The sequence below is a fragment of the Tamandua tetradactyla genome, chromosome 19, assembly GCF_023851605.1.
Source record: "Tamandua tetradactyla isolate mTamTet1 chromosome 19, mTamTet1.pri, whole genome shotgun sequence".
In the NCBI taxonomy this organism is placed as follows: domain Eukaryota; kingdom Metazoa; phylum Chordata; class Mammalia; order Pilosa; family Myrmecophagidae; genus Tamandua; species Tamandua tetradactyla.
Window position 1 is genome coordinate 33,406,467 of NC_135345.1, and position 144,179 is coordinate 33,550,645.

The window sequence follows — 144,179 nt, forward strand, 5'->3', positions numbered from 1 at the left end:
CACTGTTCTAGTTTGCTAGCTGCCAGAATGCAACATACTAGAAATGGAATGGCTTTTAAAAAGGAGAATTTAATAAGTTGCTAGTTTACAGTTCTAAGACTGAGAAAATGTCCATAGAAGTCTATAGAAATGTCCAATCAAAAGCATCCAGGGAACGATACCTTGGTCCAAGAAGGTCAATGAAGTTCAGGGTTTCCCTCTCAAGTGGAAGGGCACATGGCAAACAGTCTGAGTTTCTCTCTCATCTGGAAAGGCACATGGTGAACACGGTCAGGGTTCTTCTCTCATCTGGAAGGGCACATGGTAAACACAGTGTCATCTGCTAGCTTCTTCTCCTGGCTTCCTGTTTCATGAAACTCCCTGGGAGGCGTTTTCCTTCTTCATCTCCAAAGGTCGCTGGCTGGTGGACTCTGCTTCTTGTGGCTATGTCATTCTGCTCTGCTCTCTCTGAATCTCATATTTTCCAAAATGTTTCCTCTTTTACATGACTTCAGAAACTAATCAAGATCCACCTGAATGGGTGGAGACATGTCATCACCTAATCCAGTTTAACAACCACTCTTGATTAAGTCACATCTCCAGGGAGATGACCTAATTACAATTTCAAACATACAAGCTGAATAGGGATTAGAATAAATTATTAAAAAGATATCTTTTAGTGCATATTCTTTTCGGTTTTCCTTATCTTATGGATATTGGCCCAATAATGTTTCACTTATTTTATAAACATTGTGATGATTTTAACATTTAAAATATTTAGTCTAGCTCTTCAGTTGTCTTTTTGCAGGAGGTTTGATTCTAATTATTTATATCAAAACTACTAGAAGCAGCAACAAATATACACCAAATTATTTTCAGTACTTTTCTCACACCTTTATGTCTTTTTACTACTAATGGATGAGGAATCTTTCTCCTTAATTAGTTGAGCAAACTCTGCTTATCCTCAAAACTTTACTTTTCCTCAAAATTACATCACTTAAAGCATATTCATGGATTTGTTTTTCTGTCTTCTCTTCCCAAAACTCCCCACAATCTGAGTTAACTGCATGTTATTTATGATCTTTTGGTCCTTACGTATACCATCAGCATCACAATCATTCAATTTTCTGTTTCTTTTCTTTATTAGGGAAGTTTTGGGATTATAGAACAGCAACACATAAAATACAGGATTCTTATATACCGTCCCACCAACAACACCTTGCATGGGAGTGTAATATTTTTGTACAATTGATGATAGCATGCTTTTTATAATTTTACTATGAAATAAAATCCATGGTTTAACTTAGGGCTCAATATTTATGTAGCGTAGTTTCATGGATTTTTAAAATCACATTCAGGTATATATTTCAGTGCTGTCATTTGCATTCACAAAACTGTGCAATAATCACCACCATCCATTACCAAACTTACCATCATTCCAAATAGTAACTCTATATTTTAAGCCTTAATTTCCCATTCCCTAACTTCAAATATGTCCCCTGATACCCTATATTCAAGATTATGACTCTATGATTTTGCTTACTCTAATTGTTACAAATCAGTGAGAGCATACAATATTATTCTTTTGTGTCTGGCTTATTTTTCTTGACAAATATTTTAAAGCTTTTTTTTTTTTACATGGGCAGGCACCGGGAATCGAACCCGGGTCCTCTGGCATGGCAGGCAAGCATTCTTGCCTGCTGAGCCACCGTGGCCCACCCCATTTTAAAGTTTTAACTCCAGAATTTATTCCCTGATATATCTGTTTCTTTACTTTGTAACCAGCTGATGATAAGACAGAGATTTTCTTGTGCTTCAGCCCTCTTATCAGGAAAGTCTGCCCAAGGCAAATGCTGTGTGCAGGGATTTTACTGTCTTTCCCTGCTTATGTCTTGTCCTGGTCTTTTGCTTGTTAGTGGTTTCAGAGTTCCCCTTATTACCAGAGTTTGCTGTCCCTCTGTTTCCCAGGGGACTGTCCTCCCTCTCCTGTGTGTTTGAAGCCAGCTGGTCTTTGCTGGTCTTTGCTCACTGGTAAATGGACCTACCATGAGGAATTTCCTAAATCATTCTTTTCCAGCTAAAACAGGGGCAGGGCCCCATGAGGAGGTTACAGCCTGGCTTCAAGATGCCCTGAAAAAAGGAACAGTAAGGGCAAACAGTACTTCTCTGATACCTTCCCAAAACTGACTTTTCCTGGCCTTACCAGCAAATGCAGTCCTTCAACTAATTGTCCAGTTACTTGTTGCTCCCCCTCCACACTGTCTGGGGAGATTTGAAGAAATGTCTGCTGTCACCTTCACCGGGGGTGGGTTGAAACAATGACCTCAGAGCTAGACACTCAGTGGCTTGATTTCATGAATCACAAGCCATGATCAGTGACCGACCATAAGCTCATCCTTAGTCTTGGGGAATAATATTTTTTGTCCCTGTCTGACAGCAGAGAGGTAGCCAGGGGCTGGCCTCCATGGTGAACTGTCACAGTAGTGAGGGCTGTGCACTGGTAGCCACTGCATGGAAAGAAACATTTACTGTTCTTTAATGTAATTTATCAGCTTTTTTATCTTGCTCTTCCTTTGATGCTCTAGAGGATCTTCTGGACTCTTGAGTTCTAAAATGGTTGTTTCTAAACAGTTTCGGCCTGTTTACTAGTTGTGTTAGTAGAAGGACTAAGTCTTACAGTTTCCTAATCCACCATCTTCCCACAATCTTGTGTATTGTATTTTTGGTGCATGTTTCCTTCATGTATGTTTATTTATATCTCTGTCTTGTGGAATATGAGTTTCTTGAGATATAAATCTATGTAAATTAAGTCTTCTTATTCTTTAAAGATAAAACTAACTGTGACTTCTTCAGGGAGTCCTCCTCTTTTCTGTCCAGTATCCATTAGTCATTTCTCTTGTTCTTCATTTGAGCTTTTTCCTTATAATTGTAATTTCAGTCTGTATTACAGCTGCAGAGCCTTTAGAATTCTTTATGCTTGGAATAGTCTCATCTCCCCAAGATTTTACACGGCTTTATCTTTGATTATCATTCAGAAATCTTCCCAAAGCTGACTTTCTTGGACTGAGATTTTTTTTTTTTTGACAGCTTCTTTAAAAGCACCCTCCTAATTGCTAGATGCTTAATCTGCTTCATTTATTTCAAAACACACATCACTAGTTAAAAAATTACAGCAGGGGTTGTTTTTATTTGACTTTGTTTTGTTGTTTTTAGTTTGTTTCTTGGTTGTTCATCTCTCCCACTAAAATGATTATCAAAAAGGGCTGAGATTTAGTTTGTATGCTCTGTCATTTGTTTTCCAGTATATAGACTACTCCTTGTCTCATAGTAGATACTCAATAAATGGTTCCTAAATGAGTGAATTTTCTAACTCACAGACTAGATATGAAACTACATGAGGACAAGGATCTTGTCTATTTAATTGCTTTATATCTTTAATGACTATTATATTGCAGTCACTCGTGTTACTGCTGAGAAAAATACTAGAAATAAAGGGTAAAAATTACAGGAAAATATATATGGCTTTAATATTATAAATATTTTCCAAAATGGTTCTTTCTTGGAAATGGCTCTTTATTTGACTGTACTTTGGCTATTTTTTAAAAATGATATCAAAATTTAATTTCAGTTGAAATACCTGGACAGTAAGGTGATAAGAAATCCTCCAAGCGAGAATTATAATAAGAATTTCCGTTAGAAGCAGAATTAAGGTCAAACATCTAAAGGCTTAGAAGTAGAAGTGAGAGTGTGAGCTGTGTTTCAATAACCTTCCTTTTGTATATGGCAAACAGCTTCATCCACACCTTTTCAATTCCTCACCCGTTTTGCCAACATATTCAGAGGAACTACTGCTGATTACAGCTACAACAGTCTAACAGGAAAAAAATTAAAAAGAAAGATGTATATATTTTTTTCAATTTGGTAATAACAGCATAAGAACTAAACTGCATTGAAAGGAAGAGTGCACACATATGATATGTAATACATACTCATTTTATGAATAGTTTTACCCTATTCAGATAAATGTTTGCTGAAACATCACAAAACAAACAAAAAACAGGGGCAGATGGGGAAATATATAAACAAAAATAATCTATAATCATGGGATGCACATCTGCAAAATACAAATAGAAGCTTCAAGTCAGAACAATGGTAAATAACTGATTCAAGCTCCACAAGTCAAATCACAAACAGAACCTTATTGTAAATCCTTGTCTTTTGAGATTAAGCAAATCATTGGGTACTTTCAATGTGCCATGACTGTCTTTTCTTTTTCCTCCTGGGTGGGTCATTTATTCTGTTACTTCCACTACACAGACAATTGATTCAAGCATTGATTTCCAGTAGTAGCTACTGTCTTTTATACTTCCTAACACCACACATATCCGTTACTCTAATCACTCTTCTATTACTCTTGACCTGTCACTGTGTTAAAATGTAGAGACAGCCAGCTCATTTGTGTTCAGGAACTTATTAAAAATAAGAAAATAAAGTCCATGACCTTACAAATTATTTTATTTCTAAGAATACATGCATCATAATGTATTCATAATTTAAGGAGTGATGGTGACATATTCTGACTTTAAGGGAAGTGGTAGAATGTAGGTACAAAGGAATCCATTGATAATAAGCTCCAAAGCAGATTTATCTTTCCTCTACTGTTTTGGGAATTTTTCCCTCACTTTCACCTCCATTGTAACAAGGGACAACCTGTGTGGTAGGTCCAGAAGATAAATCAAGATGTATATATCCTATTGCACTCAAATTATATTTACCTCTGGCTTTCTAATTTCTCTCTTTGCTAATTTACCTTGTGTTGTCTCTCAAATCAGGGTACCTATAAGGCCAATAAATTACCATTTTTGCTGTCTTAGTACATGGGAGCACCGATTAGTAAGATTGCTTTTCTTCCCATAAGGCTTCTTGAATTCTTATAGCCATAAACCTAAAACTGATATTGCATCCCAGCTCAACCCACTCCAGTTTAAAATGGTATAGAATTCTTATTAATGCCATGCCCAGTAATCTGCTTTATAATTCAACATATAGGAGCTAGAATCCAAAAATAAAATTAATTATAGTATATCACTCTACATTTATTATCATCATACATGACTTCAAGAAAAATAATTCAAAACTATCCAAGTATTTAGAACTTGAAGGGATAAAGCCTGCACAAATGGATTTCTCGATGATCTTGGTGGTCAAATTGTAATGAAAAAACAAGTCAAATATATTACAAAGCCATATTCATGACATCCAGGGAACCTAGGTAATAACTTTGGAGTGGAGAGGGGAAAACCAATGACATAAGTCATGTTTAGGTGAAAGAAATCAGTCATTACAAAGAGAATAGTTTAAAGCAATATAGTCTGCAGTGAACATTGTTTTATAAAATGGTGGTAGTAGTAATGTATTGCAAAATAGGTAGAATACTAGTTTTTAACTCAGAGGATTATTGTGGGAATTAAAGAAGATGAATGCAAAGGACTAAGTAGAATGAATAGATTAAGACCTATTTTGCTGGTTGTGAATAATGAAGCCTAAAAAAAGATGAAATCGCTTGTGCTAAATAACAACATATAAAAAGAGTTTGAGCTTAGATGTTGATACTGGGGACTGAACACTTAAACTCCAAAATGTCTCCACAGAGCTTTAAATATCTTGTAGAACTGTTTCAATATCCTTTTGACCAAAGGAAAAGAGAAACTGATATTTTTATTGCTTTACTTTCCAGATAGAACAATTTTAGCTCATATTCTCTAAGCTATGTGGTAGAACCACTTTCCGCTAACAAACCTACAATATACACTGTTTTTAAAGAGCTTTCTCTGAACAGGTTAAAAATCCAACATGAGTTAACATATAAGTAAATGTGCCTTAGATTGGACATTTCTATAGCCTTGCTTTAATTGGGACATTTTCATATTCTTGGAACTGTAAACTTGTACCTTACAAATTCCCCCTTTTAAAAGCCATTTCATTATGGGTATATCATATCGTGGCAGCTAACAAACTAGAACAGTGATATTCTACCTTCTTTTTAATTTTCTGTAAATTCTGCCATTCTGAAAATTAGAACAGTCACTATTTTAAAATTATTTGAATTTTTGACAATTTATTTTCAAACTCTGAGAAGAAATATCAATTTATCTCTCAATTATCTGCCTTTATGGCATTAATACATACTCAAAACTTTGCCAGATATTGCAAGTAGAACTTTAGGAAAATAATTATGATAATAAAAATCTCGGTTTTCACATGTGCAAAATATTGATTGTAGTCTTCCAATATACTTTTTTTTTTTTTTTTTTTGCTGAAAATGAAATTAGTTGGCACAATCAATGTACTTAGAAGAATGTGTGACTAATGGGATACAACTCTTTTAATTATATAGTATTATTATTAGAAAGTAAGTCTGTAACAATTATGCAATAGCTCTATTTTCTCAGTATCCACACATTCAAATGTATTTTTCTTACTGTAGCTAGCAAATAAGTGTTTTTATCAGAGAGCTATGCCCAGGAACTATTTGCAATGCAGATATGAGAAAAGAAGCCTTGAAGGTATTAATAAAGTTGCTTTAGCTAGTTAGGCTTCTTAGACTTCAACAAGAGGAAACAACTCTAGTTAATTAATCTGGAAAACATTCTCAGGATCAACATCAGTCGTATATCAGTTTGTTCATAGACTAAAGTGCTAGAGTGAACGGCTGGACTAAGAAAATTTTTACCAGGAAAAAGTATCCAATACTTGGGCAAAAGAAACTCCTGGGTGTCCTTTCAATGGTTCTGTTCATTGCATATAAGATTGCTAGGGGATTATCTCATTCTATAGGGGGATTCACTCTTAACTCACCTGTTATTGACAATGCTACTTACAGCCCTGTAGGGATAGAAGTTATAATATAGAAAACTGCTAGTAATGCAAATTATTACTTTTAACAGCAATTTAAGTGAATTATTTTCCACTAAAGATTGTATATATAATTATTTTTACAATAATAAAAATTTGCATGAAAATTTGCATGAAAGCCTTGTATTTAACTAAAAAAGATCATGCCTTAGGCTGGAGCAAGCATGGTAGCGGGGAAGTCCAAATTCTATAAGGCCAACAGCAAGCTGGAAGCAGCAATGAAGGTGATGCTAGAGTTGAGTCTAAATCCCCCTCTTCAAATGCACCCTTGTTTAAGTCGTGATTGTTTCTGAGGAGTAGAAATGCAGTTAGATTTGCTTATTGCAAAAGAAAGAATTTGAGGAATCGTCGAAAGGATGCAAGGTCAAAATTGTAGCCAGAGTTCAGAAAGATCAGGAAAAAAATTAGAAATTCAATATCAATAAATGCAATATCTTTCTTAATTTCCCCCTCTGATTTCATATTTTCTTTCCTCTGTTTTTCATTCTACTTCTGGAGACTTTTGTCTCCCTTGGTGACTTAGTATGCTTACTAAATGGCCCTATTGGTAATAGAATCTACCTCCCATTAAATGCTTCTCAATGCAGAAAGGTAATCTGATATTTCTGAGTTCAGTCCTAAATGACTGGTAGCAAGAAGACTATTGGTTCATCCCTCATATAGTTTCTCTGATTACACTTCTAATCTGTGGTCCAGTCTTGTGGAACTACAGGCCATGCCACATATTAAATGTGTAACTAGGGGAATGATGAACAGCATCACTATGAAATAGCTTTGAGTAGGGAGGGAATGATCGCCTGAGGAAAAGATTGTCATGTTTCTTACACACTATTTCTGAAAAAAAAAACTTTCCCAAACTTTTACTCTTCATATATTTTCTATTATGCTTTTAAATTTTTAATTCCAATACCACTTAAATGCAATCACTTAAAACTCAATGCAGATTTCTCCTTTTAGAAAGCAGTGTCCTTTCTCAAATATACCTAGTATATTGCCTTAATATACTATATTAAGGCAACATAGTATGTTGCCTTAATGATATGTGTCTTAAACTAGTCTTTATTGTAAGGGAGCAAGAAAGACTAGAATCTACATTATGACAATGAGATCAGTGAATTGGCTACATTGTTTATAATATATATTACAAGTAATATATATTATATATTTATTTGCTCATTTCTTTATATTCCTTGTGGCCTCAAGGACATAAGCTCCATGAAATTAATGACTTGGTCTCTCTTATTCACCACAATATTCAGTGTGCCTCTAATATTATCTAATATTCAAAAAGTAAATTCTGAATGAATGAGTGAATATGTGGAAAATATTAATTTTAGCTAGATTTATTAGAAGGTGTGCTATTCAATATATTGTATTAGAATTTAGTTTGAAGGAAAGGAAGATTCTAAAAGGAAAATGTTACAAAGAAAATTGCCAAAACTTAGAAGAAATCAAGATACACTTTAATGGGTGAATAGAATGACTATGGTATATTCATACAATGGAATATTATTTTGTGATAAACAGAAATGAGTTGTCAATCATTGAAAGACATAAAGGAACAATAAAAAAACACATTGTTTAGTGAAAGAAGCCAGTCTAAACAGACTCCTTACTCTAGAATTTCAACTATATGACATTCTGGAAAAGGTAAATCTATAAAAAGATTATTGGATATAAAGATATGGGGTGGGTGGGTAAGAGGGATCAATAGGAGAACATAGACCATTTTTAGCACAGTAAATTTTTTCTGTATGAGGCCATAATGGTGTATACATGACATTATGCATTTGTCAAAATCCATAGAAGTGTACAACACAAGAGTAAATTTTAATGTAACTATGGACTTTAGTTGATACTAATATATCAGTACTGGTTGATCAGGTTTGAAAAATGTACTACACCATGTAAGATGTCAAAAACAGTGGAATCCCTCACAAGGATTGAGTGGGAGATGGCAGAAAGGTGTTGTAAAGGAATTATCTTCATTTTCTGCACATTTTTTTTCTGTAAACATAAACTACTCTAAAATAGTCTATTATTTAAAATGTCAATAACTTCCTAGTTCAATTCTCATTTTCCCAAAATGCACCATTCCTCATATCCGCTATTGTTTTTTATCCTATGTTGCGTCCTTGTGGATTTGTACCTTGTGTTTCTCCCTCTTCTGCTGTCATTATTTTAATCAGATGAGTAGCTTTTTAGAAGCAGTTTAAAACCCTACATAATTATCGGAGGACTTAAGGTTGCCCATTCTTTAGCAAATCCTAAAGATATGGAAGCATACACTCATTTTAAAATGTTCCTAATCAGCTTTATTTCCACTTCCTATATTTTATTAAATGACCATATGATCTTTCTTTACTCTAAAAGGCTGGCAAAGAATTCTTTGTTTGGTACTTTTCTCTTACATTTAAATATTAAATCAATGTACTTCATATGTTTGTTATAAAATATTTGTGTAATGATGTATCTTCATTATTATTCATACTCACAAAATTTAAAAGTTTCATATCTTGAGGTCCTGGGAAATTTCAAATGCATTTATTAACCTAAAATGATACCACCATAAACATCAATGATGTTTTGTCTCCTTGATGTCTCTGATTTAGATACAGCCTTGGTGGACAGTTCTATAGGACTTTACAAGTACATAATACTAATAGCTCCTCTTCTCTCATGCATCTTAGAACCCCTTCAATAAAACCCACATAAGTTTGATAAAGCTGAACTTGAACACAGCCAAGAGGTACATGAGAGTTTATGACATCTGAGGATAACCCTTAACCAATGGGGAAAAGGTGCTCAAGAAAAATATTCCAGCTTCCAGACCCTCATGCAGACAACTTTGGGAGACTTTTCAGTAGATTCTACTGGAAGCAATGAATTAAATAATAAGGCATACCCTGGAGATATTCTAGATTTGGCTCTAGACAATCACAATGAAGTAAATATTGCAATAAAGCAGGTCACGTGAATTTCTTGTCTTCCTAATGCATATAGAAGTCATGTCTAAGCTATATTGTAGTCTATTCAGTGTGCAATAGCATTGTGTCTAAAAGAGAAATATAGATACACTAATTAAGAAGACTTTATAGCTAAAAAATGCTAACCATCATCTGAGCCTCCAAGGAGTCATATTTTTTGCTGGTTACAAGTCTGGCATTGATGTTGATGGCTGCTGACTCATCACAATGGTAGTTGCTAAAGATTGGGATGGCTGTGGAAATTTCTTAAAATAAGACAACAGTGAAGTTGGCTGTGTTGATTGATTCTTCCTTACATGAAAGATTTCTCTATAGCATGCAATCATGTTTGATAGCATTTTACCTACAGTAGATCTTTCATAGTTGGAGTCAATCCTTTCAACTACATTTTTGTAATATTCTAAATCCTTTGTTATTTCAGTAATGTTCACTAGGAGTATTTTCCATCTCAAGAAAACATTTTCCAGAGTAATGTCATCAACAGGGTGACATAAGACATCCCTTGGAAAAGTTTCCCCTGAAAATAAAAAGTAAAAGGACATATCACATTTGATTAAAAATCTGGATGAGTTAGAGAATGGAAAAAGAATGCACTATCTCTGAATCAAGGAAAAATAAAAATAATCGCGAAGATCAGGTAGGAAATAACCATACCAGACCTGCCAGCCTGGACTGCTTCCCCTCATTCAGTCCCATACAGTTTGGTAGTTGAACAGAGGCATGTGGCCTAAGACCCTGTGTTAATTCACTAGCTGCCAGAATGTGATAAACCAGAACTGGAATGGCTTTTACCGAAGGGAAATTTAATAAGTTATAAGTTTAAAGTTCCAAGAAAGGCTGCAGGCATATGGAACACGTCTGTCAGCTGGGAAAGCACGCTAGTCTCTTGCTAGTCCCTTATTTCTGGGCTCCTTGCTTTCAGCTTTTGTTCTGGTGGAGATTCCTCTCTCTGCTGCACCAAGGATGGCTTTCATCTCTTGGCTCCCCTTGAATCTCTCCAGGTTCTGGTTTGCTTAATATCTCATGATGATATCTGCTGTGCTCCAAGCATCTGCAAATATCTGTGTCTCTTTTCTCCAAATGTTGGCATCTATGTCAGCTCTGCGCTGAAGTTTCTGTCAGCCCTCACTCTGCTAACTTTGAGGTGTTTGTTGTTTCTTCCTCGCTCTCCAAAATGTTTCCACTTTAAAAGGATTCCAGTAAACTAATCAAGAACCCCTTGGAATGGGTGGAGTCAAATCTCCATCTAATCAAACACCACACCCACAAATGGCTGTGTCACATCTACGTGTATTCCAACCTACAGCATTGAATCAAGATTAAAAGAAAACGCTGCCCCCACAAGATTGGATCAAAATTAAAACATGACATTTCAAGAGTACATAACACTTTCGAATGGGACCATCTTGCTGTGCATACAGATTTTAAAGCCACTCTCAGTAGTTATAGCTCCATGCATATTGAGGCACAGGGACCCAAGTTCCCAGAAACCCAGTCCAGAACACAAACCACTAAGGCAAATTACATACATAAAGTTCCCCAAAGAAAAATTAAAAAAAAAAAGAGAGAGAGAGAGAGTGAGAGAGCAGTGAAGAACTGTTGGCAAGAACTGCACACATTCAATCCAGTTTTTGGTGGCTGGACCAACTACACGTAAAATTAGCTTTTCTACATTGACCCACTTTTCTTGATGCCGCCATCTGGCTGCACAAGGTAGGACACCCTAATGGGGAAAAAATCAGAAGCAGAAAGTACTCACAGAAATAAAACGGGTGACTGAACTGCTATAAGATAGAATCGGTCCTAGAACTGAGAGGTGTGAGGCAAAGAGGCACTGTGTGAAGGAGAGAATTTAAACAAATACTAGGAACTAGGAAAAAAACTCTGGATGTAATCAAAAAGGGCAGGTCAAAATCCCTGGAGATTAACAGAGGTAATAAAGCTTTCTCCTTGAGGTGAAACAATTTCACAGTAAGATAAATCTTAAAAATTGTACCCTGTACATAGGACTAGCATCAAATGTTGAATAGCCAAGAAAATCAGAGCAGTTAAACACAGGCTACTCTAAAGGTTCAGAATCAGTTAGACCAAATGTTAAAGAGGAATCTTAACCCAAATTCACTGAACAATAAAACCCTAGATGAGAGGGAGAAGCTGACCTTCAGAGTTAACTCATCAAGGTAATCAATGTCTGGACTGATTATATATGTAGAACAGAATGATTATAAGTTAAGAATGTTTGTGCTTATTTGTTGTTATATTTTTAATTAAAAATTAATAAAAATCAAACAAGCAAAGAACTGTTTTCATTCGAAAACAAATCAGCCTATCAGTATAGAAAACCAGAAGAATTTGCAAATTATTGAAATTAGAGATTTCAACCAGATAAATCAACACACAAAGACCAAACAAAATGGTTGTGAAATATACTTTTAAGAATTCATCATTTACCTTACCATTAAGAAAACATGAGATTCCTGGGAATAAATCTAAACAAAATATGCGTAAAAACTTTAAAGAAGATGTTATAAAACATTTTTGAATCATTAAGAAAAAGACCCACTTGAAGTGGGAGATATGTCATGTTCATGGATAGGAAACCTCAAGAAAATAAAAAATAAAAAAAAAAAGATAATCAATGCCTGGACATCAGCAAAAAATGTAAGCCATACCAAGAAACAGAAAGATATGGCTCAGTCACAAAACAAATTAAAACTTTAGAGGAATTACAGAATGTGGAATAACTAATCAAAAAAGTTTAAACATTTGTCCTAAATCAATTAAAGAGATGAAAGAAAATGTGGATATAGAGCTAAAGGATATTAAGATATGTGATCATAAAGAACAATTTGAAAGTAGAAAAGTATATATAACATAAATAATGGGGATGATAGACACAATAATGGAGACACATAAATAAGAATGTCAAATGTCAAAAATAAAGAGAGAATTCTGAAAGTAGTGAAAGAAAAGTGATTCATCAAACACAAGTGGATCCTCAGTAGTACTAAGTTCCAATTAGTCATCAGAAACCAGGGAGGCAAGAAGGCAATGGTATGATATCTTTAAGGTACTAAAAGTGAAATATTGCTTTCCAAAATATGTTTATTCATAAAAACAGGAATTTTTATTCCTTTAAAAATTAGGAAGAGTTTAAAATATTCATAGATAAACATTAACTGAGAGAGTTTGTCAACAAAAGATCTGCCCTATGAGAATTAACAAAGAGAGTTCACTAGATTGAAAGGAAAAGATAGGAGAGTGGGCTTAGAGCACTATGAAGAAATAAAGCTCTTCAATGAGAGTCATTAAAATGGTAAATACAAATCTCAATTTTACTGAATCCTCAATATACTATTCTACTCTTTAATACCTATAAGATTTAGAATACAACTAAGCAAGAAAAAGGCAAAATATGAAGAAATAATGTTGAGCAAAAAGCATTAAAGGGATAAGTCTTATGCATCACAAAATCTGAACTAAGCAAAAAAGAAGGTTACAATAAAGGAAAGGAGAGATGAAAAAAATATATGACATATAAAAACCAAAGAGCAAAATGGCTGAAATAAGTATTGCATTTATAGCAGTATCACTGAATCTTAATGGATTAAACTCCCCAATCAAAAGACACAGAGTGTCAGAATAGATCAAAAGTATGATTCAACTATTTGTTTCCTAACAGGAGACTTCCCTTAAACCCAAGACAAATAGTTTGAAAGTAGAAAGAAGAAAGAAAGTATTCCATGGAAATGGTACCCAAACAAGAGCTGGAGTAGCTATACTAACTTCAAACAAAGTAGAATTTAATTCAAAAACTGTTATAACAGACAAAGAAGCATACTATATATTAATAACAGTATCAATCCACTAAGAAAAAGTATCAATCGTAAATATTTATGCACCTAATTGCAGTGCCTCAAATACATGAAGCAAACATTGTCAACACTAAAGGGAGAAATAAACTTCTCTACAATAATAGTTGGAGGCTTCAATACACAATTCTCAGCATAAGATAGAGCATCTAGTCAAACAGTCAACATGGAAACAGAGAGACTTGAATAATATAATAAATAAACTAGATTAACAGACATATGCAGAGCATTTCACACAAAAGAGGAGGAAAATCCACAAAAATATGGAAAACAAATAGCACATTTATAAGTAATCAATGTGTCAAAGAAGAAATTATAAGGGAAATCAGTAAATTGAGACAAATAAAAAGAAGGCACAACATATCAATATTTATGGGAGGCAGCAAAGGCAGTGCTGAGAGGGAATTTATAGTCTAAATGTTTGCATTAAAAAATAAAGGAAAAGAAAAGAAAAAAGTGATTAAAAAAAGAAGAAACAACTGATTGAACATCTGGGGGAACTAGAAAAATAAAGGCAAACTGAATACAAAGCAAGCAGAAATAAATTAATAACAAAGATTATAGCAGAAATAAATGATATTGAGAATAAAAAAAACAATAGAGAGCATTAAAAACACCAATAGTTGGTACATCAAAAAAGATAAATTAAATTAGCAAATCCTTAGCTAGATTGAAAGAGAAAAAAAAAAGTGAGAGAGAAGAGAGAGATGACACAAATAAAATCAGGTATGAGAGTGGGATAATATTACTGACCCCACAGAAATAAAAAGGGCCAGAGAACTCTTAGTTCTTCATGGCATTTTTGGTTTGCATGTCAAACATTTACTAAGCGAACTAAAAAGATTCTCCCTATAGGATTGTCTGGATATTTTAGGAATTATTCAGATTATTTGGACCTGCCTAGAGCATACTCTTATATGTTTGTGTTCTATTGTATATTTTCAGAGAGGTCTCTGTACCCAGAATGAACCAGATGTTCCAAGGAGTTGAGGGGAAAGTTGTTAATCACTTTTTAATACTAAGGAAATTGGAAATAATGAATATTCAGATAGTTTCTAAGATTCTTTTCAGCCCCATAACTCTCCCAAACCTAACACTTTCCCAATTCCTCCAATTACTGAGTGTTCATTCTTAGATTTGTAAGATCCCCAGCAACCCAAAGAAAGCCTGAGCTTTTATTATTTTGGTTTGCGTCCCATATTTTATATGAATACTGCCCGTGATTTTGTTTCCAATGCCCTACTCCACTTTTAACAGAAATAAATCTGAAGAGGTGGTTTCTATTTGAACATTTTTATAGATAGCCAAAGGACAATGGTACATAACCTATAACATCCTTAGAGCCCTCCTACTGTTTTCATTTTGACAAGAGACTTTGTAAGGCAGAGGATTGGGAATTTATTGCTAAATTTGTACAAATATTCTGCATGGGGTAATGGAAAATTTTTATAATGGATGGTGGTGATAGCAGCACATTATTATGAATATAATTTACACCTCCAAATTGTACACTTGAAAGTGGCTGAATGGGAACTTTATGTAGTGCATATGACACCAAATAAATTTTTTTTAAAAAAGATACCACTTTCCTAGCTTATCCATAAGAAGCAAGTCCTCATCTGTTAAAATTTTATTATGAGATTGAAGCAGTTTAGTCACATCTTCAGGCTCCACCTCTAATTCTGTCTCTCCTTATTATGTCTATTGCATTTGTAGTTATTTCCTCCACTGAAGTCTTCAACCTTTCGAAATCATCCATGAAATTGACATCAACTCCCTCCAAATTCCTATTAATGTTGATATTTTGAACTTCCCCCATGAATCACAGATGTTCTTCATGGCATCAACAATGGTGAACCCTTTCCAGAAGGTTTCAATTTACTTTTCCCATATACATAAGAGAAACCACTAACTTCAGCAACTACAACCTTATGAAATATATTTCTTAAATAATAAGACAAAAGTTGAGATGACTCTTTGATCCGTGAGCTAGATAATGAATGCTGTGTTAGCAGGGAAGTAATGAAGATTCATCTCATTGTACATCTCCATCAGAGTTCTCCACTGATTGTCATTAAGCAGTAATACTTTGAAAAGTATCTTTCTTTCTGAACAGTAAGTCTCAGCAGTGAGCTTAAAATATTAAGTAAACCAAGTTGTAAACAGATGTACTGTCATCCTGACTTTGTTGTTCTATTGCTAGAGCACAGGCAGAGTAGATTGAGCATATATGAGCATAATTCTTAAAGGCCCTAGGATTTTGAAATGGTAAGTGAGCATTTGCTTGAACTTAGTGTTACCAGCTGCATTAGCCCCTAACAGGAGCGATACCCTGTCATTTGAAATTTTGAAGCCATGAACTGTTTTTTCCTCTCTAGCTATCAAAGTCTTAGATGTCATCTTCTTCCAATCTGTGGCTATTTCATCTACATTGAAAATCTTTTGTTTGGTGAAGCCACCTTCATCATTGATCTTAGCTAGATCTTCAGGATAACCTGCTGACATTTCTACATCAGCACTTGCTGCTTCACCTTGCACTTTTACGTAATAGAGATTATTTCTGTACTTAAACTGCATAAACTAACCTCTGCTTTCTTCCAAATTTTCTTCTAAAGCTTTTTTGCCATGCCTTCATAGATTCGAAGAGAGTTAGGGCATTACTCTGGATGAAGCTTTGGCTTATAAAAAGGTTGTGACTGGTTGGAAATTCTATCCAGAATTCTAAAATGTCTCCATACCAGCAGTAAGGCTGAGCAAGCATGTGTTCACTGGAGTAGCACTGTTAATTTCCTGCAAGAACTTTTCCTTTGCCTTCACAACTTGGCCTACTCTGTGGCACAAGAGGCCTAGCTTTTGGCCTAACTTGGCATTGGCCATGCCTTCCTCACTTGATTTAATCATCTTTAGCTTTTGATTAAAGTGAGACACATATGACTCTTCCTTTCACTTGAACATTTAGAGGCCACTGTAAGATTATTAATTGACTTAATTTCAATTTTGTTGTATCTCAGGGAATAAGGAGGCTTGAGGAGAGAGAGAGAGATGGGGTAACTGCCCCTTGATGGCTTAGTCAGAACACGCACACATTTATAAATTAAGTCTGCCATCTTACATGGAACATAAGTTTGTGGTGTCCAAAAACAATTATAATAGTAACATCAAATTTCACTGATCACAGATCACCATAACAGTTATTATGAGAAATTTGGAAATATTGTAAGAATTACCAATATCTGGTAAAGAAACATGAAATGAGAACATGCTCGTGGAAAAAATGGCATCAACAGACTTGTTTGAAGCATGGTTGTCATAAAACAACAATTTGTATGGAACGCAGTATCTGAAAAGCACAGTAAAGCAAAGAGCAATAAAACTATGTATGCCTGTATACAGTTATGTTGGATTGCTACTTCTTTGTCTTATTTCCTCATTCTCTCTCGGAAAACCTCCAAAACAAATTAACAGCTCACAAATCCTTGTCTCAACCTTTGCTATCAGAGGAATCAAGCTAAGACATAAAAGAACACATTTACACCTTGATATCAATTTATCAAGGTGTAAATTTATGTAAATTTTATATACATTTATATAAATTGATCAAGGTGCAAATTTATGTAAATTTTATATACATTTACATAAATTGATCAAGGTGTAAATTTATGTAAATTTTATATACATTTATATAGATTGATCAAGGTGTAAACATGATCTTAGAGCCATTGATGGCCAGATTTTCAAAAACAAAGGGAGCATTTTCATTGACTTTAAGGCTATGAATAGGCTCCAAATTGAGGGGAAAAGCAAAAAGGAAGAAATTTTCTATTTGATTATTTTACTCAATGTTAAAAATTTTCAATGATCATATTAAAAAAAATATTAAACTCATTTAAACATGGGTGTCTATAAGATAGCGTAAAAATATATAAGTTGTAAAGTTCTATTGGGAATGCAAAACCAAGGTATCCAGGCGCTATCCGTCAATGTTTACTCCAAACTTTGATGCATATTACCCCAATGAATAGGATTTTGGATTTTAGACAGATTAGTCGAAAAATTATCCAAATCTCTATGTGTTCATATCTGTGATTTGCTTTGAAAATCAAAGAGTAACTTCTGGCTTAATGTGGTAGAAGTGATAATGCTCATGAACTGTAGTAGTATTAATCTTAAATTGTGCTGGAAAGAATTCAGGAAACAAAGTTGGTTGATCCTCACATCCTCAAAAGGCTAAAGGATCAGTTAGTGGCATGTACTGAATCAAAAGCACCATAATACAGCATTTTATGTGTGTGTATAAAATTTCCATGGCTATTTGCTAGCCAGTCAACCAGTACAGAACCATATTAGTTAGAGCAATTACTCACAATTGTTTTTAATAAAAAGAGAGAGAATTGTAAAATGACACTAATAAAATTAATCCTATAGCAGACTAAATAATTCAGCAATAATTACAAGCATTAATCTCACTTTCTCCCCTGATTATGAAACTTCTATCTTGAACTTTTTATCATAATGGGGTGGTAGATTGTCTGCAATGAATTGTGAAAACAGCAGTGACTTTGGCACTGGAGACCTCCCATCAATACTGATAGGTTAAAATGATTCCATTATCTCCTCATCCTGCATAAATGTGTAAGTTATTTCTTTCTACGAAGGAGCAATAATAACTTCTTTTATTCCACTGTGTCAATAAAATCAGATTGTCACAAAGAGATATTTGACACTGGATGTGTAGTCAATCCTCTTCAACTACTAGACTTGCAAATAAAATTCCAATATATCACATATGTTGCTTAAAAGGATCAAATGATATTGCCTACATGAAAAATCCCTACTTTTCAGAAGATATTTTGAACATGTATATTTTTATATATTTCTATGTTTTCTGAGTAGCTAACTCCCTGAGTTCAATGTGGACTATAAAACCATTGGGGAGGTAATATTTCTCTGTGGATTTATAATTTAAAACATCTGATACATGGAGAATAATGAAAAATATGTCTTCTTACAACATATTTAAGAATTACCAAGATGTTTATTTACTCTAATTTCTGCCTCCTATTAAACGGAAAGAAATTTTGAAAGCACTTATTGTTCAACAGAGGTCTAATTTGCAATTTTTCAAATTATCAGTGACTCTCTCTAGTGTGAAATATGTGTTTTGACACTTTGATACAGTTCATTATGTCAGGTTAGCTATATGTTTTATTACTGCATTAATAGCACAACAATCTTGAAGTCAAGACATTTTGAATTGAGCTATGTAGCACATTCTTTCAAAACCACAGGAATACATGAGGCTATAAAATCAGATAAGGATGGTGTCTGTGTTGCGCTGTAGACTCAACAAATGGAAGTCTCCAAAGCTTCTGGTGAGGTCTGTAAAAATTACACAGGCCAAGGCCAATATGTGGTTTCTCATATCAATAACCTTTTTTAAAATGAAAAAATATATAATTGATGAGCACAATGTCAATCCAAAATGACTAGACAAATTTTAGCTGGCCTTTTCTATGGAGAAAATGGAACAATATGTATTTTGAACAGATATTGATGGATCTAAGCATATTATTTTAGAGAGAAAACCTTGATATAAATTTCTTGAAGAACTATGCTCATTGACACAAGTTTGGTGTCATGGACTATTGATTGGTGTCATGGACTATTATTTACCACAAATAATGCATTGACTATTTCATGGTACATGTGCTAACAGCATGCAATTAAAACCAAATCTAATATATGTACAAGTCCTAAAATTTTAGATATAGCTAAAATTTAGGTATAGCTACAATGAAAATTTTGAAAACAAATAGTGCTATAAAAAACAAAGGGTAAACCCTAATGTAAACCATGAACTATAGTTAATAGCACAACTGTAGTATTTTTTCATCGTCTGTGACAAACATACTACACTAATGCAAGATCTTAATAGAGGGAATATATGGAAACTCTGCATTTCTTCACGATTTTTCTGTGGCTCTGAAATTTTTCTAATAATAAAAATTATATATATATATATATACACACACACACACACACACACACAAGCACACACATACATATATACATAACAATGCTTAGGGAATTATTTTCTGCTTTAATAATGTAATATACTTTCAACTAGCAAAGGCAATTCAGTTTAAAGATGCTGATGTGTTTAAATGTAAATGGCTGCTCTCAAGATTTTGGTATTTTTTAGAGTACACAAATCAAATAAAGATTTTATAATCTTTATAAAGTACATTTATTAATACAAAGTACTTACAACCTGTTTAACCAAATCAAATCATGAAATGCTTAATCCAATTACAGTCTCTTCTCACCTTATTTCATATTTTAATATTTAATATATTGCAACTTCTATGAACAAAACCATAAAGTTAAATGCTAGTTGCTAATGGTAATATTTTTTGGATAATATAGACCTTCATTTTTCATCAATTACATAAAAAAGAATGATTGTGATGTTTCATGAAAGTCATGTTTATAAAATTTCTTATGTAAAATTTATGTTGCATTAAACATTTAACTGCTTTTAATAATCCAATTTACAAGATTCCTGAGTTTATTTTTCACTGTATTTTATTGTATTTCCTGCATATAAATTAACAACTTCATCTACTTTGAAAATGAAGTCCCTCTGTTTTACAGAAAGTAAATCAGATTTGACCAATTGGTATGAAGATAAACATGGATTTTGCCAATTAGATAGTATGGTGGGGATATCCATTCTTAAAAAATATATGTAAAGTCTAAGAAGATGAAAATATTTGGTCCAAAAATATTATACTGGCCTAGGAAAATAGAAGTTAAATATTTAAAAATATTTCTCACAATTGATTAAATCGGCAAACAAGCTGTCATGGCATGAAACAAATAATAAAACATATAATTACTAGCTTTTCTAGAGCTTTTATTGTCATTAAATGAACACTGATCATAGTTATACAGAATGAATACAAGTCCTTTTGTATGTCAGTTGATTTATAATTATCTTTAACTTAGTGGAAGGAAAAACTAATGAATTTTTAATTTCTTTGATCACTAAAAGTTACTTCTCAGTGATATATCAGCATTTGGTACTTGATTTATATTCTGGGATGAGTTTAAAGAATGCAGTGGCTCTTCATTAACAATCTTCCTTCTCTAATAAAAATAAGAATCCTAGTAAAAGATTGATGATGAGCCCTCTCTAATTTTAACAATAAATACTTTTCGTCATGGATTTAGAAAATAACTTCACCAATCTCTTTTAAAGATTTATTTATTGCTTAATAATTATCAGTATTTAGTATAGTTTCCATTTCATTAAACTATTTTAATTATTGATAATATAATCCATATGATTTTTGTTTTTACTATTTAGAGCTATATTGCCATAACAATGTTTTTAAAATATCAGTTAACATGTCTACATTGCAAACTACGATTGGTCATTCATAATAGTCTTTTTATCGCAAAATATATCAAATTAGGAAAAATACTGTAGGGAAAGTGAAATAGAAATATATGCTTACAAATATAAATACATATTTAAAGGAAACTACTGTTAAATTAGAATCTGTTTTCATATATATTTTACATGGATAATGGTGCTTGTCAAATAACTATATTAAAAGAATGATTTAGCACTTTTATTTTTAGATGTCTATATTAATACTCTGCAAACTGCATTCTTTAAAACAAAAATTCAGAATCTGCCTTATGCCAGGCTCTGGACTGTGAGCCAATTCACAGCAAAAATCAAAACAGAATGTATACTCTCATTAAGCAGATACTTTATCAGGATATAGAGTAAAAATTTACCAGACTATGGATTAATTATTATATAGGTCTTTGTAAAAGTCTTATAGCAGCAGGGAGGTGTGAAGAAATAAAACTGCTAAAAATCATTATAGCAATATTGTTGCTGTAGTGAATTATTTATTTTACATACATTGTGATCATATATGGTCTTTTATTTGTACTTTACATCATATAATGATGAATATGAATGAGGGTATTGTACAACTTTATGATAACAGGGTATTCGTTAACTTGTAACAAATCATAATATACATAACAACTATTGTCTTGGAGTTTGGCAATTTTTTTATGTATCATTCTAAGTGTTGTTGATACATTTTCTTATTAAACAAATATTCATCAAAGAAATATAGTACTGAACTATTTAGCCTAACTAATAAAATGTGTAGAAATATTATGTTAGTATATGTAGTTAATTCATTACCTGTATGCTTTGCCTCCTTGATGTGAATCAATTCCAAGAAGAATTTCTCAAAATAACATTAGAAGTGCCTCCAGTCAGAAAATGAAGAAATATGAGTTTCACTCTTCTGAATGAAATGTGGAACGTCTTAACCAGTAATCAGTAGTTTGCCTTTCAAGCATATATGTGCATATGGGTGTGTGTATGTAAGTTTGGGGTACATGGGTACATATAAATATATGCATATGTGTTACTTAAATACACCCTTTTTCTTTGTGGTAACTAAGGATTTCAGTAATATCTCCTGTTCCTCTCCTTTATTTTGACTCTCAACTTTATATCAGCCTTGTACCTCAAAGAATCACAAATTGCTTCTATTTCTGAAAGTATTGGGGGGAACATGTAGGAAAGGTGGATGGCATATTTTCAGGAATGAAGTTACAAAGCATTTCTTTGAGAGAGATGACTTTTATCATGATTATTTTACTGAGAAATTCTACATCATCAAAATTCCATCATTTTGATGATATACGATAGGAATAAAACATGATGATGACCATGATGATGTATCTGTGAGTCATAATAAATCATCTCAATGATATCTCTGAAATGATTTATCAGGAAAGTACATCACTATGGTGGCATTGCACTAATGTTGAAGTGCCAGGAAGAACACATCCCTCAGACTTAAAATCCTTATTTTAATAATACATGTTTTATGTTTCATAAGCTTATTTTTATGAGAAATGAACTGCATTGTATGTTAGGCTGGGTGAACAAAGAACACAGCAAATTGAAATGTTAAATGTCTGTTTTTTATAATCATGGAAAATATTATTTATATAAAGAAAGATGCGAGTGCAAAAATCACAGAAGATATTCAGTCATTTCCGGGAATACTTTGTCACTGTTCCCATAAGCCAACTGAATGTAAATAGTTAACATTGTGTCCCAGACTTCCAGTTACTTTTTGTTATCTCCCACATTTGGTAGATTGAGCTTATCTGATTTCACAATTATGATATGTAAAAGTTGAACCTGGACATCCAAACATAGATGCCCAAAATGAAATTGTGATTCCTAAGTGATAGGTTAACTTAAGTGTTCTCTTGGTTCTCTCAGGGCTTGAAAATAAATAAATAAAAGCAAGCACCAAACGACATTCATGTTTTTACTTAATTTAAAGCAGAATATATGACTCACCTGGATGGGAGCCTTAAATTGCCAAATTGCTGAAACCAATGCCGCTCTGTGGTTTATCTTAATACACCCTAGTTGTAGCTGAAATTTTGCTAATTCATGAAAAGCTATCAGAGAGATTGTCAAGACTTTCATTGTGTTGGATAGGGAAGGAGATGTACTAGTTGGTGAAATATTTTCCACTTTTGGAAAGTATCTTGGAACTATAAAAATTGTGGAATTATATGACTTTTGCTAAGTGCCATTGATGAACCACTAAGTGAAAATGGCAGACTCATATCTGTTATCCAGAAAATGTAAAGGAATATGTGGAAGAGTCTCTTTGGTAGAATTTGCAGAGACATTCATCTCCTGAATCCACAAGAGAGACAGCTGAAGACCAGGTAAAGGACTTAGATCTCAAGCACAGTAGCCTGTTAATCTGAGCTAAGGAATGCAAAACACAATGAATCATAAATTTAGGTGATGACAGCAGCGATCTATTTTTAAATGGATGTGGCCAACTAATATTGAGCTTAAGCACACAGCGCCTCAGAGAGGTAAGCCAGAATAACAGTAGTGAAGGTATCCTTTTAGTCAGAATTTTAGGAACAGCTCCGGGTCATGACTCAAGATAGTGGTAGCTTGGGATTGTGGGCAGTGATAAATGGCTTTGCTTTTACTACAGGAAAATCAGGGAGAAAAAGAGCTTGGGAAGAGATATGTTAATGGACATACTAGATAGAACACAATGTGTTGGTGTATTTGTACTTCACAATAATGCCCTTTTCTACAGGATACAACTATAGAAGAGCATGAATTCCATGATGACAAATGATTGAGCTAGAAGTTGTGAGCCATGCTCTGATATCATTACTTGCATATAGAGCTTAATAAAAGAGTGGATGAAATCTCAGAAATTGAGGTTAAACCTCAACCCAACAGCAAGGGTTCCCTCTACTCAATTTCATCCAACTATTGTTACTGATGACTATCCAACCTTCCATCAACAGATCAATATTGAACCTCAGTGTGCTGACATACCTTAAGGAAACCAGTGATCCACTATATGTCAGGCTGATTACATCAGAAATATATTTTCTTGGACGAGGAACTTATTGTCGCTGGAACTGACAGCCATTTCAGGTAAGAGATTTTCTTTCCGAAATACACTGCTTCAACCAACACTTTATCTTAGCCCTTATAGAGTCTCTAATCTTCTAGTTTGGAATCTTGCATAACAGTTTCCCAGGCAAAAGCTGTGGGTATATGGCTATGGCATCCATAGGTTATAGTATATATTGTATGATCCAGATGCCTCCTTCCTGATAGAGACCTGCACAGACTTTGAAATAGCTTTATGAAGGCACAGTTGAAATATAAGCTTGGAAATGAGATCATGAGAAGATGGCATGTCACCTCTTAGAATATGGAAGACACCAACAAACAATATATGAAGTTGTGGCACTGTAGGTAGATACATGGGTACAGAAACAAAGAATAGTGGGATAAGTGGCACTGACTACCACTTCCAGCTTATAGTGACACATTTGGACAATAAATGCTTTTTTTTCCCTCCTACACTTTATACTTTATGGTATTTGAGGTACCAGGTTTTAAGAATAGGGGCACTTCCACCCAGACATATAGTGAAGGATATTACTTAAACATAACGCTTCAGCTGCTGTTTGGGCATTAGGTCTCCTTCTGCCTGTCAACCAGCAAGCAAAGAAAAGATTACCATATTGATAGTAATAATGCCCCCTTGGTCATAAAGATGAGGTGAGGCTACTGAGACATAATGGAACAGAATGAAATTTTGGCACCCAAATGACCTATTGGGTCATAACTTGATACTTCCATGACCAGTTTTATCCTCTCCTCTTCCTTTAATTATTGCTATTTTTTTTTGTCCTTCCTTCCATGCCTCATAAGAGTATGGTAACCAGCAGCTCATATCCAACAGGAATTAGAATTTATATCATGTAAAAACAAGCCATTTAGACTAGTTGATGTATGAGCAAAATTGGGGCTCCAAGAGTGGAGAAAGAGAAAAATAATGAGCATCTGGGTCTCCGAAACAATTTCTGCAGTGGGGTACATAAGTAATCCTACTGACTGTTTTCTCATAAGCTTTTCACCAAATTGTGGCATTTAGAATTTTAGATAAATTTGCTCTGGATGGAGTGAACTCAATGTGAGAAGTGTCTCTGTGGGGTAGCCTGCAAGTGTATGCTGTTGGTGTTCCACTCATGAGTCTAGCACTTACACCCTCCACTAGCTAACCCTCTTCTGAAGACTATCCCTATAGCAAACAGAAGTCATCTTGACAGGAGACCAGCAGACATAGGGAACAGGGGCTACCTTCCTTGCCTCAATGCTGGGCCAGTTCTATGGTGCTAATCATGGTCCAGAGTATAAACAACAGGAATGTATTGTCTCATATTTGGGGAGATTCTTGATTTGTTAAAGCTGCCAGAATGCAATATACCAGAAGTGTGCTGGCTTTCATAAAGGGAATTTATTAAGTTACAAATTTATAGTTCTAAGGCCATAAAAATGTCCAAATTAAGACATCCAGAGAAAGATATCTTGATTCAAGAAAGGGCTGATGATGTTCTGGGTCTCACTGTCAGCTGGGAAGACACATGACAATGTCTGCTAGCTTTCTTTTTTGGCTTCTTATTTCAAAAGGCTACCCAGGAGGTGTTTTTCTTCTGCATCTCCAAAGATCTCTTGTCTTTGTCAGCTCTGAAGTTTTTCCCAAAATGGTTCCCCGTTAAAGGACTCCAGTAAGTGACCCCACTTTGAATGGGAGGAGACATATCTCCATGGAAACCAACTGATCAAAAGGCCCCACCCCCAATTAGGTTGGTCACATCTCCATGGAAACAACTTGATCAAAAAGGTCCCAACCAACAATATTGTATCAAGATTAAAGACTGGTTTTTCTGGGCTACACAACAGTTTCAAATCAGCACACAAGGCTAAGATTCCAAAGTCAAGGCTTCAGCCAGGTCGTGTTTTCTCCCACAAATGCGTAGTGTTCCACTGATTACTTGCCATAATTCTTGGGGTTCTTTGGCTTGCATGTCTGCCTCCTGTCACATGGCAATCTTTCTTTCTTTGTATCTGTTTTTCTGGTTTCCTATGACTTCTGGTTTCTGGTTCCTCTGGCTGCATCTCTAAGTGCCTCTCTAAATAAGGCCTCTACTCATATGGTTTAAACCCCATCCCTATTCAATTTGACGATACCTAATGGGATCTTAGAAGATCCTATTCACAAATGAGTCCACCTTTTTACATGATAACGAATCTTTGGAGTCTTTTTACAAAAGAATTCATACCCACAGAAACAGGGATTAAGATTATGAATATGCCTTTTGTTGGTGTATATAATTCAAACTAAACAGTGTACAATAGCACAAATAAATAATATTGGTTGTCATAAGGATGACATAGTAAATGAAATGACGAGTTATATTATGATATGAACATTAATTCAATAGGAGTATAGAAAGTTTTAGATTTTGGCAGATATCTGAATGAAATGAAGGTGGGTCCAGGGAGTTTTCTGGGAATGAGTGACCAAAGTGACAAATTTAATAATAATAAATTGTTGTGATATTTGCCTTCTTTTCATATGTGAGAAAACAGCAAATTGACATGAATGGCAGGTGTGGAATAAATGAAGGAGGATTAGATGGTATAGTAAAAATGTTGTGTGTGGTAAGTGACTAATAGATAGGCTTAATTACTCTATTATATACAATAGATAGAGTAATATTATCCATTATTAAATATGAGGACTTTTTAAACACTGTTAGAATTTATTTTTAAAATGTACCAGTATATATAAATGTTATCTACCACATCAAAATGTGAAATAGTTCTAACTAAAACAGCTAAAGGCAGAGGGTCTGGAATGGGAAATGTCTAAAAGTATTCACTTTAGCAGTGTGCCACATGCATCCATCTGGGAGATTAATTATGCCTCTTCATAGGTACTTGTCAGAGAATTCCAGATGTAGAAGGCAAAGAGCCTCAGGTTGAATATATTTTGTATGAGTTCATCATATTAAATAGTTACCTAGTATTAACTCATTCAAGAAGCCGTCACTGAACATTTCCTAAATTGATTCAAACTGGAATCTTGTCTTCAGGGAAATTTTAGGCTGCAATATTACACAAAGAAACAAACGTGCACTAATAAGATAGTTCAGGAGAATACACTGGGACTGTTCTTGCTGTATTAAAATGAAATTTAAGAAAATTTTAAAAATTATATACCAGGAAATTGAATAATTTGAAGTAAACAAAGTATAAAATTTTGTGATTCACCTCAAAATGATGTGAATTTATCAATGAACTTTTTTTTAGCTTTTTCCTAAAATTTCAAGGGGTGGGAACTGATTTAGTTTGATTACAAATGCATAGTTAGCACCTAATTTTTCACACCACTGCACATATTATCTTGCCTTCCTTTCTGAAGACCTTGTTCAGTTGTGGAAGAAAACACTTTAAAAAATGATGATTAAACACTGAAATATTGACTTTTTGATAACACATAGAACTCCTATTTTTCTTTTTAGAATTTATTCTTTGAAGATATTCAATCTTAAATAATTTACAGACCTGTGGTACTTTATTGCTAGAAAATAATTGAAAAATAAGTTGCCTGAATTGCTATTAAAGTAGTTTCCATTATTGCTGTCTTGTCAACAATCTTGGAAGTATGCTATTTAATTTTTAAGGAATTAATAATTTTAATGTCATATTTTATTAGGTCATATTAAAGGTGTGTTATATTAAAAATATACTCTGAATGTGGTACAGGATTCATATAAAGAGAACAGATGAGAACCTCAAGGTCAAAAATCAGGTCTTAATAAGAACAGAGTTTTTCAAAGCTTTCTTAACTCTTCAGTTGAATTCCCAGATGTTCTAGTTTTGCAAAGGCAGTAAAAAGGGCAAAAAGAGGTTATTGCTTTCAGAGTTTATATATATATTGAGGATGATTTTATTGATGCTACTATTTTTAGTTATGTTCTATATAAGTTAAAGATAATGGTGACTTCTATTCACCTTTATTTTGATTATATATATATTTCTATAACTGCATAACTAAATATGTAACTCTATATATAGTTACACACAAATAGTTATAGTTTTGTGAGTACAGTTTTGAATTGTATGAATTATGCATTTTAAACTAAATAATGAAGAATTAAATATTATGTACAAGAATAGGAAGTCATTTCCAGAAATGGCTGATGGGAATGTATAAAAATAGTATATCAGGCTGAGCATAGCATCACATTTGAATGTCAAATAAATAAATTGACAAGCTATACAAATTACAGTGAATATAAATTGCTTTACCAAGTACAGATGACACCATCACCTGAGAAACAAATTTGTAAGTTATACATAAAAAATTCACATTAGATTTTGGCATCATTATTTCTCAATATTCCCAGTTGCACAAAGGAAAATAATCAAATTAATAATTTTACTTAAACACACAATTGGTGTTGTTGCTTATGTATGTGTCTGCATGTGTCTGTATCAAAGTTCTCTTACAATTTCTGCATTTCTAATTCAAGAAAAAACATTTAGAGCCATTGCAAATGATTAAAAAATATTCAGCCTGTTGAGTTTGCTTCTTAACATAGACAGTGGCTTCCACCAGTCACTAACCGAACCCTAGAAACCTATGCTTTTGTGATTAAAGTCCTATATTCCTTTCCTTTCAGAAGGTAGAAAACATATAAAGTGAGGGTAATGATAATTAAATATGTATATTTTTTGGAAACAACAGTTTCTGTTGTTGTCATAACTTTTGCTTTAATAATAAAGAATTAAAAAATGGCAGTAATTTATTATGTTCCTAAATCCATGTTATAAAAGCTTGAAGAAACAAAGTTTTAATTTTGTCCTGAAAATCATGAACAGAGAAGGAGTGCCAACCCCCTGCTAACAAAATGCAATTGAAAAAGAAAGAAAGTCGAGAAGACAGAGTAAAGAGAGAGAGAGAGAATCAAGCAGCAAAATTGAAGTAGGGTAATGACACTACCTTTGGAATAAGCTTTCAATTACACATTAATTATTCTGCTTTGGGTACCAAGGTGAAATTTGTTCAACAGGATTTCATATGCTATAGAAAGACAAAACTACACTGTCTCCGTATAATAGTATATTAAGTGGGCAAGATTTCATTTTACTTTATACTAAAATAAATGATAATTTGGGTACATTTAAAATGTAAATGATATATTTATTTAGCACCTGAAATCTCTAAATAGGTGAGGTCCCCCATAGAGTAAAGGTGTGAAATTGCTCGGTATGAAGTAATGTTTCCTTTCTAAATACAGATCCACTCTGTACTCTCAAAATATTCTATCAGAAAACAGAATATTAATAGTCAGGAGAGAATATTTTGAGAAATGTCAAAACGTTATTTTTTCAAAATTGGATTTACTATTTGTTAATAATTAAAGATACTCTGTAACTTGCATGTAGAAAATGAATGTTAAAGTGATAAGTCATAAATTGAGCAATCCATACTGAATAAAACAATGATGCTTTTTAAAGTTTTCTATTAAACATGCAATGCAGTAATGACACACCATGTTTGTAATACTGGCAGAATCAAATTAAAGCAAAGAATTGCATTTAAATTCATTGATTTGTTCAGAAAGTATACTTGTTTAAAAGAATATTCTTTAAAAGCAGGAGTTTTCAAAATTCAATTGAAATAATAGCAAAGTAGCCTAAAATTTCCTTCTAAACAAACTCCACTATTTTCAGAAGAGCTATATGTACTACCATTAAAAGATATTTAAATCATAGTTTCATTAGAAATTAATTATCATAACAGTTTTTAGAAAACAGATTTCACCATTTTGGGCACAGTGCTTCTGCTTTAATCCTTGGCTTTAATTTTTTTGTCCTTGATTTCTGTGGCGCAAAGTTGAAAGGATGTAGACAGTGATTAATATAATCTGGATTCTAATTCCTCCTGGATAGAACTGCTTCTGACTCATTGTATTAAATCTTCTCAGAAACATGCAGGTGATTATTTCCTTCCAAAAATGAAGTCAAGGTCAATGAAAGCCTGATAATATGCATGGATTTCATTTATGAAATATCATACAGTTTCATAGCATAAAGCTATGTTACACAGAGAATAGATAGAAGCGAATTATCCATAACCAGCCATGGAAATTTTCATTTTCATATAAAGAATATATAAGCACTACATAGTGGCCCCAATGTCTTTGCTTTAGAAAGACTTTTCTTAGAGTAAAGTATGTCATCAAACAATCACCAGCTTTATTCTTCTATATTAAATGCTTAGTTTTTGATATTATGTTTTAGCTCAGTTATGAAAGCAACATATGTTACCTCTGAAGTACAAGTACAGGTGGGCAGTGAGGACATTAATTATAAAAACTATAGTTTTTAATACTATAATTTAATTTATCATGCATGTTTTCCAACCATTATGTCAAGTAAATATAACGTAGTTCAATTTGTAAGATAAATTTACTTTGAGTTATGTTAAAAATCAAAGCTAGTTTGCATATTAAGACTCTTAAAGAAAATGAATTCATTAAAAGTTTATTTTATTTTTCAATACAAGGGGCCTACAGTTAATGGGAAGTTATCAAACATAGTTCATATAATTATGATTCCTGTCATCAGAAATAAAAAAATATCTAGCATTTACTGAGTGCCAGGCACAGTTCTAAGTGTTTATAACAATGTTCCCAACTAGTCATCAGGTAATAACTTATTTTCCCCATTTGCGTATGAAGACACCGAAACTCAGAAATATTCACGTAGCTACCACATGGTGGAGCGGGTTTAAATATCTCTACCTGTATGCTTCACTACCTCTCCATGTGACCTTTGGATTAAGTTTCCATTTTTTGATATAGTCTAATAAATCCTTAAGACTATGGTATATACATAGACAGTAAATTTTATTTCCTTTTTTCAACTTAAGAAGTATTTGGTATAGCCTTTATCTTCCTCTGTTTTTAAGGATGACTCATTTTTCTCTGGTAATGTACATGTTACTTGGTAAAAGTCCTGGTAGGCAGAGCTGTTACTAACCTTAACACACTGATTAGCTATTGTTGATAGAGATGACCCTGATTTCTCAGTGTCCAAGGGCTACTAGGTGACAGACTTTTTTGTTTGTTTGTTTGTTTATGTCTTTTAGGTGACAGATATTTTGAATATCATTCTTCATATTGGCCATAATATTTCAAATCTTTATCTTGCCTTTTGGAGTCTTGAGGCTAGATAAATAGAGAGAATATTGTTACAATGAAAACCTAAAATTAAATTCTATATAGCCTTTTAAATATCAACTACAAAGAAAAGTATAATTGTGCTAAATATGTTTGTTATTATGTATATTAATGGTATAAAATGTATGAAATATTTAACTTAAAAATATTAATTAATATATAATTAATTTCCATAATGATAGTAACTACATTTCTTTCATAAAACTTGCCTGTTACATGACTTATTTTTCATTAATTATTTAATGATTCAAGGTTGATATTTAAGGACTATTGTTAGTATTATTAGTATTTTAAATAAACAAACATATTGCATACTGCAATATGAATGATTAGAGATTCATTCATTTACTTGATGACACTTTTGAAAGACAAGCTTTATTTTTCTCAGCATTGAAAAGCAGTTTGCACTTGTGGGTTTTTGCACCCCATCTTAAACCCAAGGCCTTACTCAGAGAATTCTTGTAGTCCCAACAAAGTTTCTGCATACAAGTTGAAGTTGTTTTCTTAACCCTCAGATTAAATTTATCCTAGGATTTATGCATCACATTGGCCAGAATTTTATTTGAATGAACACAAATTTAAAATAATATTTTGTTTTACCACTTAACCAAAATATCAGTGTAGGACACACCATGGTATTCATTGAATTATTTATTTAAATATGATTAAAAAGAAAGCTTTTATTTTCCATACATGTTACTAGAATAATTTTTAAAAAAAAAACATCAACTGTACAACACGGTGAACCTTAATGTAAGCCATGGGCTATATACTCAATAGTACAGCTATTAAAATATTCTCTCATAAGTTGTGACAAATGTATCAAACTACATCAAGGTATTAATAATGGAGTGGTATATGGGAGCTCCATATTTTATGCATGCATTTTATGTAAACCTGCAACTTCTCTAAAAGAAAAAAGGAAATTTAAAAACAACCTACAGTATGAAAGAAAATATTTGGAAACCACCTGTCTAGTAAGGTCTTAATATCCAGAGTATTTAAAAATCCCTACCAACTCAACAATGAAAAGACAATTGGCCCAATCAAAAAAACGGGGGTAGTGCAATGGTGGTTCAGTGGTAGAATTCCTGCTTCCCATGCCAGGATTTCTGGTGTCTGCCCATGCAAAAAAAAAAAAAAAAATAGGCAAAGGGTTTGGGTTTGAATAGACATTTCCCCATGGAATATATACAAAGGTCTCATAAGCATATTAATATGTTCAACATCCTTAGCCATCAGGGAAGTACAAATCAAAACCACGATGAGATACCATTCACACACACTATAATGGCTACTATTAAAAAAACAAAAGCAACGACAAAAATAGCAAGTGTTGGAGAGAGAGAGTGGAGAATCAGATATTTTGCTTGTTAATGGGAGTGTAGAATGACACTGCATCTGTGGAAAGCATTTTAATGGTTCCTCAGAGAGTTATATATATATAATTACTACATGACCTGTGGATCATACTTCTTGGTTTATAGCCCAAAGGACTGAAAACAGGGATTCAGATATTTGCACACTGATTTTCATAGCAGCATTTACAATTTCCAAAAATATGCACGCACCCTAAGAGTCTTTCAAGAGATGATTTGATGAAAGAAAAACACAAATATTGTATCATATCATTGATACAATATAATTGCACTACAGAATTCATGGAGTCATAAATTAGAGTACAGATTAACAAGGGTTTGGGTCAGAGTAGAGGATGGAAAATTTAATGCAATAAGGATAGAGTTCTGTTTTGGCTGATGGAAAAGTTTTGGTAATGGATGGTGATTGTGTTGGTTTGAATCTGTGGTGGACCCCAGAAAAGCCATGTCCTTTTATACTTATTCAATATTGCTGGATGGGAGCTTTTTGACTGATCCCAAGGAGATGTAAACCACCCAATTGTGGGTGATAACTGTTGATTAGGTAGCATCCATGGAGTTATGACTCGACCCATGGGTCTTAAATAGTTTCCTACAATCCTTTAAAAGAGGAAACATTTTGGAGAGAGTCACAAAGCAGAGATACCATGCAGTCAGAGACTTTTGGAGATGAAGAAGTAATATGCCCTCTGGGGGAGCTTCATCAAGCAAGAGGCCTGGAGAGAATGCTAGCAGACATCACCATGTTTGCCTTGTGCCTTTCCAGTTGATAGAGAAACCCTGAACTTCATTGGCCTTCCTTGAGTGAATGTAACCTCTTGTTGATGCCTTATTTAGACATTTTTATAGATTTGCTTTGATTGGGACATTTTCATGGCCTGAGAACTGTAAATGTACAATTTAATAAATCCCTCCTTCTTTAAAGCCATTCTGTTTCTGGTATATTGCATTCCAGCAACTAGCAAACTAGAACAATGGTGACAGTAGCACAACATTTTGAAACTAACTCTTGGGAATTATATACCTTGAACGTGGTTAAAATGAGACATATATATATATATATATATACACACACACACATACAATTATAATATATATTTTTAAAAACATGTTCTGTACAACATAAACAGTGGCTCCTTTTTTCAACTAGGGACCATGCATAATATTATAATCATAATAATATTGTTTATTAAAGTAAATTGTAAGTAACAGGGAAAATTTCCTGTGGTAGGGGATACAGGGAAACTGAATTTTATCTATGCTTTTTCTGTAAAACTATAACTTCTTTAATAATAAAAAACATAAATAATACTATTTGGAAGAAAATTTACCTTTTGCTCTGAGCAAAAACATGTGAAATAACCCATACCAAGAAATACAACAGGAACATGTTGAGAATATGTCTTTTTAAATTGGTTTTTGTCAGAGAATTCAGGATGTGTAGTCAATAAAGGATGACAGAGACAATAAAGTGCATCCAGTATAAGCAGAGATGTTTATCACATAGGCACACACACATAGAACTCACAAAAATAAATACAATTTTGCACTTCCTTTTGTCTTAGTACTATATCTTTAAGCATTTTATCATGATGATTAATTTCAAAGTTTTATAATGTCTGTTATTGTTTTTATCCTTAGACATTTTTTCCCTCTCAAATTCAAAATACCTGAGAAAAACTTTTGCAACAAATACATCCAGAATATATTTTCACTGGTTACAATTTCATTCTAATATTCATGAGTTTTCATTTCTGTTTTACTGTTCTATCACAAGTATAACTAGCTCAAAATTATCATGGTAGCAAGGTGATAATATGTATGTTTCTGAAATTGAGTTACATGGGCACCTGGAAGTCAGTAGAAATCATCTTGAATTCCAGGAATTCTTAACTATTGCTATTTCTAAAATTATAATAAATAAGTACATATATTTGTCACACATATCAATATGTGTCTTTGAATATCTCACTGACTCAAATTATATATTTCAGAGGAGTTTTCTTCCTTATGGTTCTTTTGGCCTCCAAATAACTTTTTAAGTGTCTTAAGTCTAATCATTTTCCAAGGAGTACCACTTAAATTTTAACAACATAATGAGAAGAGGTCATTAACTTCATACTCAATGTAATCATTCATACCAGGTGAATTCCCAGTATTGTTTTGGTGTCCTGGAGGTATTAAGGCTTTTTCATACTATAAACAGAAACAGTTGAGCAAGAAGTCAGCCAGCATATAGCACGCAGAATTGAAAGCACAAGCAGGTTAACAAACATTTGCTACAGTGTTCAGTGTTATAGACCCATTTTGAGTAATATTTTATGTCAGCAACATAGAACATTAGTTGCAACATTATCATAATATGTTTTACTGATTTTTTTTTGTTTCTTACTTTTAAGTTGAAAATTTGCAATGATTTTGCAGTTTAATAAAATGATGTAAGCATTAAAATTTAGCTCTAATTCTATGTGTACATATTCATATACTGTTAGAGTATACTTTCCAAATAAACATCTAGGAATTTTTTTTTTCATAAAATTTAGCAGGAGACAATTATATATCAAAATGAAAGGGCAATATTGTCACATTTTATTATAAGTATCTATTCATGCTCCTTCTCTCAAAGACAACTTTCCTCATAGAAAAATATAAACTATTTGAATATTAATATTTTAATATCATTTAATAAGAATTATAATCAATAACTTTTTTATTTATGTTTTCTTAAAAATTGAGTCCTCACTTTTGAGTAAAGTTAGTTTTACTCTCTAAACGTTATTGGCTTGATTTCTGTTTAAGTGAAGTATAAGTGTTAAAGAAATGGTGACATTTATAAAATAATAACCTTTGATTTTATCTATTTTAAACTGATTAACTTTTTATAAAGTATAAATTTTGAAAAATGGTGTTGAGCTTGAATTTTAACGTCTTCTAGTATTATATAATTTTTCAATTATTTAAAAACATCGGAGGCAAAAAAGACGGAAACTAGTGAGATTCAACTAAAAATTTTCCCTGCTTCAAGTAAAAAGAGGAGTTTATTTTAATGAAATTAATTTAATGAAAATAAGATAGAGATTATAATTTTCCAGGAATGGCTACAGAATTAATATAGTTTCTTGAGTCCAATATATGACAAATGGATGAGAAGAGATCCTAAAAATGACACTACTCAATTAAGCATTATTGGGAAGTAAAAACCGAAAGGATCCCATTTTCTATTTTAAATTAATGTATATAATCTTGCACTTATCTACATTTCTGAATATATACCTTTTTAGCTAAGGATAATATGAAGTAAGAATGAAAACTAATTTAGGGAAAATCTAAAATATTGTAGAGAATAATGAAAAGGGACTCAAAATATTTCCAATGCAAGTAATTTAAAATTATGTACTTCGATTCTCAGCCCATGTACATTTCCCACCCCCAAAAAATCAATAAATGGTGCTGTAATAATGGAAAAAGAATGAAATGTGACCCCCACCATACAGCATACCAAAAAAAAATGATATGAAGCCAAAATCTCCATCAACAGAAGAGGGGCTAAACAAACTGTGGTATATACATATGATGGAATATTATGCAGCTTTAAGACAAGATAAACTTATGAAGCATGTAATAACATGGATGGACCTAGAGAATATTATGCTGAGTGAATCCAGCCAAAAACTAAAGGACAAATACTATATGGTCCCACTGATGTGAACGGACAGTCGAGAATAAACTTGAAATATGTCATTGGTAACAGAGTTCAGCAGGAGTTAAAAACAGGGTAAGACAATGGGTAATTGAAGCTGAAGGGATACAGACTGTGCAACAGGACTAGATACAAAAACTCAAAAATGGACAGCACAATAATACCTAATTGTAAAGTAATCATGTTAAAACACTGAATGAAGCTGCATCTGAGCTATAGGGTTTTTTTTGTTTTTGTTTGCTTGTTTGTTTGTTTGTTGTTGTTGTTTTTTATTGTTATTACTACTTTTATTTCTTTTCTTTATATTAACATTTTATATCTTTTTCTGTTGTGTTGCTAGTTCCTCTAAACCGATGCAAATGTACTAAGAAACAATGATCATGCATCTATGTGATGATGTTAAGAATTACTGAGTGCATATGTAGAACGGTATGATTTCTAAATGTTGTGTTAATTTCTTTTTTTTTTCTTTCCGTTAATAAAAAAATAAAAATAAAAAAATAAAAAAATAAAAAATAAAAACCATCCTGTGGAATGGTATGATTTCTAAATGTTGTGTTAACTTTTTTTTTTCCGTTAATAAAAAAAAAAAACAGAAAAAAAAAATGATATGAAGTACATTGAGATCTGTGATTTTCAAATACATAGGAAAGCCATGACAACTCACATCTTTCAATCCAAATGAGAGGAGAGAATGTCATATTTATCTGATGACTCCTCTGTGCCAGGCATGATTCATGTATTAATATATATATATATATAAAATATATATATAATTTATATATATATATAATTTACATATATATATAAATATATATATATAATTTACATATATATATATATATATATATAAAATAGGGTTCTTTTCAGATTGTTCTAGTCTACAAGCTGCCAGAATCTTATATACAGTAATGGGATGCATTTTTAAAAAGGGAGCTTTAATAAATTATGAGTTTATAGTTCCAAGCCTGTAAAAATGTCCAAACTAAGTCATCCAGGGAGAGATTCCTTAATTCAAGGAAGGCCAAGGGCAGGAGCACTTCGGTCAGCTGGGTAGTCATGCAGCTGTCATCTGCTGTGCCCTTGTTCCTAGGTTTCATTGCTTTCAAAGTGTTGGGTTCCTCACTTTGCTATCATCTCTTGGTTTCCCTTGGCTTCCCTTAGCTCTCTTCTGGTTCTGGCTTGCTTAACATCTCATGGAAAGGTCTATGAGGCTCGAAGCATCTCCAACATCTGTGTCTCAGTTCTCCAAGTTTAAGCATCAGTGTTAGCTCTGCTCTGAAGTTTCTGTCAGCTGTCATTTCTGAGATTTCTCCAAAATATGTCCCCCATTAACGACTCTAGTAAACTACTCAAGACCCAGGTGGAATGGGTAGAGTTACATCTCCATCTAATCAAAGGTCACACCCACAACTGGGCATGTCACATCTCTGTGGAGATAATCTAATCAAGGTTTCCAACATGCATTGTTGAATCAGGATTAAAAGAAACGCTGCCTCAGAAAGTTTGAATCAGTATTAAAACATGGATTTCTGGGGTACGTAATACTTTCAAACCAGCACAAGGATTAAGGGGTTTAAATCAAATAAAGCCCTGGAGCACCTGAATCCAGCACATAGTAAGTTCTCATTAAGTGTTAAAACCTCCCTATTCTTAACTTCTTCTCCCTCATTGGCTCAATATTTTTACAACAATTTTATATAGAGTAATTTTCCTCCATGGGCATGGCAATTGATTCTAATTAGCATCCGTTCACATGAACAATTCAGATGTTTTATGCAAGTAATATTTTCTTAATGCAAGATCTCAGAAACCTATAAACATTGGGTTAGTTGAGGGTCTGTACAAAAATATAAGACAAGATGGAAAAAAAAAATTGTATGCCATGGGTTACACTTAAAGAAAGCAAATCTCATAAAGCTAATAATATGGCCACATTACCTCCACCATGCTTTCATTAGGGTTTCTCAGAGTTAAGAATGCTTTAGTGATGAGAAAAATATAGCTGATGAGAGTGTGGAACACATGTGAATGGTGATAAAGCAATACAAAAATATTGGTCTTGCTAATAAAATGTTTTGGCAAGAACACATTCCAAAATAAAGGAGGGTTATAAGCATTAACATAAGTCAGTAAAGTACCAGGCACTGTGGGTATAGAAACATTAGGAGCGGAAATCTAAAATGGCAATAGTAGACATTTTATAGAGGATCAGCTCTTGATGAATTGATCTTATTTTAACAGAATTTCTTTCTTCCTTCCCTTTCTCCATTAAGCACTTTTCCTGATTTCTCATTCAATTCATAAACCATTTATTATAAATGCTTCAACTTTCATGGGAAGTCATTCTAGTGCAAAGTAAGGAGTTAAATTGCTTATAATCTAATGAAGCCCATCATAGGTAAATACCGAATTACAAGATAATATGATAAATATCTCAAAGTGCAGTGAGGTTAGTGCCTGTACCAGTTCCTGGCTGCTATAACAAATTTCATACAAAGGCTAGGTTTAAGCAATGGGATTTTATTGGCTCACAATTTGGGGCTAGGAGAAGTCCAAAATCAGGCATCAGCAAGGAGGTACAATCTCTCCCAAACTGTGGTGTTCTGGGTGGCTGAGGTGACCCATGGTGTCCCTTAGCTTTTCTGTTATATGATGATGCTCTCTCTTTTCTTCTGGGTCCATTTTACTTTCAGCTCCTAGTTTCTAGTGACTCTCTCTTTCCGTGTCTTAATTTCGTTCTGCTTATAAAGCACTCCAATAATTCAGATTAAGTCCCAAAGTGATTCAGTTGGCCACATCCTAACTGAAAATGAAATCTTCAGCAGGTTCTATTTAATATGAATTCAAACCCATAGCAACAGATTAAGATTAAGAACATATTTTCTGGGATACAATTCAATCCCCAACAATGCTGCAGTTATGTAGCTCATTAATCTACAAGGCAAAAATGTGGCACAAAGCAAAAAAAGCCTAGTGAAAGGCCAACAATGAAACGTGAACAAACTTTTGGTTGCTAAATATCAAATAAACAGAATCTTCTAGGAAATATAAAAGAGGAATGAAGTAAAAAATGTAAACAATGGAGAAGAAAGAGTGTATGTATGCTTTTTTAACATGTTGAACATATCCTATCAGATACCAGGGAAAATTATCTGATTTTCATTCTTATTTTCTGATACTCAGTGGTGTGTCATATTTCTGGTATGCAACTACCTCAGAATTAGTAACTTAAAACAGCAACTATTTTACTGTGGGCAGGAATCTGTGGGTCAAGAATTTGAAAGAGGCTTAGCTGGGCATTTTTCACTTGATATGTCATATGCAAGTTGATTCAAGTGAAAGCTGAGCCTGCCGACTTCCCCATGGAGCAACCTTAGTTAGCTGAACTTGCTTGATAATAATGTATGCTCGACTTGTATCTTTCACTCTTTTCCAGTATTTTACAAATTTCTGTTTTTATTGAGAGTTTTTAGAAGTTTAGTATAGGCTTTATTCATTTTTTTAATTCTTAAAGACCTTGTATAACACAAGGAATTTAAAAATAAAATGACTATAAGGGCTAGCCAAGATCAAAACAAATGCAGGAGCCCAAACAGAGTAAGGTAAATGGTGAGTAATAGATACCTCGATGCTGGAGATTGTATGATAGAGACTTTGGTTCATTTATCTCCACACCAAAAATGTGTTCTGAGAATGAATATGATTCATTACTTTTCAAACACAAAGACCATCAAGTAAACAATATTTCAAATGTTTCAAAATTATTTCTGAATTACCTACTTGGTCCTATGCAAGACAAACGCAAAAATTCTAACCAAAAAGTAAAATGGTTCAAATAAATGAAAATATTGTTAGGAAAATTACTATTTTGCTTACAAAAAAGGATCTATTTGTGCAGTAAATGGGAATGATGCATGAGCAAAGATGTTTAAAAGATGAAACTGAATAGAGAAGGCTCTTTAATTGATCGATCAGGTATGATGTCCTGCCCAGGTGGGCTAGTGGTTTTACGTTTGAAACTCGGGCACGAAGACCTGTAAACTCTGGAAAAGCAGGTAGAGTATTGAAATAAAGCTCCTAATAGTGTGTATTTCTATGTGCATATTATATTGGTTGTTTTCAAAATTATTTGTATATCAAATACAAATATTAGAGTAACAATATCAAGGTAAAAATTTCTTTTATCCCCATAAAAAATAACAAGGTATAGAGTGATACGAACTAGATAGGGAATTATTGCTAACCAGACCATAGTTAAGATCAGAGCTACCTATAGGTAACCAACGTTTGCCATAGCAAAAAATAAAAAGGTTCCAGTTTTGTTAGATTTTTCCTTTATGAATAATACTCCCTAGCCCTATTCTTCATGTGAAATATCCTAATTTGAAATGCTCTTAAACTATCCTTTTATGGTGTATATGTATGTGTATGCAAATACAATGCAGGCAACTGCCTGTGTGTACACACTATACTGGAACGTGGCAACGAAGTTGCTGTTTGCAACTTTCTGTTGAGCACAGGGTTAGCATTCAATAATTGTGCCTTGTCTGTATGGGTAACGTCAACACAAATGTAATGTGTTTTTAAATCTTCCAAATTAAGTAATAAAGTAAAAGCAAATTTGGAAATCTTTCATTCTCAAAGACATTTCTCTTTGGTAATTTAAAAATGCTATATATCCGTTGTTACAAGTTGAAATTAAGAAAAAACTTGCTAAATGCTTATGAAAGACAAATTGTCCTATAGCACCCTCCGATGTGAAGAGGTCTTTCATTGAACTCTGTTTGAAAAGCAGTCTTCAGTGATGCTGCAAATGTCTTATTTAAAAGGTGGCTGACTATCAGGTGTGGTGGTTGAGAAATCTATGTAACCTTGTTTGATGTTAAATCCATGGGCAATATGCCACCTTCTTTTCCCAGAGAAGACCTATTTTATGAATAGCATACTCTAGGAGTGTCCCTCTGAGAATTTTTGAGGGAATGCTCAGTTGATAAAAAAAAAGCCCACTTAAATGAAGAAATCAAAATTTTCATGTTTTCTGAGCAGTTCTTGAAATGGGAAATTCAAATTAACTAGAAGTAATTACTTTGCTTCTTATTCACTAAATTTTCATTTTCAAAATTTAAACAGATGAAATTAAAACTGCTGAAGAAGTCCAATGTGTACCTCAAAGTAAAGACCTTAAGAGATTGACATGTGAAGTTTCTACAAATTTTATTGAAGCTACTGAAGAAAATGAATTGTAAGAATTTGTCACCAATTATTTGAGTGTAAAGGTGATATGGATTAAAATGCAGTAAGGAAAAAAGTTTATGAGAAGAAATCAATGGGATCTTGTTGTTATATGAATCAGGACTACTAATATAAGGCTTTATATAGTGTGTTTTTAAATTATACAAAATTTATGAAATGCGAAATAAAGTTATGCTCTTTTCCCTATCAAATTGCAAAGGCACTTCCAGAGATACTTAAATACTGATAAGTTTGTATGTTTTTCTACAATGCCTCTGGCTGGTATCATGAAAATCAATGGTTTTATTTTTCTCATTCTTAACTGTCTTACTTTGGGGAGATACCCATATCTAAACCATCTGCAAAACAAATAAGTACAATACATTGAGGAAATCATCTAACAGCAAAGTCAAATACAGACAAACAAGAAAAAGCAGTAGGGTTAGGAAATGATTACTGTATATTTCACAGTGTCAAACATTACAGTCAAAGTGCAATGAAAAATATAACAAATGTAAAATCTACAATGTCAACTGAGATGGAGGCTGGGCTATTATAGACAGTCATTACTGTAATTAAGGAATGAAAAAAATTAGTAACATTTCAGGACATAACAAAGTACACCATCTGGGCCTGCCAACTGTAAATATTAAATATGGAAAAAGAAAGGACAAACAAAACTAATATAAGCATCAAGCCATTTTTCAAATTCATAAAGAATCAAAGAAAATCAAAGAATCATTATAGTGTCTAAATGCTTCTAAGGGTAATTTGTTGATAAAAGGAGTTGGCATCATTTCATAATTCACAAAGGAAGATAGAAGACAGATGTCAGGAGCAGATGTACACTTCCCAGAAAGGGGAAGAAGGAAATTTGAAGCAAATCAAGATCATTTCCAAAATAGAGATCAAATAAACTGGAAAAAACTAAAGATTGAAAATGCAGTAGCATGACGGAGTTGGTTTAAGTGATCTTATCAAATTGGTGCAAATCTCAAGGTCATAAATTTTTGAATATGGGAGTGACTGTGATTGAATATACAAGTTATTGATATCCTAATACCTGCAATAGCACTCTGCCAGGTTAGAAAGACATAATGAGATAAAAAAAAAAAGACAACTAGCTGTGGATACCTCAAGACAGTAAATTCTACAAGGTGTACACGTGTTCACACAAGTAAAACTGTGCTGATTAATTCCTCACAATAATGGAAATTATCATTCTTCCATCCATTACTCATTAATCCATCCAACACTTAATTCACCATCTATCTACAAATATTTGGGTGTCTCATCTAATTATAGCCTCGTGCAAATAGAGTTGAGGGAATTTTATGCATCAATTAGGTATATATGATAAAAGAATAATTAATTTTGAATAAGAGCCCTTTATTGGATTTGGACAAACTTTGGATCTGAGTTACTATTTGTATGAATGCAAATTCTTCTTTGATCATCTCCTAAGTACTCCAAATTAGAAAAGTACAATGAGAGTAACTGTAATTTTGTTTCTATTTTCCTTCTAAAAATAACTGTCTATATATAGATACATGTATATAGAGATTGTATATGGATTGTCATAGTTTGGAACTAAATTATTTCTCTTGTCTTTTAACTACTATTTGCTACTATGTTAAAGTTTTGTCTATGTTCAACTGAAAATTATGATTAAAAAAGGAAGATATTTTTTCCTTCCTTTTCCCTTCCTTCCTTCCTTAAATTGGGCTGTGCAGTGGTGACTCAGTGGCAGAATTCTTGCCTGCCATGCCAGAGGCCCGGGTTCAATTCTTGGAACCTTCCTATGGCTCCCAAAAAAAGGAAGGTGTTGACATATGCAAGATGCCATGGTCCAGAACTGACGAGCCCATTTATGTTGGGGGAGCTGATTAACAGGACTTAGAGATTTGAATCCTGAAATGAGATTATTTCTAGAGTATCTGGATAGAGATGGGAATCTAATTCCCTCAGAAAAGAGGAGAGTAAGTCATTCATAAATGTATTCTGTGTAGGTGAAGCAGGGTTAAGCTTAAACATCAATCTTCAATAGAGGCACTAAAGAAATGGTTTTGGAGAATGAGTACACCATCACTTTTAAGACAGCCGTTCATTTACAGACACTTATTTCTTAAGTGTCACTGGGTGCTACATCAGTGATCGAGGAGAATAAAAGGTCAGTAATAACACATGAAACATATTAGGGATAATTTCCCTTTCATTTGAACCAGAGGGAGTGATTTGGAAATCATGTAAATGTCTAAGACACTTGTTACTATGGATGCAGTGGACAACAATGTTTCTTACCTTTTATTGATTAAAGATAAGCTTTTACTGATCATCTGAAAAATATTTGCTCTGATTAAATATCTGACACAGTTTGTTTTCTTATAACTATTAAAGAAAAGACTCCACTAGCCCATATGAATTAACCCAAGGTTATATTCTTCCTACAGCCTCTACCAGTCCCATCCGCATACTTGCAGATGCTTGAAGTCTTCGTCTCCCACAACTCACCAATTCTGATTCTATACGAAAATACAGAAAACAGAAATTGCTCACTCCTGTTGCCTGACAGGCAAGACTGTGAGATAAGGAACAAATTGCCAAATCTTGGGGAGGGAAACTATGACTTGGAATTGGCCGCAGAAACTCCTATATAGTTTTTTGAATATATGCAGTGATAGCAAAGCTTTCAAGATTCACTCTATAACAACACACACATGCACATATATACATATATGTATATAGGCATACATATATATATATATTATGATCCATATCCTCTAAGGTATTAACTTACATTTTCCTTTGAGATTATGTTCGGCTTTAGGAAATAAACAAAACTGTATTTTTATCTGCAAATGGAAAACTGCAAAATACCCCCATGGTTAATGAGAGTTGGGAAAGAGAGTATAAACTGGAATTGTAATAATTGTTAAGCATTCTATTTTAATACCACTAAGTTTTTTGATTGATATGATAATTATACAATTGGTAGTATGAAAAGATAATGTGAGAAAATGAGCAAAAGTAAGCTTATAAATGTATAATTACTTCTTTCAATTATCAAATATTTGTTAAGCTCATTCTATTTTTTTTAAAAAATTAAGAATTTAACATCAACTTCAGTTCTCCCAGCCCTAGAATAGACAAATAACCCTGTTAAGTGTTTATAAAGTAAGGGCAAATTTTTAAAAATTCATTAACAAAAATATAAAATTATATAAAATACTTATATTTGCATAAACATGCAGAAACAAATGACTTTTCAAATCCTTGAAGTACTTTTTCATTACCTAACTTTTGAGTTGAGAAATAACTTTTAATGGACATCCAACTCAGCATAATTTGCATTTTGAAAATAACTTGTCAATTATTTTGTCATTCCTGTGGCTACACTGTGTTTATAGTAAGTAAATCACATCAAAGAACTGTGTCTATGAATAATCATTTTGTCACTCTTGAATTGTTGCTTCTGAATTACATTATTGAAGCATTAACTATGATTGGGTTTTATAGTTTAGTCAAAGACCAATTTAAGATTTGGTTCGGCTGACTGCAGAAATTAAGAACATATACACCATAGGCTCAAACTACACAAAAAACATGATTTAACTCTTCAAGTATATACTGCATACATCGAAGGGCACCTTACACATCATATTCAAGAAACAGCACATTCTTTATGGGAAGAATGGAAGAAATCTCTACATTGATTATATCTTTCAGGAAAAACAAAGAAGCAAACACCACACAGAATACTTTTCCTTAAGATAGAGCTTAAGAAACAACTTTTTTCCATTGTTGCTTTTAAGGATCCGTGTACTCCTCACAATTTTCTTATTAGTTCTCTACTCAAACTTTTATGATTGTTTTATTCCCAATTATGATAAGTTCATCAACTTGACCAGTTTTGGGGGCCCAGTTGTTTGGTCAAGCAAGCACTGGCCTGATTGTTACAGTGAGGATAATTCATGAACTAAAAGCATCATTAAATTATTGCTTGTATGGCTGATTACATCTCCAATCAACTGAAGAAATTGCCTTCTAATGAAAGAGGTTGCATCCAATCTGTTGAAGACTTTCAAAGGAGAAGCGCAGCATCTCATAGTCAGAAGAGAGAATTTCCATCTCTACTTCAGCCAGCCAGCTCCTTCTAGGGAATGAATCAAAAACCTTACTGGAGTTCCGAGTTCGCATCTTGCCTTGCAGAATTTTGGCTTGCAAATCCCCACAGTCACATGAGACAATTTCCATAAAACTCATAATATTCACACATATCTCCTGTTGGCTCTGTTTCTCTAGAAAAACTTGACCAATGCACTACTACTGACAATGCAAACCACATTTTAAACCCATTATGCATCTTAAGTATTGTGGTAATAAATGTGAGTAAAAGGTTTTCTAGGAGAATTAATTTCTGATGCCCAAATCTTATGACTGTATAATGAAGAATGAATTTTTAAAACTTTGCCTTCAGTGCATATATTCAAGACTACAATAGAGTCTCTGAAGACAATTCCAAATGAGATTCACAAATGTCAAGAGTATTTTTACATACTCATAATTAGATATTTCATGTCAAAATGATGGCTTGAAAGAGGTATCATGTATTTGGTTGTGTGTGATTCACATCTTTGGAGTTGGAGAATAAAACAGGTGGACCTAACCAGAAGCTAGTTGAGTGGTCCAGTACAGGAATGGTGTTCTAAAAATAGAGACTCTGATAAAGAGCTCTCATAAGAACTTTGAGGAACATCGGTTACCAAGAAAACATCTGTACCAGAAGCTTAATTCTCCAAATGCATGAAAATCACCAAATCCTTAAAGGACAAGGATAAAGATTTATAGTAGAATCATCAAATGCAGAATTTGAAATGAGGTAGGTTTAGAAGTCATGGTTTAAGGTGCTTAGGCATTAATGAACTTCCAACACTTGTGTCTATTTGAAACTTCCTATGGAGCTCAGGAGCTCAGTGAGATCTTTTTGTCTCTGTAATTTAAATTACAACCCTTTCTTCCACTCTCATCCTCTCAAGCTTCCTTTTCCTCTTTCCTGCTTAATTTTTTCCCTGTACAATGCTTACCACAGTGCTCTACAGTTTACGTATTTATATTGTTTGGGGAAGAATACTAAAAGAAGTGTACGATATAAAAGGTGGAGACCTGGAGATTTTTGTTAAATTGACAAGTATATGGAGAAAGCAGAATATGCTACATAATGTAGAGCATAAAATTGGAGATCCAGAACAGGCTGGAAAAGGAGCAAGTAGAGGCGAGGCTTGCTTGTAGTGGTGGAGGGCATGTACTGCCTCATGTGATACCTCTATTTGCTCTGGAAACAACCTCAAGAACAATAACAACTTTTGTGGAAATGAATGAACTCATACTTGGTGTGAATGTGCTTCTTCTGTTAGATGGTGTTCCCTTTGTTAGACAGAGGTAGCATTCAAGGACTGACAAATACAACATAAATATAGCCCTGAGAATATAAACAATGTTAAGACAATACACTGACTTGGGGGGTAGCTTCTGAAGGCTTTGGATACGAAAAATACTTTTCACTTAAACATTTTCAGTTAATACAATATCTAATGCTAATCCACCATTCTGATATTGTTCTTAGTTTATGCTCATGAAATATGCTTTTCATCCCTTATTTAGTAACGATTTCTCTTCAAGATTCTCTAAAGGAAAGAACATGCTAGTGACTGCAAGAACATGGAATTTCTGAGAACTTTCTCGGCTCTTTCAAACCCATTGCCTACTAGAAAGGAGTACTGGGAGAATGGATATCCTTGTTTTATTAAATAAGCCAAGGTAAATTAAACGGTGTAGGTAAGCAAACATATTAAAGCAAATATACTTTGAAATGAAGGATTAATTTGATAAGACAGTTATTTTACTTTGTTTACAGTATAATCATAGTAATAACGAATTTAAATCTTGATATATTTCAAAAAACAGAAAAAAGTACAAATATTTCAATGCCATCCAGTACAAAATTCTGTGGTTATTTTTGACCATTTACTCACATCTTTAAACTTGGGAGAATATTTTGTAAATTTCCTTAGAAAATAATTTGTATTATTTTGGACAGAATTGTTATATCATAATACTAATGCCTTTAAAATATACAGCTCTCTACATATTGATTCTGCTTTTATTTATTTTAAAAAGTTTATGGTTTTCTTCAACAAGTGTTTGCATATCCTTTATTATTTCCAGGTAAACTTCAGGTTTGAGTTTCCTTTTCATTTATTTGTTTTGTTATCACTTATTTCTAATATTATATTTTTGAATTTATATTTATTATGTACTTTCTGTTTTTTCTTTGAATTTTATTGATCTTGTAGTTATCATTCCCTTTTCAAATGATGTACATTCCTATATTTTTATAAATAAATATTTAATTTTAACAAGAATAATTGATTTCACAAAGTCCTAATGCCATCAATATTTCTGTCTCTGTACCGAAAATTGCCAGAAATTTATTGTGTTTTAGAATGATTTCCTTCCTTCCAGCCATGGTATCTGGGATTTTAGATACATTATAATTTCAAATTTAAATAAGACTTACTATTTTTATTTTGTTTACTTTCTATTTCAAGTTATATCAATGATCAATATTTACCCAAAATTTACTCTTTTTTAAAAAATTTGCTTCATGCACTTCTACTCTTCCTCCTAGGTTTATATTCCCTAGTAGTTCATTTGGTTAGGGCTGCTAAGTGATAATCAGTTTAATCAAAAATGCCTGCAATTTGCAGTCAATCTTGAATAATAACTGATCTAGAAATAGAATTCTAGTTCTACAGGTATTTTTCATCAATGTTTAATGAGAATGGTTGACAGTCTATTTAGCATGTTTCTGTATATAATCAATCCATTTTCTTTAGTAACTATTAAGATCATATATTTATCTTTGATAATGTGCATTTTATTTTTAAAAATATCTTGCTTTAGACTCTTCAGTACGAAGACTCACATTTTCTTAAATTTTAGAAATTATAAACCATTATAATTCCTAATAATACTGTTTCCTTATTCTATCCTTGTGACACTCTTAGTAAATCAATTCTGTTCTCATTCTAGCTTTACTGTTTTAATCACTCATTCCCATTTTCCATCTCTTTATCCCAATCTCACATCCTGGGGATCTACTTAAGTATGTTTTCCTATTTATTAATTATGTTCTCACAGTTTATGATATTTCATCGGTTTGCTGAGACTATTTGCCATCTAACTTTGTACATTTTTATTATGCTTTATCATTTCTTTACCTCTTTATCATTTTTAAGTTATATATTTTATTTCCTCACATTTTAATATTAAAAGGTATTTTGGGGCATTAATTATGCCATACAAAATATTAAAAAGAATTTTAAGTGCTTTTATAAAATAGGAATTTCCCAAAGATATATTAAATAATTAAATTCTTGGCAAATTAAAAAATATATATATAAAATCTTGGAATTTAGTATTTCTGGCCATATAACTTATTTTCAGCTCAGTTAAGTTTAAAGACTTGTTGTTTTTTCTCTAGTGTCCCCAGCAGGTTGACTCTGCCTTTAACCCAACTGCTTAGGAAGGACAAGGCAACTTCTTAAAATTCTGCCTCTGTTCTCAGGAAATGTCACTCGTTTGGCAGGGCTCCCAATGTGTAGCACAGTTTGATGCCCCTGCACAGTCCCTCAAACAGTGAGGCCTGACACCAAAAAGCTCTTTTCAATGGCAAGCATTTATTTATCTGAATTTATTCTCTGAATTTAGAGAATATTCCTTTTTGAAAAATGTACACTTGAAAGGCACAATTTGACATCTCAGCAACCAGTCATGTTTCTTCCCTAAAAGTTATTTTAAAAAGGGAATTTCTTTACTTCATTTTTTTCTTCAAAGCCCTTAAATATCCCATTGAAGAAGACATTTTTAGCAGCTTCCTCTTTTCAGAGATGGCATTTGTCTTTGTTTAATTGGAAGGTAGGATTTAAAGATCACTCTTATTTGACTTTCATTTAGAAAAACGAGACAAACGTAGCAATGGCATGGCATAAAATTTAATGATAAGAGTTTGCTTGGAAACATCATGGGACCTCTCTCATTTTCATATGAAGAGCTTTTCAAATCAAATCAAATTACACAGATGAATTGTAAAAGGATTTGTTGTAGCTATGCTAACACATGCATAACATTATATCATAACCTAAATTTCTTCAAACATTTTTACTTACTGCAAAATCTTTTTTTCCTTCTCATATATATGATATTATCACTCATACATACATATATACATAGATAATTCATATGGAATTATGTTAAAAACAGTAGAGCAGGAGCTCTGGAGTCAGACAAGCTGGGTTCAAATTGCTCCACTTCTTGCTTTGTGTGAAATTATGAGGCACTTTTCTATGAATGTTATCCTCAGTTTTATAGTAAGGATAAAAAAAGCACCTAACTCTGGCAGTAATTGTGGAGAATGAATTAATTAATCCATATGCAATGCTCAGAACAATGATTGTGCTTAGTAAGCACTCATTAATCATTAGTTATCAGTTGATTATAATAACTAAGGCTTCTTTCTAGTCTTCAATCATCTGCAAATCCTACCAATTGCAACAAACATTGCTTTCTTCAATTTCCTTTTGCAAGGTTGAATTTTACCTTATTGATGGGTTATTTTATATTTGAAGTTTCATATTTTTTATTTCTAAAAATATAGTCTTATTTGATTTTTATAAAGGATAGTTTCCATTCTGTGCTTCTACATTTTTTCTATACAATCTACAATTAATGAGTAACTTGTGATTCTGCTTAGGTATCTGGGTTCAGCCCAGTCAATGGACAATTGTCCCACTTTATTCCAATGCTTAAGTTAGGAGCAATTTTTAGGCATCATCTATTCTCAATGTCTATTACCCTACTTATACCTAAAACAATGCTCATACGACCTTTTATTTTCTGTTACTTAGTTCTTTTCCTACTACAAATCTAATGCCTTTTCAATAGTAGTTAGAAATTCAAAATACTTGCTATATATATTGAAAAAGATATGACGTAGGGCATTGTTCTAGTTTGCTGACGGAATGCAACACACCAGAGATGGACTGGCTTTTAATAAAAGGGGATTTATTTTGTTAGTTCTTCAGAGGAAAGGCAGCTAACTTTCCACTGAGGTTCTTTCTTACATGGAAGGCACAGGATGGTCTCTGCTGGTCTTCTCTCCAGGCCCCTGGGTTCCAACAACTTTCCCCAGGGTGACTTCTTTCTGCATCTCCAAGGGCCTGGGCTGAGCTGCGAGTGCTGAGATGAGGAATGCCGAGCTGCCTAGCTGTGCTACCTTGCAATCTCTCATTTAAGCACCAGCCAATTAAGTCAAATGTCACTCATTGCAGCAGACACGCCTCCTAGATGACTGCAGATGTAATTGGCAACAGATGAGGTTCACGTACCGTTGGCTTATATCTGCGGCAACAAGACTAGGTATGCTCACCTGGCCAAGTAGACAACTGAATCTAACTAACACAGGCATCATTGCATTTGGCCATTTTATTGATTGGCTTAGCCAGATTTCATTTCCACCATTCAGTTGATCTGTCATAAAATATTCTATAAATGGATGCAAACCTTATTCAATCTAAATGTGATAGTACAAATATGTAACTTACCATAGATAATTTTATATTTTTAAAATATGCATACATACAGTAGGGATTCATAGTATTATGTCATGTTTTTAATTGTCTAAATACATATTTTCCTCTATTTTAACCCATATTTTTCAGAAAACTTCACTATATATGTATAGTGCTCTCAAAGAAAAACTGTAAGTTGTGTAAAAATAAATCTTTGCACGTATTTCAGGTTCTTTAGTCTTTTGCAAATTCTTAAGCAGAAATTCTAATGCATGTAAGCTACTCTTTTCAGCAAAATTGGCAGATTCTTTTTTATAATATCTTATTTAGTTTTTTGCATCACTTATTCACTTTGTATATCACTTATTATGCTAAGTTCCTTTAAGTAAAGCATTGCACATCAATTGCATATTAATATGTACTTGATATATTTCTTCATTACCTACATGCTAGCTCATTTTATGTTCTGAATTGTTTAGGATTCTCAATTTTGTCTTGATTTTCTGTTTTCTTCATTCTTTTTCAAACAAAAATGTTAAAGATAGGAATCTGGTTTAATTTTATTAATGGTTAAGTAGATTATGAATGTATTTTTCTGATTAACAACATATATCTTTTTGTATATATATATATACACAAATTTGTGTGTATATATATATTTAAGTATATATCTTTGCACATATGCATATCTTTGCAGTCATAATATATATAAATATAAATGTATATTGTCTACACAGAACTTGAATTTCATATTAAATAAAAATAATATACACAGATTCATCTTTTGAATATGGATTTATATCTGCATTTTTTTTTGAGAATGTAGAATACATATTTCCTTATCTAAACTAAGACACAGTGTTTTGGAGATCCCTGTTTTCCAGCATTTTAGAAACAACACTGAATATTCTAGTAGGTAATTCTGTGTTCACATTCATTGCAATCTCCTTTAAAACTTTCAATAATAATGACAAAATTCCTTGTGGAAATATGCCAATTTATAGACACAACATCTGAGTGTGTATAGAACTTAAAGATTAAAAATGTAATAATGTAAATCTTGCCAACTCATAGGCAGTAAATGATAAGCAATATATAATTATATTCATTTGAAATAATTTTCCTATTAATGAGGTCAACCCTTTTGTAAAGATTTTTAGTCATTTGTATTTCTTTTGTCCTGAGTCTCCAGTGTATATTATTTGTCCTAATTTATTTATTCAGCCACAGTTAAATTTTTACTATAGCAAAATATTATTTCCCTTTTAATTGTTTTATTAATTTAATAGACATGTATTATTCAGTTTTTCAGGTTACTTGTAACTTTTATATTTCATTTATGGGTCTTTATGCTTTAAATATAAGAAAAATATTTTAATTTTATATATCAAAATCTGTTACTATTGTATCTTATGATATTTTACTTTACATGTATTTCTTATACAGATATTTTTTTCACTATCAAATATTATATAGTTACAGTTTTAGATCTCTAATTTTCATATTTTATCTACCTGTGGTTTAATTAATTTAATGGTATAAGATATAAATGTACTTTATTTTCACAATTTCTAAGCACACAACTTATCTATCTAACTCTCATGCAAGCTATGGGGTAAAAAAGAGGATTTTGAGTGGAAATGTATTAAATATATTCATAAAGTTAAAGAATATTGCATCTTTACAATATTAACATGGACCCCTCCTAGATTTTAAAAGGATATACTTTTAAGTCTTTTTGTTTATTCTTTTTATTTGTCCTTAATAAATCTAAAGTTTTCTATAGTTACATAATACCTGTACTTAGCACTTGACACATACATTTTTTTGTGATTTTTTTCTATATATTTCACCACAAATCTTTCAAGATTGCTATGAATATGTGAGTGATAAAAGAAAAAATACATTATTATCAACTGGACTCCACGACCATCTGTGGAAGTGATGCTTATAGAGACTAAGTTTTGTATAAAATAACTTCTCCCCACCATTCCCTATCTGGCCAAAAAGAAGTTGGGGGAGGGAGTGCCACTAGGGAAACTCAGAGCAGAGGAGAGTAGGAATTACCAGAGTGGTTAGGGTATTTATTTCTTCAAGCCCCTCCTCTACATATTATAAATGACTTGGCTGTGCCCCTCCAGTGAAAATCACAGTTCCTGTCAGGCTGCTTCTGTTTTTTCTACATTTTATTTCCTAGTTATATTCTCGATCTTCCTATTTTTTGCATTGTATTAAGATTGTTATGTATTTGTGATTAGTAACATAGCTTACCGAGCATCCTGCTAAACTACTGATTTACCTTACAATCTGGCATTAATAAAAGAGATAGAATGAGAGATTACTGTTAATCACAAAGCTGAAAGAATATTGTAGCTTTTATAAACCCTATATATCTTTTAAATAAATGTCTAAGCAGAAAATGTCAGCATTTTCAAATGGTAAACTTAACACTGAATTCCTGATTTTTACTATCATTCTTTATTTTGCCAGAACTATACCACTGGGTTATTGTTCTTTGAACACTGCATAAAAAAATATTCTTAACATTTCATTAGAGATATTCATTTATTCAGCATATATTTACTAAGCAACCACTAAGTGCTAGGAGCTATGATAGATCCAAACTATATTTTCTTTACGTCTTCCTAGAGTGAATGTACAGTCAATGTTTTGAGATCATATTACCTCTGATATTACCAGTGACTACTTAATTTCTGCTTATAATCCAATTTTGTCAGAACTTTACATAGTTCAACATAAGCAGAATATCGAAGTTTATTTCCTTTGTTTCCTAACTGCAATAACAAATGCCACAAAATGGGTTGGCTAAAACAATGACAATTTATTAGCATATGGTTTTGAGGCTGGGAGAATTTCAAATTGAGGCATTAGCAAAGTGATGGGTTATCCTCAAAGACTGTGGCCTTTTGGAGCTGGCTGTTGACAATACTTGATTCTTGTTTTTTCTGTTGCATGTAATGCACATGACTATGACTTCTTTCTCTTCTGGATTCTGTTGACTTCTGGTTTCTGCTCCTCCGCGTGGATTTCTTTCTCTTTAATGAACCTCTTCTGATTATAAAGGACTCCAGAAATACAGATTAAGATCCAATCTTATTCAGTTGGGCCATACCATAATTTAAAATAACATTTTCAAAAGATTATATTTACAATATATTCACATACACACATACACACATGCACAAGAATGGATTGGGATTAAGAACATGTTTTTCTGGGGTACATGGTTCAACATATCATGAACATGTTGATTTAAAGAAACCATGTACATCAACTCAATGCAGAACAAATTAAAAATTTGGCCCACATGCAAAAGAGTTTCATCTCTTTGTCTAAAGAATAATCGGTACATGATCAGGGTTGCAAAGAAGCCTTTTCCTTTTTTTTTTTTTTTTTCCCCAGGATTGAGGCTATCAAAGATTCTGTAGGTGTGCACATTTTCATTTCTTGAAAGCAATTGCAAGAATCACCAGACTTTGTTTTCTCCTGTTTAGGAAGATTCTTCAGCTAATTTGAGCCAATTATAAGTACATGCAGACAACAAGCATTATGTTGTATTATTAACATATCAATGTGTAGCTTTCAGTCATAAGATAAAATTTTATAAACAGATACTAAGAAAAAAATAGAAAAGCAGTACCTATAATTAATGCTAAATTTAAAAAATATCACTCCCTTGTTATTATCTCAGAGTGTATTTCAGTGTGCAATTTGTAGAGTCATTCAGAATAGTCATTGTATAACTCACTGGCTATAGCTTATATGAAGGAAAAATATCTAGCAATTTTTCCTTTACAGATACCAGGTGGCAGCTATAATTCACAATACATCTCTTGACCTATCCTTTACTAATTAAATTATTTGGGTACTTCTAGGAAATCTTTGAAACACCATAGCATAAAATACATTATTACTGGAATCTCCTTTCTATGTGGTTATGGTCCTATTTGGATTACAAGAACAATATGAAAATGAGATTATTGAATTTTATTCAGAACCATTATATGACATATGACATGGCCAAGAGATCATGGTGCATTTCTGGGCCACCATAATAGACTTCCCAAATTTTTAACCACCTCTCTCTTAGCTGTCTTAAATACTTTCTTCAAACACATAACCAAACCCATACAGTTTAGAATTACCCAATCCAAAAAGAAATATCACAAGTAAAAGGAAAAGAGACATTTCTGATTAATGGAGTTCAGGCATATATTGAATAATTAGGCTTTAGGAAAATCAGATCTGCATCTTAGCTTGATAAACAACTTGAAGCAAGTAACAAGTTACCTTTATGCAGTATGACTTTTGCTGCTTTCAGCTTCAGCCTCCAAAGGGAGTTTTATATCAAAGCTGTCTCTGTCACTTCTTAAATGTTCTAAAAATGTCAGGTGCAGCCTGTCAGAAATGATTAGCACCATTTCCATTTTATGGGATATAAACTGTTCTCAAACTTGTTTAAACAAAATTGAAATAAATTCACAGATCATGAAAATTGGAAAATTAGGTGGGTCTAGGACATTTCAATCAAAATAGAATCTAGGGGTTAGATATCTCTGTCCACATATCTCCGTCTACTTCTTCCTTCCCCGTTGCTTTCCTAATGAGAAAGTTTGTTATGCATCAGACCAAAGATGGCTCCAAGTAGTTGTAGGTGCACATAATATTTGAAGGTAGTTATTTTAAGGAAAGTTGCAATTCTTTCCCAACTTTTACAGCAGCATTTCTGTAGAGAGCTCTGCTTTATTCGCCTAAGTCACACACTTAACATGAAACTCACAATGTGTTGAGGCATGCTCTAGTTGTTTGGCTTGACTGAATCAATTGCCCTCCTCTGAAACTTGTGGCATCCATCACACTAGGACTGTAAAGACATGGATAAGGAAGGGGAAGTTTACCAAAATTACAATGGGAAGTCCAAAAAATGTTAAAACATACATCCTTGTATAAGCAACTGGGGTAAAAAGCATCATTAATATTATGGCCACAATATGATATTATGGAAGCATTCATACCAGCCATGGGTGGGCGGTTTATAAAAGTTATGATGGGAAGAACAAAACACATCTCATTTACCTTACTTACATCATTAAATTCTAGACCCAGAAGATTATATAATAATATAGATGGTTGAGAGTCATGTTATCTTGTGGAAGAAGGAGGATTTGGGTATCAGATATGAATCCCATAGTTGTCTACTAGATCATAGCTTTTATCTTATGATATAGTGTATAATTTCGGTATACTAGTATGGGAGGAGAGATAAGTAATTTACATAAAAGCGTAAAGCATCCAGGAATATATAAAGCCAACCCTTCCGTTAACAAAGTTGTTCTCCAACCCCTGGTCCAGACCTCTTCTGGTTGGTGGAAAAACTATGTTGTGGCCTACTGCTTGCTCTTTAGTCCTCATAACTTCACGTTGTCATGGTTAGGTTCACGTGTCCACTTGTCCAAGTGGTGGCACCCGTTTGTCTGGTTGGACAAGTGCTGGTCTGTCTGTTGCAATGAGGACATTTCATAGAATTAAATCATGATCATGTCAGCTACATCCACACCTGATTACATTTGTAATCAGCCAAAGGGGAGTGTCCTCTGCAATGAGTAATTCTTAATCTGATCACTGGAAACCTTTTAAGGAGTATTCAGAAGAGACAGGCTCTTCCTGTCTCTGCTGGTGAGCCTCTCCTGTGGAGTTCATCCAGACCCTCCATCGGAATCGTTGGCTTTACAGCCTGCCCTACGGATTTTGGACTCTGCTTCCCATGGTCACATGAGACAATTTTATAAATTTTATATTTGCAAGTGTTCCTTGTTGATTCTGTTTCTCTAGAGAACTCTAGCTAATACACATATTTTCATCTTTGACTTATACCTTTCTAAATCAATATTCAAATCCCCCTTTTTTATAGATGAAATTATAAATTCTGTAACATACTCATACAAATGAAAAGAAAAACAGGAAATATTCATCAGATAATTTGAACCAATTATAAGATTGCTCATAATTCGTAATTTAGATTTTATGTAATTAACATTTTACTATCAATCTGTATGTAATTAAATAAAATTTTACAAATGGATACTAAAAAAATTTAGAACAATATTTCTCGTGCGTTTTCAGAAGAAAGGTAGAGTACATTCAATATCAGTTCTATATTAATCAAAATAATGGTCCAGAACAAATACTTTGTCAGCAGGCTAGTTGGTTTCAAACTCAGCATTTCCATTCCTCACTATATAACCCAGGGCATGTTATGTCATGTGTTTCTCCTCTATAAAATCCACCTTAGAAAAACAAGCTAGTTTATATGTTGCTGAGCAGACTTGGCACATGCACAGCACTTCCAATAATGAGTATCATATAGACATGATTAAATATCAACTGCTCAATTCAATAACAAGTTTGGAGATGTTATTTATCATGTCATCCTTTAATGTAACTGTTGAAAAAGAACAGTCCTGAGAGGATCTGCAATTAAGTTTTCAGACCTCAAATGGCCCGGTTTGAACTGTATTCACTGAATGAAGGGGCAATTTGATGTGATTTAAGAAGTTTATAAATACCCCAAAATTTCAAGACAGATTTTGCATATAAAAGTATATAAAAATATTTTCTGGAAAAGATCTGTACGCTAAGTGTTCCATAAAAAATGATCTGCTTTTTCATTTCACTTAATCACACAAATGGTTAAGATTAAGTTTCACAGTAAAAATCCTTAATGGTACTTGGAATAATATACTATAGCGTTTTGAGCAAAGGAGGTAGCCTTTTTGTTTTATTACAGAAGTGACAGATCTACAGACAAATCACGCAGAAGATACAGAGTTTCTATATATGCCGCTTCACATCTGTGGTTTCCCCTGTCATTAATACTATGTATTAGTGTGGTTGCTTTGCAGAAATTGATGAAATATTATTATCATACTTATAATATTGCATGTAGTTCATAGATTGCATTAGGCTCACTGTGTTCTGTTTGTTAATTTTAATTTTTATTCCGGTAACCTATATAAAACCTAAAATTTCCCATTTTAACTACATTTGAATATGTACTTCAGTAGTGTAATACATTGACAATTCTGTACTAGTATCACCCCCATCCATAACCAAGACATTTCCATCACCCCAAACATAAATTGTGTACCCATTAAGCCATCACTCTCCATTTGCTTCCCCAGCTCCAACCCCTGGCAAGCTGTATTCTAGATACTGACTCTATGGAAATGCATACTTTACATTTTTTACTTTTTTTTTTTTTGTCTAGCTTATGGCGTGCAATATGACATCTCCAAAAGTCATCCATTTTGTTGCATGTATCAGAACTCCGCCTCTTTTCATAACTGAGTAACACTATATATATATATATACCACGTTTTGTTTATCCATTCATTGGCTGATGGTCATGTTGCTTCTAACTTAGGGCAATTGTGAATCATGCCTCTTTGAACATCGGTGTGCAAATCTATGTGTCAGTTCTTGTTCTCAATTCTTTTGGGTATATACCTTGATGTGGGATTGCCACATCAAATAGTAATCCTATACTTGTTTTATTTTATTTTTTTTTTGAGAAATGGCCAAACTGTTTTCTACAGAGGTGGCATAATTTTCCATTCCACCAACAAAGAATGAGTATTCCTAGTTTTACACATTCTTGGCAGCATTTGTTATTTTGCATTTTATTTAAAATAGTAGCCATTTCAATGAATGTGAAATGGTATCTCTTTGGGCTTTTGACTTCTTATTCCCTTAGGACTAATGAGCATTTTTTTTTATGTCTTTATTGGCTATTTTTATATGTTCTTTAGAGAAATGGCTATTCAAGTTTTTGTTCATTTCTAAATTTGTTGTCTTTCTGCTGTTGAATTGTAAATTAACTTTATATATTCTTGATATTAAATCCTTATTGGCTGTGTGGATTCCAAATATTTTTTCCCGTTCTGTAGGTTGTCATTTTACTTTCATGATGAAATCCTTTTATGCACAAAAGTTTGTAATTTAGTTGAATATTTATATTTTCTTTTTTGTTGATTATGCTTTGTGTGTAAAGTCAAAGAAACAATTGCCTAACATGAAGTTTCGAAGATGCTTCCCTATGTTTTGTGCTAGGAATTGATAGATTTGTTCCCATACTTAGGTGTTTCATTGATTTAAAGATCATTTTTGTATATGATATGCAGTGGCGGTCCACCTTCACTCTTTTGCATAATATATCCAGTTTTACCAGCATCATTTGTTGAAGAGACAATTCTTTGCCCAATGAGTGGACTTGATGAACTTGTCAGATATTGCTTGGCCCAAAATATATGAGTTTATTTATGAACTCTCAATTCCATATCATGGGCTATATGACTGTCCTTGTGAAAGTACAATGCTGTTTTGATTACCATAACTTTCCAAAAGTGTGAGTCCTTCAACTTTGTCCTTCTGTACCAAAATAGTTTGGGCTCTTTGGGGATACTTATACTTCCATATAAATTTGATGATTAATGTTTCTATTTCCTTCTAAGAAAAGGCAGGGCTGCTGAAATTTTGTTTAGGATTGTATTGAATCTGTACATTGCTTTTAGCAGAACTGAACTCTTAACAATATATACTCTTCCAATCCATGAATACATAATAAATGACCTTTCATTTATTTGTCTTTTATTTATTTTATCAATATTTTTTACTTTTCTACATACATCTCCTTTACATCATTGGTTAAATATACCCCTAGCTATTTGATACCTCCTGTAGCTACTGCAAATGGAATTGTTTTCTTGATTTCCTCTTCAGATTGTTCACTATTAGTGTATAGAATCAGTAGAAAACACTATTAATTTTTGCATGTTGATCTTGTACCCTGCTACTTTGCTGAATAGGTTTTTTGGCTCTAGTACCCTTGTTTTAATTTTTCAAGATTTTCTATATATAGGAGCATATAATCTGCAAATAAGGAAAATTTTACTACTTCCTTTCCAGTTTAGATGCATTTATTTCTTTTTCTTGCCTAATTTCTAAGGCTAGAAGCTCCCAGTAGACTGGTAAATAAAGTGGTGACTGTGGGCATCCTTATATTGTTCCTGAACTTAGAGGGAATGCCTACAGTCTTTCACCATTAAATGTGATGTTAGCTGTGGGTTTTTCATGTATGCAATTTATCAGATTGAGAGGTTTCATTCTTTTCTTAATTTTCAAAGTTTTTTTATCAAGAAGCTCAACTAGATGTTGTCAAATGCCTTTTTTTGCATCAGTTGAGATGATCATGTGATTTTCTTCCTTCATTCTATTAATGTGGTATATTGCATTAATTGATTTTCTTATGTTGAACCACCCTTGGATTAATGGGTGTTTCAACTGGTAAATATTACTTAATCATGGTGTATAATTATTTTAATGTGCTGTTGCATTAGTTTCTTAATATTCTGTTTAGGATTTTAGCATCTATATTCATAAGAGTCATTGCTTTGGAATATCTTTTCCTATGAAATTTTTATCTGGTTGTGTTTTTAAAGTGATAATGACCTCATAATGAGTGAAGAGATATTCCTTTCCTCTTCAGTTTTTAGGAATAGCTTGAGCAGAATCGTTGCTATTTCTTCTTGGAATACTTGACAAAATTCAACTGTGAGGTCATCTGATTATTTGGGGGGAGTTTTTTGATGAATGGGTCAATCTCTTTATTTGTTATTGATCAGTTCATATCTTCTTTTTCTTCACAAGACAGTTAAGGTATTTTATTTCAAGGGCTTTCTCCATCTCATCTAGGTTATCTAATTTGTTGGTTTAGAGATCTTTATAGTATCTTCTTACAGTCATTTTTTATTTTGGTTGGGTCATCATAATATTTCCTTTCATTTCTAATTTTTTCCCTTACTCCACTCTCTTTTTTCTTTTTCAATTTAGCTAAAGGTTTGCCAAGATTGTTTACCTTTTGAAAGTATATACATTCAATTTTGTTGATCGTTTCTATGATTTCTTTTGTTTTTTGCATGGGCAGATACCAGGACTCGAGCCCAGGTTTCTGGCATGGCAGACAAGAACTGAGCCACCATGACCCACCCCCTTTCTATTAATTTTTATACCTTAATTCATTTATCACTCTAATCTCTGTTATTTCCTTCTTACTGCTTGTTTTGGGTTTAATTTTCTATTCTTTCACCAATACTCCAGTTATGAGGTTAGGTCTCACACCTAAGATCTTCCTTCCTCTGTAGTATAAGCATTTAGAGCTATAAATTTCCCTTTCAGTACTGTTTATGCTTCATCCCCTAGGATTCCTTTTTTGTGTTTTCATTTTCATTCACTTCAAGATATCTTAATTTTCTTTGTGCTTGCTCTTTTGAACATACGAGTATTTGAGTGTGTTGTTTAATTGTGACAGATTTGTGAATCTTTCAGTTGTCGCTGTTGTTAAATTCTAACTGCATTCCATTGTTGTCAGAGAAGATGAATTGTATAATTTCAGTATTTTTGAATATATTAAAATTTGTTTTGTGACCTTGACCTCTCTTGGATAATAAATCTATGCACTCCACAAGATTATATATTCTGCTGCATTGGGTTATCAGGTGAAATTGTTCCATCCATGTGTGTTAGGCCTAGTTGTTTTATAGTATCACTCATTTTCTATTTCCTTTTTGGTCTTCTGTCTAATTGTTCTATCTATCATTGAAAATGGTATATGGTATTCTTCTATTAATTTAGAACTACTTATTTCTGGGCCCAAACTATATACTGACTCACCTTAAATTCAAAAAAGTTTTGCTAATTTCTGCCTTGACTGGATAGTTTTATCCATTTACATTTAAAACATCTACTGGTAATGCAGTATCTACTGATAATTCTTATGTAACTTTGTCATTTGACCTTTGCAAGTCTTACTCTTTTTTGTCACTTAATTATTTCGTTAATGCATCCTTTATATTTATTACATTTTTTGTATTTGTACCGTTCTGGATCCCTTCTCATTTCGTTCACTTTATATATTCTCCTTACTTTCTTTTTGCTCCATGGAGCTTTAAATTTAGAATCTTTAATATGTAACAATCATATTTGCCTTAATACCAACTTATCTTCAATAGACTGCATATACACTGTTCTTATACCCCACCATCTCACCTTTTTCTTGTACTTTTTACAAGTTATATCTTGATACATTGTACATCCAAAACCATGGTTATCATTACTTTGGATGCATTTGAATTTTGAAACCTATAAGAAGTAGAGTTATATATATATAAAAAATTGCAGTAGTACTGATACTTATGATTACCCAATGGTTAATTTTACTGAGGTTCTTTACTTATTTTTGCTGCTTTGATCTATTGTCTGGTGTCCTTTCCTTTTAGCCTGAAGAACTTCAGCATGTAAGGTAGATCTGGTGCTGAAAAACTCCCTTGGATCTTTTTATAAAGTTGCAAATGTCATAATCTTTCCCTTGTTTTTGAAAGACAGTCTTGCTGGGTATAAAATCCTTCACTGAGAATTATTTTATTTCTGTACTTTTTTTTTTTCATGCTGCCTTCTTGCCTCCAGGGTTTCTGATGAAAAAATTGGCACTTAACTTTTTGAGAACCCCTTGTAGAGACATATTACTTTTCTCTCATAGTTTTCAGAACTCTCTCCTTGTCCTTGACATTTGACAGCTTGAGTAGTTCATGTCTGGACATGATTTACTTTGAATATAATCTGTCTAATGTGCATTGGATTTGTTGAATATGTATATTCTTGTCTTTTATTAAATTGGGGAAGTTTTCCACCATTACTTCTTCAACTATTCCTTCTTCTCCATTCTCTGTCTCTTCTTCTTCTGGGATTTCCACAATGCATATATTCATACACTCTCTTAAGCTCTCTTCCCTTTTTCATTGTTTTTAATCTTTCTGCATTTCAGCCTGAACCATTATAATTATCCTGTCTTTCAGTTCACTGATTCTTTCTTTTGTCAGCTAAAATTTGTTGTTGAACCATTGTAGGGACTTTTTCATTTCAGTTATTATGATCTTCAATTCCAGCATTTCTATTTGGTTCCTTTACAATTTTCTTTTTATTGAGTTTTTCATATTGTTCATTCATAATTTTCCTGATATCTTTGATTTATTTCTCTGTGTTTTCCTTTATCTCCTTGAGCATATTGAAGATAAATCTTTAAAAGTCTTTTATTCTAGATGTTGAAAATTTGGTTTCCCTCATTCATGGTTTTTAGATTTATAACTTATCCATTTAGATATGAAACCATTTCTTGTCTGTCTTATAATCTTTTGTAACACACTATATATTTAAATATTTTACAGTAATAACTCTGGGATTTACTCTTTGAATTTCTGTTCCTGAAGTTTGCATTCAGCCAGTGATAGAGATTTCCTTCAGTGCTAAGAGTTAACAAAACCAAACAGACCAAAAAAAAACACGTTTTACAGTCTTTGCAAAGTAAGCCAGTGTTGGTTGAGGCTCTCCTTTAGAGTCTACCCAACCATTAAAAATGATCAGAGACCAAAATAAATTTCAGAGCCTTCTGAATGTGCAGCATTTCCTGGACTTGTGCTCACTTGTATGAACAAAGGAATTTCCCCTTTTACAGGAATTTGATTGGCCTTTCAATTCCTTATAAAATAGATTTTTCCCTCCTCCAGGGTGCTCTGTTCTGTCTTAAGACAGGAAATCCTCTGTGGCAGCTTACTTTAACCTAATTATTTCTTACATTGTTTTATCTATCTGTAATCTTCTTCTGCCTAAAGGGCAAATCCTGGGTGGTTGGAGGAGCCCAAGTGGAGCTTACTGGTTCAGTCTTTCATGCTGCCCCCCGATAGTTTTGTATTGGTTCCCAGGTACCAGAGAATGCATATAGGGGTTACTATGCTTCCTTCCCACAATGGGAAATTAAGCTGTCTCCATACCCTGCTTCGGAAGGGCTGAGGGAGGTGCCATCTAAGGCACCACAAGCTTCTCTTACCATTTATAAAACTGTGTTTTCTTGAATTGACATTCATTTATTACAACCTTTTAACTCTTTTCTGTAGGCCTGAAGAAAATGGCTTTTCCAGTTTTTGCTAGTTGTTTAAAGATTCTGTAAAGAATTACTACCCTCTAGCATCTTTACTGACATCTTGGTTGACTGAATATGAGGTGGACTTTTATTAGAAATGTTCTTCTGGGTAAGCCTCATACTTTGTTGAACATTATTAAATAGAGGTAATTAAAATAATTTTTTGTGGGACTTCCGGAGAAGATGGCAGCTTAGTAAGATGTGCAGGTCTTAGTTCCTCCTCCAGAACAGCTACTAGGGGAGTAGAAACGATACAGAACAGCTCCCAGAGCCACGACAGAGAACAAGAAGACAGTGTACCCCATTCTGGAATGGCTGACTGGCTGAGAGAACCCGCTCCGGTGAGATCGCCGAGGGGTGCGGGATTCCAAGGGCCAGGGTGGCAAGCGGCCGGAGTCCCTCCCTTCCTCCTTCCCGGGCCATCTGGGAGAATTGGACAGGCAGTCCCCTCAAGCCGCGCTGGCTGGTGCCCCCCCCCCCCACGCACGGCCACCCCAGACCAACTGGGAGAATTGGATCGGAGATCCACAGGCCACGGAGAACGGTGACTGGGGTCCCTTCCAAACAGGTGGCTTCCCAGTCCGGCTGGGAACGGTGCACTCTCCCAGGCCGCAGCGGCTGGTGCCCTCCCGCCACGCTTGGCGCCCCGGGCCACATAGGAGATTCAGATGGGCACTCTCCTGGCCTGCGGCGGCCGGTGACCCTCCCTGCGTTCAGATCTCCAGGCTGGCTGGCACTGTTCCAAGCTGCTTTGGCTGGCGAACCTCCCCCACAGCGAGAGTTTTCCAAAGTTAAAGGACCCACAGCACCTTTTACTGGTGGGACCCGCAGACAAACGAGTGCCACGAGCACCACCTACTGGGCAGGATAAGAAAAACAGAACCCAGCGATTTCACAGAAAAAACCTTTCAACCTGTTGGGTCCAACACGCAGGGAAATCTGACTAAATGCCCAGACGCCAGCAGAAGATAATGGATCACGCTCAGAAAATTGAAAATATGGCCCAGTCAAAGGAACAAAGCAATAGTTCAAATGAGATACAGGAGCTGAGACAACTAATTCTGAATATACGAAAAGAAATGGAAAACCTCTTCAAAAAAGAAATCGATAAATTGAGGGAGGACATGAAGAAGACATGGGCTGAACAAAAAGAAGAAATAGAAAAACTGAAAAAACAAATCACAGAACTTATGGAAGTGAAGGATAAAGTAGAAAAGATGGAAAAAACAATGGATACCTACAATGATAGATTTAAAGAGAGAGAAGATAGAATTAGTGATTCGGAGGATGGAACATCTGAATTCCAAAAAGAAACAGAAACTATCGGGAAAAGAATGGAAAAATTTGAACAGGGTATCAGGGAACTCAAGGACAATATGAAGCACACAAATATACGTGTTGTGGGTGTCCCAGAAGGAGAAGAGAATGGAAAAGGAGGAGAAAAACTAATGGAAGAAATTATCACTGAAAATTTCCCAACTTTTATGAAAGACCTAAAATTATAGATCCAAGAAGTGCAGCACACCCCAAAGAGAATAGACCCAAATAGGCGTTCTCCAAGACACTTACTAGTTAGAATGTCAGAGGTCAAAGAGAAAGAGAGGATCTTGAAAGCAGCAAGAGAAAAACAATCCATCACATACAAGGGAAACCCAATAAGACCATGTGTAGATTTCTCAGCAGAAACCATGGAAGCTAGAAGACAGTGGGATGATATATTGAAACTACTAAAAGAGAAAAACTGCCAACCAAGACTTCTATATCCAGCAAAATTGTCCTTCAAAAATGAGGGAGAAATTAAAATATTTTCAGACAAAAAGTCACTGAGAGAATTTGTGACCAAGAGACCAGTTCTGCAAGAAATACTAAAGGGAGCACTAGAGTCAGATATGAAAAGACAGAAGAGAGAGGTATGAAGAAGAGTGTAGAAAGAAGGAAAATCAGATATGATGTACATAATACAAAAAACAAAATTTTAGAGGAAAATATTATCCAAACAGTAATAACTCTAAATGTTAATGGACTGAATTCCCTAATCAAAAGACATACACTGACAAAATGGATTAAAAAACAGGATCCTTCTATATGCTGTCTATAGGAAACACATCTTAGACACAAAGATAAACATAGGTTGAAAGTGAAAGGTTGGGAAAAGACATTTCATGCAAATAACAACCAGAAAAGAGCAGGAGTGGCTATACTAATATCCAACAAATTAGACTTCAAATGTAAAACAGTTAAAAGAGACAAAGAAGGACACTATATACTAATAAAAGGAACAATTAAACAAGAAGACATAACAATCATAAATATTTATGCACCGAACCGGAATGCCCCTAAATACGTGAGGCATACACTGCAAACACTGAAAAGGGAAATAGACACATATACCATAATAGTTGGAGACTTCAATTCACCACTCTCATCAATGGACAGAACATCTAGACAGAGGATCAATAAAGAGATAGAGAATCTGAATATTACTATAAATGAGCTAGACTTAACAGACATTTATAGGACATTACATCGTACAACAGCAGGATACACCTTTTTCTCAAGTGCTCATGGATCATTCTAAAGATAGACCATATGCTGGGTCACTAAGCAAGTCTTAACAAATTTAAAAATATTGAAATCATACACAACACTTTCTCGGATCATAAAGGAATGAAGTTGGAAATCAATAATAGGCGGAGTGCCAGAAAATTCACAAATACGTGGAGGCTCAAAAACACACTCTTAAACAACGAGTGGGTCAAAGAAGAAATTGCCAGAGAAGTTAGTAAATACCTTGAGGCAAATGAAAACGAAAACACAACATATCAAAACTTATGAGACGCAGCAGAGGCATTGCTAAGAGGGAAATTTATTGCTCTAAATGCCTATATCAGAAAAGAAGAAAAGGCAAAAATTCAGGAATTAACTGTCCACGTGGAAGAACTGGAGAAAGAACAGCAAACTAATCCCAAAGCAAGCAAAAGGAAAGAAATAACAAAGATTAGAGCAGAAATAAATGAAATTGAAAACATGAAAACAAAAGAGAAAATCAATAAGACCAGAAGTTGGTTCTATGAGAAAATCAATAAGATTGATGGGCCCTTAGCAAGATTGACAAAAATTAGAAGAGAGAGGATGCAAATAAATAAGATCAGAAATGGAAAAGGAGACATAACTACTGAACTCACAGAAATAAAGGAGGTAATAACAGGATACTATGAACAACTTTACGCTAATAAATACAACAATTTAGATGAAATGGACGGGTTCCTGGAAAGACATGAACAACCAACTTTGACTCAAAAAGAAATAGATGACTTCAACAAACCAATCACAAGTAAAGAAATTGAATTAGTCATTCAAAAGCTTCCTAAAAAGAAAAGTCCAGGACCAGGCGGCTTCACATGTGAATTCTATCAAACATTCCAGAAAGAATCAGTATCAACTCTCCTCAAACTCTTCAAAAAAATCGTAGTGGAGGGAAAACTACCTAATTCCTTCTATGAAGCCAACATCACCCTCATACCAAAACCAGGCAAAGATATTACAAAAAAAGAAAACTATAGACCAGTCTCTCTAATGAATATAGATGCAAAAATCCTCAATAAAATTCTAGCAAATCGTATCCAACAACACATTAAAAGAATTATACATCATGGCCAAGTAGGATTCATCCCAGGTATGCAAGGATGGTTCAATATAAGAAAATCAATTAATGTAATACACCATATCAACAAATCAAAGCAGAAAAATCACATGATCATCTCAATTGATGCAGAGAAGGTATTTGACAAGAGTCAACATCCTTTCCTGTTGAAAATACTTCAAAAGATAGGAATACAAGGTAACTTCCTTAAAATGATAGAGGGAATATATGAAAAACCCACAGCTAATATCATCCTCAATGGGGAAAAATTGAAAACTTTCCCCCTAAGATCAGGAACAAGGACATCCTGTTATGGATGTCCATTATTACCACTATTATTCAACATTGTTTTGGAGGTTCTAGCCAGAGCAATTAGACAAGAAAAAGAAATACAAGGCATCAAAATTGGAAAGGAAGAAGTAAAAATATCACTGTTTGCAGACGATATGATACTATACGTCGAAAACCTGGAAAAATCCACAACAAAACTACTAGAGCTAATAAATGAGTACAGCAAAGTAGCAGGTTACAAGATCAATATTCAAAAATCTGTAGCATTTCTATACACTAGCAATGAACAAGCGGAGCAGGAAATCAAGAAACAAATCCCATTTACAATTGCAACTAAAAGAATAAAATACTTAGGGATAAATTTAACTAAAGAGACAAAAAGCCTATATAAAGAAAACTACAAAAAACTGTTAAAAGAAATCACAGAAGACCTAAATAGATGGAAGGGCATAACGTGTTCATGGATTGGAAGACTAAATATAGTTGAGATGTCAATCCTACCTAAATTGATTTACAGATTCAATGCAATACCAATCAAAATCCCAACAACTTATTTTTCAGAAATAGAAAAACCAATAAGCAAATTTATCTGGAAGGGCAGGGTGCCCCGAATTGCTAAAAGCATCTTGAGGAAAAAAAACGAAGCTGGAGGTCTCGCGCTGCCTGACTTTAAGGCATATTATGAAGCCACAGTGGTCAAAACAGCATGGTATTGGTATAAAGATAGATATATCGACCAATGGAATTGAATAGAGTGCTCAGATGTAGACCCTCTCATCTATGGACATTTGATCTTTGATAAGGCAGTCAAGCCAACTCACCTGGGACAGAACAGTCTCTTCAATAAATGGTGCCTAGAGAACTGGATATCCATATGCAAAAGAATGAAAGAAGACCCGTATCTCACACCCTATACAAAAGTTAACTCAAAATGGATCAAAGATCTAAACATTAGGTCTAAGACCATAAAACAGTTAGAGGAAAATGTAGGGAGATATCTTATGAAACTTACAATTGGAGATGGTTTTATGGACCGTAAACCTAAAGCAAGAGCACTGAAGAAGGAAATAAATAAATGGGAGCTCCTCAAAATTAAACACTTTTGTACATCAAAGAACTTCATCAAGAAAGTAGAAAGGCAGCCTATACAATGGGAGACAATATTCGGAAATGACATATCAGATAAATGTCTAGTATCCAGAATTTATAAAGAGATTGTCCAACTCAACAACAAAAAGACAGCCAACCCAATTACAAAATGGGAAAGAGACTTGAATAGACACCTCTCAGAGGAGGAAATACAAATGGCCAAAAGGCACATGAAGAGATGCTCAATGTCCCTGGCCATTAGAGAAATGCAAATCAAAACCACAATGAGATATCATCTCACACCCACCAGAATGGCCATTATCAACAAAACAGAAAATGACAAGTGCTGGGGAGGATGCGGAGAAAGAGGCACACTTATCCACTGTTGGTGGGAATGTCAAATGGTGCAACCACTGTGGAAGGCAGTTTGGCGGTTCCTCAAAAAGCTGAATATAGAGTTTCTGGGTATCTACTCAAAGGACTTAAGGGCAAAGACACAAACGGACATTTGCACACCAATGTTTATAGCAGCGTTATTTACAATTGCAAAGAGATGGAAACAGCCAAAATGTCCATCAACAGACGAGTGGCTAAACAAACTGTGGTATATACATACGATGGAATATTATGCAGCTTTAAGACAGGATAAATTTATGAAGCATGTAATAACATGGATGGACCTAGAGAACATTATGCTGAGTGAGTCTAGCCAAAAACTAAAGGACAAATACTGTATGGTCCCACTGATGTGAACTGACATTCGAGAATAAACTTGGAATATGTAATTGGTAACAGAGTCCAGCAGAAGTTAGAAACAGGGTAAGATAATGGGTAATTGGAGCTGAATGAATACAGACTGTGCAACAGGACTAGATACAAAAACTCAAAAATGGACAGCACAATAATACCTAATTGTAAAGTAATCATGTTAAAACACTGAATGAAGCTGCATCTGAGCTATAGTTTTTTTTTTGTCTGTCTGTTTGTTTGTTTGTCTTTTTTTTTCTCTTTTTCCTTTTCTTTTTTTTTACTATTGTTATTATTTTTATTTTTTCTCTATATTAACATTCTATATCTTTTTCTGTTATTTTGCTAGTTCTTTTCCTAAATCGATGCAAATGTACTAAGAAATGATGATCATGCATCTATGTGATGATGTTAAGAATTACTGATTGCATATGTAGAATGGAACAATTTCTAAATGTTGGATTAATTTCTTTTTTTTCTTTAATTAATAAAAATAAAAAATAAAAAAATAATTTTTTGTATGTGTGAGAATTGAAATTATTGCATGTCACTAAATTGTGTTGTTAAACATAAGCAGTTCTCAAAATATTATATCTATATTTGTTAATAAGCATTAGGGAAATATTGTTAATGAAAAAAATTTATTGCATGTTACAAAAAATACATAGTAAACCTTCTTTCCTAAAGAAAATTATACATTTTCAAGCATACTTTTGAATAGTCAGGCCAGTAAACTTCTGCTTGCCATCAAATACTTGGCTCAAGATAAATTTTTTGACTAAGGTGGCTTATCTTTTTAAATTTTGCTTTGTGATCTTAATATGTTGATTTCATGATGGGATAGAGGGTAAAAAAGAGCAAACTGTCACACTTAATTAAAGTTTATGCTTTTAAAATTCTAATCCAATATGTGGACTGTGGATTTTATTTTACTCTATATTTGAATGTCAAACTGATAAAATAAAAATAAATGAACTTATTTCACATACAGTGTACATAGACTGATTTCACTACTTGAACATTGGTTGACATGAAAAATTCTATTTGTTAAGCATCTCAAACACAGAGTAATCCGGTGGTTGCACTTTCATGTTGAGTGTGTTTTCTCTTTAAAATGCCATTCACTGCAATTACATGTTTCAGTTTGTTTGTTCTGTTTTTATGTTATGACCCCTGATGACATTTTGTGGGACTGACTATTTATAAAACTTCTGGAAGGCTTCATTTCTAACATTAAAAAATATTTCGAGCATCAAGGTGGGTGGCAGTTTAACTTCACCATCATGTGCAGAGATTGACCTATGCCAAGTGAAATATGAGAGATTAGGAAGGTATTTACAGTGCAGAATGAGGACTAATGGTGGTATATGTGAGAATGCAGAAGACATTGGCTGAAGCATTGGTCATTTCTTTGAGCATTGTCAATAATCTAAGGGGAAATTGTAACGAGTAAAGACTGGAATAAGAGCCATAAGTGAATCAAAGAAATTCAGGGTGGTCAATAATGCCAAGGAGGAATGTGAGAAATCAGTAATACATAGGGAATGAGATGTCTTCCAGTAGAAAGCTGAGAAACAAATAAGGCACCCTCTAATTCTAGAACTGATTTCTTCAAGAATTTTCTGAGTAGAGATACCATTTAGTGTGTCATATTGTACTTTTATTTAAGTGTTTTCTTTGTTACCTGCTTTACATTTTATTGATATTTCGTTTCTTTTAAAATTCAAATATATGATTGAAAATCTAAATATTTCTGTGTCATGATCTATATAAATCATATGGGTTGACAACCCTTCTCTTAACCTGCCAAAATGTCCCTATATTAATCATGACACTCAGATTACTTCACATACCCTTCCAGCTACCTCATATCCTACCAGCTTTCAACTCATTCACTCTTTTTATGCTGCAATGGATGTTTGCTGCTCTTATAACGTTCCAAAACCTTGAGTGTTTAAGATTTAAGGTTTTGTTTAAGATTTTTGCATCTGCTCCTCCTTTTGTATAAAGCACAATCCCCACACCATTACATGATCTTGGTTCAAATGTCACCATCTCAAGGATGATTGATTTTATGATGCTGTCTAAACACAATCATCACTATCTCAGCCCAATCACAATTTAACCATTAACCACATTTTATTTTACTTCAAACCACATCTCTACACAAATTTACTATAGAATTTAGAAATATTCTAAAACATGTATTCTTACACTTGCTATCTCATGTCTCCATCTTCCACTTAAATGCATGTTCCATGAGTTCCAGGATATTGTTTGATTCACTTCTGCATTTCCAATGCCTAAGGCAATGCCTGATAAATAATAGTCAATCAATACATATTTGTTGAATGATAAACATCAATTTTGTTTTGAAATATTATTTAGCAATAGATAGTAATTTTCTCTGTAACTTGCCAGTCATTTTTAGAATTTTAGATTTTACGGACTTGAAAATTTTCAAAAGATATATTTTTGAAAGTCTTAGTAGTACCAGGTCTATGTCAACAAACAAATTATTTTCGCATTCTGTTGTTAACACTATATGCTTGCTTTCAAACAAACAAACAAACAAAAAAACACTATCTCTCATCACTATAATAATAATAAAGTAATAAAAGGAAGAGTGAATACTAAAATTTGAATGCAGTATAGTACCAAAGTAAAGAATGGAAGTACATAATCTCTCACAGATATAGTTTGTCTTTAGTGGTGAAATGTTCAGCTTGTCATAGTTGGGAAACACTTCTCAGAACATATTGAAATGGGCTTCCTTTCCTATGATTAGTCTATATAGCCCTATCTATGTGTTATTCTTTATCATTTTAAAATACATTTTTTTATGATTTACTTTAGCATCCTCAATTTTTTTTTTCAAATCTCTTACACTTTAGACTTGGTTAATAATCAGTAAGGATCTCAATTTATTGAGACAGTTTTGCTAATCTACCTATAGCAAGTTTTCCCTGACTTTCTTTCCTTTATATACATTTTTAACTAGATTCACTAGATATTATTTTCACGTTCAGATGTCAATACCATGTGCTTGGCTTCAAACTCCCATTATTACTATTGTCATCATTCTATAAAATTATAATCACACAAAGCCACACAAGTAAAGCCTTCATTTTAAAAATTGTCACCAAACTTTAATAGGATGCCCACAAGCCTGTGCATAATCTCATCAGAAATGAATTTTTGGGTTTTCTTCAAGCTAGTCTTTTACCAAAACCAGAGCCACCAAAATAAATTATGGTTCTTAACCCTTTCTCTGATTTATAAAGCAAGTAAACTGTCACTGAAGAAAACATGTTATGGTTCTGAGTACTTTATACATACTAAGGAAAAAGGATATTCTCAAAAGATTTCAATTTTATTGGTCTCTTCATGCAGAAAGCACTGATCATGAACAAGTATTCCTTTTCTGATATCCTGCAGAAAGAGACCTGTATCTTCAAAGTGTCCTTCAATAAACTTACCTATATTCAGTTTTATTATTCAATTTATCAGTAATTCAATGATATAATTGTTTAAAAGAATACCATCCTTTGACAGTTAAGATATAACAGATGGGGAAAAAAAGAAGAGATTTAACAGAGAAGTATGTTACATAGTGCCAGAAAAACTACTAGAAGCATAAATAGTAAAATAAATGGTCTTACAATATTGCTTGAGTTCATCAACGAAACTTTGTTTTAGCTGAATGAAAGCTTCTATGTAAGTAGACTTTGGCTATATACCATAATATTTTTTTAAATTTGTGTTATTTACCATGATTCATGGTAATGAATCATGATTCATGAATGATTCTAAGACTGAAGACAAATAATGATGTTTTTAAACAGTACTTGAAATGATTCTGATATATATCCAGATTTGGGAACCAGAAATAAAACTCATGAGAAAATTATTTCATTTACCCAATTATCTTTACCCTGTATAAGACTTTTCTGAAAAATAGAGATATTCATAAAGCCCTGATAGAAATTCTCAATAGCAGGGAGGGCAGTGGCAATAACCATGAAATGAATGATGTCAGAAATCAAGTTTCATCATAAATTTCCAGGAATTGATTGAATTGAGTTGCTTTCTTTTGCTACAGTAGTTCCAATGTCCATTACAAAGGTAAAATGTTTTAATCCTTTAACACATATCATAAGCCTGTAGGATTATGGGTGATAAGGTCAATGCTTCCATTACACATGTGTAAGAGTAATTCACAAATATCAGCTATCATTTCTTCAGAATCTGTCAAAGGTTTAAGGAGTCAGAAACATAGTAATGAGATCTGAAATTCCAAGGGCCAATTATGCTAAAGAGTAGTTGTCGGGGGTGGGGGGGGAATGTAGGCATATATTACATCTTTACAAATAGAAATATAAATGACATGACAATTGATAATACCTTCACAGGTATACTTTCAAATCACAAATTATCTACTCTGTTAGAGAAAAGAAGTTGGCAGAGAAAATTTAAAATAATGAATAATAAAATCTCTTTCAAAATCAACTTTACTTTGAAGTTCCATTTTACAACATATTTTAGGCAAAAGTTGAGCTGAATTACCTCATATTTTGTATGAAAATAACACTATATATTAGTAACTTAATAAAATTAGAATAAAAAAATAAGTGCATCAAATATGTTTAATGATGAAAGCATGGGGGATGCTAGAAGCATACTGGATGATTGAGATTATTAGCCTGGAACTCAAATTATTCCAAAAATGATCATAATTAGAGCAGTTTAGAGGTGCAACATCTCTTGGGATATGTTGGAAAAATGTTAATGAGAAGTGGTATGAAAAAATAAATCTTAACTATGATTCAGTTATCAATGTTTGGAAACTCAATTATCTATTAGTTGTCAAGTGATTATTCTTCTCCAGACTATAAGCTTGGTAACAACCATTTTTCTATATGGTGCAAAAGTAACTAGACTGAATAATATAAAGGGAATTAAGCTAATTTTAGAATTAAGAATGATTTTCATGTAATAGACTACCATTAGTGTTAGACAGTATATCCATTTTCCTGATTTATTAAAATATATTGGTGCAGAGACTTCACAATTTCCTCTCAGTATTATGACTCTATCAAAGCATTTAATGCTATTACTGGACTGCTTTATGCCTTTACTCCCTCAGTTTCTCTTACTTTACTATTGGCCTATTGCCTATAATCTCATCAAAGATTTAAAAGGTCATAATTATAATATAGCATTTTTATTGTTGCTGCTCTCATTTCTTATGGCTGTATATGATTAAGAAGAACGAGCAAGGAGTAAAAATGAGAACAAATGTAGATCTGACTTGGTTTTGCTAGCAATAGTAATATAGCTCATATCTATTGAGCTCTGGTGTATAAGATGCTTGTTATTTTAGACGAGCATATCATTTTATCTTCAGAATAATTTTGCGTGGTGAATAATGCAATTATTGCCATCCAAAGATGAGGAAACTTAGGCACAGAAAAGTACATTTCTACAACGCTCCCTGGCAATTTTTATGATCAGCAAACTTTGAGAAACCATCATCTGGATTTTTTTTCCTCCATTAATATTTAAATTGAACATTTTTTCCCTGCACTATTGCTCTCAAGTTATCAGAAAAGAAAGATCCAAACATTAGGCAGTGCCAAACTCTCACTAAAGAAATATATTTTATTTGAAATAGATTGAGGATATTGTCAAGACTAAGGGAGCTCTTAAGAGCAATGGAGGAAAAAAAAAAAACAGAGATGTTAGTAATAGGTAATTAATAAAAGGCCATAATATGAGAGAAATAAAGCTAAACTATAGGCCAGCTAGTTTACTAGCTAAAACAAAGGAAAGACATAGCTAAAAATGCAGTCTTGAGGGTTCCAAACAAAGCTCAAATGTTCATCCAGCAACTATCCCTTACTAATGGCCCTAAATTTAATTGTATTAAATTGCGGGGCAATTTATGCCCCCCAGGAAATTTTCAAAATTAGAGCAATAATCCAGCAACTAATGGAGAATATCCTGGGTAGGATATCAAAAGAGGCTGACAGTTTAAGAGTAATTATAAGAGGAAAAGCCAGTCTAACAGACTCAAGCAATAATCACTGTCATCTCAGGGGGTCTGTGTGTATGCCCAAGGCTGCACCAGATGAGAAGCAACATCACAGTATCAACACTGTGGAAAAAGTAAACTTCACTAAATAGTTTAGTGAGGTCATTAAACAAATAAACAAGAAAGCAAAAATAAGACCTTGAGGTGATCAGTATCCAACATTGCTAAAATATATCTAAAATGACCAGTTTTCAACAAGGACCACAACAAAACTGTGATGTGGGAAGCAGCAGGCAAGTATGAACCATACATGAAAGAAAAAAAAAAAAAAAACAAGAAAAATCACATCTTCATCTTAATAGCTGCAATAAAAGCATTTGGCATATCCAAAATCCTTTCATGATAAAAACACTCAACAAACTAGCAATAGAAGGGAACTGCCTAAACGTGATAAAGTACATCTAAGCAAAACCAACATGCAACACATACTTAATGGTGAAAGAGTGAATATTTTCCCCTATTATAGAGATAAGAAATAAGAGAAGAATTCTACTCTAGCCACTTCTATTTAATTTTAATGCAGATACTAGGTGGAAGAATGAGGCAAGAAAATAAAAGAAAAGGCATCCACGATGGAGAGGAAGATATAAAGTTACCTTTGTTTTCAAATAAATGATTTGTTATTTAGAAAATATGAAAGACTCCACTTAAAACCATGAGAACTAATTGGTTTAGGATGTTTGCAGAGTACAAAAGCGATGCACAAATTTCAATTGTATTTTCACGATACTAATGAAAATCCCAAAATTTAAAGACAATAATTCCATTTCCGAACAATGAAATATTTAGGAATAAATATTTAAAAATAAGTGCTACACTAATACTCTGAAAACTATTAAAAGTTTTAATGGTTTGGCAAGAAATTTTTAAAAAATCCTAAATAAATTGATACACATCTCCATATGCCTAGACAAGAAAACACTGTGAAGAAGGCATTATTTCCCCATATGGTTCTATAGATTCAATCCAATCCCTATCAAAATTCCAGATGGTTTATTTACAAAAATTGACAAACCAATTCTAAAATTAATATGGCTATTAAAGATTTTTCAATTAATCAAAACAATTTTGTAAAAGAAGAGCAAATTTCAGGACTTAAGCATCTTAATTCCAAATGTTATTACCAAGGTACAAAAAAAGACAGTGTGGCATTAGCATAAAGATAGTCCTAGAGATCAAGAAAAAGAGCCAAGAATCCAAAAAATAACCCTTGTATATATAGTCAATTTTTAAAGCAGTTTTATTGAGATATATTCACATACTCTGCAATCCATCCAACTGTACTATCAATGGCTTTTAATATAATCACAGAGTTGGCCACTCATCACCACAATCAATTTTAGAACACTTCTATTACTCTGAAAATAAAGCCCCATATCTCTTAGCGCTCAATCCCTCTATCCTTTCCCAGCCCAATAGCCACTGAAGTAATTTTGTCTCTATAGGTTTATTTATATTCACACTTTATACAAATGGAATCATACCACATGCAGTACTTTGTGTCTTGTTTCTTTCACTTAGCATAATGGATTTATTTAATTATTGTTTTTCTTAATTAAAGAATTTGTAGGTCTACATAAAAGTCTTATAAAAATATAGCATTCCCATATGGCCCCCTATTGTTGATACTTGGCAGTGCTGTGGTGCCTTTGTTACAATTGATGAAAGAATATTAAATGCTATTAACTATAGTCCGCAGTTTACATTAGGGCTATTTTTTCCATATAAACACCCTATTATTAACCCCTTTTTACATTTACTCTAATTCATGAAAGACATTCTGATATTTGTACTATTAACCATGGCCATTGTCTACAACAGAATTCACTGTGCTATACAGTCTCATGTTTTATTCTCTAACTTTCCTTCTAGTAATATTAAGACACCCAAATTTACCTTTCCACCTCATTAACACACATAATTCAATGTTAATTACAATCATAATTTTGGGATACCATCCCGACTTTGAAAATGCCAAACATTTTCAATGAACTTAATTAGAAATTCTGCACAAATTAAGCATGAGCTCCCCATTCCCTACCCCTACTCTATCTCCTAGTAAACTATAACAGGGATTTTAATCTTCTAGTGTGTTTATTATACTGAGCTCATCTTAGCTCATATCAATGAGATTATACAATACTTGTCCTTATGCATCTGACTTATTTCATTCAAAATAATGTCCTAATGTTTCATCCATTTTGTCACATTCATCAGCACTACATTCCTTCTTATAGCTGAATAATAGTCCATTGTTATGTATATACCACATCTTGTTTATCCATGCATTGGTTAATATACACTATGGTTGCTTCTGTCTTTGACAATTGTGATAATGGTGTCATGAACGTTGGTCTACAAATGTCTGTTCATATCTTTGCTTTCATTTCTTCTGGGTATATACCTAATATATGTCTGACCATATGGTAATTTTATACTCAGTTCCCTGAGGACTAAACTGTCTTTCACAGGAGCTATACCATTTTACATTCCCATCAGCAGTAATGAAATGTTCCTATTTCTCCACATCCTCTCCAACAGCAGTATTTTTTTTTCTTTTTTTCTGAAAAAAGGTCATTCTAGTAGGTGTGAAATTATATCCAATTGTGGTTTTGATTTGCATTTTCCTGATAGCTCATGATATTGCACACCTTTTTTCACATGCTTTTTGGCCATTTGTATTTCCTCTAATAAAAATGTCTGTTCATGTCTTTTGCCCATTTTTTTATTGGGTTTTTTGTTTTTTTTACTGTTGAGTTGTAAGATTTCTTTATATATTCTGTATATTAAACCATTACCAGAAATGTGGTTTCCAAATATTTTCTCCCCCTGATAGGTTGCCTTTATACCTTTTGCCAAAGTCCTTTGGAGCACAAAAGTTTTGAAATTTGAGGAGGCTCTATTTAACTATTTTTTTTCTTTCATTGCATGACCTTTGGTTGTAAAGTCTAAAAAACCATTGCCTTACAAAGAATTCTTGAAGATGCTTCTTATATTTTCTTCTAAGAGTTTTATGGTCCTGACTCTTATATTTAGGTCTTTGATCCATTTTTGAGTTAATGGTTCTACAAAGTTTGAAATAGGGGTTGTATTTGTCAGGGTTCTCTAGAGAAACAGAACCAACAGGAGATATGTGTAAATTTGAGATTTATAAAGGTGTCTCATGTAATCGTGGGAATGGAAGAAACCAAAAACCATAAGTCAGGCTGTGAAGTTGACAACTCTGCTGACAGGTCTTGATGAACACCACAGGAGAGTTTCACTGGCTGAAGAATTAGTGAGAGTGTCATTTTTCTTCCCTAAAAGACTTCAGCTGATTAGATTATCTCATTGTAGGCGATATGGCTAAGCTGATTGCAGATGTAATCAGCCACAGATGCACCCAACTGACTGATGGTTTAATAGACCAACTTTATGGTTTGTCAACATCCATGAAATATCCCTGCTGTAATGGTTAGGTCAGCATTTGTCTGACCAGACAACTGGGCATAGTCTTCTGGACAAGTTGACACTAGAACTTAACCTTCACAGTCCACCCATTGACAACATGGAAGCTATACACATCACCTTGAAACATGCTTAATTTCCAAATAGAACACAATAACAGACATATGTTTCACTTAACAACACTCAACGGTCCTACATACAACTGGAAACACACTACATCTCTCCAGAATATGGTACAAGTTCTTAGGTAACATTCACTTTAAAATTCATATCCTATAACTTAAATACTATGGCATGAGCAATATAATTTATGTCATATAATTAGAGAAAAGCAAGATATGTGCTTATGTACAGATACAAACATATTCATAACAAAACAGGGAGGAAATATTCGTACCATCACAGTCCCCATTTCTGTAACTATTCACATGGTTGTAGTTCTTTCTTATCACTACCTTCTTCCAGTAACCATTCCATGTTCCATTTACCCTCAAAAGGAATTTCAGTTGGCCATGGTTCTTTGTCAGGTGGGATGACCCAAGCCTTCATTCCATAGGTTTCTGGGCCATTGGTAGTCCTGCCTGAATTGGGTTGTTTCAGTTTTCCATTGATTTAATCATAAGGAATGGTAGTATGAAGTGCCACCCTAGAGGATTGCTATATTCCAGGAAAATTCTTCTTACCTCTGTTGTGTAGTTGCAGTCTCATTTCCCCTTGATAGTCAGGATCAAAAACTCCTGACATAAATTTTTTTCCCATCCTTGCCTCTTGATTCAATGGCATGAGAAGCCCAAAATGGCCAGGTACCAGTGTTAACTTCCAATTCAATGGAACTACTGTTGTATCTTCAGGAAGGAGCACACCTTCTTTTGGAACAAAGACCTGTAGACCAGCAGAGCTTAAGGTTTCAGGGACAGGAAGCAAACATTTTTCTAGTGGGTCACTAGGGGAGATAGCGAATGGTGCCACTCCCACTTCCACCTTTTGATTCATGGACCCATGAATACTGGCTATAAGGGAAGGAGCACCATAGAGTGGATACTATTTCAGAGCATATATAGCCTCCTACGGATCATTACCTGGGGCCTGCAAGGTATTACCACCTAGTTAACACCATAATTGGGTCTTCAAGAGGCCATTTCACAGTTATATCAACACTGCTGCCTCTGGATGATGGAGAACATAGTTAGAACAGAGAATTCCATGAGCATGTGCCCATTCCAGCATTCATTTGCTGTGAACTGTGTTCCTTGATCAGAAGCAATGCCGGGTGAAATGCCATGGTGGTGAACAAGTCATTTTGTAAGTCCACAGTTGGTAGTTTTTATGGAAGCATTGCATGCAGGGAAGGAAAACCCATATGTGGAGTGTATGTCTATTCCAGTTACAACAAATCACTCCCTTTCCATGATGGAAGTGGTCCAATGTAATCAATCTTCCACCAGATAGCAGGCTGATGATCTTGTGGAATATGCCAAATCAGAGTGTGGGTCTCTGCTGCTGACAGATAGGGCACTCAGCAGTGGCCATAGCCAGGTTGGCCTTGGTGAGTGGAAATCCATGTTGCTGAGACCTTGCTTAACTTCCATCCTTATCACCACGCACACTTTGTTCATGATCCTTTTGGGCAATGGCAGGAGTGGCTGAGGAAGGAAGATGATTTGCATTCACAGGACAGGTCGTCTTATCCATTTGATTATTAAAACATTCTTCTGCAGAAGTCACCCTTCAGTGAGCATTCACCTGGGACACAATTACCTTCAAGTTTTTTCCCACTCAGAAAGGTATATCAATTGCCTCTTCCCCAGACTCTCCATCACAAATTTTCCAATCATGCTTCTTCCAAGTGCCTGAACAACCAGCCAAACCATTAGCAATAGCCAGGGGTCAGTATACAAATGCAACTCTGGCCAGTTCTCCTTCCAAGCAAAATGAGCAACCAGGTGCACTGCTCAAAGATCTGCCCACTGTGAGGATTTGCCCTCAAAACTGGACTTCAAGGACATCCCAAAAAGAGTTTATAGTACAGCAGCTGCCCATTTCTGGGTGATACCTACATTTCATGAGAATCATCTGAAAACCAGGCCTGAGTTTTCTCTTCCCCAGTTAATTGACTGTTAAGAACTCTTCAAGAAGCCATAGCTCTGGTCTGGGAAAGAGAAGGTAAGAATGTGGCAAGAATGAAGACCATGGGCATTTGGTCTATTTCCTCAAGTAACTTACTATGCCTTCAGGACATGCTTAAGCCATTTCCATTTTATGATGGAGTGCTGCTGTGCGTGCTCAACTTTATGGCTTCATGGGTCAGACAACCCCCAATGCATGCTAGGCAACTCAGGTCTCATGGTTATTTGATGGTGCATGGTTAAGCATTCAGTCTCTACTAAGGCCTGATAGCAAGAAAAAAGCTATTTCTCAAAAGGACAATAATTATCTGCAGCAGATGGTAAGACTTTACTCCAAAATTCTAAGCTTCTGCCTTGTGATGCTCCTACAGGGACCTGTCACAGACTCTAGAGAGCATCCCTATTTGCCACTGACACTTCCAGCACCATTGCATCTGCTAGATCATATGGCCCAGGTGACAGCAGCACACACAGCAGCCTAGACTTGTCAAAGAGCCTCCTCTTGTTCTTGTTTCCACTCAAAATTAGTAGCTTTTCTGGTCACTCAGTAAATGGGCCAGAGTAACACATCAAAATGAAGAATATGTTGTCTCCAAAATCCAAAGAAGCCATCTAGGGATTATGCCTCTTTTTGGGATGTAGGAGAGGTCAGACGCAACATCTTGCCCTTAAAAAAGATATCTTTACATTACCACACCATTGGGCATCTAGAAATTTCACTGAGGTGGAGGCCACCAGTGTTTTTGTGGATTTATGTTCCATACACTGACATGCAAATGCATTACAAATCTAGAGCAGCTCATACTTCTTGCTCCCTACGTCCAATCAATATCATCTATATATACTAGGTCCATCATCAATATAATGGAACATAGTAATGTCTTGTGGGAGGTAAAAATGATCAAGGCCTCTGAGGAACAGATTATGACATAGGGCCGGAGAGTTGACATATTCCTGAGATAGTAATGGCATACTGCTGGCCTCGCTATCTGGATGCAAACTATTTCTGGTGGTCCTTACTGACAGGTATTGAAAAACAAAAAGCATTTGCCAGAATGATAACTTCATACAAGGTACCAAGCAATGTGTTGATTTTCTCAAGCAATGATAGCACATCTGGAACAGCAGCTGCAATTGGAGTCACCACCTGGTTAATTTTATGATAATCTACAGTCATCCTCCAATACCCATCTGTTTAATGCACAGGGCGAAAAAAGAGAGTTGAATGGGGATGTAGTGGGAATCACCATCCCTGAATCCTTTAAATCCATAAAAGTGGCACTAATCTCTGCAATCCCTCTAGGTATCTGGTATTGCTTCTGATTCACAATTTACCAGGTAAAGTGTGCTGGTTTGAAAGGATGTATGTACCCTAGAAAAGCCATGTTTAAATCTTAATCCCATTTTGTAAAGGCAACCATTTCTTCTAATCCCATTCAGTATTGTATGTTTGAAACTGTAATTAGATCATCTCCCTGAAGATGTGATTTAATCAAGAGTGGTTGTTAAGCTGGATTATGTGGAGGCGTGTCTCCATCCATTTGGGTGGGTCTTAATTAGTTTACTGGAATCCTATAAAAGAGGAAACATTTTGGAGAAAGCTAGAGATTTGGAGAGAGCTGAAAATGCTGTAGCACCATGAAGCAGAGTCCACCAGCCAATGACCTTTGGAGATGAAGAAGGAAGACGCCTCCTGTTCTAGTTTGCTAGATGTCAGAATGCAACACACCAGAGACGGATTGGCTTTTAATAAAAGGGGATTTATTTTGTTAGTTCTTCAGAGGAAAGGCAGCTAACTTTCCACTGAGGCTCTTTCTTAAGTGGGAAGGCACAGGGTGATCTATGCTGGCCTCCTCTCCAGGCCCCTGGGTTCCAACAACTTTCCTCCGGGTGACTTATTTCTGCATTTCCAAAGGCCTGGGCTGAGTTGCGAGTGCTGAGATGAGGAATGCGAAACTGCTTAGGCTGTGCTACGGTGTGCTCTCTCATTTAAGCACCAGCCAATTAAGTCAAATGTCATTCATTGCAGTGGGCATGCCTCCTAACCAACTGCAGATGTAATTAGCAACAGATGAGTTTCACATACCACTGGCTCATGTCCACAGCAACAGAATTAGGTGCCTTCACCTGGCCAAGTTGACAACTTAATCTAACTACCACACCTCCCAAGGAGCTTCCTGAAACAGGAAGCCAGGAGAGAAAGCTAGCAGATGATGCTGTATTTGCTATATGCCCTTCCAGCTAAGAGAGAAGCCCTGACAATGTTCTCCATGTGCCTTCTCACTTGAGAGAGAAACCTATACCTTGGTTCAAAAAGACCGATGCCTCAGATTGTACATTTCTATAGGCTTGTTTTAATTGGAACATTTTCTCGGCCTTAGAACTGAAAGCTAGCAACTTATTAAATTCCCCTTTTTAAAAGCCGTTCCATTTCTGATATACTGCATTTTGGCAGCTAGCAAACTAGAACATAGTGGCACCTCTAATGACTTCCTCTTGGCCTTTCCTACCATAATAGCCCTCACTCCATGTGTCAGAAAACCAATGGGGGGATTCTGCCAGTTTCTGAGTATATTGATTTCAATTACATATTCTATAATTGGGGAAATGACTACAGAATGGGCCCAGGGACCCATTGGACCCACTGTAAGATGGACCTGGGCTAAACTCTATAAGTCACCTGACCTCTTAAGCCTCTACTCTGAATGGCAAACTGGACTGATGTTTTGGGTCTCCTTGAATTAGTCTCAAAAAGAGATCTATGGGGAAAAACACTTTTGGCCACAGATGGGTTAAGAGTATATTGCTTAACCTATATGAAAAAAAAAATATATATATATACATATATATTTCTAAATTTTCTAGTTCCACCTGTTATTGATTTCCATCTTTATTTCACAATTGTCAGAGAAAATGCTTTGTATAATTTCAAACTTTTTAAATGTATTGAGACTTGTTTGTTACCCAACATGTGGTTTATCCTGCAGAATGATTCATGATGACTTAAGAACAATGTATATTCTGCTATTTGGTGCTGTAAAATTCTTTATATATTTATTAGGTCTACTTCTTTCATCTCATTATTCAAGTTCCCCACTTCCTTATTGATCTTTATTAGATATCTATCCATTGATGAAAGTGATATATTGAATTATCCAGCTATTATTTTAGAGGGGTCTCTTTTTCCATTAAGTATTTTCAGTGTTTGTCCCTTGTATTTTGTGGCACACAGATTAGGTGCGCAAATATTTATGATTTTTATTTCTTTTTGATGTATTGCTCCTTTTATTAATATATAGTATCCTTCTTTGTCTCTTATATTAGCTTTCCACTGAAATTCTATTTTGTCTGATAGTAATATGATGCTATCCCGGCACTTTTTAGTTTACCATTTGCATAGAATATCTTTTCCAACCTTTCACTTTCAAACTATTTTTGTACTTGGCTTTAGGTGAGTTTCTTGTGGACAACATATAGATGGATCGTTCTTTCTATCCATTCTCTCAATATGTCTTTTGATTAATATGTTTAATCCATTAAAATTCTATGTTATTAATGTAAATGCAGACTTCAATCATCCTATCCTTTGATTTTTGTATATCATATCTAATTTTCATCTCACAATTTACCCTTTTAGTTACCCTTACTAATAATCTTCATTTCTACACTCTCCTCCAAACCTCTGTCTCCTTTCAGCCTGTAGACATACTGTGCTGATTTGAAAGGATGTATGCCCCCTAGAAAAGCATTTTGTTTTAATCAAAATCCCATTTCATAATGGTAGAATAATCCCTATTCAATACTGTATGTTTGAAACTGCAATCAAATCATCTTCCTGGATGATGTGATTTAGTCAAGAGTGGTTGTTAAACTGGATTAGGTGACGACATGTCTCCAACCATTTGGGTGGGTCTTGACAAATTTCTGGAGTCCTATAAAAGAGGAAACATTTTGGAGAAAGAAGGATATTTAGAGAGAGCAGAGAATGCCACTGCACGACAAAGCAGAGTCCACGAGCCAGCGACCTTTGGAGATGAAAAAGAAAAATTCCTCCTGGGGAGCCATGAAACTGGAAGCCAGGAAAGAAAGCTAGCATATGATGCCATATCCACCATGTGCCTTTCCAGATGAGAGAGAAACTGTGACGGTGTTTACCATGTGCCTTCTCACTTGAGAGAGAAGCCCTGAACTTCATTGGCCTTCTTGAACCAAGGTATCTTTCCCTGGATGCCTTTGATTGGACATTTCAATAGGCTTGTTTTGATTGGGACATTTTCTAGGCCTTAGAACTGTAAACTAGCAACTTATTAAGTTCCCCTTTTTAAAAGCCATTCTATTTCTGGTATATTGCATTCCAGCTGCTAGCAAACTAGAATAAATACTTTTATTATTTCTTGCAGGGCATGTCTCTTTCTGATGAGGTCTCCCAAAATATTTAGACTTTTTTGCTGGACAAAGAATTTTTGGCTGGCAATTTTTCTCTTTCAGTACTTTGATTATATCATTCGACTGTTTTCTCTTCTCCATGGCTTCTGCTGATAAATGGGCACAAAATCTTATTGCTATTCCCTTGTATGTGACAAATCACTTTTCTCTTGCTACTTTCATATCTCTCCTTAATGTTAACATTTGATATTCTGATTAGCATGTGTCTCAAAGAAGGTCTATGAGGCTTTATTCTGTTTGGAGTATGTTATGCTACTTGGACATATATATTTAAGTCTTCATAAGAGTTGGAAAATTTTCAGCCATTATTTCCTTTACTACACCTTTCATTACTAATATGTTTGTGTGCTTTTTACTGTCATTCAGTTCTTTGAGAACATGATCATTTTTCCCTTTCTTTTCTCTATTGGTCCTTCCTTTTGTAAGATTTTGATTGTCCTATCTTCCAGTTCACTGATTCTTTCTTCTGCCTGCTAAATTCTGCTGTTCTAAGTCATCAGTGTATTTTTAATCTCTTCTGTTGTGTTTTTCATCTCAATAAGTTGTCATACTTCTATTCACACTTTCAAATCTTCTTTATGCTTTCCTAGTGTCATCTTAATATACTTTATCTCTTTAGGCATATTTTCCTTCATCTCTTTGAGTTAATTTAGGAGATTTATTTGAACATATTTAATTAGTTGCCCCAAATTCTGTGTCCCCTGCAAAGTTTTAATTTGTTTCTTTGACTGGGCCATATCTTCTTGTTTCTTAGTATGGCTTGTATTTTTTTTTTTTTTTTTTTTTTACTAATTTCTAGGTATCTCATTATTTTGATTAATTTATTCTGAAAATCATTTTCTCTCTACTGATTTTGTTTTACTGTTGCTTGGCTTTGAGTCAAGGCTCTTTTTTACCACTTGGTTCCTATTACATGAAACTTTTAGATTTGCTCTTATTTATCTGATTTTTACAGATCTTTTTTTTCTGATGCTTGTCCTAGATATGCAGTACTATTCTTTAGATTGTTCTATTTGTACAATTGTTTCAACCTCAGAGGAAATCTTCCTTTGCTCTGGTCCTTCTCTTGTGAATCCTGATCTGTTCTATTTGTTTTTGTTTTGCCTATACTGTACATTTTTTTTTTAACTCTGTTTCTGTTGCATCTTGCTGCTTTTGCTTGGATGGCAAATTCTGGGAGTGGTGTCATCCAGAGAGTACTTTTCCAAGTCAGTATTTCACAACTAACACAAGGCCAGGAACCCATGAAGGGGGCTCTGATCTTTTCCAAGATCTCTGGAAAGAGAGTCAGGAAAGACATCAAAAAGTCTTTTTGACATTTCCTTGAGGCTGTGCTTTTCTGGGCTACCCAGTGGATGATGGTCTTCAGAAAACTGTTCCCTTCAGCCCTAAGGAGATCCTGTGTCTTTAAATCTCCACTACCTTCACTATCTTGGGGGTGGGATTGAAACAATGGCTGTACCTGTCTCTATCTAGGGCAGGCTAAAACAGCAGTTCAGAGCCAAGACCCAGTGATCTAAATTCATTGGTCAACATCCATGAGAAATACTTGGCCATGTTCTCCTCATTCTTTGGGAACAGCACTGCCACATCCCTCTACATCCAAAGCAGCCAACCAGACATATGGTAACTCACCTCAATGGGCTCACGTAAGTGAGGAGTGGGTACTGACAGCCACCATGGAGCAAATTAGTCACAGTTGTTTACCACAGTTTTTTACCATCTTGTGCCACTCTTCTCTGGATTCTGCCTAGTGCTCTCTTGTCTTCATAGCCCAGAACAGTTGCTTCAGATTGTTTCTCTCTGTCCATTAGCTGCTTTTGAAGGATGAGCATGTGCTGAAGCTCCCTACTCTTCCTTCTTCCCTAGAAATTCCTATAATTAATTGGTTGTTGACAGGAGTATAAAATCATTAAATGTGGGGAGAAAATAATCATCTGTTCAACACATGATTCTGGGATAACTGAGTATTAGCATTAAACAAATGAAGAGCCCTCATTTTGCATGCAAAAAAAACCCAAAATGATTATAAATCTAAATATAAGAGCTAAAACAATAAAAATTTTTGAAGAAAAGATAGAACTGAATTTTCATAGCCTTGGGATAGGCAATGATTTCTTAATATAATACTAAAATTATAAGTGACAAAGAAAGAGTATATAAATTAGACTTCATAAAAATTAAATATATTTGTGCTGCAAAGCATACAATCAAGAAACTGGAAAAGTAATCCCCAGAATGGGAAGAAACATTTATAAACAATATATTTTTTAAGAAACTCATATCTATAATATATAAATAACAACTACTTGTTGAAGAGTACTCTGAAAATTATTGCTTTCTTCTTTCTTTGATTTGTATATATGTTATATCATGCAATAAAAACGGTTTAAAAAATAAGTAAAGGACTTGAGTAAATATATCTCCCTAAAATCATTAACAAGGTGCAAATAAGCACATTGAAAGATTTCAGCACTATCAATCATTAGGGCAATATAAATCATTACCATAATTAGTTACTACTTCATACCCACTAGGGAGTTATAATAAAAAATGACAGATAATTACAAGTGTTGTTGAAGTTTGTGGAAATATGGTGACTGTCATACAATAACAGAATTAAAATAAGTGTAAGAGCCAACAGGAAAAATAGTTACATTTCCTCACATAGTTAAAAAATACAGTTACCATATGACCCAGGAACTCACTTCTAGGTATATTAGCAAAACTAATGAGGGTTTATATTCACATAATACCTTGTACTTGAATGTACATAGAGATATCATTCATAATGCACAAAGCAGAATCAACTCAAATAATGGTCAACTGATGCATTGATAAAAATTATACAGCATTTTTTAGTAATACAAAATAATTATGTACTGAGACATAAAAGTGGACCTTGAAGACATTGTGCTAAGCAAAAAAAGTCAGCCACAAAAGATCAGACATCATTTGAGCACATCTTATTGAAATATCAAGAATAAGCAAATCATATGTATGTATGTATGTATCTATCTATATATCTGTATGTATATGTGTATATATACATATGTGTGTATATATATATATATATATATATATATATATATATATATAATTGATTAGTGGTTATCTAGGACTTTGGGGGACTGTTGTGCTGGTTGGAAACTGTTACATACCTCAGAAAAGCCATGTTATTTTAATCCAATCTTACGCGTGCAGACTTATTTTGGTGCGATATTTTGATTAGGTTGTTTCCATGGAGATGTGGATGGGACTTCTTGATTAGAATTTTTCCTTGGAGATGGACCCTGTCCACTTAAGGTGATTCTCAATCTTTTTACTGGAGTCCTCTATGAAGATAATAAAATTCAGAAAACATAGAGAACACTCAGAGCTGACACAGAGACCAGAGAGATGAAACCAAGAGACAGAAATTTGGAGGTGTTAAGCAAATAAATGAAATCCAGAGTCTGCCCGAGAGAATCTAACTGAGGGATCATAGACACTTAGAGAGAAAGCTACTGGAAACAGGAGCCATTTGAACCCAGACCCTGGAGAGAATGACAACAGACATTGTCATGTGCCTTCCCATGTGACAGAGAATCCCCAGACACCTTGGCCTTTCTTCAGAGTCAAGAAATATCTGGATAACTTAATTCAGACATTTTCATGGCTTTAAGACTGTACATTTGTAACTTAATAAATCAAATAGATTGAAAAAGCCAATCTATTTCTGGTATATTGCATTCCAACAATTTTCAGAAACCAGAATAGATTTTGGTACCAGAGAAGTGTAGTGCTGTGATTTGCAAACTCCAAACATGTTGGAATGGCTTTTTACATGGATAAGGGGAAGATTCTGGAGGAATTGTTAGAAGATGACTAGGAAAAGCCAAGATTGTTTTGCAGAGTCCATTGGTAGAAATTTGGATGCTAAAGATGCTTCTGATGAGACCTTAGAAATAATGCACATGTTATTGCAAACTGAAAGGAAGGCAACCCTTGTTTTAAAGTGGCAGAAAATGTGGCAAAATTGAATACTGATATTGGATGGGAGGCAGAATTTTAAAGTTATGAGCTAGGATTAGAGCTGAGGAAATTTCCAAACTACATTTGGAAAATGAAGTCTGTTTTTTCCTTGCTGCTTACAGGAAAACACAACAGGAAAGGGATAAGCTGAGAACTGAATGCCTGGGTACAAAGAAACCAGAAACTGATGGTCTGGGAAATTCTGGGCTTCCAGAGAAAGAGACCCCAGAGAGTAGTGCCCCACATGAGGATTTAATCAAACATGGAACCAGTCAACTGTCACAGGACAAGTGAGCATTAGAGATGGAGTTATCCAGAAAGGATTGGTGGAAAATCCTACTGTCTGATGGTTGTGATCCTTATGCACTTCAAGGGAAACTGACAAGTTTGCTGTAAGATCTGTATGAATGGAACCATGGATGGTCTGGATGGAATGTAAACAAAAGGGACATATTGAAGGAAAAAATTACTTCAAAGTAAGGTGTAGAGCCAAGAAATCTTGGACCAATGGATTACACCCAGTGATCTGCATGGAAAGGGTGAGTTTGCCCCAGAGGCAGAGGGTAGACCTTTCTCCTTGATGTTCAAGAAGAGTTTTGTGTCTTCAGGCCATAGAGTGAAACACATTCCATCAGGATGTGGAAGAGTCTGGCCACCACGCCACGATTCTGCAGGGGTTGTGACCATGCCCCAGATAAAACAGACAGTCCAGGGACCACAAAACTTTTTGAAAAAGTGGGGCCAAAAACAAGTTGGTGTCCACAATGCACCCTAATGAAACAACTCTCATCCCTTCAAATGCCGGTGTTGAAGAGAATAGCACTGCTGCCTAAGACCTTGGAGAGAGTGGGACTGTTGCTCTCTCAAGACCTGAGGATAAGTGACTCTCAGATTTGAAATCTAATGGAGTTTACCCTGCAGGTTTTGGACTGTTTTTGGAACTTTTGACCCCTGTTTATCTTCCAATTTCTTCCTATGGCAATGTTTATCCCATGACTGTCCCTCCTTTGTATATTGGCATCAGATAACTTGTTCTAAGTTTCACAAGGCCACAGCCAGAGGAGAGTTTTTGCTTTAGAACAGACCATGTCTGTAACTCACTTTGATAATATTTTGTACTGTTTCTAATTTTGTATTTTATCTGTATTATAACTGAAATGGTTTAAGGATTTTGTGATATTCTGATGAAAGGATGTATTTTGTATATGGAAAAAACATGATTTGGGGGCTCAGAGGGTTCAGTATGCTGATTTGAAACTGCTATGTACACCAGAAAAGCCATTTTTCTTTGAATCCAATCTTATGGGTACAGAGCTACTTGTATGGGACCTTGTGATTAAGCTGTTTCCATGGAGATGTGACCTTACCCATTCAGGATGGGTCTTAATCCTCTTACTGAAGTCCTGTATGAAGAGAATAAAAGGCAGAAAACACAGAAAGCTGAGAACTGATACAGAGAGCAAAGAGATGAAATAAAAACATAGACATTTGGGGATGCTAAGCCAAGAGATGCAATCTGGAGGCTGCCCTAGAAAAGTTAAGTGAGAAACAAACAGACATTTAGAGAGAAAGCCACTGGAAACAGAAGCTCAGAGAGCTGTTTGAACCCCAAGCCAAGAGGCAAGGACAGTACTCAACACCATGTGCCTTCCCGTGTGACAGAAAAGCTTTGGACACCATGAGGTGTCCAATATGCCATTTCAGGTATATTGCATTCTGGCAGCTTCAGCAAACTGGAACAACTGTTAATGAGTACCAGATTTCATTTTAGAATATGAAAATGTTTTCAATTTGATTTTGATGATGGTGGCATGTTTCTGTGAATACAATAAAAACTTTAAATGGATGAACTATGTTATGTAAATTATATGTCAATATTGTGTTGAATATAGAAATACATTTATCATAGAAAGGAAGAGTAAAAGACTAAAATAGAAATGAACGCTATTGCTTATTTTGTTATGAAATGTTGATTAGTGCTTCTGAATAGTAGAGAAACAGTAACTGGAATTCTAAGGCAGTTCTTGTTCATCTGACCATCTGAAACCTGAGGTTATATTTTAATTTTATCTCTAAACAATCCACACAGGAATTTCTAGGCATAGTTCTTTGAAAAAATATACCATCTTCCCTTAAAACAATTTAGATTATCAAATGCACCAATTAGATAAGTGCATTATACTTACAACATATGTTCTTTTCTTGTGGCTTTGATTTATTTCATTTTTATAATTTTTCACACTATTTACCACTCTCTTTTACTTCTTATTTTAAGTTTCTAAGAGATTTGAAAGTGAATCTCAAATATTTTAATAAGTATTTAGGTCTGCAGAAGCTAATTAAACATCTGTGAGCAATACTTAAACTATACAAATTATACTTGAAAACTGTATAAACGCTCCTAAGATTAACATTAAAGAAGAACCAATAATTAGAACAAAATAATTGAATAAGAATAAAAATAAACTGCATCAGAAATCTAGATATATAGGAATTGTATTTGGATATTTGAAAATACAGTTAGATAGCTATCAATTAACATAGTCAAGATTCAATTTAAAAATATTTATTCATAATAAAGCTAACATAAGCAGAAACAAGTAGAAGTTTGATTTTAAGAGAAATCTTCATGGTTAATCCACAGAAAGTCCTCATTTTGCAAGGTACTGTGTGACCATAAAAATAATTGTGTAAGCTGAAACTATGCAGAAATTGTAATAATTAGGGAGGAAAATTATAAATATTCTATGAGCCATAAAAGTTTACATAAAAAATAAAATCTTTCTTACCATTTGTCTTAGTTTTCCAGAGCTGCTATAACAAAGACCACAGACTAGTTAGCTTAAACAACAGTTCGTTGTCTCAGAGTTTAGGAGGTAGAAGTTCAAGATAAGATTTCAGTAGGATCATGTCTCCAAAGTCTGTGGCATTCTTGTGAGTGCCTTGCCAGCAATCCATAACTCAGTCTCTACCTTCATCACATGACCATCTGTCTCCTTTGTTTCCTATTTCTCTGCTTATATGATTTCAGTCATATTGTATTAAGGCACATTCTGATTTAGTTTGGTCTCATCCCAATTAATGGAAACTTCAAGAATTGTATTTACAAGTGAGTTCACATCTGAAAGTGTGAGGTTTAGGACTTGAATTTGTCTTTGTGAGCAACATGATTCAATTCAAAAAGGCTGTCTCATAAATATAAAGGGGAGTAAAAAAATTATTAAAACTGATATTTAGTACACTTTTTTTTTTTTTTTATGGGCAGGCACTGGGAATTGAACCTGGGTCTCTGGCATGGCAGGCAAGAACTGTGCCTGCTGAGCCACTGTGGCCCACCCAGTACACTGTTATTTAAAACATTAAAGTATTTCATTTCTTTATGAAAAGAACAAAACTGCATATCAAGTATAACTTGAAAAACGCTTGCCTCTTCTTGTCATATAACTTTTATTATGGGAGTTAGCATCTTTTCTCTGACTTGGCAAATTGCCTCACCTCCTTTCTAAGTTTAGATCAGCCTCCCACATGTTATTCTTTGCACTTCTATTTTCCTAAAATATCTTCTTTCAGGTGAAAGTAATGTGTAATGCTTTAAGTGAAAGTTTTTCCAGTGTCACTACCTCTAGGACATTTTCACCCAATTTGTCACAATCATGCTTTCTCATTTATGTTGATAAATTCATTTTCACCATGTTCCTCTGGAATCTCGCTTAAAATGGTAGTATCAACCTCCCCTAAGTCAACAATTTCCTCTATAACTCCAATTACATTGTAATTGAATTTTCGCTTACAGGGTCATCTCTTTTCATTTCCATGCTGCACTTCCATCTTTGTTTGCCAATTCCTACATTCTATTATCCATTTTTGTAATATGACAAACATGGATTCATCATCAAACACAAAGTAAACAAGCTTTCCACTTTTCTATCGGTGTATGAACTGAAGAACAGCTGCACAGTGAACAATCTTCGACAGACTGAAAAGTGACATGACTCATCATAGATCATAAATTACACAACTGTAATTTATTTAGCAATTCATTTGTGGAAGAATCATCAAAGTTTGTACCTTATATAATTACTGGTAAATAATATGCCATTTTAAATGAAATTTAAACTATGTTGTATTACTAATGGTAATGAAACAACGATAATTGAAACCCATACATACCGGAAACTTGCAAAATGACAACTGAATATATTCTACATAAACCACCTGTAAGTTTTGGGAGGTTTCAGGAAATTTATTTGTACAATTATTTTAAGCAGAATCCTGTGTTACGTTTTTGGTATTTGATGGAAATTTCATTGTCAGATAAAGTAGAAATGAAGGGTTAAATTTTAGATCTCTCTGGAGAAATTCCAAATATAAGATAGCAAAGAGAGTTTATTGAACATAATTGAATAGAATTCCATTGTTTAATCATAAAATAAATAAGAACAGGTGAAGATTACATTTTATGAATTATATCTAAAATACTTTCAAAATACATGTTAAAACATAAGGCATAAAATCTGAATGTGGGCTAGAATTTATCACACTATCGTACTAAGTAGTAGAAATTATGCTAAATGCTTTAGAGAAAATTATCATACTTCTCACAACTCTTGTATCAAGTAGGTATTATCATTCCCATTGTATAATTTAGACAAAGACAGTTTAATTTTCCAAAGTTTTCATAACTAAAAACTTAGGATTCAACTATCTCATTTCATTTCAGTCAAAAGTTCATACTTGTTCTGTACTGAAATTGATGCAAATATTTAACTAAAATGAATTAGTACTTAACTGAGTCCACATATCCATAATAATTTTTATATCTTTATGTTTCTTTGATTTCTTGTATCTGTTAATTTCTCTCTTACCCCTCTCTTTTGCATTTCTTTTCAATGAAATCTAGACTCTTGCTACTCAAACTGTGGACTGCAAACTGTGAGCACGGGCTTTACCTGGGAATGCATTAGGAATATAGAATATTAGATCACACTCAGGAAGTGCTCAATAAAAATAAAATTTGAACTAGATGATCAGGTGATTCGTATCTTCAGTGTATTTTCTGAAGCAGTGATATAAATTGCCAACGATTAATCATTAATATTTTAGGTCATTTTGAAATATAGCACTTTTAAAAAAGAAATTGTAGGCCTATAAAAGAGTTTAATAAATAGAAACTTAGAAATACGTATAAAACCCCAATTCTCCCTTACTGTCTCATTATCCTCTCCCACCTCAAAGGTAACCATTTTCCTGAAATTTGTAATTAGCCTTGCCATGTGTTTCTGTACAATTTTTGCAAATATGTATCCTAATCAAATACCATTTAGTTCCATATTTTCTAATGGTATATGAATGAAATCACACTGTTGCTAATTTTCATCCACTTGCTATGTCATTCACCATATGACTAGATCAATGGCAAGAATATACCCACTATATTCATTAATTCTTCTATCAATTGACTTTTATGCTGGTTTCAGCCTAAGGCCAGAACATTATTGTTACTATGAAATTTCTTGTATATATCTCTGAAGTATATGCCTGTAAATTGGAATTGCTGTGCAATAGGTTATGCACACTACACTTTAATAGATAATACTGATTTTTGAGAACAAAATAATTATACTGTCATAATTAGTGTGTCAGCTTGGTCAGGTGGTGGTACCCATTTGTCTGGTTGGGCAAGTGTTGGCCTGTCTGTTGTTATGAGGACATTTCATAGAATTAAATCATGATCACAACAGCTGCACCCACAGATGATTCCATTTGTAATAAGCCAAGGAGAATGTGTTCTGCAATGAGTGGCATTTAACAATAAGTCCAGTGCCTGGTCTTCCAAGCACTGAACACCATAAACTGGTTAAGTTGACACATGGACTTAACCATCACCCATGCTATGCAAACTTAGACATTATAGATATTAATGTTATTTTTATTTGATATGCATTTTAATTCACTTTTAACCTACAAGTTTGTCCTCTACTTTATTTTACTTCTAATTTATATTTATATTTTGAATATCTAAACCTCTTCCCACAGCAGTTCTTTCCAAATCTGCAAAAAATTCCCCATTTTTCCCATTTGATGATTGCATATTCATGGAACATATCAACATGCCCCTCAGTTCTCTAAATTTTCTGCAAATTAGAAACTGGGTCTAGAATATTAATTAAACAAATATATGATTTCTTTGACAAGAAAAAGGATTCTATTTTTTAATCAGGATGCATATGATATAAAGAATTTTCTCTTTCAGGATTTTTGTAGCATTTACTGCTCCAATGCCCACATACATTAATTTATCAAGGTTGCAGAATGGTGATATTTTAATTCTATCATATCTTTTTCATTTATTGGCTAGAATGGTTTTCTAATGATATACCTCCTTTCTTCTACTATTTGGCCACCATGGGGAAAGTTCATACAGAAAGGCAGGATGCATGTTTGATTATTTCCTTTTATTAGCCAATTTTCAAGCTAAAGATTTAATTTCCTATAGTTGACTCTATTGGGATTTTTATATAAATAAGAGCTGATTGAATTACATTACTTTTTGGTGTGTTTTAATTCATTTTAATTATCACATTTTTGAAATGTAAACTGTCTCCTCTTTAATCAATGTTATTCTCTTCAATTATGAACCTGAGTTCTTTTTGTATGATTTGATTGTATGTCATAGGTTCCTTCTTATTTTGCCTAACAAGATTTCAAGGAATTTCTTTCATTCCTTAAATAATTAGGGATGTTCTCTGCTAGTACCATTTATAGCGGGCAAAACTTGGAAAAAATAAATATTAAATAGCTCATCAGTATACTAATACTCTCAATTTCTAGACAACATGATGTTTGCCAGCCTCTTCTATATTATATCATGTGCATTTTCCCTGACATTAAATATCCTGGTTTTCAAGGACATACGTGATGATAAAATGTGAGTATTCAATAAATACTCTTTGGCTTTATCTTATTGTGTATTTAACAATGGATTCATAGAACAATAGTAACATCATCAATACAACTAATGAAAAGACTTTTTTTGTTTCAGTCTTCCTAATTCCCCATCTTTAATAACTGCATGATTTCAGCTTCACCAGAGCATATAATAAAATGCATCCTGTCACTTATTCCTATTTAATTTTAGTTCCACATATAATAATACAGTTAATGTATGCACCAGCTTTATGACAACATGAGTTTCATCATTTTGGTTGTCTAAAGCTTGTTTTCTAGATTACTCAAGAGGAACTCCTGGATAAATGTATTCATAAATCTTTGAATATTGGAACCAGTCTGATTATACTTTTTACACTAAAACATCAATTTTACTGGACACAGAATATTTGGTCAACATTTTATTTTGCTAAATATTAACAATATGATACTCTTTATTTTTTCAAATAAAGCATCACACCAAAGGTCTAATCATATAAATTTCTTTTCCTTACTCTTTAGTCATCTTATTTTCCTCAATGTCCCAAAGTTTTCTTTTCTTTCATTTTTAGTCCAGAAATTTTACTAATACGTATCGTGGTGTTAATTTCTCTGGATGAAAAATTATCAGGTTTAGGATATCTTCCTTTAACATGTCATTTCAAGTACTTTTTCCCCAGGGAAGGTTTCTTGAATTATAATATAAGAGTTTGTTCTCTTTCCTTTCTTACGTTTTATTCTTCTGAAATTACCATTCCATACTTGGGTCTTCTTGTAAATCTTCAATGTGTCAATTCTCTAAAATATTATTCTTTATGCTTGTATTTTTTTCTGAAATTTATTTTCTTTTATTTCTATTATAGAGTTATGTTTTTATTCATTAACTCTTGAGCTTCTTCTAGTTCACTATTGATTTCTGGGTTTACAAGTGTATTATTTTGACCCTTTCCTGAATTTTATCATTTCACGTGAGTTTTTTTTTCTACTCTGATTTCTTTTTACTTAATATAGTGTTTCATTTTAACATATTTAATCTTTTTTAAAGAACAAAGTTTTAATTTGTCTGTAGGTGTTACTTTACATATATGTTAATCTTTTAAGACAGGTTTATTGAGATATAACTAATATTCATAAAATTTGTCCATTTAAAGGGTTTTTTAGTATATTCATGGATAAGCATCACCATTACTACAAATTTAGGAATAAATTTATCCAGGAGTTCTTCCTTAATAATCTAGGAATATTTTAAAACACCCCAATATTTAAGGCATATCAAGATCATTTTTCCAAGATATTCTTTCAAAGATATCTTTCTAAACTGCTTCATCTGGCTACTCCTACTATCAAAAAGAGTCACAATGCCTAGTAGGCCTCTTTGGATTTTGGAAGCAATAGATTTCTCATTTGATTGTGGTGCTCTGACCCATTTACTAAAGTGACTTGAAATCCTGCAAGTTTTGAGTGGGGACCAGGAGACAAGGAAGCTCTGTACCAAGTCTAGACTAACTTGTAATCTGCTTTATCACTTGGTCCATATGATCCAATAGATACAGTGATGGTTAAAGTGTCAGTTTCAAACAAAGATACTATTGGAAGCATTTGGTAAGCCTCTGTAGCAGAATCACATTACAGAACCTTAAGATTTTGGGTCAAAGCCCTGCCATACACTGCAGATAGCTATTCTCTGATTGAGAAACAAATAAAACATTTTGCTTACAACTATGGTTTAGTTTAGACTTAAAATGTAACCATGGGTCATAAAGCTATCATGAGACCTGAGTTGCCCATCATGAACCGGGTATTGTTCTATCTGCCATGTTATAAAGCAAGATGTTTACAGCTGTACTCCATCATCAAATGGAAGAGGGATATATGACATCAGGATTAATCAGGCACTGAAGGCACATTAGTTTCTCTCTGTCAAACACCGTAATGGACTCAGGTAAATTTCTATGATCATTTAAATGAGGAAGAGAAAATTCAGGCTTGTATATTGAGCAGAATTAAAGAAAATTTTGCTCAATATACAATTGTCACCTGAAAGTAGGTAGTCATAGCATTATAGCTCAGCTTTTACCACATTTCTGGGATACCACTGAGGGACAGTGGTGAAGGGCAATCCTCCCAAAAGACACAGCTTAGAGCAATGCGCCTGGTTGTTCATTTTGCCCAGATGGAGAAATAGACAAGCATTTGTATAGTGATTCATTGGCTGTGACAAATGACTTGACTGTACTGGCAGGGACTTAGAAGGATCAGGATTGAAAAATTGTTGGAGAGATATGGGAACCACATAGATAGACCTTTCTGAAAGGTTTCTGAAAGGCACAAACATGAGGATATTTGAGTACCATGTTAATCTACACTGGGGGGTGACTTCAGTAGAGGATTATTTTAATAATCAAGTGGATTGGATGACCTATTCTACATATACCAGTGAGCCTCTTTTTCCACTCATTTCTATCATTGTCCAATGGGCTAAAAAACTGGCTATGGTAATAAGGATGAAGGTTACAAATGAGTTCAGCAACATGGACTTGAAGTCAAAGAAGTTGGCCTGGCTATAATCACTACTGAGTGACCAATTGGCCAGCAGCAAAGACCAACAATCAGTCCATGATATGGAAGTCTTCCTTCAGGTTATCAACCTGCTATCTGGTGGCAGGTTGATTCCATAGGGCCATTCTGTTACATAAAGGGCAGCATTTTGTTCTTACTGGAGTCAACACATATTCTGGACATGCATTTACTTTTTCTGCAACCAATGCTTTGCCACAACTGCCACCTGTGGACCAATATAATGCCTTTTCCATCATTTGGATATTCTATACAACACTGCTTATGATCAAAGAACTCACTTCACAGCTAACAAAATGTAGCAATGGATCTATGTCTATGGAGTTCACTGGTCATACCATGTTCCCGGTCATACAGAAGCAAGTGAATTCTTAGAATAGCAGATTGGTCTTTTGAAGAATCAACTATGGTTTCAACTGAGTGGATCCCTTTCAGGGCTGGAATTATGTTCTTCAGAAGTCCACATATGTTCTAAATCAGCATCTGATGTATGGTGCTGTTTCTCCTATAACCAGGATTCATGGGTTCAAGAATCAAGAGATGGAACCTACAATTACCTTTAGTGATCTAATAGAAAAAAATCTGCTTCCATCCTTGTGAGTTCATACTCTACTTGTCTAGGGTTCTTAATTCCAAAAGGAGGAGTTATTTACACCAGGAGCCATAATCATGATTCCACTGAACTGAAAGTTTACTGCTATCTAACCACTTTGGGTCTCTTATATCTTTGAATCAACAAAGAAAGGAGTTATTTTACTGGCTGGGGTGACTGATCCTAATTACTAATGGGAAAGTGGATTGCTACTACACAATGGTGGTAAAGAAGGATATACCCGATATATAGTGCATTCCTTTAGGGTGTGTCTTAGTATGGCCATGCCCTGTGATTATAGTCAAAGGAAAATTACAACTATCTTATCCAGGTAAGACTATCAATGTCCTATAACTTTCAGGAATGAAAATTTGTGTCACCACACCATGAAAAGATCCATGACCAGCTGAGGTGTTTAGTGAGAGTTAAGAGGATACGGAATGGGTAGTATAGGAAGGTAGTTAGAAATACTAACTATGAAATGTGGCTAGTTGCAGACAAACAAACTAAAGTGGTTATGGGTATTTCTTCCTTGTTTTATGAATATGTTTGTATATATATACATGAAGATAATAGTATGTTTTCTCCCCTCTTTTTCCCCTTACCATAAAACATAAGTTATATTAACTTTGTGTAATAGTACTTAAGTTATAGATTATCAAGGGTAAAAGTGAATATTCACCAAAGACTTTAACCCTTTTCTGGGTGAAGGTTTAGTTTCTGGTTGTAGACAGGATGTTTGAATTATGTTAAGTAAAAGTATAACTATGCCATTTTCTTTATTTAGAAATTAAGTAAGATTTAGGTAGATATGTATGGGTGAAAAGTCAACAAGAGGTGGACTGTGATGGTTAATTTAATGTATCAACTTGGCCAGGATATGGTGTCCAACTGTTTGGTCAAGGAAGCACTATCCTGATTGTGACTGTGAGGGCATTTCATGGATGAATTTGTATCTGTAGTCAATTGATTTCATCTACAATCAATGAAGAAGATTGCCTTCAGCAATGACAGGATATTCTTCATCAAATCAGTTGTAGCTCTTAAAGCCAGACCTGAGCATTTCAGCAGTCAAAAAGGAGAACTTTTGTCTCTACTTTGGCCACCCATCTTCTTCTAGGGCATTAAAACTTTACCTTCACCAGTGTTTCCAACATGCATTTGCCCTGTGGAACTCAAACTTGTCCAACCCCATAGTCATGTGAGCCAATTTCTATAATAAATCTTAAGTCTTTTGCATATATAAAAGGATCCTGTTGCTTCTGTTTCTCTGAAGAATCCTAACATACCTTTACATACCATATGTTTGTACTCTTCTGTTGTAAGGGCTTTTAAGTACAAAAAGATTTAATTTATACTGGCTCTCCAAAGAGAGTTGTTAATGAACAATTTGTCACTCATTTTCTCCTTTAAGTAATTTTAATGATGAAGTGCTCACTGGGGACTCTTACATTGGTTAAGAAAATGCATAGATATTTGTGACAATTATCCAAGCTAACATTTCTTCCTAAGTTTTTCTAAATTAAGCATGTCTCACTAAGCATGGAAGGAGCTCTCACCCATGCAAAGCACTATAGTTTTGACATTGTTTGAAGACAGTATTTCAACAAATGAAAATTTGCTGAAATATTAATCCTTGCAATTGTTTTTCAAACTATTATAAAAGGTATGAAAGTTATTCATGAATAAATACGTTAGTTAATTTTTGAATAAATATTTACAAATGCCTTTTGGTTTTGATTATGGTGATATATGCTATGGTTTCAACAATGAGCAAATCAGAAATGTTCTTATGCAAAACTAACATTCTTGTGATTAAGAAATAAAATGATTAAATAAGAAAATACATGATCAAGTGCAAGATATTAATCAGTGGCTATAAGCTACAATAAATACAGAGAATATAAGCTAATGAGAATTACTATTTTAGACAATGTCTTCAAAAAGTTTATGCTGAGAGGGGAGCATTTGAATATACGACCAGTATATTTCTCCACATCCTTTTCTATCCTTGTTACTTTCAATTTTTTTTATTTTTTATTTTTTTATATTTTGGTTGCATGGTCCGGGAATTAAACCAGGTTCTCCTGCATGGAAGGTGAGAATTCTACCATTGAACTGCCCAGGTACCCTCAATTTCTTTTAATAGTAAATATTGTATTGGGTTTGATATTGCATCTCATTGTGGTTTTAATTTGCATTTCCCTATGGCTAGTGATGCTTAGCATCATTTTGTTCACTTATTGGCCATTTATATATCTTCTTTTGGTAAATGTTTATTCAAGTCTTTTGCCCACTTTTAAATTGGATTGCTTGTCATTTTTCTGGTGGTTTAGAGGATGTCTTTGTATATTCTGGATATCTAACCCTTATCAGCTATATGATCTAGGAAGTCTACCAATCTCCCATTCAATAAATACAAAGAAATTCATACCTAAGTATATCAGCCAAACTTTTGAAAAACAAAAATAGACTGAAAAGCACATGGGAATGTCAGTGGTGTGAACTGATTACATACAAGAAAACAATGATAAAAGAAATCATAGAATTAGTAACAGTTTCTTAAAAGGAAGCTATAATTCAATGGAACACCTTCTTTTGAAGCTACATGTAGGGGGATGGATAAAATCATTTTAAAATTTGAAGTCAAAGTCAAATAATTTTCAGATGGACAAAATAATCTGCTGTGTTGTAATATTCAACATCATGTAGTCTCTGGAAACTTCACTGCATGCCCATCAGAAAATAAGAGGTAAAATGCATATATAACAACTTGGTACAGTGGTTTTCAGTGTGAATGTGAGAAACGTAGCAATATTTCGAGTCATTTTTGGCTGTCACAACATGAAAGGAGACTTGATATTGGAATTAAGAGAAAAGAGGTTAAGGATGCTGCTAAAAATCCTATAACACACAAAATAACCTCTCTTACCAAAGAATTATCTTGTCTAAAATGTCAGCACTGTCTACTGAATCCTTGAAAGGGACTTGAAAACTTCCAGGGTTGTCTCCCTCACATTTTATTCCTAAAAATGTAAAATAAAACTAATATTTATTTCATCAAATCATATATGTTAATAAAGGACGCTATTGTTTCTTATATTAATCTGTTTTGTTCTCTTTGACACTCATTTTAAGATGCTCAAGGTAGTACTAATTGGTTGAATATGTATCTACTGTCTACATTCCCCTCAAATGTAAACTCATATTGGCAGAGACAATCTTGTTCATTACTGTACACTCAATATCTAATAGAAGAGATTCTGGCTCATATCATGTGCTCAGTGAGTGTTAAATAAATGGACAAATATAATTTGTTGAGCTAATTTTTTCTTAATTAGTTTACAGTTTGGTTAGTTAATAAAGCCCTTAAAAAATGGCTGGTAAAACCTTACTTTATTTTCCGTATTTCCGTATTCTCTTGCTAATGAGAATTTAGCAAGATGTGATTATAACCAAAAGTCCCACAAGTTTAATTACGAATAAAATATGGCATCTAAGAACTCAGCCCAAGATTCCTTTCTTTTTAAATGAATACCTCTCTTTACATTTCTAACCTTCTAAAAGTCCAAAGAAACTGTGAATGGATAGTAAGTTCAAGAGAGAGGGCATTTCTGCCAAAATTTGTGACTAGAATCACTTTCTGTTGCGACATTATTTCTACTGAACCATGAGAAGAGGTAAGAAGTTGAGCGTGTTATGAAGTATGGGAGACAGAAATTCTCCACTTTTTGTCTACTTGAATCTTCATAATGGAGCTTAAACACTCCATCACATTTTGAAAACTACCACTGAAAGTAAAGTTTAGTATGGCTTAAGAGAAGTTTATTGGTTTATTGTCCAAAAAGGACTATAGTATGTTCCTCAGTAGATTAAATAGCATGGTCTATACCTTGCTCTAGTTTGCTACCTGTGGGAATGCAACAGATCAGAGGTAGATTGGGTGTTAAAAAAAGGGGATTTATTTAGTTATAATTCTTCAGAGGAAAGGCAGCTAACTTTCAGCTGAGGTTCTTTCTTACATGGGGAGGCGCAGGGTGATCTCTGCTTGCCTTCCCTCCAGGCCTCTGGGTTCCAACAACTTTCCCCAGCTTAATACCTTTTTACATCTCCAAAGGAGTGCCGAAATGAGTATGCTGGGCTGCTTGGCTATGCTACATTGAGCTCTCTCATGTAAGCAACCAGCCAATTAAGTCAAACATCATTCATTGTAGCAGGCACATCTCCTAGTCAACTGCAGACGTAATCAGCAACAGATGAGGTTCACGTACCATTGACTCATGTCCACTGCAGCAGAACTGGGCACCTTCACCTGGCCAAGTTGACATCTGAACCTAACTATCCCTGTCCAAAGGTACACAGTGTAATACAAAAAGGACCAATTTTTTTTAGGGAAAAGCAAAAACAAAGCATGTTTACCATTTATCAATGAATAATAATATATGTACTCATTGTATAATTATAAGGTGACCAGGTACTGATACTAAGTCTTTAAATTTAAGTGGATAAAATGCATGCAAAATACAAAAAGTGATTGAGCAGAGAAATTCTATATTTTTACTGCATGCTATATATATATATATATATATATATATATATATATATATATATATATATACACACACACACACAAAAAGAAAAGACTGGGGACTACCCACTTCAATTCATCCTCAATTTTGAAAAGCAAAAGACCTATTCAGGCTAGGGTACCACCTATAAAGTTTATATATAGGTGCCTGCTTTATATCTTCCTTGCAGTAAAAACTCAGTGTAGCATGCTTTAGAAGCTTTGTTTAAGGTCATGCTGTTTACTTTAGTGTATAAAAAGTAGCCTGCTTACTTCCTGCTTCTCACTAAGCAAAACACAGCATGACTCCCCACAGAGTTTTACTTTTGTATTGCAGAAGCAAATTCAGAGGAGCCTTCTTCAAAGAAATAAGCACTGAGTCAGGGAACTTGGAAAGAGGCTCAGAGAGAATGCCAGCTCTTCAGGAGGAAGAACACATCACTGTTTATATGTGAGCTGTCTAGATGTGGTGTTGATATTGCCAATCTGAAAGAGACTATACAATTTAAGGCACATAGAAAAAAGTTGTAAGTTACCTTTTGTTCTGGGAAGTCCTTCTGAATTCACCCTGACAGCGGACATTAGCTTGGATAACTTCACATCCTTAAATTCATTGTAAATTAGACAATTGTTAGAATTCCTATAATAATAATGGTGGTTCCATACAGAGCAGCTCCTATAGACTAAGAACTATGCTAAATATTTTATAAACAACACCTCATTAAATTTTCACAACTTCTTAATGACTTGGTATTATTATTATCTTTCTACTTAGGGTTTCTATGGAATGAGATCACAAAACTGTAAGTGATAAAGTCACTGTCAGAATCAGATTTCCTGAACTTCAAAATCAGTGCCCTGTAATCAATAGGTTATAGTACATTCCTATGTCAATCTTACTATTTTAGATTTACCCTTTACTTTAATAAAGATGTCCACTTCAATGAAAGTTATGCAAAGAGTTTGTACAGAACTACTGATATCGTACAGTGATAGACAATGTAATGCAAATAATGATAATAAGTTAACAAGGAAGTTAATCATAAGATTGGTAAGACCACTCAGGCAGCCAAGCAAAATTTGAGTATAGGTTATGTGCACTGTAACATTCTAGGGACTCACAAATCAAAACATGTAGATATAATTTATTCTATATATAGACATTATTAATTATCAGCTACATACAATGAATAGAAACCCTTCACTTATGAAGAAAAAGAAAATCAGAAATTATTATTTATGTGCAAGAGTGAAACCAGGATAAAGTTCAGATAATTACCTTTCATACTTTTAATCCAAATTTGCAATGCCTGGAACATATAATAAATGAATGATTATATAAATGTGCATGTAGCAGCATTTGTCTCTTTGACACACAGCTTGCACTCATTAGTAGGATATGATGTTTTCTTGACTTCTTGTTTCCAGGACATTTACTGAATAATTCTAGGCCTTTCTTCCTATCTCCCTCCTTATTCATAGGAAGGAAGGGAATGTTATAGATACATATTTATTTAAAAACCAAGTTGAAATCATAAGTACACTAGGATTTTATAATTTATCAACAAAGATCATTCTATCATCAGGTTGTAACCTTCCCTTTTTAATATGTTAATCTTAAAGCTATGCTAGTTATCCGTCCTGTAAAATCATCCAAAATTTGCTCTCATTTGTCCTCTAAATGCCAATCCAAATAATCCAGTGCCTTACTCTTCCTACTTTTTATATATTTTAAAAATTATGTACCATTCCCAATAGTTATTTTTTATTGTCAGAATTTATCTTATCCCACTTAATAAATATACTAATTTTACTCCTAAGAACACCTTTAAGAATTTTAAAAGGAAAGATAGATTTTTCTAAGTGTTATATCCTCAGCAGCATTAAACAGAGAAAGTATATGGATGCATATCACTAAGAAATAAGTATGACATACTAATATATTAATTTAATATATTATTAATGAAAATTAAAACAGAAAACTCTAACTTTTGAGTATGATGTGCAGTAATATACAAATTATTTTCCCAATTTTAATTTTTACAGATCCTCTTTTGAGTGTTTTTGATAACACAGTAAAGTTCTTATATTAAAATAAAATCTTAAAACTTTCAAAGCTGATGCGGCACTACTAGTGATGCGTTTGTCATATAAAGTTGAGTTAACTAATTATTATAACAGTAACCACTTTTGGATACAGAGCTTTCTGTCCCAGGTAGGCCAATCTCTATGATATTACAGTGGTTTAAAGTTGTTAATCAGTAACAACTTTAAATAAATAAAAGATTATTTTTTATGAGGATCTGTTAAGTGTTTATCATTAATATTTTCAAATGTGTATTCATTTCAAGATTATGAATTTAAACCGATCTACCAGATAGAGAGAATAATAAAAAACCTACCTGAAGATGCAGAAAGAGAAAATACAAGTCTCCTCTTGTAACTTCCAAGCAAAAATAAGCCTACTGTCACGTAGACCTGGAGCTCAAATTTATACAACTTTGTGAAAGTGTGAAATGCAAACTAAGAAATTTATTAAAAATGGCACTAGATTGATAACTCTGCCTCACATGTGATAGAAACAAGCACAACATTTTTCTTGGGAAAAACATTCCCCAATTAAATCCTCAGGATTTCACATATTAAAAAAAATTCATATTAAAATATAAAATATTTTTATAGTAAAAGTGTTTCAGTCATTCAAATCCTCTCCACGTTCAAAAACAATGTCTTCTGAAATATTCTAAGGAAGTGATGACACCTGATATTTAGAGGCAGGTCTTTTTCCCCTGGTACTTAAGATGTGGGGAAATGTCTCCCTTGAACCCAAACACTGTCAGAAGCATGGATTGTTTAGGGTTATGTGTCTTACTGTGTCTGCAGTGAGGACTGGATCCTGAGAGAGAGGCATCCACTCTTAATGAATGTGCTGTTTTTATAATTGTGATATATAACACTCTCCCTAGGTTTAAAGCTCAGGGTAGGGACCCCCCAAACTGGCTTGAGAATGGCAAAAATACAAGTTTGAATAATAATAAAGTATGGAATTTAAGATCAAGTTTATTCCTAGCACAGAGTGAATATGCTGCATCTGTACTGTTAAAGTTTTCTAGTTAAGTTGTCTCATTCACAGGTGTTTATTGTATCATCATGCTTCAAAATTTTCAAAAAATAGTCCACTCTGCACTCTCACAATTTTCACATGCTCTCTCTTTGTAATTGCAATTTAAAGTCATATAAAGGATGATGTTTACGTACAATATCATAATGAATAGGATAATAAATAAATTATATTAATATTATATTGTAACCAATATTTACTTTTTTTTTTTTTTTTTTTGCATGGGGAGGCACCAGGAATCGAACCCCGGTCTCCGGCATGGCAGGCAAGAAAGAACTTTACCTGCTGAGCCAGGGTGCCCCGCCCTGTAACAAATGTTTAATATAATGATTTTATTGTATTGAATATTATAAAGACTATTATAATGGATAGTTTATATTAAAAGATACAGTGCTCTTTCATAGAATCATAAAATCACATTAGCACAAATACTTTCAGTGCATGATTCCTTCTTCATCACTGAACAAGCTGCCAGTCTTTCAATGTTTGTATCTTTAAGTAGAAGTCCACATTATCACAGGGAGCCATCTCTGTCACAGCTGAAAAGTTGTTAGAAAATCTTGTTTGTGCACCAAACCTTCTTGACTGTCAAACTATTCACTCGTTTTATTTTTAAAACTATTTCCTGTTTTGCTCGCCAAGGTCATATAGACAAATTCACTTTAAAAAACAATTGAGGCCAGTGCTACGGTGGTTCAGTGGCAGAGTTCTTGCCTGTCATGCTAAAGACCCGGGTTCAATTACCGATGCCTGCCTGTGCAAGAAAAAAAAAAAAAAAAAACAATTGAATTATTGGTTTTTGATGGTAGTCCAGTTTTATTCATTCTCCTCCATAACTGTATATATACAATTTATATATACAATTATATGCAGATGCATTTCAAAGTGAACTGGAGAAAAGACAATTATGCATTATTCTGTACCAGGGATTTATAAAATTACAATTCTATATATGTGTTAAATTTCATTTTGAGGGTTGGGATTTAATCCATTAAAATTGTTTTGAATATTGAAGTTGTAATTTGCTATTACCTTCCCTGTTGCTTAATTCATTAATACATTTGGAAAATATGAACATTTTTTGTATAAGCATCTTTAATTAAAAAAAAAATCAAATATTTTAAACCAAAGAAAGGAATCACATTGCATCCAAATTGAGTCTGCTAGTAAAGCTTATGGTTTCAATGTGGATTCTCAGAGTGACAAAGCTATATAATAGGTTTTTAACCCAGTGAACATTTTTTTATTTCATTGAAGCATTGATAAAATCAGTTGCAGATGTAAATTTTGACAGACTGGAATTTAGGGTCAAAAATGACCAGATGAAATTTAGAAGATGAATATGTGACATCACACAAATATTTTTTAATTATATCAGAATGTGACTTTCTTTTCTTACCACAGATTTTCTGAGGGATGCACTTACATTTACTTTATAATGTTTGAATAATTTAACAATCGTATTTTTAGTCCATGAGTAATATAATTTTCCTTGTTTATATATAAACATTTTTATTTTTATAAATGTGTTTATATTTGACTGATAAATGAATATAAAGACTCAAGTGGAATTGAATTTTTCATATGCAATTGTATAGGAATTGTGAATGTAATAAACTTACTATTATGTTAGACAGGGCTGATTTTCTGCTGTAGGGTCTGCTTAACCTATAGCAAAAAGAAATATTTAAATACATAAATGGTATTTTCCAAGTTATTATCAAAGGCTTCCTTTTTTATCATAAGAATAAACCTCTTCCCTTCTGATCTATAGGAAAGGGCTTTCTATAGAAAGCCAATAATAATTGGAAATAATTAACCAATTATTAGAAAGCAAATACATTAAATATGATTAAACATAAATTTATACTAAAAAGTATCTTCATAATAATAGTTACTCTTTCAAAATTCAAACTATCTATATTTAATCTATCAGTGTAGATTTAAGTAGGTTTCAAGATAACGTTGAAATAACATTCATCATTGTTTAGAGAACTGGTATTCAGGAGAATGGCCTTCAGATCCTAATCTATCGGGGGTTTAAATTATTAAAGCTGGATTTTAAATTTTGGTCCAGATGGTGGTCAGGTGCAGCACAATGAAAACTGAGGCCATAATGCATAAGACAAAATGGTTTGTTATTCACAGATCCCAGAGTGAGAGTGTGCCATGAGGGGTTGACAGGAAACAAGGTTAGCTCAAATAGCTCAATCAGCAGGTGAAGAGCACTCAAGCAGAGCAAGAGAGACCAGTGGACCTGTGCCTTTACTTAGCTCAGGGATGGAAGTTAGATTTCCTGCAGGAGTCAAGGATTGGTGAATTTAAAGCAAATACTCATGAAAAGGAAAAGGGACTGGATGTCTGAAGGTGGTGGGAATGATTAACTTATCAGTTTGGAGTGAGGTGTGTAGGTGGTTTGGGTGGTGTCCACAGATGTGGATTTGGGTCTGGGGGAGTTTACACCTTAGGGCGGAGTTGAGACAAGTTGCTCAGCGAAAGTAAGATGGCTGCCAATGCAGCATGCAAAAACTCCTGATATTTGCAATAGTCTGTTTCCAGGAGAGTTGATCTCTTGTGGGCCCCAATAAACTGCTCTTTTCCTCAGTATACACATCTCTAAAAGTAATTAATTCTGACTCTAAATCTATTTACTTTAAACACTTCAGTTGTCTGTATACTTAGGAATGAAAATATATTTGCTATTACTGTATCTACAAATGTAATTTAATTTTGGATGTAAATCAGTGTGTCAACAGATAAGTTTACTAAGCCCTTAATAAGTAAGTTTACTAAGCCCTTAAGATTGTAGCAAAGAACAAAGAACTCCATAAATATAATAATGGGAGCAAAAATAGTACAAAAGATCAATAAAAATGCATTACAAACTCTTTGGAGTTTTATTTCAGATTAAATCAGAATTTTGGATTTAAGGACAGATTATCCTATGAAAAATTTCATCAATAAGAATAAAATTGTTAACAGGTAAATGAAACACCTCTATTGAAAAAATAATGCTCATGTAAGAATGAGAACAATGTCTAATCTTGTCCACTGATTATACAAGTTGAATGATTATATGTATGTAGATATATAATATATCTCAATAAAATTGCATTAAAATACATTTAGTTTAGATGAATAATAATTGCATGTACAAATATGCACCATAGTCAATATTTTTTTGGAAGAGCATTTTGAGAGCTTTGTACTCTGTAATTAAGATTTCTTTATTAAAATTAAGCTCATGAAATATGAGTTCCTATAGCTACCCTCATGTATACCCAAAATAGTTACAGTTAGCTTTTTATATGATAGTGAACACTTTGTCCCTGATATCATCTTTTTTTGTTCTCAGAGCCAATCGACTAGATTCTGTAAAATGCACTTTGTGAGAAAGCAAGAAGACAGCTCAATGATCACTTTGCAAGAACATTGTTCTTCATAGCTGAGTAACCTCCGACTTTTTTGTGTGTATGTTTCACAATGGCTTTGAAGAGACAGCATTAACTTGGCCACATCTTTGAGTTAAGATTTTCGTGTATTTCCTGGGCTAAGGATTTTTCAGCAGGGCTGTTAGCTGTCACTGAGTAGCTATATTCCTATCATGTTGTCCTTTGAAGCATGACTACATGACTAAAGATGAGAACCATATTGCAAACACTGGATTGCAGGCACCTGAGCCGAATTTTGATGAACACTAGAAAACATTGCAATCTCTGGAGTCAGTTGACCCTCCTATTTTACCAAAAGGTCAGTTGGTGCTTAAAATAAAATGGAGAAAAATTACCTGAAAGACAAATGCAAAATGTACGTATAAATCACTTGGTGCCTTACAGTTTAAGATCAGTTTTGTCATGAGATTTACTTTTTCAACTAGTCATGTGGGTAAAATTATACCTGTTTTAAAGATAAGGATTCTGAATTTATCAAAATCACAAAGTTATAAAATCAGGACTTAATTTTCTAAATAAATAATAATAAATTTTTATCCTCATGTCTAGTAATTATATTTGCATTTCTGTTTAGCATTTTATTTCAAAGAATATACAAATGGTATATATAAAGGAATGTTAATTGGATGGCCCACATAAAGCGGTAAAGGGGAAAATGAGCACGTAAAAAGAATGATAGACAATGAATAACTTTGCCGCAAATGGCAACTAATATAAATAATAATTTATAGTTATTCTGCCTGGCCTTTCTCAGAGTTTCTAACAGCTTCCATGAGAAGTGACTGTTTTCTGCAATATGGTATGTTAACAACGGAATAGAACATACTGGCCACGTGCTTATCACTGCAAGCAAAATCCAGGAGGAGAGTAAGGAGATAAAAACACAGGATAAACTCTCCTGATAATTACATGGAAGCAAAAATTGATAGTAGACAGATAATAAATGAGATGTAAAATTATTGCCTCTGATGTTTAGAAGCTAATAAAATGGGGTCATTTATGAAAATGTATGCAATGCCCAGGAGTTAAAGCAAATAATTTCTACTCAGACAAACATATTTACGTCACCAAAATTCTTAACAGACCAAATATAAAATTCATTAATTCAAACACAAGGGCTTCAGACCATAAATCTGGGTGAGGTTACACCTTTTTAAAGCTGCAAATTGAAGTTAACAGATCAAAATCAATTAGGTCTGCTAATCTGCTCACAAAGGTGTAAATCCTTAATCACAATTTATTACAAAGCTGACAGTGTAATTTAACAGCAGTACTTAAATCTCGATCAGACTATTCAACTTTCACAACCAGGTCTCTTTTGTCTCCTTTTTTTTCTCTTTTGATGGAAATAAAAAATATTTTTTGCAAGCATTTTATTGTTAGCATCATAAGACACTTGTAATGTTAAGAATGTATATATAGTACACACTAGGAATTAAAAATATAAGAATATAAGATACATTTTCTATGTTGGAAATTATATTGTTCAGTGCCAGTTAGAATTTTGGACATATTTTATGAGTGTTTGCATTAAATATTTATACTTCACATTTTTCACCTTGAACCAGGTGGTAATGACTTTGGTTTAGGAAAAAATTCCTATTTTTGAAACCATCTCAATAATTCTCAGTATTCTATAATAAAGAGAACTCCTGAAAAGTACTTTTCTAAATGGGGTCAATTGCAGTTTTGCTATTGCAACAGGTGACAAGAGGTTGCATTAGCTTCAAACTTCTCAGCAGAATGATTAATCCCCTTCAGTATTGTTGTGGTTTAAGCTCTATGTACCCCAGAAAACATGTTCTTAAATTTAATCCATTCTTGTGGATGCAATCTCATGTAAAATTATGCAAATCAAGTGTCTTCAGAAAGATTTCATAGAAAATTCTCATAATGGTTACTTGGAGGTTAAAATTTATTTTTTGCTTTAATCCAATGGATATTTATTGGGAATATATAAGCAAAGACAAATTATTCAAAGCAAATATTGATCAATAGTATAGAGATTTCAAGGTCTTACTTTGTTTTGGCAACAAACAGTTCTGTCTAACATAAAAGCATGCATTCCTGCATGCTGTGAAGAAATTCATTGGAAGTTAATTAAATTAACATTTCTGAAAATTCTATCTTAGCCCAAGTATTTTACAATGAGATTTTGAAGTATATGTACTCTGTGTTAATTTGGTTATTTTGTTGTTTGAAAATTTCTATTCAAAATTACATCAGATTAATAAAATAAAATTGTATAGTTTGTATATTAATTTTTATTGGAAGGCTACTATACAATGGACAGACTTTTAGGTATAGGATGAGTTAAGAGTGGTCAAGATAAACAAAGTGCCTTCTGTGGAAAAGCCCACTGACTATTTGTATGTGACTTATGCAAATAGTCACACAAATCAGAGGTATATGTAGAGTTTTAGAAGTAAGCAAATCCAATACAACTCATTAATTGTTTGATGAAAAAAGGGTAGTCCAGGGGTTAAGTGGCTTGCCAAGGTAAATAAATTACCATCAAAGTTTGGCCTAAGACTTAAGTCACCTAATTACAACAGTGTTAAACTTCAGGGCAGGTAACCCCATTTAACTGTATTTTAAAATTCTAGTTAATATTCATTCCTGTGACTATTGGAGATAAAGAAAAGGGACTCACAGGATTTATTCTTTTCTTTTAAGCTTATTTTTATTGTTCTTGCTTAAGAACTAATGTTTTGTTTCGTTTTTTGTTTTTTTTTTAAAGGAGAGTCCCTAAAAAGATGAGCTAGTAATTTTCAAAAAGTCACTGTTCAAATCAAGCTAATGTTAATCAGAAAACATTTTTTTTTTTCTGGAAAAAACTATTTGGGAAAAATATGCCTTCAAGTATTAATTTTTAATTCTCATTTTATAGAGCTGAGATGCTAGAGGGTCACAATGTCAAAGAAGCATTATCCAGACATCAGTTTTTTAATTGATGTCTTAGTAAAAAATGTTTCAGTTAATCTGATTGATTCTTAAGCTATTTTGAAATCATCAGTGGACCTTAGAAAGCCTTCTAAAGAGGATTTATTTTCGACAACCCCTTAGGTTAAAATGGTTAGCAGCTGAATTAAGTACTGTACCTTCAGTGACCTGCAAGAGGAAGGGAAAGAGTACAAATGAATAATTTGCAGACGTGTTGTAATTTATTCTCATTAAATACAGAGTGAAAAAAATGGAGAGAAACTTGGTTACTGAACAATAGAATTTTAGAATTGAAAATGAGCTTAGATAAAATTGTGTCACTAATGTGTCAAGTACTGTGCTAAATTCTTCATAGTTGTTATTTAATTATAATTCTCAAAATGCATATTATGTAGAGTAGTAATATCTTCATTTGACTGATAGAGAAACCAGGGTTATTGAATTGCACTTTCTTTTGCAATAATGGCAGCTGAAATACAGAAAGAGAATTTGTCCTTCACAACATACCCTAGCAGGTCAGTGGATTATAATCTCTGATCCCTTGTTCGTATTTCACTATTTAATCACCTCCATAAATATATGTTTGTGTATGGTTAGTGTGCATATATATGTATATATATGCATGGTATTTAGGAAAATAAATGTATTTTGAAATTGTGAAAGAAACTTTGAAAGTCTTAATAATACTGTGCTGAGTGAAACATACTCTTTTGAAGATATTCTACAGTAGAAATATAATCCATTAAATTTAAGTTAATTCAGATTTATGTAGATTTTTATTTGGAAAACAGAAATATTTGGATTTTCTTTCTTCTTTTTTAAGTACAAACATGTCATGTGAACATTCAAAATGCTTTTACTTAGGTAATGAATCAGTTTGTTTTTTTTTTGTATTGTATACACATTGACATTTTATTTCAGTGAAACATTACAAGAAAAACACATTTTCATGGAAAGATAGGAAAACATATGCTTTATCTTGTACTCCACTGTGAAAGTATTTCTGCCAGCACAAAAAGGATAAAAACCATCTAAGAATGTTTTTATCTGTTTGTGAATTTTTGCCTTAGGATTTTTGCCTTAAATCCTATCCACATAATAGAGGTGAAAGTAAAACAAAATCATTTAATTTTTAAACTCTGACTATAATAGTAATTTATGTACAGTTTAGAAAATAAAAGAAAAGTAAAACAAGAAATATCACCTACAATTAATACATGAAAAAGTTAAAATGGCCATAGCCTAAATACCCCTAGAGAGTGGGATACAAAGACCAAAGGATTGGTTATACTGAGAAGGTAGGGTTTAACAAGCGAATGTGATTGCTGAATCACCAAATTGATTTTTTTTTTTTTTAGTCTCCAGTATCTTAGAGCAGTTAGAAGTAAAAACCTAAAATTGTGGAATTGTAATCTATACTAAACTCTGAAATCTGCTCTACAAATAATTGTTGTGCTCTGCTTTGAAATAAATTGCTTTTTTGTATACATGTTATTTTTCACAAAAGAAGAAAAAAGTCGATTGTGATGCTCAAAAATATATATATTTATTCCTTTTAGCCTCCTATATTCTGGAGCAGCTAGAAGGAAAAATCTGAAATGATGATATGGTGGAATCCCTCTCAGCTCCTGTGTTAGTTTATCTCTTATACTTGGCTGTAAGCACTTACAACAAACTGCCACAGGCTAGTTGGCTTAAACAACAGAAATTTATTCTCACATTTCTAGGGCTTTGAATTCTAAGGGCAAAGTGTCAGCAGGGCCATGCTTACACTTAAAGGAGAGAATATGTTCCATCCCTCTCCCTGGCCTCTAATGGGAGGCCAGAAATGTGTAGCTTGGTTATAGTTGCATAACTCAATCTCAGCTTCGGACACACAGCAGAGGCATGTCTCTCTGTCTCTTTCTCTCTATCAGTGCCCAAACTTCCTCTCCTTATAAGGACAATAGTTATATTGATTAGTGGCAATACAAATCCAGTTTTGCTTCATCTTGCTAAGAACATCTTCAGAGATCATATTTACAATGAAGTTTAGATTCACAGGACTGGGGCTAGGACATGAGCATGCCTTTTGGGGGAACATAATTTGATCCATAACTTCTCCTTAAAGGTAACGTTATTCTTTCTCACTTAGCCCACATCCACCTCCAATTCAGAAATGGAATATTGAGACCTTCTTGCACAGTACATCCTTCAGATCTCTTCTCCTACAATTTGGGGAAAACTCTATTTTTAAAGGACTCATGACTGCATTAGACTCACCCACATAATCTCTGTATTTTAAGGTCAACTGTGTTATATAACAAAAAATAAATACTGCCACAAGAGTGGTATAATATTCACAGATTTCATCCACACTCAAAGGAGAGTGGATAACATAAGTGAGAGGATTATTGGGGTCATTCTTAGATTTTTTCCTGCCACAGCTGCCTTGAACAAAATAAGTGTTTTAAGAAAGGAAGTGAGGCTGGATATCAGATAAGGAATAAACTTTCACCATGATCTCTGGCTCTTAGATCAAGCACTTCCTATTCACTTAACCTCTTGAAAGTACCATCTTTGCTCACTATTCTTGATTTCCACAGTAATCATCTCAACATCCTACAATTTCCTTATGTTCCACCAATCCAATTAATATACTGTTACAGCTGTCACTATGGAAGTCAACATTGAAAATATCAATGTTTCCTGTATTATCTTTTGATGATCTCTTCAAAATGTTGGAGAAACCTTAATCCTTTCATTTCAATGACATCATTGACTTCTTCTGTTCTTTCTACTTAAAGATTTTTCTACCCTCCTATGCTTGTTGTATATCATATAATCAACATAATGACTTGAAGGTTGTCATGGCAGGAATAGCTGAGAGTGTTTGACCTATATGCACCCATCCTCAGTATCCTTGATATAGGCGGTCCTCCCCTTGAGATGCAGGTTTGCTTCCAATTGGGGCAGAGGATATGGCACTTCAGGTAGGAAGAGACAAGAATTGCTGAATTGTGGCAATCCTCACATACAGACTGAAGATCCCGCTCATTTGTATACTGTGACTTTCACCCATTTATTTAGCAAGTCGCTAGCAGGTATATGAACACGTACATACCCCCAGTATGACTGTTCAGATTCAGGCAAGTAATTAACTATGGAAAGTCAATTACAAAATGAACATATAACCAAATATAAGAGATATTGGAAGCATGCCAGTGAAAACATAAAAGTGTCAGGAAATAGAAAAATCTAAACAGGTCCTTATGGCAAGTATACCTAATAATAAGAAATGACTTAAAAGCATATTGGATTTATTAAAATATCATACAAATAAAAAATGATCATTGAGAAATGACTCAATAGATTGGGTAGGTATATAATTGATCTAGTTGAGGAGCAAATTAGTGAGCTAGAAGGAAGATCTGAGAAACATTCTGAGAGTATATCACAAAGATATATGGACATGGAATTTATGAAATACAAGTTATGATACATAAAAGCTGTGCTGAACATTTGTCTAAAAGTAAAAGAGAAGAGGAAGAATATGGTGTGAAGGCAATCCTCAAAACAAGGAGTTGAGATTTGTACAGAATTGTAGGAAAAATTACACTCACATATTTTATTGATAATTTTGAAGATTTATGAAAAAAAATTATGTACCAAAGGGAGGAAAGTTACAGAGAATCTACAAAAAATAAAAGTGATACTTATCTGTTAATATCTGTCCATAGGTCTATCTCTTATAATCAACATTGAACATAATATTGGATGACAGTGAACAATATCTTCAGAAAGATGAGGAAAAATGATTTAAAACTTACATTTCAATAAGCTATCAAAACATGATTAAAGTTGAAAAATAAAATAAAGATATTTTTAGGTATGTAAGAATAATGTCTGAAATAATTCTGTAGACTACACTCCAGTGAGAAAAGAAAAGTTATCATAGCAAAAGAAGTAATTTTCTCCCAGCCAAGTATTTTTAGAATTCAAAGCAGAAAATTGGCTTTACTTTATTGGAGAAAAACATTGACAGTAAAAATTTTCATTTACACTTTTCTATATCCCTTTGAATACAGCAGGATATTCTAAACATTTTCCTAATTGAATATATATAATAAATGCTAGAGTAAAGTGTATACTATGTTCAAACATTGTTAAAAATATCACATAAAATGCAGAAATATTAAGGATTATTAATAACTGAATACTTTTGCAGATTGTGTTACTGAGAAGGTAGCGCCTCCATTTATTGTCAATGTTAATCACCATTTGGTTCCAAGTATATTGTAATATTTCTTTGGTGGCAATTCTAGATTTAAAAGATCTTTCACTATATAAAATTTAAATATCTGTAGGATTTTATAAGTCTCCAAAAAATGCAAAATATGGCTATCAAATTCACTGAGAATGCTTTGTAGACACGTGAGAAAAAGGTTAATCAAAGTAAAATCAATTTTCAATTATCTGTGTGGTATTTTATATGATTACCAAGAATCATTGCAATATGCCCTGTGTTTAGTTAAATTCCAAGTCATTTATTAATTTTTTAAAAAAGTTATACCCCCTTCTTATTTTTCTTTGTTACCCTTATTATATCATAGAATAATGAAGGATTAATTTTGTGGATTTCATCAGCCACGAAACACAACCAAATGAAAAAGAAATATATTGGCTCCATCACCTGAGAATTGCAAAGCCAGAAATTTTAGGCTCATCCAGCCAAACACTATTAATATGTTTTTAATATGGCTTTCTTCACACAGATTCTCCTGACCTGATTCCACAACTTATATACAAATATATCTTAGCAGTTTAACAATGCCAGTAATTAGAGAGGATTTTATTTATTACTGTTAATGGAGCTCTGGATATAAACTCATGACTACAGTTTGGGTGGATTGCCCAAATATCACTGTAGTCAAAAGGATATAGCACCTTAATTGACCAAACCTTAGTTCTGTGACAAGTCAAGATGTCAGCATCATGTAAAGCATATGGGCAGAGAATCACATTAAACAAAACAAAAACCTATGCCCACCAAAAATAACCATAATCTCTGCTTCCGTATGTCTTTTCTTTCAACATGACCATATGGTACTAAATTAATGCATATAAATATATAAATTAACCAGAAAACATAGACTTAATCTTTGTGAGAAAGTCTCACTGCATTGTGTATAGGAAAGAAAAATGAAGGCACATCCTATGGAGACTCGAGGCCCAGACCCCACCTCCGTAATGAGGATAAGTTACTGCATGTAATTGCCTACAATGACCAGGACAGAAATTAAAAGTCACCAGACATCCTCAGGGTAAGGAGGTGGGAGGGAATATACTGATAGTTTCATAAACAAAGCATTAAAACTCCCCTCCCTTGATCAATGTTGTTAACAAACCTCTAGACCACTGTGCTGCTAGACCTTGAAGACTCTTTTGTCACACCCTTATCTTAAATACTTATAAACTCTTCCTTTCACTCTCCACCCTTTCTGTAACTCTGACTTCCATTTTCCAAATGGCAGTTACTGGGAAGGATCAACTGATTGTAAGTTCCAATAAAATCCATACCTAACTCTCGCCTAGTGTGTTCTTTCTTAGGGCTGTGCCAACTCAAGCTCTTTAAAAACTGGGTTGGAACACAAGCAAGGCAGCCAGGAAACCAAAGTGTCAGGCCATAGCATGAGTTCTGAAGGGAGACTCCATGGGAAAATTCCAAACATCCCAAACTGGTCTTTATCATCCCTTCTAGATAGATCTGTGAGAATATGGGGACACCCTAAAAACTCCAGCAGGGTTGCTAATTATCTTACAACAAATAGGACAACTGAATTTTAGCAAACAGATAAAAAAAAGTAGTAACCATCATAAAATGGCCCCTTTTAGGAGCCTTACATATGGCCACAGAGGCAGAACAGGCAGCAAAAGTAATAGCCCACCAGATCTTGCATATCTGGGCAAGATATGCACCTTGCCCAGATGGAAATGAAAGAATCCCTGACTGATCACTTGCACTAAGTAGGTGATCAGTTAGACTCTGGCAGGCAGACATGCATGAACCAAAGGCTGTAAATTGCCTTGGGCTCTCATCTGGTGGATTTTAGTTATTCTGGAACGGGACCCCAAAGCATGGTACCAGCATAGACTGTTCCTCAGGAAAGGAACGGGAGAAGGAATGGGAGAGGGAGGAGGATGAAGCGCTGTGACAGGTGCACCCCATAACACAACAGAAACAGAAGGCGTCACAGGATCAACCCCTGGAGTTCAGCCACTCCAACCTACTGAACAGAAATTATGTGTTATTGGAGTGATTACACCACTGCAATTTAGGTGATTGAGGGCAGCAGTATAGACGAAAACTAGGGCGCCCTACCCAATTGGTTTCTGAGTTAATGGGACAGTGAAGCAGAGGTGACAGTGCTTTGTGGTGTAGAGATGAGTAAATTGGCATCTATTACCTCTCACACTTCACTATGACAACACTGGTATGCTATCTCAGCTGATGCAAAAACTACCTAATTATTTGTATGGCTGACCACTGTAAGGCTACATGTTCTAATGAAGGGGATTACCAAACAAAAGCCTGCATTGACAAAATTTAGAGTTGCTGCAAGATGTTTTAAGGGGGCTGGAAATGAAGCATGCCATTTATGCCATGGCTTTTGTAGGTCCTGAACGGAAGATTTTACCACAGAAATGGAAGATGCAGTATCACATACTCACTCCCAACCATTAAAAACCTTAGTCAGGTATTCCACAAGCAGATGCAGATGGCTCTCATTGCTGCAGGTACAGAGATAAAGGATAAAGTAAGGACAACTTTGTATGCAGCAGTTCCAAATGTTGCCTATTTACTACAAGGAATTAACACTAAATTATGTCACTTTCACTTTGTTATAAAATTTAACTAATTCTTCATTATCCCCTTAAATAATGCCAGTCAACCTGCTTCCATCTTCACAAGGCTATTTGCATAGCCTTGCCATCTGCCATAGTCTTGTGGCAAAAGATTTAGCTACGTGGAAAAGTCCCACAATTATAACTGTATTTCACCATATTGATGATGTCATGTTAGCCAGTAACACTCTTTCAGAACTCAAAGAAGCCTCAGGCTCATTGCTACTTACTATTACTGCAATGCCTTGGCTGCTCTGTCAAATTATCAGGTGTTGTATGGTTGGATAAGATAGAAATTATTCCTTCTGCAGTACTTGTCAAGGTACAATTTGTTCCTATGCCACATATGCCAAAACAACTAGTGGCTTTCTTGACATTTTTTGGATATTGGAAACCTTTAGCTTTTCATTTACCCCAAATATGAAAATCTTTGTATATGCTAATTAGAAAAGGTCATACTTAGAAATGGGAGCATCTCCAGTGGGGTGCTTTTGAGAAGGCAATAACATGGGCACTAGCACTGTAAGGCATAGATCCAAACCTGCATTGCGGAGTGAATGTAGCATGGATATTGGCTTTGGGTGGGGTCTGTCACTGAGGCAACACTCTAAATAAATGCCCCTTGGCTTTTGGTCACAATTATGAAAAGGGGTAGAACTGAGGTATAGCCCCCTGCAAAAGCAATTGTGTTCTGTATATAATGCCTTGCTGCAAGTGGAGGGGCTGACACAAAGATGCCCAGTCACCTTGAAAATGTCTATCCTTATTCAGGGGTGGATAATTCACATGGTTTCTAGGCCATGCTCTAATAGTACCCAACTGAGCACACTGACCAAATGGAAAACCTTCCAATCCCAGTCCACTTGGTGCACTGATGAACCAATTAGCAGGCAGCCTCCAACATGGACAGCTGTGGCAGAACAACCCAGTACTGATACTATATGGTGGGAGACTTGTGCTAGGCAAAGCAGTCAATGGGCTAAGTTAAGAGGAGTATGGATGAGAATAGTGCTTGAGCCAGGAGACATGCTAACTATTTGTACGCAACAGCTGAGCTATTTACAAAGGCCTTACAATCTGGGTGGCAACCTGGAAGCAAGAACAATGGACAATCATTGGTAGCCTCCTCTGGGGACAAGAATTATGCAAAGACATCAGGGAGGCCTGCCAACAATAAAAGATAACTGTTTATCATGTCCCTGCCCACATTCCCAATCCAACGCATTCTTGGGAATGTGGAAGCAGATGCAATTACATGGGTGCAGAGCAGCATAGCAGAAATGAAGAAAGCAGCCAAATGGCTTCAATGGAAAAGTAGATGCTGAGGGTATCAAAATCTGTGATGTCTGCCCCAGCAATTCCATCTGCCAGTCACATACAAGCAGCTAGTGGACATAACTAGAGAGTGACCTTCATGCTCCATTGTGTTGATCACATGGGTTACCACACTAGATGGGACACACTAGCCTGTCACAAATCCTGGTGGCCCAATGGCAAATGGATTTCATCAGTTCCCTTCCACTCTTGGAGAGGCAAGGTATGCTTTTATTGCCGTGAATATGGCTACAGGACTGTTGTTAGCTTTCTAGGTGGGGAAGGTGAAACAATGGACCACCCTGTGATGTTTGGAGAAAATGAGTACTCTGATTGGAGTGCCTACACAGAGAAAAAAATGAATGGGGGACCTTTTCACTGGGGCCATAGATCAGGACTTCATGTGGGCATTCTATCTTCCCAAACCAGGGCCATGGATCAGGACATCATGTACATGTTCCATCTGCTCTATAATCCCACAGATTTGGGCCTTATTGAAAGAATGAATGGCTTGTCAAAGGCATAGCTAGATGACAATAAGAGGTCCTTGCAGCACTGGATTAAAGGACTCTATCAGGCCTTAAGTCTTTTGAATGCAATGCCACAGGCTACTCCATGTACCCTGTTGAAATGCTAATGAAGGACCCTCATTAATTAATTAATTAATTAAATTAATTAATTAAATTAAAGTGCCAGCTGCTTTGTAGCCAAAAAAGTGAAATGATAATTTGTTGTTGCCTGTGCCTCAGACCATTAAAAAAAAAAAATGGAAAATGAGGCTTGTAGTAGTTAGATTCAGGTGTCAACTTGGCTAGGTGAAGGTGCCTAGTTTTGTTGCTGTGGACATGAGCCAATGGTTTGTGAGTCTCAACTGTTGCTCATTGCATCTGCAGATGGCTAGGAGGCATGCCTGCTGCAATGTATGATATTTGACTTAATTGGCTGGTGCTTAAATGAGAGAGCTTAATGTAGCACAGCCCAGGCAGCTTAGCATACCTCATCTCAGCACTCACAGCTCAGCCCAGGCCTTTGAAGATGCAGAAAGAAATCATCCCAGGGAAAGTTGTTGGAACCCAGAGGAGAAGGCCAGCAGAGATCACCCTGTGCCTTCCCATGTAAGAAAGAAAGTTAGCTGCCTTTTGTCTGAAGAATTTTACCTTAACTAAATGAATCCCCTTTTATTGAAAGCCAATCCATCTCTGGTATGTTGCATTCCGGCAGGTAACAAACTAGAACAAGGCTCTCTGGCCTTGTTGCTGGCCTATGCAGTCAGATTCATTGGGAATCTTATGAGATTAATGAAAATTGTAAAGAGATTCTTTCCCATGAAGAACAGAAGTTACCCAAAATATTGTAAACCAACAACCATTTATACAAAAATGCCTGTTAAAATCTTTATCACCAATCTGGGATCTCTTATTTCCATGGGAAATTTATGCATGATTACGTGGCCTCTTCTTATGCTCAGATTAACAACTGAAGTAACAGTGGAAGAATTTCAAGGTTTGCAGGGGGGGAAATATCTGATAATTTACAGCACCCCATAATGTTTCTCTGCCAGGGACCTTATTGTCAACCAATGGAACTCTAGAATGTATATTGTTAGAACCCTTGTTAATCCCCATAATCATCTTTACTTTTGCTCATAGTGCCTGAGCAAATATCTTTTTATAGTGAGCTTCAGTAGTAACTCATGTCCACAATTAAACCTTGATTTATTTGTTTGCACCAACTTACCATCTTCACCCACTAGCAGACTTCCTTGGACTTTGACTGCTATAAATTGGACTATATGTAATACCTTGCTGGCCTGGCAGAATTCAATGCATCAGAAAATCTGGAGAAATATCTTCTCATTTAAGATTGAAACACAATAATCATCCTTAACGAGACCAGGGTTTATACCTCCTCCCTTGTACAGGAGCAGGTGAACAAACCCCAGCTTGTATTGGGGTATGCTATATATGGTAGATTAGGGTGGCTGATGACAGAAGCTGTAACAAGAGGTGTTTTGGTTTGCTAAAGCTGCCAGAATGCAACATATCAGAAACAAAAAGGTTTTTAAAAATGGAATTTATTAAGTTTCAAATTTACAACTCCAAGGCTATAAAAGTCCAAAATAAATTATCTAGATAAAGATATCTTGGCTCAAGAAAGGCCGATGGGTCTGGAACACCTCTGTCAGTTGGGAAGACACATAGCAACATTTGTAAGCTTTTTTTGCAAACCTCTCATTTCATAGGCTCCTCCAGTGATAGTTTCATTCTGCATCTCCAAAGGTCTCTGGCTGTGTGGGCTCAGAAGCTTTCATGAACATGGTTTCCTCTTAAAGGTCTCCAGTAAGTGGCCCAATTTTGAATGGGTGGAGAGGAACCATATCTCCACAAAAAACACCCAATCAACAGGTGTTGCCCACAACTGGGCATGGAGAGGTATGTCACATCTCCATGAAAACAACTTAATCAAAAGGACCCCACTCAGTAATATTGAAACAGGACTCAAGAACAGCTCTTCTGGGGTACACAGCAGTTTCACACCAGCACAGTAGACCATGTTGCCCCTGACTGTAAGGAATCACTTGACAAAATTCATGATATGAGGTGGCTACACCACAAAATGTGTTATTTTACTGTTAAGTTACAAAACACTAATCGTTTCACAGCTGGCAAGATATCTCCAAACAACATGGGGCATATCCTCACCCTAAGAGTTGTCTATGGACCTGCAGGCAGTATGATTAGTCCTATTTATTCTATAACTGGGCAGGATATTTTATGTAGGGACAGCCCTGTATTTCCACACCCTTATATGACTCTTTACCCCATACTCATAGTACTTGGGAAATGGTTAAATCAAGATATAGACTAAAACACACTCCAAGGTAGTGTTAACCTTTAGCCATTCTTGCACCAGTTGGAGTTACTGAACAACACGTGACAGCTTGAGTTAATCACACTACCCAAGCACTTAATAACCCCAAAATGGCCATATCCTTGCCAAATAAAGAAAACACACATCTTAGAAAAGTATTTTCTAAGTATTTTCTACTATAGAGAAATCAGTAGCTATCTGGAGATGAATGAAAATGAGAATACAACTCATCAGAACTTATGGGATGCAGAAAAGGCTGTGCTGAGGGGGAAGTTTTTGCCCTAAATGCTTATATTTAAAAAACAAGAAAGAGGAATAATTGAGTACTTAAGTGCTCACTTGGAGGCACTTGAGAAAGAACAGCAAACTAACCCCAAAGCAAATAGAAGAGAAATGGCAAACATTTAACTTTTCTTTTTGAAAAAAGAATAATAGAAAGAATCAGTAAAGACAAAAGGTGGTTCTTTGAGAAAACCAATAAAATTGATGGGCCACTAGCAAGACCGACAAAGAAGAAAAAGAGAGGATGCAAAAAACAAAATCAGAAATGAGAAGGGACGGGTTACCACAGACCCTGAAGAAATAAAAGAAATCATAAGAGGATGCTATGAGTAGCTATGTGCAACAAACTAGATGACATAGACAAAATGGGCAAATTCCTAGAAACAACAAACAAGTTACACTGACTCGGGAAGAAATAGAAGATTTCAACAAGCCAATCACAAGTAAAGAGATTCAACCAGTCATCAAAAATTTTCCTACAAAGAAAAGCCCAAGGCCAGATGGCTTCACAGGGTAATTTTATCAAACATACTAAAAAGAAATAATATCAATTCTGTTCAAACTGTTCCAAAAAACTGAGGAAAACAGAACTCTACCTAACTCATTTTATGAAGCTAATATAATTTTAATATCAAAACCAGGTAAAATTGCTACAAGAAAGGAAAACTACAGGCCAATCTCTCTAATGAAAATAGATGCAAAAATTCTCAACAAATTAACAGCAAATTGAATCCAACAACACATTGAAAGAATTATACATCACCACCAAGTGGAGTTTATACCATGAATGCAAGGATGGTTCAACAAAAGATAATTAATTAATGTAGTACAGTATATTAACAAATCAAAAGGGAAAAATCACATGATCACCTTGATTGATGCTGAAAAGGCATTTGATAAAATTCAGCATCCTTTTCTAATAAAAACATCCCAAAAGATAGGAATCAAATGTAGCTACCTTAATATGATAAAAAAAAATGTATGAAAAACTGATAGCCAGCATTTTTACTCAATGTAGAGAGTCTGAAAGCTTTCCCCCTAAGATCAGGAATGAGACAAGGATGCCCACTATCACAACTATTATTCAACATTGTATTAGAAGTTCTAGATAGAGCAATCAAGCAGAATAAAGAAATAAAAGACATCCAAATTAGAAAGGAAGAATTAAAACTTTCATTAATTGCAGATGATATGATACTATACTTGGAAAATTCTGAGAAATCTACAACAAAGTTACTTGAGCTAATAAAAAAAATTCAGCAAGGTGACAGGATATAAAATTAATGTGCAAAAATCAGTAACATTCTATATGCAAGCAATGACCTAACTGAGGAGTCAGTTAAGGAAAAAATTCCATTCAAAACAACAAATAAAAGAATCAAGTATGTAAAAATGAACTTAACCAGGGACATAAAGGATTTGTACACAGAAAACTACATAAAGTTGCTAAAAGAAATCAAAGAAGATCTAAAAAGGTGGAAAAACATTCCCTGCTCATGGATAGGAAGACTAAATATAGTTAAGATGTCAATTCTACCCAAATTGATCTACAGATTCAACACAGAACCAAAAAAATCCCAACAACCTACTTTGAAAACTTGGGAAAGCTGATTACTAAATCTATCTAGAAGAAAAAGAGACCCTGAATTGCTAAAAGCATCCTAAAATAGAGCAACGAAGTGGGATGATTAGCACTCCCTGACTTCCAAATCTATTATAAAGCCACAGTGATCAAAACAGCATGGTATTGGCATGAATACAAAAGTATTGACCAATGAAATCGAATCAAGAATGCAAAAATAGACCACCAAATCTATGGTCAACAGATTTTTGACAAGGCCCCCAATTCCTCTATAATAGGACAAAATAACCGTTTCAATAAATGGGCATGGAAGAACTGGATATCAATAGCCAAAAGAATGAAAGTGGATCCCTACCTTCACCCCATACAAAAAATTAACTCAAAGTGGATCAAATACCTAAATATAATAACTAGTACCATAAAGGTTCAAGAAGAAAATGTAGGGAAAGATCTTCAAGACCTAGTAATAGACAGTCCTAAACTTTACATGAAAAGCAAAAGCAACAAAAGAAAAAAATAGATAAATGAGAGCTCCTCAAAATCAAATGCTTCTGCACCTCAAAAGGCTTTGTCAAAAAGGTGAAGCAGCAACCAATTCAATGGGAGAAAATATTTGGAAATCACATATCAGACAAAGTCTTGATATCCTGTATACACAAATAAATCATACAACTCAACAACAAAAGAACAAATAACCCAAATATAAAAATGGGCTAAAAATATGAATAGACATTTTTATGAAGAGCATATATGGATGGCTCAAAAACACATGAAAAAATGTTCACTTTCATTAGCTATAAGGGAACTGCAGATCAAGAGTACAATGAAATACTATCTCGCAACTATAAGATGGCTGCTATTAAACAAACAAGAAACTATAAATGCTGGAGAGGATGTGGAGAAATTGGGACATTTATGCACTGCTGGTGGGAATGTGTAATGGTGCAGCCACTATGGATGACTGTTTGGTAGTTCCTTGGTAAACTAAACATCGAGTTGCCCTATGACCCAGCAATAGCACTTCTTGCTATATACCCAGAAGAGCTGAAAGCAATGATACAAACAGACATTTGCACAACGATGTTCATAGCAGCATTATTCACAATCACCAAAAGATGGAGACAAAAATGCCCAGCCACAGACTAGTGGATTAATAAAATGTGGTAAATGCATACAATGGAATATTATGCAGCAGTAAAATGAAATGATGTCCTGAAGCACATGACAAGATGCACGAGCTTTGAGGACATAATGCCGAGTGAAATAATGCAGATATAAAAGGATACATACTGTATGATTCCACTTTTGAGACCATGGTAAAGGTAAAATGAGAAGCTTATAATACAGAAAATAGGTGACTCAGAAATACATGGAAGCTAGAGATTGGTGAACAGTTAGCTAATGAGGTTGAACTACAATGTGAGGGAATAGATAGAAGTGAATGTGGCTCTTTAGTGGGTTTATAAGTAATAGATGGACTATATTGTTCATATTGAAGATGAACAAGATTGAAAGGGGTGTATAGAACTATGTGTCCTACTGATTAGCACTAGAAATATAAATAGTTTTTGTAAGAACTACTTCAAAAGTATGACTCATGTACAAAGAGTGCTTAAGTTCAGGGTACAGGGGAAAAACTGCTATTGCATGCTATGAGCTATGTTAAAAAGGAAACCATCAGCACTACCACAGAAACAGCAGAGGTAAATAATGGGAGAGACAAGAGTTAGGAGGTTTAGACTTCTTATTTGGTAAGGGTGTGTTTATTGGTCTTCTTTCTCTTAAGAGCAATGACATTATTTAAAATTGAGAATGTTGATGGAGTGTGGACTTTCGCTAAAAAAAAGGTATTTTTACAAAATAGACTGGCCTTAGATGTCCTCACTGCAGCACAAGGCAATGCCTGTACCTTCATTAATGTACAGTACTGTACTGCATATATATTCCTGATAATGATTCAAAACTTTTGAATCATATGCAAGAACACATATGTAATATTGATCAATTATCAATAGATTCTTTGTCTAAATTATTTAATTCCCTTTCTCATCCATGGAGGTATATCTTTGTGGGGTAGTTATTTCTGTGGGTGGGACTTTTAGTGTTCTGTTGTGTCTATACTGTTTTTTAGAATATGGACATAATGTCTGTCCTACCATCAATGTAGTCTTCTGCCTGGGGATGGATTGTGGAGACCCAAAGGGAAGGTCCCTACTTCCATAATCAGGAAAGTTACTGGCATAGCCACCTACAATGACCAGGACAGAAGTTAATGGTCATTATACCTTCTGGGAGGAAGAGGAAGAATGTACAAAGTAGTATCATAAAGAAAGCATTAAATAGCCCCTCCCTTGATCAGTGTTGATAACAAACCTCCAGACCTCTGTGTCATGAGACCCTGCTGAAAGTCTGTTGTCCTACCCTTGTCTTATACACTTATAAACTGTCCCTTGCACTTTCTGCCTTTGAGGAGCACTGATTTACATTTTCCAGAAGACTGCCATGGGGAAAGATCTTATGTTCCTAAGTCCAAATAAAATCCAGGCTTAACTCTCTACCTAGTTTGTTTGTTGGTCTTGGGATTATGCTGACCCAAGCTCTTCAAAAGCTGGGTTGGAAAACATACTTTTAAATGTACTTCAATTGAAAATGTACCACAAATTAAAATAGGATTTGTGTACCATACTAAAGCTCATATGTTGTTAAACTAAAATATTTGTAAAAATTTCCTCCCATTTATATAGAAATCAGTCTTCAGTGCTATAAAAACAAAGAACCTCAAATATTTTAGCGAGCCTTAGAATATGGATGAATATTTAATTTTTCTATGAGTGAGTGACATTTATATTAGCTCAAAATTTTTGTCCGAGTTTTAAGTGATATACCTTGATGAAGAGTTAGTGTATTTTGTTTGTTTCTTGTTTCACAACTTGCATTCTTCTCTCTCTAAAAAACTGACAATGATTAATATTATGGTAGTTTACAAGGTCATAATGATCTTTCCCTACACCAACCCTCAAGCAGATTGAGAGGTTTGTTCCATTTTGTTATTTTCTTATCCTAAATGCCATGTTTTAATGAAATGTGCAGGTGTGTGTATGGAGTGGGGGTCCTTCCAAAATAAAACCTTAAAATACAGTAGACAGGTAGTGACACATATGTTATTGGAGCTGGCTCAAGAAGATTTTATATTTTTCTAACAGAGAGCTGCCACCACACAACTCTATGTGGTTGGATAAAACTTAATGATATAGAATTGCATTCAGTGTGAACTTGTGTGTTATTTTTATGCCTTACTAATTTTTCCCTATAGCAGATGCTGTGATGGGCCACACAGAGTCCCTGGAGGAACAAGTCTTTCATTCTCCAGCTGCTGGGGGCAGGAACTTTGCTTGCTGATGACTCACAGCTGGGTTTGATGCTATCAATGTCCTCATCTGAAGGGAACTTCCATAGCAAGAATTATCCTCCTTCCTGGTGACATTCCACATTCAGTGATTGGTCAATATGGGAATATAAAAGCTTGGCTCCCTTATCATAATTTGTGACTTTGCAGAAATGTCATTTTTACCTTCAGGGCTTTCTCTAGGCTTTGATGAAAACTTTTGTTGCAATTGTATTACAATTCATCTTCTGCTTCTGCCAATCCTGTTTCATTTACCAAAGGGTGTTGCTCCTGTGAGCACTGTGCAATAGCCCACTTAGAGACAAATCTTGATCTGCCATCATATTATCAGGGAAACAACCAACAATGACTACCCAGGAATGCAACTTCTGTGACTTCTGACACTGACTACTCAGAGTTACACACACTCCACAAGGTAGGGGCAAAGTCCTCCATACAACTGCCACCACTTCAGATACCAGCTATAAATTTAGGGATTCCTGTCATCCTCAGTTCTGACTCACTGGCAATGAATCTAAGAGTTTCCACTACCCTCTGAGGTTTGATAATTTCATAGAACATTTCACAAAACTCAGGAAATCACTATACTTATGACTATAGCTTTATTATAGCATATTTTTTTATGGCAAGAATCAGGATCACACTGAAAATAGTGTGATGTGGGATGGTCTCCAAATGTGGAGCTTGCATTTCTTTATTCCCCCCACCCTCCCCACACCCATGCAGTCAGGATATGTCACCCTCCTGGCCAATATGAATGATAGTACTCAAACAGTATTAATAACCGGGAGGTTTAAGTGTGGATAACAAGGTGAGGACCTGGGTATATTTAATTCATTTGATTTTATTTTGATTCCAAGCTCAGATAGCATTAAATGCCACCACACTTTATGCAATATAAAGTTTTATGGAAAATAAATAATTCAGAGTATTTTGTTTTATTCACAAAGGAGAAAAAAATCATGAAAAGTACCTATTGCCTAAATTGTCAAGCTAGAAATGATCATAAATTGACATCAGCAATAAAAACCTTTAAGCCCTCAGTTCTCCTTTTCTCTCATGGACTTAAATTTTATGCTTGCAGAAAATATACACATTTTATTAAACAAATAAGATTTGATATGCTCTAATTTTTCTGTTTGAGAGATACTAATGAAACTTCCTTGTATAATAATATCAGAGTACTTCATAGAGCCATCTCGCCTCCTTTTCCTAGGTTGGCAACATTCTTGTGAAAAATGGCTTTATATTTCTTTGTGGCTCTATTAATGTCAACCTAGCATAAATAATGAAATTTCAAATCAGTAAAAGACGTTCTGTGGGAAGTAAGTGACAATTAGTAATCTTCTAAGTTATGCTTATTTTTTTTTTCTGATTTCTCTCAATTTCCTAGTATATATCTTTAATTATTTGAGATGTTTATGATTAAGTGCTATGTTTGTCAAAATACAAAATACATTTTTTATTAAATGCATACTTGATCAATGCAGAGAGTTAGAAAATAATTTTTAAAATCATAAACATGTGTCACATGCAAATCTATTGCTGAGTTTATGAAATTTATAGAACTATTGTCTGTGTTCGTTTTAGTATATTCTTCGCTAGAGAGCAAGTGTCAAGAAGGACTGGACTTAATCTTGTATCACTATCTCAGTAGGGTCAGTAGCATGCCAACCAATTAATATGGACCCATAAACATTTATTAAATTATTAATTTAATGAATGAATTAAGGAATTAAGAATGATGTGTTTCCTCCCAGTGTTTAAATATTGATACATGCATAGAATCAGAAAGATATAGAAAGGAAAAGAAGGAGAAGGAGTGAGCAAGAGAGAGAATGACAGAAGAAATAAGAGATAAAGGTGGAATCCTAGCATTTTTGGACTTGGATTGATCTGAATAGATGCCAGTGCTATTTACTGAGAGTATAGGAAGATGAGAATACAATTTACTTTGGGTGATGTGAACAGGAAATTTGGGAATTGTTTTGGACATATTGAATATTAGATGCCTTTAAACACTTAGATATAAATGTTAATGAACATACAAAATTTTGTATAAGGGAAAAGTTATGTTGAGAATAGCATACATTTGGGATAAACTAGGATTGATGATATAAATTTGGACCCTTTGTATAGTCTTCAGTATTTTGAATGGTGACTTGCAAATAGATATATGACAATTCATATTAAATGATTTGTTCTTAATAAACTATCAAGATATCCCAGTAATTGTTAACTCTAAATGCTTTTATACTTTCTGTTAAATAATGCTATGTAATAGTTGACAAAAAATATCAGCCATAGGAGTAGTAGTTTTTTGTTTTGTTTTGTTTTCTTTTCTTTCGGGCAGTGACTGGGAATCCAATCTGGGTCTCTGGCATGGCAGGAAAGAATTCTGCCACTGAGCCATTACACTGTTCGGAGTAATAGGTTTTAAAAAGCACATTTACTCCATATCAAAATAGCAAGTAGGTATAAATATTTGTTATTATTCAGACTCTGTAGTCTCTGCTGATGTCTGTGAGTTTTAACCAAGTATTTTGCTGTTCTGAACAATCCTCAGGTACTTATTAGTAAGAAAGAAAAGGAGAAAAGATACAGGGTATATAACCATTTGAGTTTTCAAAAGAAGCAAGAATTGCTCTGTTCAAGCACAGACTAAAAGCCCTTCTGAATATCCTGGGTTTATAATAATATTATTGTTAAGTTTTCCTATGAACCCTTTACCAGTTTGAAATTTCTGTGAACTTCAGAAAAACCATGTTCTTTAATCCTGATGCAATATTATTGGGTGGGATCTTTTTGATTAAGTTGTATCCATGGAGATGTAACCCACCCAACTGGGGGTGGAACCTGTTCATTGGGTGGTTTCTATGGAGATATGTCTCTACCCATTCAAGGTGAATTGCTTACTAGTGTCCTTTAAGAGGGAGCCATTTTGGAAAAAGCTTCAGAGAAAACAAAGGCAGAGACATTTGAAGATGCAGAAAGAAAACATCCCCAGGGAAGATATTTGAAACCAAAAGCCAAAGGACCAGCAGATACCAGCCATGTGTCTTCTCAGCTGACAGAGGTGTTCTGGACCCACTGGTCTTTCTTGAGTCAAGGTACCTTCCCTTAATGCCTTAGTTTGAACATATTTATCACCTTAAAACTGTAAACTTTTAACTTAATAAATTCCCTTTATAAAATCCAACCCATTTCTGGTATATTGCATTTCCAGCAGCTTTAACAAACTGCAACAAACCCTTTCATATAAACTTCCATATCCCTTTCACCTATTCTCCTTTATAAAAATGATGAGGGAAAAGAAGTGTAGCTCTGCTTTTGTCTCTTAGGATTACATTATCTTCCTGGAATAGTGAATCTACCTGGCCTTGTCTTTCTGTCATTAATATACCTTGTATTATACCTTGGCTAATTTTAAATACTAATATTCCTGATATTATTCTATAGTTATATTCCACATATTTCAATGTGTCATTTCTTACTCACCCTCCAGAACCAGCTCAAATTTCTTCTCTATGAAGGTATTACAGGATCTCTTAGGGGGATTCAACATTTATTGAGTACCTATTTTGGATGAGCCATTCAGCTAAGAGCTAGAAACACAACATTGAGATAGATTGACTATGAACCACTATATAGACTTGTTCTTAACTGTATTCTGCATTCTGGTGCATTTGAACCCATTGCAAATAGGACTTCTTGAAGATGCTATTTTTTAGTTAAAGTGCGACCTAACAGTATGAGGGTGCATCTTAATTCAGTTTTCTGGAGGCTTTATAAAAGGAACCAGGAACTCACAGAAACCAGAAAGGAGAGGGTATCACCACATGAGTGAGGAGAAACACAAGCCAAAGAAACCCAAAGATTGCCAGCAGGCAATACCGAAATGAAACAGAATCTTGAAAGAAAGCAAACCTTAATAATGTCTCAATTTGGGACTTCTTCTAACCTCAAAGCTGTGAGCCAATAAACTCTCATTGTTTAAGTCAACCCAAAGTGTGTATTTGCTTCAGTGGTCAAGACAAACCAGTGGAAAGCACAAATTAAAGAAAAATTATAAATTTGAATCAGTGTTATAGATAAAATAAAGATTTTTGAGGTAATGGAAATTAACAGGATTGATTTATTTAGATATAACTCTTATGGAAACCTTCCTTCTGTTTCCTCTTTCCTTTCTTTTAGCAATTTTAGTGTATTCCTCATTTCCTCTATTGGTCTAACCATCTACTTCTGATTTCCCTTCTCCTCTGCCTCACTATAAGTGCCAAGAATCATAAATATAGTGTGTGATTATATTTGTAACAGTCTGTGAATAGATAAGTGAAACAATTTTTGATCAGTGCTGGAAATTATTTATTTCAAATTAAGCTATTTATAATTGAGATGCTTAGAGCTCAAACATATGTTTATGTCATACTCAAAGATCTGTGGACTGTGAAAATAATCCACAGCTGCCATATGTTAAAAGGAATATTTTTGCTGATATAGGAAATATATTAATTTCCCCAGTTTCCATCTGTCTTTATCTTAAACAGTGCGTTCAAAATTCTATAGTGTTCTACAAGCATTTTACTGACACTTAGCATCAAGTAGCATTATCATAGCAATTTAAAAATACTTTTTGTGTACCTTTTTGTCATGGGTCTCTGTTATACTTCACTGAAACTATGAAGTGAATTAAAATAGCAATAAAAGGAGTTATTTATTTTTGTTAATACAATCAAATAATCAATCAAGTATATCTTAAAATGCTTAACTTTAAATTTCCCAATAAAAAAATCTTGCTGTAAGATTAAAACTGACCATTTGGTTTCAGATTTGTTGGCAAGAGTAACATATAATATTGTAAAATATAAACATGGAAAATAGAAAAACAAAGAAAAATATGAAGTACAAGCCATCCACCAGAGATAAGCCTCTGTAATATTTTAACATGTATTGCCATCGATTCATAAAATCCCTTTTAAATGACCACTTCTTGAACAAACTTAATTGTAGTTTTCATTTTTTTCTGGAAGTAACAGAATGAGGAGCATGGAAACGTAAAATCTTAATAACAGTAGACTGCGTTTCTCTGTATCTGCTACACTTCTGCTGCCAATTGTTGAATGCTATGTCTACCAAAATCAGTTTTGTTTGTATAAAATATTTGTGCCATCATAATATCCTCAAATTAATTTTACTGAAGGCAATAGTTTAAAAACCAATTAAATATGAATATAAAACTATTTTTTTTCCTACTGGAAAAAAGTTAAGTATTTTAGAATTATTAAAGAAAAAAAATTCACTTTTAAAAACTGAATCAATGATTCATGAGACATTATATAGTGTCTCATAATTGGGAAATAATAGTGGAAACTTGCAGTTTTTAGTCAAACTGCTTCACAAATTTCTAAGTTCCCTTTCCATAAATATGAACAAACTAAAACTCTGAATTATAGATGATGGATTATTATTTTAGTTTTTAATAGGAAAGAGGTCTTTTATGACAATCTATACTTTAAGAAAAGGCTATAACCCTGAATTATAGAATAGTGACAAAAATAATGAGGTAGGTTTATCAGTATCCACTTCTCTTCCTGCTACTCTCCATTCCAGGGAAAAATAAAGAGGGATGCAATCTGTACATTATCTGATAAAATATAGTATTCCAAAATTTCAGGAATATTATGAAGAACTCAAAAGACTGGAAACACAAAATTAGAGTACGGATATAGTTTGGCACCAACTGGATTCAAGAGACATGGATTTGAATGTGTACTGTATCAGTCAGAAAAGAATCGGTAAAGCAGGTTGTAGCAAATGACCCCCAAATATCAGTGACATTTAACCATAATAAAAAAATGCAATTTTTGTTCATACTGTGTATCTACTATAGTTAATCTAGTCAAGAAACATTGTCAATCTTACGGCAATGAGGAAAAAAGAACATGGGCAGGTCACATGCTAGCTTTTAAAACTTCTACTTATAAGTGAAATGTCTCTCCTAAATTTAGACAATGGTATATGGATGGGAGAGACGTTTCACATATTTTATCTTTAGGCAAAAACAAGCCTAATATCAATGGGATGGGGCATATGGCCATTCCTGAGAAAAGGGAGGAAAGAGGAGAATGAGAATTCCTCAATTAACAGAGATCCAGAAAAATCTGAAACCTTCAGCAAGCACTAAGAAGACCCTCTACCTTTGAGTGAGGAATTTTCACCAATTCTCCTCACTGAAGTTAGTCGCCTGATTCATTTTCCTCATGGCCCTTACTTTTTGTATCTCTCTCCTAAAGTGTTTGCTGCAATGCTTTGTATTTCATTTGTGGTAAACTTGGTCCCCACAGGAGTCCATTCCTAAGATTTTAATGCAATCTTTGATACATGTTCAGACAAAATAGGGGCTCACAGTTGTCTGCTGAATGAGTTTATAAAAATGTAAATGAAAACAGGACAGTAATTAAAATGAAGTAAAAATATGTCAAATCACTAATAAGGATGCTACAATGAAAAAGTAAATCTTAGTCAAATACAGTGAGCTGAGTAGTCTGAGAGGTGGCCATTAAGATGGAATTAGTGGAGCAATGAGTTGAGATTAGGATTCAAACATCTCTGAAAAGAAAAAAGGAGATAGAAAAAATTATTAGGTCATGTTGGAGGAGATACCCTCTGTTGATAGAACAGAGGGAGACTTAAGACCATGATGCAGATCTGTTAAGTCTCAGCCAGCCTTTTGCATCTGGGCAATAAAAGCCCTTTTTTTGAGGGGAATCTAAGCAGTATATCGCATATCTGCCACATATGCTAATTTATGTTGTGCATCTTAATATGCTCTATAAAAATGACCTTGAAATTTATACATAGAAATAAAATCTGTAATATGCATTAATTATTATGGTTATTAATAATCCATTTTGCAATTATAACTCTTATCCATGAATAAAAAATTCATGGTGAAAAGTTTAAAGATCTGTTGGAGCATTCATCTTCTTTCAACAACTTTTGAAACCTTTCTGAAGTATGTTTCATCTTGAAAACATAATTACATGATTTCTCTAAAATGAACATGCCAAATATAAATCTTGGAAAGATAGAGGTAATTAAGCCCCCAACTTTGAACCTGGTTCAGCAGGATATCGGGTTCTCACTAAGATAACCATAATTGAGAGACAAAATCCCAGTGGCAAAATAATAGCATAACACTGCCAACATAAGAAAAGAAAAACAAATGCGATCTACCAAAACTCAATTTTATTTCATAATTTTCTAAGAGCACATCCTACTCCACCTCCAATTTTTATCACAATCAATACAAATGGGACTTTTCATTTTCTTGTAATCTTAAGCAACTGCACAAACAAAATTGGCTTATATTTACTAATACAAGCTCAAAATAATTACCAGATCTCAAGGTTTCTTTCTTCCTTTTTCTCCATTATACATCAGTCAATTATTGACTTCAAATACTGTCAATCAATAATCAGTTACTGAATAGCTAACAGAATAGTCAAGCTGTCTTTATAATAACCAAAATCAATGTGTAATTGATTCTTTCAGTTGCTAAGATTTTAGAAAAAAGAATTAAACAATTTAAAAACTTCTATTCATACTTTCAGCTTCTCCCTTCCTATCTAAAGCAATGTCAACTTAAAGAGCTGCATTAAACTTAATATTCTCTAAGCCCCTTTCTTCCAGAATCATGAAGGAAGAGGATCATTTACCGCTACCTTCTTTGAAATAGTCAAGAGCAACTTTCATTATCTCAAAAAGTCTTTATGTGAGCCTCTCATGTATGTCACTCATGGTGTAAAGTACTGGGCACAACATTTTGAAAAAAATAAGCACGGTTCATGCCTCTTGGAGCTTTCCTGTATATTAGGTGTGGTATAAATTTATTAAGATAATTGTACTAGCATACATGTGCAACAGTGATATATAGAAGTATCGCAGTGACACAAAAAGTAAAGCAAAATTTGCTCTAAGAATTTAAAATATTTATTCATGCAAGAAAAGATATTAAGTATCTCTTGTGACAGATACTGTTCTAATCACTTGGAATCAACATTTACAAAAGATAAATTTCTGCTCTCATGGAGTCTATAGTCTGGTGGCAACGTGATAGTCAACCAATAACAGAATATATATGATTCATATGTTGGTGACTGCTACGGAGGAAAATATAGCTAAGGAGTCAGGATGGTCAGGAAGTTTTCCTGAAAAAAGGATCCATGTGCATCACAGCTTGAACATATTTTTTAAATAGTTCAGACCTTCAAAACCTTAATAAAAGGTCCCTTCCCACAGATCTGTCAATACAGGTATACACTTTGAGTACTGACCAAAGCTCCATTTACGTTTCTTCTTTTTATTAGAATGCCTTTGAAAGTTTCTTTTGGTTTCAGCATTTTTGCACACTTTTTTATAACTTCTACTTTTGTTTTAAGTCTTAGTTTAAATAACTCTTTGAAGCACCATAACTACCCTAGCAAGTTTATTGTAATAGGATAAATACAGTGTCCTGGGAGAAAAAAAAGTAGAAATTGAATAGCTAAAGAAGATGGGGGTTTATTTCCTTTGCATGAAAGAGGCCTTGATAATCTGGTGTCTTTGGTCAAGATAGAGGGACTGGGTCAAGATAGAGGGACTGTCTTGTCATTTACAAGACATGGCTGACAAGATTGATCCAATCATTTTCTTTTACATCTAGAAAGAAAAAAAAGGTGAGATGTGGAAGTGCAGGACTGCTGTCCATTAAATAAATAACACAGAGGTCACGTTTTCTCTCATTTCATAAATAAGAATCAAATGGTCATTCACTGTCTCAAGTAAACTTATATTTCTGTGAAAAAAGGGGAGAGTGGATTTGGTTGCATAAATGAATCTCCACCATAGTAAGATATTTAGAATTTAGTTTTCCAGTGTTCCCATAGAGGAGAATGGAAGTAGAATTTGAGAATGCCAAAACCCTGTATTTAACATGATCATTCCGTGGGAATGAGAATAGAGAAAACTGTACAGGTGTGACAATAACTTAGGATCTAGAATCAATAAGAATTATACAGTGATTGTAGCTAGAGGTGAGAGAGGTCAAAACTCAGACTTGAAATGAATGAAATAACAATTTAAAATTATGGGGGAATACTGTAGCTTCCAGAATCCTAGCCCAGCAGTTCTCAAAATTCTGGTCACAATACCCCTAAACACTCAAAAAAAATTACTGGGAACCCCAAACAGCTTTTCTTTATGTGATATGTCTATTGATATTTATATCATTAAAATGAAAAGCTAAGAATGTATGTGTTTCTTTATTTATATGTAAGGATAATAAATCCAGTTATTATTAGCATACTTTAAGAAAAAAAATAATTGTTTTTACTGAAATATAAACTAACTGAGAAGAGTGGCATTGATTTAAATTTTCACAAATCTATTTGGTCAGTTTCTGAATTCAGTTCCTTTATAATGTCACATCTGGCAAACTCCATGGCACACCTGTGAGGAAAACGAAAGTGAGATGGTAAATCCTATCTTGGTATTATTATGAAAAGTGTTTGGATGTAGGGAACCCACCAAAGTGTCCCTTTCTGTACCCCTAAAGTCCCTGAACCACAATCTGAGATCCAATGCCCTAACCAAAGATATCACTATCTTATTCTTGGACTGCTAGGAAAACTGAAGAACGAGTTTCCTTTCACTCTCACATTTCTATAATGTAATTTCAAATTCAATAATGTCACATTCCTGCTTAACTCCCTTCAGTGGCCTCCCATTTCTTTCATACTAGAGACCAAAATAATTTAGTACATTCCGTCTTTCTCATAAGCCAGAAACTATCAGGCAATTAATTTCAGAGATTTATGGCAACATGATAATTTAAAGCATTTTATAAGAGCTTTTGAGTTGACAGGCCTTTAACAGCTAATTAAGAGTGATTACAGATATTCTGCTTATATTCTTCAATTTTTTAGATTGATGCTTCACAAATTTATCCCTCCAATATGTAAGACATCAAAATATAAAAAAATTAATACTAAAATATCTATTTTAGTATTAGCTGCCTTGTTTTGAATTTTCAATGAGATTTTCCTGCAGAAGAATTTGTATTTTGCTTTATTTTTATATAAGTGAAAAAAAATAGAACAAAGTAATTAAAACAACTGAAATACCCCTATAGCCATATAACACCAAGTAATTAAAAGAAAATGTGTCTGACACTGCTGTGAATTATCGGTCACAATTACAGATCAAATACAAATTCCCAACCACAGAATACAAATGAATATTCAAGGTGATATTGAGGTTATCTGTAGTGCTCTAAGAAAAAGTATATAAAGATTACATAGATAAGAGTATTTTCCCATAGAAAGATGAAAGTGCCAAACATGCCTGGAATGTTTTTTGATGAAACATCAAAAGATAAAGAGTTAAAGACAGCAAATTAACAATTGTTGGGTATAGTTGATAAGACAACCATGAGTTTCCAAATAAGAACAGCAGACTGGCTAAACACTAAAGCATAATTATCATGATATGCCATTAGTCTTCCATGAGGAGAGTTGACTAGAGAAGAGGGTATCAAAATATCAATATAGATTTTTTTTTAAATCCAAGGAATTGCAAAATACAAATAGTGAACCCTATGTTAAAACATGGACTGTACTTAGTAGTACAATTATAAAAAGTTCTTTAAAAATAAATGTATGAAAAAAATCAGTGTTTGGTAACCATAAAGGAGAAAGAAAGGAAGAGAAGTGGATATCACAGAACTACAATTTTCAGTGTTTTATAACCCATTCTCAGATATGCATCCCACTATTTCTGCCATATAATCCTGGTAACATACATAGATTGAATTAACTCTAGGTTAAAATATGCATCTTCAATTTATTACTGTGTGTTTAGTACCAATGTTGTCCCCCTTCAAGTAAAATGTAAAACATTATATTTCCTTCAGGCTGAAGGAAATTTTTAATAGAATGGAATTAGTAGGTGCAAATTTAACTTTCGTTCATCTGAACACGTGTCTTATATTTTTTATTTTGTTTTTAAAGACTATTACTGATAATCTAGAAAATTGATTTCTAGATTATCAGTGATGTTTGTGATTGTTATTTGTTTTCCTTTTAGCACTTTAAAGTTGTCATTCTTTTCTCTTTTTTTTCCTGTATTGTTTCTGATGAGAGATCAGTCATCATTTATTTGTATCATTGCTTCTCTCTTTGCAATGTGTCTTTATTCTTCTGCTCCTTTGAATTTTTCCCTTTTCTCTTAGATTTAAGAGTATTATAGAATCTGTGGTTTTATTTGTTTGTATAGTACTTGGATTTCATTGGTCTTGGTAAAAGAAATGTATTGATTTTTTTCACCAACTTAGAAAATGTTCAGCCATTTTTCTGAAAATATTAGTTCTGACTTTCTTCATTGACCCTCTCTTCTTAAATCTCCATTCTGCTCTTAAAATTGTCTGATAAAATTTCCATTTCAGATATTGTATTATTTCTCTAATTTATATATATATTTTTTACTTAGAGCTTAACATTTTTCTGAGATTCCTTATCTGTTTAGTCATTACATCCACCTTTTTTCTCAAAGACTTTGGCCATATTTAAAATGTTGATTCTAACATCTGTGTCATCTTAGGGTCCGTTTCAGTTGAATTTAAAATAAAAGTCATTTTTAGGTCACATTTTCTCTTTCTTCACATGACTCATCATGTTGGTTTTATGCTCTACATATACATTAAACATTGAAGAAATTTGGGGTTATTTGTAATATTGTAGAATTTTGTTCTGTCAGACAGCTTAATGGTAGATCATCTTGATCTTTTGAGGGTTGTTACATTATTTATCAGGTAGATGATGCTTGTCATTTGTGGAGTCTAGGCTGAGTGACTGAATTACAAAATATGCTGTGTCCACACTGATTGAGCAAAAATTCCAACATTCCCCAGTTCTGATGCGGTATCTCAATTCCTCTCAGTCTCACAGCAGTTTCACTCTGTTAGGCTTATGAAAAGTCATACTGCATATGCACAGAACTGTCAAGTACTGTTCTTCTCAGTTCTATTTTTTTCTGCCCTACAGATTCAAGCTGCTTAAGCAGCACAGAATTTAAATTTCTTCTTTTATACCGAGTGAGATCATCTTTCCCTACTTGCACTCCTAAACATGATCCCAGTTTCCTGAAGCATTTCCTAGGTAGGAAGCCAGAAAAAACGCGTGGTTCACTTGTATATTCCCCTTCTTTCAAGAATTGCATTTTCACTGCCAGCTAAACGGTATTCAGTTTATTATTTTTTGACTGGTCAAATGAATGAAAATTCAGGATTTAAAACTGGATTTATAGCATTTCAATGCATAATTGTTGAATGATTGAATAAATGAACAAATAATTTATGGTTAGATATAAGCTACCATTGAAATAGATGTACAACAGATCTTGAAACTATTAATTTAATAGATTTTTGGGACAATAAATGGTTATTTTCCTTGCAGAATCATGCTTTCTGAAAAAGTACTTATAGCTAATCTCCATAATAAGTGGTTGCAACTTGGGCCTATATAACAACTTCCGATTAAAACAATAACAAAATGTCCAAACTTGCTTTTATGTAGAAAACTACTAAAATATCAATTTTTGGTTTTGAAATATTATCCAAAACAGTCTAACCTACTTCCTTTCTTTGTCATAAGAAATATGTGGAAAGTAGGAAAACACAATTACATTTTCCAGTCATTTAAAAAATTTCAAAAATCATATTCCTTAAATCAAAGAGTACGAAAAAATAAATTATGATTTTGTATTTCATTTTTTTCAAATTAATAAGCTTTCAATTTAACAGCTTGGACCACAATACTCACAAATATACAAATTAAATGCTGCCATGTTTAGAGAATAAAAACATAACATATCAATGATTTTATGAGCATTGCATTTGATGATAATATTTGAAAATTAACCATTTTACCCATTACTCTAGTTAATTCTGTTTTACTCAAGTAAATTGTATACATGATGATTATTGGAAAGTAGGCAAAGGTAATGGACATCAAATGCTGAGCCCTCATTAATAACTAAGGTACCCAAGGGGAAACAAGACAATTTACTCTGACAGGCAATATTACCTATCTCCCAGATCACCTTGTCCTGTCAAAAGAACCTCAGTCCCAATATCTTTATTTTAAACATATTGCTTTTGAAATAACAGCAGGGACTTCTGGGCTTCTCCACATCTCCTGTTTACCCTCTAGTGTCATGCTTAATGAACAGTGTTAAAGTTATTGCTTCCAATTCACCTTAATTAGGGT

The 144,179-nt window shown here is 33.9% G+C and overlaps 2 long non-coding RNA genes across 7 annotated transcripts; one reads left to right on the forward strand and one right to left on the reverse strand.

Annotated features, from left to right (window-relative positions):
• Nucleotides 1-54,242: 54,242 nt before the first annotated feature.
• Nucleotides 54,243-100,377, reverse strand: LOC143663555 (uncharacterized). Its single transcript, XR_013166038.1, has 3 exons — nucleotides 100,199-100,377; nucleotides 56,210-56,293; nucleotides 54,243-54,494 (listed from the first exon to the last, which is right to left on the reverse strand). It is a non-coding gene; the product is annotated as an uncharacterized LOC143663555 (long non-coding RNA).
• Nucleotides 100,371-112,070, forward strand: LOC143663554 (uncharacterized). Of its 6 annotated transcripts, none has more exons than XR_013166036.1 (4): nucleotides 100,467-100,783; nucleotides 105,357-105,546; nucleotides 105,795-105,822; nucleotides 111,496-112,070. It is a non-coding gene; the product is annotated as an uncharacterized LOC143663554 (long non-coding RNA). The 6 variants fall into 6 exon arrangements; XR_013166035.1 differs by lacking the exon at nucleotides 105,795-105,822 and adding an exon at nucleotides 107,066-107,234; XR_013166037.1 differs by lacking the exons at nucleotides 105,795-105,822; nucleotides 111,496-112,070 and adding exons at nucleotides 107,066-107,234; nucleotides 107,371-107,622.
• The last annotated feature ends 32,109 nt before the right edge of the window (nucleotides 112,071-144,179 follow it).